The 144,179-nt window shown below is 39.8% G+C and overlaps 1 protein-coding gene and 1 pseudogene across 3 annotated transcripts; both read left to right on the forward strand.

Moving 5' to 3' along the window:
• The first annotated feature begins 37,336 nt into the window (after positions 1–37,336).
• On the forward strand, positions 37,337–102,254 carry EDNRA (endothelin receptor type A). 3 transcript variants are annotated; one of them, XM_010360512.2, is made up of 8 exons: positions 37,337–37,819; positions 42,039–42,528; positions 76,995–77,122; positions 89,570–89,768; positions 93,240–93,392; positions 97,143–97,276; positions 97,702–97,810; positions 99,780–102,254. In XM_010360512.2, exons 2-8 carry the CDS (start codon positions 42,109–42,111, stop codon positions 99,918–99,920), a joined length of 1,284 nt encoding a protein of 427 aa, XP_010358814.1. In that variant the 5' UTR covers positions 37,337–37,819; positions 42,039–42,108; the 3' UTR covers positions 99,921–102,254. The 3 variants fall into 3 exon arrangements, with proteins under 3 accessions (XP_010358814.1, XP_030777468.1, XP_030777471.1); XM_030921608.1 differs by lacking the exons at positions 93,240–93,392; positions 97,143–97,276; positions 97,702–97,810; positions 99,780–102,254 and adding an exon at positions 91,083–91,496 and having other exon boundaries at positions 37,410–37,819; XM_030921611.1 differs by lacking the exons at positions 89,570–89,768; positions 93,240–93,392; positions 97,143–97,276; positions 97,702–97,810; positions 99,780–102,254 and adding an exon at positions 83,386–84,436 and having other exon boundaries at positions 37,410–37,819.
• Positions 62,408–63,136, forward strand: LOC104660210 (annotated as a pseudogene).
• Positions 102,255–144,179: the final 41,925 nt, after the last annotated feature.

Genomic DNA, 144,179 nt, shown 5'->3' on the forward strand with positions numbered 1-144,179 from the left:
TCAGGCAGCCTGCTTTTATTCCCTTATCTGGCCCCACCCACATCCTGCCAATTGGTCCATTTTACAGAGAACTGATTGGTCCATTTTACAGAGAGCTGATTAGTCCTTTTTTTTTTTTTTTTTTTTTTTTTTTTTTTTTTTTTTTTGAGACAGAGTGTCCCTCTGTGGCCCAGGCTGGAGTGCAGTGACCCTATCTCAGCTCACTGCAAGCTCCGCCTCCCGGGTTCACGCCATTCTCCTGCCTCAGCCTCCCAGTAGCTGGGACTATAGGCACCCACCACCTCACCCGGCTAGTTTTTTTTTGAATTTTTTAGTAGAGACAGGGTTTCACCATGTTAGCCAGAATGGTCTCCATCTCCTGACCTCGTGATCCGCCCATCTCCGCCTACCAAAGTGCTGGGATTACAGGCTTGAGCCACTGCGCCCGGCCTGGTCCATTTTACAGGGTGCTGATTGGTGCATTTTCAATGCCTGAGCTAGACACAGAGTGCTAGACAGAAAAGTTCTCCAATTCCCCACTAGGTTAGCTAGATACAGAGTACTGATTGGTGTATTTACATAACTTGAGCTAGACGGAGTGCTGATTGGTGCCTTTACAATCCCTTAGCTAGACACAAAGATTCTCCAAGTCCCCACTAGCCTCAGGAGCCCAGCTGGCTTCACCCAGTGGATCCTGCACTGGGGCTGCAGGCAGAGCTGCCCAGAGCTACCTGACTGTCCTGAGCGGCGCCTGCACTCCTCAGCCCTTGTGCGGTGGATGAGACCAGGCGCCACGGAGCAGAGGGTGGCGCCCGTTGGGGAGGCTCCAGCTGCACGGGAGCCCACCGCCGAGGGCGGGGCTCGGACATGGCGGGCTGCAGGTCGCGAGCCCCGCCCCACGGGGAGGCGGCTGAGGCCCAGCGAGAATTCGAGCGGAGTGCATGCGGGCAGGCAGTGCTGGGGGACCCAGCGCAACCTCCGCAGCTGCTGGCCCCGGTGCTAAGCCCCTCACTGCTCTGGGCCGGCAGGCCGCTCACTCCCAGTGCGGGGACCGCGGAGCGCGCGCCCGCCGGAACTCACGCTGGCCTGTGAGCGCAGGGCGCAGCCCCGGTTCCATCTGCGCCTCTCCCTCCACACCTCCCGGCAAGCAGAGGGAGCCGGCTCCCGCCTCGGCCAGCCCAGAGAGGGGCTCCTACAGTGCAGTGGCGGGCTGAAGGGCTCCTCAAGCTCCGCCAGAGTGGACGTCGTTGAGGCCGAGGAGGCGCCGAGAGTGAGGGCTGCTAGCACATTGTCACCTCTCAATGAGATCATAAGGGCTCCACCTTCATGGATAGAATCAGTGCCCTTATAAAAGCAGCCTGAAGAAGCTTGTTCATCCCTTCTACCCTGTGAGGACACATAGAAGGTGCTGTCTGTGAGGAATGGGTGCTCACCAGACACCAAATCTCCTGGCACTTTGATCTTGGTCTTCTCAGCCTCTAGGATCATCAGCAACAAATTTCTGTCTTTTTATAAATTACCTAAAGTATTTTGTTTGTTAATAGCAACCAAAACTAATGAAGACAAATACCGTTTCATAATTTTATTTTAACTATTATTCCCTTTTGCTTCGGTGGGTTTAAAATGCAGGCCGAGTGCAGATGCTCACACCTGTAATCCCAACACTTTGGGAGGCTGAGGTAGGAGGATTGCTTGAGCCCAGGAGTTCAAGACCAGCCTAGGCAACATAGTGAGACCTCATCTCTACAAAAAATAAAAAATTAGGCATGGTAACACACACCTGTAGTCCCAGCTCCTCAGGATTGTGGGAGCCTGGGGAGGCTGCAGTGAGCCATGATCATGCCAATGCACTCAGAGTGGGCAACAAAGTGAGACTCTATCAAAAAAAAAAGTACAAAAAAGTATGACTTTTGCAATAGGAAATCTTAATAAAATACATAATTTATTGGAATGTTGGGACTATAGATAATTTTTAAGATTAAATTGTTCTAATATTTGGGATATTTGTGTGTGAATATATTTACCTGTGTGTGTCTATATATTTATATAATACACATATTTATATGTAAGTATATATAATATACATTTTACTATTTAATGAATTGTATTGTGTATATTTAAGGTATACAACATGATGTTATGAGATACATAGAGTAAAATGCCTACTATAGCAAAACAAATTCGCATATTTATCTTCTCAAATAGTTACCCATTCTCCCCCACTGTGGCAAGAGCACCAATATTCTACTCATTTAGAAAAAATCCTGACTACAATACACTATTAGTAACTGTAATGCTCATGTTGTGCTTTAGACTTCATACCTGTTCATCCTATATATCTGCTCCTATGTATCCTTTGACCTACATTTTCCCATTTGCTCTTCCCAACCGCAACCCTGGTAACCACTGTTTTATTCTGTATCTGTATATTTGACCTTTTTTGTTTTAGATTCCACATTTAGGTAAGATCATGCAATATTTTTCTTTTTGTGTCTGGTTTATTTTCCTTAGCATAGTGTCCTTCAGGTCCATCTATGTTGTGGCAAATGGAAAAATCTCCTCCTTTTTTTAGGCTGAATAATATTCCATTGCATATACATACTACAGTTTCTTTATTCATCTGTTCATTAATGGACACCTAGGTTTTTTCCATAGATTGGGTATTGTGAATAATGCTGCAATGAAGATGAAACTGCAGATATCTTTATGAGGTGCTGATTTCATTTCCTTTGGATACATACCCAGAAAAGGAATTACTAGGTCATGTGGTCATTCTATATTTAATTTACTTAGGAACCTCCATACTGTTTTCCATAATGACCGCACCAGTCTGCATTCCCACCAACAGTGTACAAGTGTTCCCTTTTCTCCACACCCTCACCAACATTTGTCTCTTGTCCTTTTTATAATAGCTATTGTCATGGGTTTGAGGCAGTATCTCAAAGTGGTTTGCATTTGCATTTCTCTCATAATTAATGATATTTAGAACCTTTTCTTATACCTGCTTACCATTTTTATGTTGTCTTTGGAGAAATGTCTATTCAATATATAACAGTTTATATGTTTTATCTATATAAACAGGTTATATATTTTCTTGCTACTGGGTTGTGTGAGTCCTTTTTTTTTTTTTACTATTAACCGCTTATCAGAGATATGGTTTTCAAATATTTTTCTCCAATCCACAGGTTGCCTTTTCACTTTGTCAATTGTTTCCTTGGCTGGGCAGAAGCTTTTTTAATGTAGTCCCATTTATTTATTTTTGCTTTTGTGGACTGGGCTTTCACTTTGATACCCAATAAATCATTGCCAAGGCCAGTGTCAAGGATCTTTTCCCCTATGTTTTCTTCTAGAAGTTTTATGGCTTCAAATCTTGAATGTAGGTCTTTTACCTATATTGAGTTTATTTTTGTGTAAGGTAAGGGTCCAATTTCATTCTTTTGCAGGTGGAAATCCAGTTTTCCTAGCATTATTTATTGAAGATACTATCTTTTCCCCATTGTGGACACTTTCTTCTTGTCAATACATAAATATATTCACACATACATATTATTAAAAATATTATAACTGTTGAATCTTAAAAATTATAGTCCCACCATTTCAATAAATTACAAATATTAATACTTCCTATATCAAAACTTAGTTGATCACATGTGTTCAGATTTACTTTTGGGTTCTTTTTTCTGTTCCACTGATGTATGTGTCTGTTTTTATGCCAGTATCATACTGTTCTGATTACTATAGCTTTGTAATATAATTTGGTCAGGAAATGTGATGCCTCTAACTTTGTTTTTATTTCTTAGAATTACTTTGACTGATTATTTGAGGTATTTTGTGGTTTCATAAGAATTTTAAAGCCAGGTATGGTAGCACATGCCTGTAGTCCCAGCTACTCAGGAGGCTGGAGTAGAAAGATCAATTGCTTGAGCACAGGAGTTAAAGGTTGCAGTGAGCTATAATCATGCCACTGCACTCCAGCCTGGGTGACAGAGCAAGACCCTATCTCTGTTAATAATAATAATAATAATAATAATAATAATAATAATAGAGAAAAAAGAATGTTAGGATTATTTTTTCTATTTCTGTGAAGAATGCCAGTGGAATTTTCATAGGGATGGGTTGAATTTGTATATTGCTTTGGGTAATGTGAACATTTTAACAATATTAATTATTCCAATCCATGAACATAGAATATCTTTCCATTTATTTGTATCCTCTTCAATTTCTTTGATCAATGTTTGATAGTATTCAGTGCACAGGTCTTTCACCTCCTGGGCAAAATTTATTTCCAGGGTTTTTTTTTACATATCCTAAATGGGATTATTTTCTTGATTTCTTCTTCAGGTAGGTTGTAATTTATGTAGAAATGCCATGAATGTTTGTATGTTGATTCTGTATCCTGTAGCTTTACTGAATGCATTTATTAGTTCTAACAGGTTTGTTTGGTGAAGTTTTTGAGGTTTTCTATATATAGGATCATTTCATCTGCAAATTGAGATAGTTTTACTTCTTCCTTTCCAATCTGGATACCTTTTATTTCTCTTTCTTGTCTGGTTGCTTCTGATAGTAATTCCACCACCATGTTGAATAGAAGTGGTAAGGGTAGGCAGCCTTGCCTTTTACCAAATCGCAAAGGAAAATCCCATTAATTATTATGTTAGCTGTGGATTTTTCATAAATGCCCTTTATATATAATTATATTCATATATTATATATAATGTAATTATAATATATGTAAAAGTATATACACATATACTTTAAGAGCACTGGTAGAGACCTAGAGATCTTAAATTAAGCAGGTTGTGAACTTTAGGTTCACTAAGCTAAACAGAATAATAATTTAGCTAAAGAAATAAATTGTTGGGAAGGATAATTGACTGGGTCACTGTAAGGATTATCTCCTGACTGGTCCAAAAAAACAGATGCAGGGAACTATTAAAAGTGGCACCTTGTCTTCACCCACCCCCATCCCTGCCACCCTCAGATGTTAGTCATTGGGAAGTAAAGTAAGAAGGAGCCAAGCCCTTCAATTCTGAAGAGGAGCATTTGGAAAGTCACAGGCCGTAACTAATTAAAACAACCCAATAGAAAAACCACCACCTCCTTTCTGATAAAGGGGAAGAAATTAAAGACTTACATACAGGGTCTATTATATATTCAGTATGTGTGCACATGTATGTGTTTTAATGCAAAGTTAAATTAAGTTCTAAGCCAGACAAGTAGAACCTAGAAGCAAATTTGAGACTGAAAAAAAGTCAAAATGAATTATATTTTATCCAGAGAAGTAAATCTATTTTTATTTATTATTACTTCTTGACTCTTTAAAAAAAGAAAAAAAATTATTATAGCTTTCTGTTAAAATCAGGTATGAAATAATACTGTTGAAATAGAAATTAAAACCAGAAAAGAAGAAAGAAACAAATATTCTGACCACAAAGGATAATTCAGTTACTGTAATTGAGCTCTACACATGGCCCCAAGCTTCTTGGCAGTCAAGAGCAAAAGGAAACCACATCAAGTTATATAATATCAGTGAAAGAAAGCACACAAATTCTTCAAAGGAGAAAACCTTTGTTTCTGGTAATAAATTTTCCAAAAAGCATTCACTGCCAAACTAAACAATAACTGATAACAGTTGAGGTCTTATGGAAGGAGTTGCTTGTATTTGTATTTCTTAAAGATTACTATATTTTATCTTGACTGAAATTTATTATTCAACTCTAACTTATGAGAGGCCAATATGTATGCTAGTAATGGTATAATTGTATTGCTGTGAAAAAATGTATAAGAACATGGACAATATGTTTAAGTCTTACTTTCTCCCAGCTATTTATAAGCAAACTTTACATTTTAATTGAAGTCAGATGCCAGTCCTTGGTGGCATCCAATAAAATTATTTTTCACCTTCAAACCTACCAAGGGATATAAGGAACTGCCACTATCTTCATAAGTAAGTGAGCATTCAAAAAGAATCATCGTGGCCGGGCGCAGTGGCTCAAGCCTGTAATCCCAGCACTTTGGGAGGCCGAGACGGGCGGATCACGAGGTCAGGAGATCGAGACCATCCTGGCTAACACGGTGAAACCCCGTCTCTACTAAAAAAATACAAAAAAATTAGCCGGGCGAGATGGCGGGCGCCTGTAGTCCCAGCTACTTGGGAGGCTGAAGGCGAGAGAATGGCGTAAACCTGGGAGGCGGAGCTTGCAGTGAGCTGAGATCCGGCCACTGCACTCCAGCCTGGGCGACAGAGCGAGACTCCGTCTCAAAAAAAAAAAAAAGAATCATCGTGACAATGGGATTTTAATGTAGCTTTGATATTTTACTATAGTCCAAATCCATGGGAGGATATTGTTTCCATTTTAATGCCAAATGTAGGGGAATGGGTTTGTTCTTGTTTCATAGAATGATAGAAATGTCTCTACAGAAGTGAACATTGGTACATGGGGAAAGATTATAGAAAAGATTAAGGAGTGAAAGATAAAGGCTTTTGCCAAAAGACAAAACAAGAACATGCAGATATCAACAAAAGGCTGCCAACAGACACTTAGGAAGGATGCAGGAAAGAGGTAACAGCAGATTTTCAAGGAAAAGATGAATTTTAGAAAGAAATGATGAAAATTGCTGAAAATCCTGCTTTAAAAGCAGTACTAAAGAACAAACAGAAAAACAACTTACAGAGACGACAGGAATTCTGGGAAAGTCAAGGGGTTACTTAGGGTTTAAGGAAAGGTGCATAATGGTAGAATATATATCATGTTTATATTATGTGAGAACAGGAGTAATTACATCCACATGAGGAAGCCTTGTGAGTATTGCTGCCCCAGTCAAATAAAGGAGGAACAAAAGGAATCCTGTAGGTATTTCAGTACAGTAATAAGGAAAGATAAGACAGAGATGGTGAAAAACAGCACCATGGATAGAATGAGCATGAATTTGGAGTTAGACTCACTTGGATGTGAATCCCTTTTTTGCCACTCACTAGTTCTGTAATAGGAGACAAGTTATAAAACTTCCAGCCTCAGTTTCCAGAATTATGAGGAAAGTGAAAAAGAACAATGTGAAAAATACCTAACAGTGCATTCCATAAGGAAGATTATTGATGCATTTATAGAGCACTGAAGGCAGGGTGAGAGAGAGAGGAAGCAAGAGAAGAAAAGGAAAAGGATCCTTGGAATCTCTACTTAGGGAGCCTATAAAGAAATATAGAGCCAGGGAGGCCCAGCCTGCAGTGAGCCATGATAACACTACTGCACTCAGCCTGAGCAATAGAGTAAGACCCTGTTTGAACAAAATAAGAATAAGAAAAAGAAAAAGTATAGACAGCCAAATAAGATAGAGGAGAAAGCCCATGCTCTTATATACCATTAGAAGTCTTAGAGTGGAAATGACCCTAAGAGATTATTGAATTCAATTCCCATTTTGAAAATAATTAAACTGAAGCTCGAAGTGGTACTAGCTCAAGTTCACACTGCAAGTTTTCAGTAGATCTCTTCTCTGGAAAAAGCCTATCATTATTTTAGCAAACAAAATTAATATTAGAAAGGTTGGGTGGTTTATCTGTGGCCATAAATAAGGGATGAGTGTTAGCCCTGGATGGTCTATCTAAATTTTCAAAACTTGTTATCTGAATTTTTTTACCTTCTTTTGGCCTAGTCACTTAAAGACTATCTCCTAAATTTAATGGATAGTTTCATATTTTAATTAAATGTAAATACAAACCTGAAGGATCTATTGAACGTTTTGTTCATTATAAGACTCCCAAGACTGGGCATGTAGCTCTTTGGAATAAGTGATTATTACCCCCTTTGTTATGTTAGCCGCTGACTCTGAAAACAATTTAGCCCAGACTTGTCAATTAATACCAGAATCATTAGTTCTTGGCAGCTATGGCTTCTTGATACCTTTTCCTCTATTCTAGCCAAATCCTAGCAGCTATAATCACAGAGATTCTTTTCAATGTTCTATAACTGGGTTGTCATTTTTAAATTGTAGCCAGAAAGAGTATTTCTCAAAGGAAAAAATAAAAGCTTTTTTTTAATGAGGAAAATAAATTATGTTCCAACCAATGAGGCATATTGTTGAATGTGTTTCTTTGTAGAGAGTATAAGAATTTGTTTCAGTTCTTTCTTTTATTGTTGCAAACTTCAAATCGCTAAAAAAAGAAAAAAGTACTTGGAATGTGATTTTAGTTTTTGTTTATTTTTTCATCAGCATATGCAACTAGATATACTCAGGTTGATTTCATCTTAGGATAATGTCAAAGGTACTTGGTTTTACTTTTTAACCACATTTTTCACTAACTAGATGTTTTTAGTCCCTTTCCATCTTTGCAGAGAAGTGTCAGATTCCCCTAGCTTCACCAAGAAGTTCAACATCTAAAGAAGGAGATAATACTTAAATAGTTTGAGGTAATTACTAACACAAGAAAAGGTATCATTCCGTCTTATTTAATGAGTAAATTATTAAGAAATTCAGTCAGTAAATGCTGAAATAAGAAGAGGGATGTAAGATGATAAAGGAAGACTTACACCACCACCACCATCAGCAGCAGCAGCAGCAGCAGCAGCAGCATGACCATCACCTTCACAGGCTACCTTAAACACTTCACATACAGTAACTCATTTAATTTTTACAACAACCTGTGAGATAGGTCATATTATCCTCATCTACAGATTAGGCAATTAAAGCTCAGAAAGGTTAAGTGACTTGTCCAGGGTCACACAACTAGTAAGTAGCAAATTAGAGATTTGAATCCAGACATAGCTTCAGAGTCTAAATCCAAAGGAGGCTCAAGAAAAACAAAGTTTGATCTGAGTCTTGAAGGATGAATAAGATTTCACTAAATGCAAAGGAGATTGGTGGCAAAAGGTATGAAGCAAAAATAAAAAGATAAAGAGTCTACTCCAGTCTGCCTGGGGTAGAAAAAATATAAGATTGGAAAGATAAGCTGGTACCTCTTACTGGTAACCAAAAACAAACAAACACTGAAACTCTTCAGCAAAAAATAGACAAGTCAAAATGACATTGTTTCTGTTCTATGCTGTTTATTTGTAAATATCAGTTTTTGTTATAAAGTTAACACCTGCTCATTTAAAATATCCCAACAATATAGAAGAACATATGATAGAAAATAAAGTTTTAAAAAGATGAATCTGGCAAGAATGTGCAAGATAGATCAAATGACTAGAGGACTAGTCAGCAGATCTTCATGATAAGCCAGATTTGTAGATATAAAGACTTGAACAAGTAGTAATGAGAAGAAAATGATAAATGGGAAATAGTAAAAGAAGTGTCAGATCTCATCCATTGAATGAACCTGAGGGATCAGAAAAAAGAAGATTTACATATGGCTTTGAATTAAACCTGGAAAGATTGGAATATGATGTTACTCTTGCCAGAAATTGGAAAGCTGATTCTACAAAGACAATGTTGAATTTAGTTAATCATTTCCCTGAAGTCATTGGTTCTCCTACACAAATGACTCTTCGTTGTATAACGTCAGTCTCCAACAATCCAAGTTGGTGTTTCCCAAAGCTTAGTCCTTGACCCTCTTTTCTTTTCTATCCTTTACCCTGCAGACAGTGTATCATTCTTGTAGCTTCAGTGTTCACTTCTGTGTTCATAATTCCTTAATTCTATACCTACATCCAACCTTAGCCTATCTTCAGAGTCATTATCTACTCTGGTGTGCTAAGGCTGCCACTTGAAGACACATCCGCAATTTTATATTAACATATTCTCAAATAAGTGAAGTAATGGCACACCAAGTGAGGAAGACTACAAGGCACTTTACTGCTAACCCATATGCTCAGTAGATCTTGATCATGGCAATACATTAGAAAAAACTATAAGTCATTTAAAATTCACACATGCCCAGCCATACTCCAGAATCTCTAGTGGAAGGTCATGAATGTATATGTTTTAAAACCTTCGTGAGTCTTTCTGTTGTAAAATGAGGGTTGAAAATCACTGACCTGTGATGAGATGATCGATAGAGCTACAGCTCAAAGTCAGGAAAAACCAAATAGAACAATCAGAAGTTGGAGTTAGGTTGCAGAACAGAGCTCAGCTCTTGGATGAATCAACCTCAGGAAATGTAAGATTAGATATGGGTTGCCCAGTCAAATGCAGGGATATTGGACAATCATAAGAAATATAGGAGGTGTTATAGCTTAGAACAACAGTTTTGCAAGTGCGATCCCTAAACTAGCAGTTTCAGCATCACCTGGAAATTTAGAAATGTAAAAGTCCTGGACCGTACCTGGCCTATGAATCCAAAACTCTGGTGGGGAGGCCCAGCAACATGTGTTTTAACAAGTGTTCCAGGTGGTGATGATGCATGCTAATATTCAAGAACCATTGGCCTAGAATCCCTGAGCATAGACAGAAGGAAAGGACCAAAGTAGAGAGTAGGAGATCTGAAGAACTGAAGTTGTTTCCAGGATTACAGGGAATTTTTTTTTGTTGTTTTTTTGTTTTTTTGTTTTTGTTTTGAGATGGAGTCTCGCTCTGTTGCTCAGGCTGGAGTGCAGTGGCACGATCTCGGCTCACTGCAAGCTCCACCTCCCGGGTTCATGCCATTCTCCTGCCTCAGCCTCCCGAGTAGCTGGGACTACAGGCGCCCACCACCATGCCCAGCTAATTTTTTGTATGTTTAGTAGAGACGGGGTTTCACCATGTTAGCCAGGATGGTCTCCTGACCTCATGATCCACCCACCTCGGCCTCCCAAAGTGATCAGAGAATTCTTACCAATTAACCACGCTCTATGCCTCAAAGGAACTTTCATCTAACACTAAAGAATTGATATCATACAGATGCTATTCCTGACAGCAATGCAATGAAGTTAGAAATCAATAACAAAAATATGTAAAAAATAAAATTAGAAACTAAAAACCATGATTTAAATAATTCATCAGGGAGATAAAAATCATACTGAAAATTATAAAATACTTAGAACTGAATGTTGACAAAAATACTACATATCACATTTGTACAATATAAAAAAAGATGCTTAAAGGGGCAATTATAATCTTAAATATGTACATTAGAAAGGATCAGAAAATGAATGAATTAAGATTGCAAACACAGATGAAATCTGCCATTTTCTAAATCTATAAAAATTAACTTAAGAAGAAATACTAAACCTGAATTGACATATAAATATAGTTCTGAAAGATGGATCCAGAGCAGAGACAGTAATACTTGGGAACTTGTTAAAAATGCACCTTCTCAGAGCCCACCCGTACCTTCTAAACTAGAAACTTGGGGTTGCATCCAGCAACCTGTGTTTTAACAAGTCCTCCAGGTAATTCTGGTGCAGTTAAAACTATAAAGTCCACACTACAAAGGAAGCTATTAAAATCATTTCATCTCAATTTTCATCTCTGATTGACACCAGAGATCTTGCTTATAATCATTATGCATGTTTGAATGGGTTTTCATAGATGACATTAGTGATAGTCATGATAATGTATATTAGCCAAAATATTTTGCCCCCACTTTGCATGAAGATGCTGTAAAACTCTGGCATGCCCTGTAGCCGACACACTTCACAGTGGCACCCCAGCACCTCGAATTGCTCCTGTGTCCAGCTTTGAATACAAGGACTGTGCCTCTAAAATATTGTCATGTTAGCCTTAGTGACATTTTCAAACAAGTTATGGCCAGAACACCTAAAACACAAAGATTTGAGATTTTTATAACTTTTTGGTGCCTGCTTGCTGTAAATAAAAGTTGTATATATTTAAGAATTTGCTCTGAAACTTGCTTTTATTATAACCTGGTAGTGAGGTGGTCACCGAATGGCAAGCTTCCATGTGCTTCTCTTTACGGCTTAAAACCTAAGAGTCATACATGACCAAATTGGTCTGGGTCAGTTCACATTAAGTGGATTGGAAGAGAGAATGGGGAAAGAAAAATTGGACACAATGAGAACAGACAATTCTTTTAAGAGATTCTATAAAGGAGACCAGAGAAATAGGGCTTTAGCTGAAGGGGAAAACAAAGTCAAGAAAGATTATTGCATTCTTTCCAAGTACTCAATAAGTAATCCTCCTATCTTTTTTCTTTTTAAATAAATATTCAGCCAGCCATGGTGGCTCAGCCTATAATCTCAGCACTTTGGGAAGGCAAGTTGGGAGGATCTCTTGAGCCCAGGAGTTCAAGACCAGCCTAGGCAACGTAGTGAGACCTCATCTTTACAAAAAATGTAAAAATTAGCCAAGAGTGGTATGCACACCTGTAGTCTCAGCTACTCAGGAGGCTGACACAGGAGGGTTGCTTGAGCCTGGGAGGTTGAGTACTGCAGTGAGCTCTCATCACCACTGCACTCCAGCCTGGGCAACAGAGCAAGACTCTGTCTCAAAAACAAAACAAAACAAAACAAAACAAAAAAACTCTCCCCAGCGCATTGCAAGTACAGTCATCCTCCAGTAACTGCGGAGGATTGGTTCTAGGACCTCTATTTGGATACCAAAATCCATGCTTATTCAAGTCCCAAAGTCAGTTTTCACATCCTGTGTATTCTATTTTTAAGCTGCCTTTGGTTGCAAATGTGGAACCAGCAAATAGGGAGGGCCTACTGTACTGACCATATTTATTGAAAAAATCCCTGCTTAACTGGACCAGCATGCTTCAACTGTATTACCAAAAATAAAGAGGGAAAGAGAGAGCTTATGATGCTCAAAAACAGTAAGGTGTTTTAAATTAATTCACATTCTTACTTTGCTATGTTCTACATTTAAATGTGCACATATGCAATCTATTTATCATCCAAAGGGTTTGGTAAATTAGGAAGTATATTTAGACCAATATAATCAGTTTTTAAATGTCTAGAGTTTTAGCCACTGGAAAACAGGGCCATCTTAGGCGTTCTATTCCCATCTGTTATTCTGTTCCACTTCTACGGAATGTGATTCCCCTTCAATCACCACAAACAAACTTTCAACAGGTTTTGTTCTGCCGAGTATTCTGTTTCCACAGCTTCAGGTCACAAGAAGGTTGGATAGGAGAGAGGGATTGTTTTGATAATGAGTCCTTCTCTTTTCCCAAAGACTTAATCCTGATTAGAATGCTTAATTTTCTTCTGCAATAAATATGCCCCAAGGTTATTTTTCCTGGCAAATTAACCAGGCACAATTTTTTTCATGGTCTGACTTCAAAAATTTTTCTTTTACAATTTCCTGCCTGGCAGAATTCTCAAGTTGAAGATTGACTCGCATACTCAAATCAGACTTCCTGATTTGGCATTCTAATGGAAAAAAGCGAGTCTCTTCAGGTAGTACTAGTTATAAGGAACTAACCAAGGGAAGGTGACTACTAAATATCTAGAATTCTAGGGGAAAAGGCTTACCCAGTCAAAATAAATTAAGTATACTTAGACAAACATATTCTAAGCATTTCTAACCCACTATCCAGATGTTTCTGTGAAAACATCTCCAAATTAGTTCCTTTTGGGAACCATAATCCCCTTTTGGGAACCATAATGCAAAAAAACTCTACTTTTCATCAGATTTAATGAATTGCTCTACTTCATTAAACAAATAACTTCTTATTCTGCATTTGTCATTTCCCATACATTAAAGCCTCATTTTTAACAATAAAAACAATAAATATTTGAATCCAAGGAGTCATCTCTAAGGAGGTCGAAAATTCTATTGATTTTAAAAATATGGATCTTTGTTGGAAGATAATCATTGATAAGGCATGAGAATACTTAATACTAACTTACATTTACCTAATTTTTGTTTCTTAAAGGCCCTTCACGTTCATTATCATATCTGATTGTCACAAGAAATGTAGGAGACAGGGAAAGGCAGGTATAATCATTACCATTTTGCAGATGAGGAAACTGAGTTCAGAAATTTAAAGGACTTGCTCAAGTTCCTGAAGCCAATGAGTGCCCAAGGCAAAACCCAATTACTGGACTCCAAACTCCAAACCCAATGGTCCTTTCATGACACCACTTAATGTCCCATTTGAGTAAGAAGAAGACAGTAGATCTCCCAATACTGTCCCTTTCTGAGGGTTTACATACCAATCCTTTGCCAATTGATTTAGTGATTGAATTCCAGACTGGCCTTACTGAGTGGGCTATCATAACGACCACAGCTTTTTTCTTTTTCTTTCTTCTTTTTTTTTTTTTTTTTTTTTTTTTTTGAGACAGAGTTTCGCTCTTGTCAGCCAGGCTGGAGTGCAATAGAGCAATCTCAGCTCACTGCAACCTCCACCTCCTGGGTTCAAGCAATTCTCCTGCCTCAGCCTCCTGAGTAGCTGGGATTACAGGTGCCCACCACCATGCCCAGCTAATTTTTGTATTTTTAGCAGAGACGGGGTTTCACCATCTTGGTCAGGCTAAGTTAATGGTTCTAACATAATAAAGACTCTAAAGATTTAGCAGTGATTAAAAGAAATATTTCTAGTCAATACCAAAATGTTAAACATTTTTTTTAATCTCTAATATTAATTCATCAACAATAGGAAAAAAAAGCATATGTTTGGTAGGAAAGAGACCATGCAAGAGTCTAATAAAATAATAGCATTTGCTATACAGAGCTTACACAGCTTTTGGTCTAAGGTGACAGACTAAACACATATGTTTACTTCTTATTCCTTCCCAAACCCCATTTGAAAATATGAAAAGATATGTCTTAAAGAATAAATCCCTAACAGCACTGGAAACAAGGAAAAGTATAACCAGTAGACCAGAAATCTTTAGGAAATAAAAAGCAGATGGTATCAAACTGATGGAAAATTCAAGGCAGAGAAAACTACTACACACAATAGGTGTGGGAATGACGTCTATGAATGAGACTCAGCTAGAGAGAAACTGCAAACTCTAAATACACAAATATGGGCAGGGCAAAGTGGATGATGAAATCATCAGGAAAACAAAGAAATACCTATAGAACAATCAAGCCAGCTGTGTCCCTGTCTATGGATATCTTTTGGCTGGACTATTCACTCTAGAGACGCTAGCTGGGCGGGACTGCTAAAATAAGGAAAGAAACAGTAGCACAGCAGACTCTGAGGTAACTCCAGACATCCACAATTGGCACATGCACACATACACACACTTTCTCTCTCTCTCTCTCTCTGTCACATACAAACACCCTGTCTCTCTCTCACACACACACAAAAACACACAGAAAAAGGGAGCAGAGGTCTAGTAGAAGATACTCAGTTTACAATTATTAGAGCTAATAAGAGAGTTTCCTAAGGTGTCAAGATCCAAAGTAAGTATACCAAAATAATGCCATTACTATAAAACAACAATAACCCATTAAATGCCATAAAATTGCATATTTATAACAATTAAAATTTATATATAATGTATTTAAGAATAATCAAATGAGAGGTATAAGAAAATTATTAAATATTTTTTGAAAAACTTTTTGTTAAAAAATCCTAATAAACATCAAAATACATTATTCCTTTGAGTATAGGAAGATTCTACTGGTAAAGATATTGATTGACCAAATTGATATCTATAAATTCAATGCAATTCAGATGAAAATCCAAACCATTTTCTTTTTTTTTTTTTTTTTTTTTTTTTTTCTTTGAGGCAGAGTCTCGCTCTGTCGCCCGGACTGGAGTGCAGTGGCTGGATCTCAGCTCACTGCAAGCTCCGCCTCCTGGGTTTATGCCATTCTCCTGCCTCAGCCTCCCGAGTAGCTGGGACTACAGGCGCCCGCCACCTCGCCCGGCTAGTTTTTGTATTTTTAGTAGAGACGGGGTTTCACCATGTTAGCCAGGATGGTCTCGATCTCCTGACCTCGTGATCCACCCGCCTCGGCCTCCCAAAGTGCTGGGATTACAGGCTTGAGCCACCGCGCCCGGCCCAAACCATTTTCAAAAGAACTTGAAAAGTTGATTCTAAAGTTTACTTGCAATAGTAAATCTGACCCCCAAAAGAGGTGCTTAAAAATAAAAACAAATGAGAAATTTGCCCTAACAAATATTAAAACAAACTATAATGCCATGCTAATTAAAACACAGAATCCATGTTAAAATATAGCTATATAGATGTAAACATGGATATAGATACAGATATACATACACACAAACACACACACCCCTCCAGGATATGTCCAGTATCAGCAATGGTGAAGGAAATCTATGAAACAGGACATAAATAAAGCCTTCTTTACCCTTGCACCTCAGTGCATCAGGATTGGCCAGAGTAATCCCTAGAGTCTGGAAGCTGATGAGACTGTGCAATTTAAGAACATTTTAAATACACTGTGGAGAATCCATAAAGATCAAATGCCTGTAACCTCTGAGTAATATTACATACAAATCTAATATTAATAATGTGGTTAAGGGTGAACATCTAGTTATTTCTAATGAGGGGACACAGTGTGCTTTCTTCAGGCACACATGAATTTTGACCTCGTATCAGGACCTAAGAAAACACTTGCCTTAACACTACTGAATTTGAGAGCATCTAATTTTTAGCTGTGTGAGATTGCCCTGTGCATTGCAGGATGGTTAGCAACATCCCTGGTCTCGTTTTTATAAACAAATCAGATCACCTCTTTCTCTTATTCGAACCCCTTCAATGATAGCTTCTTGGCCTTTCGGCTAAGATCAAGCATAGCATCAAAACCCTTCAATGACTTTCTGTGAATTTACAATAAATCTAAACTCTCTACTGGTGCTGTGGCTGCCACCCAAATCTTCAACTCCTAATGTGAGTAGAACTGCCCTCCCCACTTCACAGCTGTGCCAACCAAAATGTCCCCTTGGCATAAAATTGCCTGCAGTTGAGAACGACTGCTATGAAAGATAAAGTACATTCAACGGCGCACATTGCCACATTGCAATATTGGTAACACAAATCCGAGATGGGCCCTCTATATTGCCCGACATTCTTACATTATACCTAGTCAATAGTCAATCACTCATACTCTCCTGGAGTCTAGGACTAGTGATATTTCACCCCTTCTTTTTCTCAAACTTCCATCAATTCCTCCTCAATCCTCATTTTCAACTAGTGACTTTCCCTCCTATTTCACTATGAAAACAGAAGTGATCTGAAAATAACTTCCTCATTGTTCTACCACATAATCCACCGGCATTTGTGCCAGTACCTCTACATTCAACTTTTCCTCCTGTTACAGTGATCAATCCCTCCCTGTTCCTATGTAAAGCCAGATCATTCACTGGGGCTATGAATTCAGCCCTTTTCCAGAAGCCGGCTGAAAGGTTAGTTCCTGCAAGTATAGCCCCTTGCTCTGCATCTTCAATTTCTCTCTCTCTCTCCTCTGAATCATTCCCATCAAAATACAAACATGCTGAGATACAACTCCCTTCTCTGCTCCCTTTATTGCAGTTCCTTCCAGAGGACTCTCTCCATTCACTGTCTGCATTTGATCAATACCCATCCTCTGAGCCATCTACTTTTTTTTCCTACTAATGAACCCACTCACGTCAAAGTCATCAAGACCCTCATCTTGTCTAACTGCCGAGAGTCCCCACCAATTTCTCAGCAGCGTATGCCAAAATTGGTCATTTTTTTCATTAAACACTGTCTTCCCATGTTTTCTGGGACGCTACTTCCTCCAGTTCTCCTCTCACATCAGTAGCTATTTCTTTGACGTTTCCTTTCCCATCTCTTCCTCTTTTGGACCTCTTTCTGACCTCCAAGAGCTAGTGGCCGAGGCTGTGTCCTCAGCTTCCTGTCCTCACTACCACACTCTTTCTAGATGACTTCATTCAGTTTCATGGCTTTAAATAACACAGATGATCTCCCTTCCACCAAAAAAAAAACTACATCTCTATCCAGGACAATTCCTCTGCTGTTCAGACCCATATGTCCAATTACCAACCACATATCTCCACTTAGATGCCTAAATTTGAAATCAGTATTTCAAACTTAGCATACATAAAGCTGAACCCTTGATGTAGCTCCTCCCTTCCCTAGTGCTCTACGTCTCAGTGAATGAGAATATGTACCTACTTGCTCCATCTCAAGACTTAGAAGTCATCCCTAACTCTTCACTACCTACATTCAATCCATTGGCAGCTCCTTAGCTCTGCCTCTAAATTCATCCATGATCTTACCACATCTCATAATCTCTGTTGCTACTATCCTAGTCAGAGTGCTTATCTTTCCATTTGAAGTCCTGCCATGAGTCAGAGTGACATTTTTATACATATTAGATTATATTTTCCTCTTATTCAAAACTCTCCAATGCTTCCCTCCAATTTAGAATAAATTCCAAATTCTTTACCACACTATAGCTGCCACAGAACGCACCGACTACAGGGAGCATGATTGACCAAAAGTCCCTGCCTCTCAGGACATTCTGATTCATCGCTGTGTTTGCACCAAAGCCACATTTTCCACCAACTGCTCCCAGCCAGTGAATAATACTAAATCAAACTAATTCTTGGGAATCACAATACTCTTCTGATGGCCAACCAGAACTCAAGGAAGCATCAATGATCTTGCTGCACCTTCCTCACACTGCTCGACAGTCCACACACTTCCACCCAATCTTCCTCTCTCCTCTGCCCAGGGCAGACTTACATTCCAGTATCACAGTCTCATGGCTCTCTTAGCCTTCACTAGATTCTCCCTATTTTCTGTCACCCAGGTATTCACTTCATAAAATCCTACCACCCTTTTTTTTTTTTTTTTTTTTTTAGACGGAGTCTCGCTCTGTTGCCAGGCTGGAGTGCAGTGGCGCAATCTTGAATCACTGTAACTTCCGCCTTCTAGGTTCAAGCGATTCTCCTGCCTCATCCTCCTGAATAGCTTCCACTTTTAATCTCATCTTCACATCTGATGCTTGGATAGCCCAGACCAACATGCACACCCACAAGGCTCTGTTTGATCTTCTTCCTGACCGCCTTGTCCATCTTGCCTTTATTTCTCTCTTCCTTACAAATACTAGTCTATCAGCACTGCCCTTCATTTATCCCTTGCCAAGTGGTTTTGCCCAGGCCTTTTGTGCATGCTGATTTCTCTCCTGGATTGCTCTACTCTCAACCTTCGAATGGTTTACTCCCTCTTTCAGTCAGTTCTCTGCTCCAATGCCACGCTACAGCGAGACACTTCTAGATCATTCTTTTAAAAGAGCCCCCATCCCATCAGAATCTTTACCTACCCCGATTTCCGTTTCTTATTACATTTATCACTAAAATTTTGTTTCATATGTATATTTTGTCCAGTTGTCAATCATCTGACTCCTACTCTAGAATATAAGCTCCATAGAGGCAAATATACTCTTCTTGCCTGTAGGCCACTGCCTGGCCTATAGAAGTTCAGTAAAATAAAATTAAGTTTGCGAAATCAGTGATTTTGATGCTATATTCATGCAATTATAATTAATACACACATTAATTTTATAGCCTTTAGTAAGCCATACTTGCCACTATCCAAAGTATATATTCCTTGAGTTCATGTCCTTTGCAAGGACATGGATGAAGCTGGAAACCATCATTCTCAGCAAACTAATACATGAACAGAAAACCAAACACTGCATGTTCTCACTCATAAGTGGGAGTTGAACACTGAGAACATATGGACACAGGGAGGGGAAGGTCAAACACTGGGGTCTGTTGGGGGTGGGGGCAAGGGGAGGAAGAGCATTAGGACAAATACTTAATCACGCCATGCTTAAAACCTAAATGATGGGTCGATAGGTGCAGCAAACCACCATGGCACATGTTTACCCATGCAACAAACCTGCATGTTCTGCACATGTATCCCAGACCTTAAAGTAAAATTTTAAAAAATAATATTAAATAAACAAATAATTTTTTAAAGTCTATATTCTTTTTTTTAGTGCAGGAAAGGGCTGTAACTTTATTTGTATTTCCTCTTACACAAAACCATCAAAACAAGAACAGAGAAGGGCTGAAAATCTGTTCAAACCCCATGTTCTCAGGGATATTCCAGGGAGCTCTTGAGGCTGAGTTATTCCAGGAAGCTCTTGAGGTTGAGTGTATAGCTTCAAATCCAGCACTAGTTCCTCAACCCCTGGCCTGAGGTCTTCACAGATTGGTGGTTTGAGCCCTGCAATTAATTCTAATCCCTTGCCCACCTTGATATAAGGCAGGAAAGCAGATTGAAATTCTCCTGTCTGATGGGCAAGGGGAATCACAACCCATAGAGGTACTGCATCTTCTGTGCTGCAGGAGCAGAACCTGAAGCTGCTTCCAAGGCTCTGGACACTTGCACACAGGGCTAGAGGCCAATGGTATATAAGCGACCTGTGGGGTTGTGAATAGCAGAGCAGACTGGTGCTGTCACAGCCCACTGATACCACACCTTCTTGGAATTGCTGCATCACCAGAAATGCACACAGATGGTCTGGCCTTCATGCACCATTATGGGCTGCTTAATAGGGAAGAGGATGGGAAACCATGAGAACATCCCAGGAGAGTGAGTCTCTGGACAGGTACTCAGAGTGATGTCCTGATAAAGCACAGTCTCAATGTAGCCTGCAAAGCCATGCAGCACTGTATTCACCTCCATGGGAAATTCCAAGGTCCAGTAGTAGCTGTTGTCAATCGTAGGATCTCTGTTGGGATGGCTGAAGGTGAAACAGGGCTGGGATGCAGACAGCTGGTGAAAGTTGTGCAGTCGTACCAGGTAAGGCACCTCAAGCTGGGCCTCGGGGTCATGATCCTTCTCCCTACAGGCTCAGACCTCATTGTACAGCTTGGAGGAGGAGATGGGAGCCAGGAAAGAAGCATACTCCCCCGGGGATGCACACACCTTCATGTTTCAGGAGGTGCTGGGCTCCATCCAGGAACTCGGGGACAATTCACTGTCAGCAAACAAGCAAAAAAAGTCTATAGTCTTGAATTAAGACAGTACCTTATTCCAATTGTAGCACTATTATAATAATGTTTCATTTTAAAGCTCTGGTCTTATACCTTAGTAATGCAACTTATAGTTTATCATTGAGTGTGAGGAATTCTGATATCTGGTATCTGTCAACAAAGTGTCTGGAGGTCCAATATCTTTGAAGGCTGGGAATCTTCCATCTGTCTACGATTAAGAAACTACATTTGTACCTTCGAATGAATTGAGCATGCTGGAGAGGATAAAGGTAACACTCTTAAAGAACACAGTCAGTGAGAAGAAGTATGTGAAAGCATTTTGTCAGGTTTGTCATTGGGCACCTACTATGTTGTTTTAGAATAGCTCTAAGGTAAGTGGGAGCTTTTCCTAAAGTACATAGCCCTCAAATTTAACATTGGCCCTTTGGGGAAAGTAGGATCTCCTTACAATGATTCACCTTATGATGCACTTTTCAGAGAAACTGGTAAGGAAATGAGATATGCCTATACCTGTCCTACCTTTCTCACAGGAATAGTATGAAACTTTAAAAGTGTTGGCTATAATTGCATTTTGAAAAAATTAAGTGAACTAGATGCAAACTACTATCAAAAAATTCAGTTCATACCCTGGAATATTCCATCCTAAGGTGCCCAGCATGCTATATATGGCTTTTAAAATTTGTGGGACCAAAGATTATACCTACAATATATGTTTCAATTATAAAATCCAAATAAGGAAAACAAAAAAGAACATAATTTAACAATCATTTCAGTAATCTAGAAGAGAGAGAATGGATATAGTCTAACCCCTAGAGAGATGAGGGTAAGTGGACTCAGTTGGCCAAATCTGAAGATAGCCCACTAGTGAGGTGAGTCAGGTTGTGATAAAAGTATGAGAGTGTTTCTGAAACGGAATTGGGAGGGTATTCTGGTCAGAGCTAGTGGAATATGTAAAGGCTTGGAAGGAAGAGAGGGTGAAACTTGCATGAAAATTATCAAATATATTTTTCTGACTCAACTCAAAGAGCAAGCAGGCTCAATCCAGACCGACCTTCAGAAGGAAAAACAAGACAAGGCTGTTCTCCAAGCAGAAGTGCAGCACCTGAGACAGGACAACATGAGGCTGCAGGAGGAGTCCCAGACCGCGACAGCTCAGCTGCGGAAATTCACAGAATCGTTTTTCACCACCATCGACAAAAAATCTTAGCCAGTCCGCACCTCCTCAAGGGACCATTGGGAAATGCCCCTTGTCCCTTTGAAGTCACAAACATGTGGTTTTTCTGTGTGCTTTCCACCAGTCGTAGATGTTTTTGCTGTTCCATTCTGTGTAGCGCCATTCACCACAGCAGGACAGGGAGCTTCGACTCTTTCTCGGTAGCCACAGCAGAGAGCAGTGCCGATGTGAAGATGAATGAATGTAACTCCTGGTGTGAAGATGAATGTAAACCCTGGCGACAGTTGAGACCTTTTTTCTTTTAGACTCTGCTAAAACAATGCTCTGGCTTGGGCTTACCTCAAGAGGGAAGATAGTTGGGTTTTATTTCCTATTTATCAGGTGACCTGGTAGAGATGTAAAGCAATTTACCATAGTTTGGGCTTTAGTATTGTAAAATAAACATGAGAACAAATAATAAGAAAAAAAAAAAAAAAGGATGAGACTTACCTATGTCAAATAATAAATACAAACAAGTAGAATTTTAGTTTGCAATGTTGATGGAGAGATGAGACCACCAGAAGTTTTAGTTTAATGTAGTTCAGGGTAGAAGAAAGTTAATGTCCTTGCAGGGTTCTGGAATGGAGATGCAGACACAAGCCATTACAGCTGAATGTTGGTGTTTCCCCAGAATTCATATGTTGAAATTCTAACCCCAAAGTAATGGTATTAGGAGTGGCATGGGGGGCCTTTTGGGAGGTGATTAGGTCATGAGAGTGGACTGCTCATGAATGGGATTAGGACCCTTATAAAAGAGGCCTGAGGGAGCTTGGCTCTCCCTTCCACCATGTGAGGACACAGAGAGAAGGTGCCATCTGTGAACCAGGAATCAAACACCTCACCAGATACCAAATCTGCCAGTGCCTTCATCATGAACTTCCCAGCCTCTAGAACTATGTAAAATAAATTTCTGTTTTTACAAGCCACCCAGTTTATGGTACTTTGTGAGAGCAACCCAAATGGACTAAGAAGCTAACAACATAATGGCTCTATGAATCCTGGAACTGGCTTTGAATAAAGATAGAAAGAGGGAATGGGAATGGAGTCTTTCATATGAACTCTCAAGTTAATTCCTATGAGGTATTAAGGATAAAGAAAATATTCTTGAGAAACACTACCACAGCCAGAACTAAAAAAAAAAAAGAGAGAGAGAGAGAGAGAACATCTCCAATGAATAAAGCAGGTTAGGGTTTCAAATAAAAGAGTTTAGAATTTTATTTAAAACAATGTCTAAAACTTTAGTATCTTCAAGAATTTGGTTTAAACAACGTCTAACACTTTAGTATTTTCAAGACTTGATACTTCTTTAGCATCTCCAAGGCATGATTTTTTAAGTCTCATGCAGACAGAAATTACAAACTGTAGCATGAGTAAACCTTACCTGTAGTGACTAACATCAACATAGTATCACTAAAATGATGAGTAATAAAGCATAACCACATCCTCAAGACTCACCTATATCAGCATTTCCTAATGTGATTTAACTACAGAATGCTTTAGGAATTATAAAATGTTGATAAAACACCAACTAGAAGATATTGTGCACACTTTATTAAGAAAGAGCAAAAAATAAATGCTTCAAGAAAATATCAAAATTGAATCCATAGGTTTGAGAAGAAATAAACATTGAATAGAATCACAAATAAACTAAGCAGGAAAATGTTCTTATATTTTAGAGATACATAATGAAGTACTTGGGGTGAATGTCACGATGTCTATAATTTTTACAGTACTTCCATGGAAATATATACCTTTATGAAGCATATAAAGCAAACTGTGAACATTTTTTAATTCTTTCAAGCCCAAAGGGTAATTCACGAGGCAGTAAGTTGGAACAAAGCTACAGAGTCCAGAGTACAGCGGTATGTACAAAAATGTCTGCAAAATGTCATTTCAAGCCATAGAGAGCAAGTGTCGATGTTATTAAGGGCTGAATTATATCCCCCAAAATTTATATATTGTATTCCTAACCTTCAGGACCTCAGAATGTGACAATACTTGGAAATAGGGGCTTTAAAGAGGTTAACAGAGGTAAAATGAGGCTGTAAGCAGGCCCCATCCAGTAGGACTGGTGTCCTTCAAAGAAGAGGAGGTTAGGACACAGACACTCACAGGATAGATATGCATGCTTACAGAAAAAAGACCATGTGAGGACAAAGGAAGAAGACAACCATCTCCTAGGCACAGAGCAAGATCTCAGAAAAAACAAACTTGCTGACACCTTGGTCTCGGACTTCCAGCCTTCAGAACTGTGAGACAAGCAATTTCTGTTGTTTAAGCCATCCAGTCTTTGGTATTTTGTTACAGCAGCCTTTGCATACTAATACAGACACCCTCCTAAATATATTCAGTCAGAAAGCTGTAGAAAAATGTCCTTGGAATACCATCTAATCTATCCATCATCCTCTACCTCTCAGTCTTCCAACTGCAGGACAAAAAGAATGGCTGAGAAGAATACTGGATATCCATGGAATACGGCTGAGTTGCTGGAGATGGTACAATAAGAACACAATTCTGAAATCTTGATTCAAAATTCTCTACAGCACAAAACCCATCTATTTCAGAACTGTAGTCTTAAAACCTTGGTTGACAATTAATGATGAAAAAAATTGTAAGTCTTTGCTACAGAACACACTCTGCATTAGACATTATTTAAACTTACATTACTGAAAATTACATTAAGAGCTGAAAGTCTCAATTATTGCCTTTCTAAAAATTTTTATTTTTTGAGACAGGGTCTTGCTCTGTTACCCAGGCTTGAGTGCCGTAGTGCAGTCATGGCTCACTACAGCCCCACACTCCTAAGTTTAAACAATCCTCCCTCCTCAGCCTCCCAAGTAGCTGGGACCACAGGTGCATGCCACCACACCCAGCTAATTTTTAAAATTTTTTATAGAGATAGGGTCTCCTTATGTTTCCCAGGCTAGTCTCCAACTCCTGGGCTCAAGAGATTCTCCCACCTTGGCCTCTCAAAGACCTCTCACGCCTGGAATTCCAGGCGTGAGCCACCAGGCTTGGCAATTATTGCTTTTTTAAACTCAGAATTCAGCTAAGGTAATGAAGAATATCTTCAAATTTTAAAAATATAAATTAGAAATTAGAAAAAAAAAAGCACTGCTTCAAGCTTTATCTCACAACTTTACTGCTTTCTTTTTCACCTCCATATAAAAATAGAATTAGAATTGCTTCCTAAGACAATTTCTTTTCCAGAAGTTACCAAAAAGTCTTGAAAAAGCTTAATGTAGCACATGCTAACAATAGACAGTGTTGATTTTTCTTCCACAAATAGAAAAACTAAAAATAGAATTACCGTATGACCCAGCAATCCCTACTTCTGAGTATTTACCCAAAGATTTGAAATCAGTTGGTCAGAGAGATGTCTGCATTCCCATGTTTATTGCACCACTATTCATAATAGCCAAGAAATGGAACCAACTGAAGTGTCCATCAACATATAAATAAATAAAAGAAGATGTGGTATATAAACATAAAGAAATATTATTCAGTTTTTACAAAGAAAATAGCCAGGCACAGTGGCTTACATCTGTAATCCCAGCACTTTGGGAGGCTGAGGCAGGCAGATCGCTTGAGGTCACGAGTTCAAGACCAGCCTGGCCAACATGGTGAAACCCCATCTCTACTAAAAATACAAAAATTAGCCGGGCATGCTGGTGGGCACCTGCAATCCCAGCTACTTGGGAGGCTGAGGCACAAGAATCACTCGAATCTGGGAGGCGGAGGTTGTAATGAGCTGAGATCATCCCACTGCACTCCAGCCTTGGTGACAGAGCAAGACTCTGTCAAAAAAAAAAATAGGAAGGAAGGAAGGAAGGAAGGAAGGAAGGAAGGAAGGAAGGAAGGAAGGAAGGAAGGAAGGAAGGAAGGAAGGGAGAAAGAAAGAAATTTTATCATTTGCAACAAAATGGATGGAATGAGAACATTATGCTAAGTAAAATAAGCCAAGCACGGAAAGACAAGTACCTAATATTGTTACTTATATGTGGAATCTAAAACAATCCAAGCAGAGAGTAGAATGGTGGTTACATAGGCTAGGGCCTGGTGGCAAATGGAATGATGATAGTCAATGCGCACAAAGTCTCAGTTAAACAGGACGAATATGGAGATTTTTTTTTTTTAGTTCTATTGAACAGCATAGTGAATATAGTTAATAATAGAGTATTGTATATTTCAAAATTGCTAAGAGACTACATTTCAAATGTTGTCATCATAAAAATGTTAAGTACTTGAGGTGATAGATATACTAACTGGCTTGATTTAACTCTTTCACATTGCATTCATAAATGATAATATCACCTTTTATCCCATGAATTTATACAACTGTAAATTGTCCATTTATTATACAATAAAATAAGTAAAAAATTTTAGCAAAAAGAGTTATTCTCACTGCTAAGCAATGTTTCTGCATGTCTTTTGCACTGTTTCTAATTACTAAGTTGTCTTCAATGCATGTCAGGAAGAAGAATTTTCCTAAAGGAGAGGCTTGACACCCATAGAACAATACCCCTCATCGTCCCTCCATGGCCTGTCCTCACTCTTCGTGACCTCTGCCCTCTCCTGGCCACCCATTCATTCCTGAGACTCTCCTCTTTATTAGTGCTGCAGACACTGCCCTTCCCTGACTCTCTCCCTGACGTTTCTATCTCTTTTTGATAAGCTTCTAGTCAGTGCTTATCCTAACTGCATGCCTTGTATGAGATTTGTCCTGGTCTCTTTAACCTTTTCTTTTTCAGATTCTGTCTCTAAATCAAATGCATCCATCTCTTGGCTGCAGTTACTAATTACTACACTCTCATATTTCAAACCTGAAGTCCTCACCTAGACCAAGGGCTACAGTGCCATATGCCATCAGATATCAGCGACCTCCACTGGAATGTTTTCTAGCTGCTTCAAAATTGAATTGCTCTCCTTCCCACATAAACCCCTTTTGCACTCCTTCCAAATCTGGCTTCCTTTCAAACTTTCTTTGCTGTCCATTTCTCTTACCCAACCACTTTTTTACATATTGTCTATGGCTCCTTTTGTGCTATAACACCAGAGGTACAGTGGTTTTGACAAAGACTGGATGATGTACAAAGACAAAAATGTTTACTAGACAGTCCTTTACAGAAAGTATTTTCTCACCTCCTATCTAGCAGACAACTCTATGCTAACATTTAGTAATTTGTTTTTAAGCAGTTCACACATCTTTTCCCCATTAGACTCTACGCTTCTTTAGAATAGGGTCAAGTCTTACTCTTTTTTTTTTTTTTTATTTCTATACCTAACACAGCACCTGGTACACAATATTTACTCAAGGAATTTTGAACTATTTTGAACTCCCTCTAGGAAATTTTAGAATCATCTTTTGACTCTTCTCGCTATATCCCCTAGATTCAATCTGCCCCCCCTAAAAAAATTATTTGTTGCATTAGATCATTTGCAAAAATGGCTGTCATAATTCCCTGTCTCTTTCCATGTCCTTGGTTAGTGCCCTCCAGTACTGTCTTTGGACCTGAACATGCTGCTTGCTTTGGCCAATGGAGTAACAGCACATATGATGCAATCAGACATTTGAAGGGTATGCGAACACTGGAACTTGACCTCTCTTCCTGCATGTGGAACTCTGATGCCACCAGGTGAAAGAACCAAGCTACCATGCTGGATGATGAAAGATACACAGCCCAGTTACTCCCCTACTCCAGCCAAGAGCCAGAGAGATGAGTGAAGCCATCAAATGCTAGCTGATTGCAGGTACATAAGGAAACCTCATTGCATGAATGAGCCCAGCCAAGATCAGCAAAAAAAAACACCTAGCTGAACCCTAGCCCAAATCATTCACCCATAAAATCATGAGCTAATAAACCATTGCGGTTTTAAGCCAATGTTTGCAGGTGGGGAGGGGTAGGGGGTTGTTATACAGCATAAGCTAGCCGCTACATTGATCTTCTTCATTATAAACATCTTTAGGATTTGTGCCTTAAACTTTACCCCAAACCAACAAAGCAGTATGCATCATCACATTATCCTCCACCCTCATGCTCCATACTAGAATAACTCACCAACTTGTCTTTTTACCTCTAATTTCTATTCAGGTATATAAAACACTTCTGCCAAATTAATCTTCCTAAAACTTTTCTTTCACCACATCCTGATCAATGATAAGTAATGGCATTTTATTTTCTAAATATAAAGTCAATTTTTTATCCTAAATGTCTATTTTTATATTCAAAACATTTACTTTGATCTTAAAACAATTATAAGAGAACTGCCATGAGAAATAAACTGTAAAATTACAAATCATGAAAACGCTTTTAGTTCATTTGATCTTACAACTTCCGCTTACATGTGATGAAACTGAGATTCAAAAAGCCAAAGGAACTTGCCAGAGATCACACAGCTACTTAACATTAGGAGTGAACTAGAATTTTAATTCCCCAATTTTCATTCTAGTTCTCTTTTAATTGTGATATGCTATAAAAACTGAATAAAAACTTTTTCTTATTGAATGAACTCCTACATTAGAAGACCAGATTCTCCATTACTTTAAAAGTTATAACCACAGACAGTGTTCATTTGGAATAGGGGCTTCTCACCATGATGGTGGGAAGTTTTATCCCCAGTCTCACCTCCGAATCCTGTCAGCTGTCACCTCGTATTTAGAGCTTACCATTTTCTAAGGTGAATCAATCATTCCTTCTTTGATGACAGCAACTGCCACTCAAAACCACCAATCCTAGAGGAATAACCTACACATAATATAAAACGTACTGCTGTATATTCTTTCACAGTAGAAAATATACAGAGTTGTTCATTACAACCCTGTTTATAAAAGGAAAAAATTGTAAAGAACCTAAACATTCATGAGCAGGGGACAGATTAAACAAATTTTGGTACATCTATAATACGAAGTACTGTTTAATAGAATTATGTATCTGTGAAATTAAAAAATTGCTAAGATATATAGTTACATAGAAAAGCAAATCACATACTGCATTACATAAGATATAATATTATCCCATTTATGTAAAATAAGCAAACAAAAAAGTGAAAAAGTATAATGTGTATGTGTGTAGATGTAAAGATGTGTGTATGTATGTTTCTAAATTAGCAGAAGAAGGATTGGAAGAATAAGCACTAAATGGTTAAAAGCGACAACCTGAAGAGAGGGAAGTGAAATCAAAGAATATGATGGGGGAGCCCCTTTATGTTTTACTTTATATATTTCTGTATTTTTTAGGCTTTTTAAGAAACAATATCTTTATATACTTCTGTATTGTTTGAAGTGACAATATATCTATGCACTACCTGTATAATTTTTTTGGTGAGACAAGAATTCACTACTGCTACCACCACCACCATCACCCAAGAGGAAGCATAAAGAACATTATAAATGGCTTTTTGTTTTTCTTAGTGATGGTCATCTATCTGCAAGCTAGCCTACTAATATTTGATCCTCTCTATTAGGGTCGTCAAACTACAGTACATGAATCAAACTCAGCCAGTCATATGTTTTTTATAAATAAAGTGTCATTGAAACACAGCATGGTCATTTGTTTACAGATTTTCTATTGCTGCTTTTGAGTTACAAAGGCAACGTTGGATCATTGCAACAGAGACCATATGACGCTCAAAGTCAAAAATACTTAACATCCAGTCCTTTACAAAAAAAGTTGGCAATCTCACTCCAGAACAATGACAAGGACAAGTTTAATAGGCTCTCCAGGGCTCAGACTCATGAATGACCCCACTCTGGTCATGCTCTAATCAATTTAACTGTCACAGACACTATCAATAACAGCAAAATACACATCAAAGAACTGGATATTTTTTTTGCCTGGAGACTTCTTTCCCTTCACTTATATTTATTTTTTGTGTCAACATAATTTTTTTAATGTACACTGTTGTAGTTGGATTTCATTTTCTCTGTGTCTAGACAAAACCTCTCTTATCTTCTCTATTAATTGAAATGAAGCAATTAATTTTATAATAAAGCCTTTCTGCCAGCCACAGATACTACTTTATGGTTTGTTTCCAAAGAAAAAGAATGTAGGTTGTCTGTAGATTTTTAAGTTTCTTGCTGCTCAAAGATTTACTGCCATCATAGCAGGAAGATTTTGAAGCTTCAAAAGAGCATTGAATTACTATATATATGCCTACAAAATGAAGAAATATGAGATTCCCACTCTTTGGTTAACATGGAGTAATGCAGTTGGAATTAACAGATGAAGTTTCCTGGGAGCATAGTAAAAGACGGCAAAGAGGCAGCAGTAAGTGCCATGGTAAAAGAGACTAATGGCAAATGTAGGTAGGAGTCAATTAAATATGACATGATGGAAAATTTACTGCAACTGGAGGCAAAACAATAACTTTCCATGATGTTTTGTTAATGTACTATTAGAGTACTTGCCAGATATTAGGAACCGTAATTACTAAGCAACCATTGCCACCACTGGAAAACTTAATCCACTTATACTCTGTCCCTCTCCATAAAATGAGGGAGTAGATATAGATGATTGCTAGTGTTCATTCCAGCCCCAAAAAAATCATTTCCACCTGTCTGCTACTTATTAAATGTCTTAGTCTATGTGGCTGCTATAACAAAATATGTGAGACTAGATAATTCATAAAGAACTGAAATTTACTTCTCACAGTTCTGGAGGCTGAGAAATCCAAGACCAAGGGACCAGCAGGTTCCATGCCAGGGGATGGTTTGCTCTCTGTGTCCAAGATGACGCCTTGTTGCTGCATCTTCCTGGAGGAGATGAATGCTCTGTCCTCACATGGCAGAAGGGATGGAGGGGCTAAAAGGGGTTGTGGCTAGTTCACTCTGACCTCTTTTAGAAGAATACTAATCCATTCATTAAAGTAGAGCCTTCATGACCAAATCACTTCCAAAATACCTCACCTTTTAATACCATCATAATGGGGATTAAGTTTCAACATGAATTTTGGAGGGGACACATTCAAACCACAGCTCTAAGTTTATAACCTTGGGCAAGTCAATTAACCTTTTTAGGCTTCAGTTTTCTTTTTGTAAACTAGGAGTCAAAACAGTAATTTGTAGTGCTGTTGTAGTAATTACATGAGATCACACATACAAAGCACTCAACACCATGTTTGCATGTGGTAAATGGAAAAACAGTATTTGTTAGTATTATTTTAAAGGGATCATTCTACTGCCATTGTTATGTTTTGGCAAATATCCAGATTAGGAAAAGCCACTCTAACTAAAGGTAATACTATCTGTAGAAGAAATACGGCCAAGGGCCAGGAGCAGTGGCTCACGCCTGTAATCCCAGCACTTTGGGAGGCCGAGGCAGGTGGATCACCTGAGGTCAGGAGTTCGAGACCAGCCTGACCAACATGGAGAAACCTCATCTCTACTAAAAATACAAAATTAGCCGGGTGTGGTGGCACATGCCTGTAATCCCAGCTGCTCGGGAGGCAGAGGCAGGAGAATCGCTTGAACCTGGGAGGCAGAGGTTGCAGTGAGCCGAGATCACACCATTGCACTCCAGCCTGGGCAACAAGAGTGAAAATCCATCTCAAAAAAAAAAAAAAAAAAAAAATTGAAAAGAAAAAAAGAAATATGGCCATGGGGAACATTCCCACTAAAAGTTCAAAAGAAAATTCAATAAACCCACATGCATATAAGCAATCAGAAACATTGAAATAAATTTATGAATAGCAAAATTAGTGTCTTAGTCAGTTGCCATAACAAAATACCTTATGCCAGGCAATTTAAACAACAAAAGTTTATTTTCTCACAATTCTGGAGTCTGGAAGCCCAAGATCAAGGTGCCAGCAAGGTCTGGTTCTGTTCAGCCCTCTCTTCATGATTTGCAGATAGCTGCCTTCTCACTGGATCCTCATACAGCAGAGAAAGAGAGAGCAAGCTTTCTGGTGTCTCTTCCAATGAGGGCACTAATCCCACCATGATGGCACCACTCTCACGCCCTCATCCAATGCTAATTACCTTCAAAAGGCTCTATTTCCAAACAGCATCACAATGGAGGTTAGGGCTTCAACATATGAATTTGGGATGATACAAAAAATAACATTCTGCCCCTGGCCCCTCACAATTCATGTCCTCCTCACCTGCAAAATGCATTCATTCTACCCCAACAGCCCCAAAGTTTTAACTCATTTCAGCATCAACTCTACAGTGGAAGGTCCAAAGTCATTTAAAAATCATCTAAATCACATATGGGTGAGATTCAAGGTATAATTCATGCTGAAGCAAAATTTCTTTCTCGCTGTGTGCCTATGAAAACACACAATTACATACTTCCAAAATACAGTGGCGGACAGGCTGAGGATAGACATTCTCATTCCAAAAGGGAGAAACCAGAAGATAGGAAGGAGTGATAGCTCCCAAGCAAATTCAAAACCTAGCAGGGAATATCCCACCAGATCTTAAGGCTGGAGAATAATCCTCTTTAGTTCCATACTCTGCCCTTCAGGCATGTTGGGGTGAAAGTGTCACCCTGTCGCTCTGTGGGGCAACCCTGCCCCTGAGGCACTGGGAGGTGCCATCCTGGCCTGCTGAAACTAAGAGGCAATCCCACTCTTTGAAAGTGAGAATGGAAACAGCCTTGATTCCAGGCCCATGGGTGGAGTGGCAGCTCCAATGATCTCTGAATCACCTTTGGGGCCATTCTTCCCTTTCCTTGAAGAATAACCCATGCACTTTTGCAGCTGAATAGCTCTATGGTCCTGCCTATGTCTCCCTTCGGAGTGGGAATGTCTGTTTTATGCCTGTCCACCACTGTATTTCATTGTACTTTTCAGTTTTTTTTAACTCACGTCACTTTTGTTTGTGTCTTGGTAGTTAAAAGTAAGTTATATCTCCCCCTAAAACAATTTCTAAAATATAAGACCATTCTTCTATATATCCAAAATAATATTTTCACATTTAATACAATTAATAAATCCTTAATAGCATCTAGTACCTAGTCTAAATGCAAATATTCTCAGCTGCCCCCCCCCCCCAAAAAAAAACTGAGCTTTATAGTTGTTTTAATCAAACCAGGATCCAATCCAGGACAGCGCAACTGAACGTTGTGTTCCTTTAAATCTCTTTTAATCTAGAAAGAGATAATCATCTTTTCATTGCTTGACTTGTTGAAGAGCCAGGCTACTTGCCCTGTAAAATGTTGTAACTTTCAGATTTGTTTACTTGCATCCTCATAGTATTTGTTTACCTTGTTCATCTATTCCCTATCTTTGTTGGAAACTGGAAGTCACAGCTGAAGACCTGATTATATTCAACTGAAACATTTTTAAATGAATGGAATACATGATCAGTGGACACTTAATATCTGGTTACCCTATCATTAGTAATACTAAGATTGATTGATTTCTCAGCTCTCCAACGGGGCCACCAGCAATTAAAAAAACTTTGGGCTACATGATATATTACATATATTTTAATGGAATAACCTAGTCTAAACCACCATGTGCAACATTGTTGCAATTCATAAACACTTTAGAATCTCCAGCAGCTCATCTACAGACTAATTTTGGAGTACAGTCATGTGTCTTAATGATGGGGATATGTTTTGAGAAATGTGGTTTCATTGTTGTGTGAATATAATATAGTGTACTTACACAAATCTAGATGATAGAGCCTGCTACACATCTAAGCTATATGGTATAGCCTATTACTCATAGGCCACAAACCTGTACAGCAAGTTACTGTACTAAATACTGTAGGCAGTTGTAACACAATAGTACTTGTGTATCCAAACATATCTAAGCATAGAAAAGGTATGGTAAAAAAAAAATACAGTATTATAATCTTGTTTTCTTCTTTTTTTAAAAGCATATTTCTCAAATCTCTTGTAAGTTAGGTATTATAATCCTATGGGACCACATGTGTTCTACCATTGACCAAAATGTAATGTGGCACATGACTGTGCTTATTTCAAAAACAAATTGCCTGCAGTCAGTTTTAATTAAAAATGGATCTTCAACTAATAAGGCTTGTCTTTTCATCTCCAGGCAGGTGTTGTTTGCTGCCAATAGTCTTGGCCACAGCACTAACCAATGAGAGCACTGTAGTGACAGTTTCAGATCTCTGACATACATTTCCCCAATTCCTCTGCCTTTACTCTCACAACCAGTCTTTGCGGTTCTTCTGGGAAACCTTCATGTTTCATTTCTTCCAGAGAGCTTAACCATGAACATAACATCTCTAGCAAATACCGTAAGACTCAAAACCACTACTGCATTTCAAGTTTGAGAATCTTGGGAGTTAGCAACTGTAAAATGGATTTGTAAATTTAAATCAAGAAACTTAAATTCAGAAGAACATTTGCCCCAAGGACACATGAAAAAAAATGGTTTTTTAAGTGCTACATTGAGTACTTCTTAATCTTCAGCAATTTTTGTTCATGAAATCAATACAATACTAAGATGATGCCAAGATAACTTCATTACAGTAATCCTCCACTTAGTGAGCTGCTTGAACCAGAAGTCAAGTGTGAATAGGATAGTCTCCCTGAAACCCAGAAAACCTGCAAATCTGCATCCAACTCACTTTCTGGGGGAAAGAAATAGCCTTTGAAAGTCAAGTTGAAAACTTAGTCAAATATATTAGTTATATGTTCTTTGAAAGTACAAAGCATGGAATATAGATTGGGGCAAGTATATACAGTATTATCTACGGGGAGAAGGGTAGCTGGAGGTAAAGTTAACTTGACTAAAAACTGGTTCAAGTCCCCTGAAGTCATTTTTCCAAAGTAAAGCTGAGAAAATTAGGATATAAATCTCCAACAGCTAAAGAACATTTATGTTGTTCTCATCTAGAATTAGGCAATCCTATTCTCTTACAAAGGCAGGTCTGTGCTGATGATTCACATAAGTACACTTATTTATATTTAAAGACCTTAAAAGAGACAGTAAACTCATTTTATGAATTTAGAGGGCAGATCAACAGGTAATGTATAGAGGCAGATTTCGTTTTGATGTCAGGAAGAATTTATTTTGGTAAAAGATACATAACATAAATTTACCATTTTAACCATTTCAAAGTGTACAGTTCATTGGTGTTAAGTACATTCACATTGTTGTGCAATCATCGTCACCATCCATCACTGGAACTTTTTCATCATCCCAAACTAAATATCTGAACCATGTGAAACAGTAAGTTCCCATTCTCCCCTCAGCACTTCCAAGCCCCTGGTAATCACTATTCTACCTTCTGTATCTGTGAATTTAACTATTCTAGGTACCTCATCCAAGTGGGATCATAAAATATATATCTTTCCTTTTGTGTCTGGCTTATTTCACTTAACATAATATCTTCAATGTTCATCCATGTGGTAGCATGTATCATTCTTTTTTAAAGCTGAATAACGTTCTGTGTTATGCACATGCATTTATATACATATACATACATGTATATACCACATTTTGTTTATCCATTCGTCCACTGATGGATATTTGGATTGTTTCCATCTTTTGGTTAGTTTTCACCTTTTGGCTTTTGTGAATAATGCTGCTATGAACGTGGGTGTACAAATATCTGTTTGAGTCTCTGTTTTCAATTCTTTAGGTAAATACCAAAAAGTGGAATTGCTGGATCATAGGGTAATTTTAAGTTTAATGTTTGGAGGGTCACCATGCTGTTTTCCCACAGCTGCCATACTGTATTTTACATTCAGACTGGCAATGCACAAGGGTTCCAATTTCTCAACATTCTTGCCAACGCTTGTTCTTTGCTGTTTTTGCTTTTGTTTTACTATAATGGCTATCCTAATAGGTGTGAAGGAAGAATTTTTAGTAACTAGTCCTACACCACAGTAAGATCAGCTGTCTCAAGAGGCAGGGCCTGATGGGTGTGTTCTAGCAAAGACTACTGGACAGACTGACATATTCAGATATGCAGGTGATGCACTGTCCAAGTGTGTCTGGCCACAGAGTGAATAAGGGCTGAAATCCAGCACATGTTTCACAGGCCAATATGTGAACTGCCTCTTCTGGGACAAAGCAGTAACTTTTCCTTTCCCAAAAATATTGTGAGCTTGCCAAGCCACATGCCCAAAGGCTCACCTTTTTTTAATGTAAACGATGGCACTTATAAAAGCTATTAGTTATTCTGATTGGCCAATTCTCCCTCATAGAGAAGCTGTAAGATTAATGCACAGGGTAATACCTAGTCTAACCCTACTAGATGACTATTAAGGCCTTTTTCAATGGTAGTGTTCTGTAGATCTCTTTGATGGTTTTACAAAATGGTCCCTAAATTCTTTGACACTCCTCACATTGAGGGTTGGGCTCTATAGATCCTCACCTTCAATCTGCGATCCGTGACTGCTTGACTAATAGAATGGAGCAGAAATGACAGTGCCAGTTTCTGGGCCCAGCCCTTAAGAAACTGGCAGCTTCCACTTTCTGTCTCTGGGGACATTCACTCTTGGATCCCCGCCACCATGCTGTGAGGAAGCCCAAACCACAAGTCTCCACAAGTCTCTGTGGAGAGACGCACGTGGAGAAACACTAGCACTCAACACCAAGCAAGTGAACTATCTTGGAAGTGGATCCTCTAGTGCCTGTTACATGGAGCAAAAACCAGCTGTCCTAGACAAACTCTGCCCAAACTGCAGACTGATAAACAGAGTAAATGAGTGTTGTTGTTTTAAGCCACTACATTTTATAGTGATTTGTTTAGCTGCAACAGATAACTGGAACAGCATAGGATACAACGTGACCAGTGCTCCAACCTCACGTTTCTACAATGTGCTGACTCTAGCAGTGCACTGAAGGACTCCAAGGCAGGCCTTCCCTGAGGAGCCCCCAGTTTTTACTCACATGTCACAGGTAGTGGCCTTTGTCCCTCATCTCCTCTCCCACCCCCAATTTAGGATAAAGTCTCTGCCATGATAAAGATGTTGAGACCCACTTTCTGTAAGGTCTGCTTCCTCATTGTTTGAATTTCTTGAGGTTTCAGGGAGCCACACACTGGAACCTTCCATCGTCTCTCCTGAGGCTCCTTCTTCGCCCTGGGCTGGAGGTCTGTAGCCGTGGGATGCCGGCTACAAGGGACAAGACAGAAGCAAACCACCTGATCCAGTAAACTGCTGTCCACTTGGGCTCCTCAACGGCCTCCAAGCTAAAAGGGAGCACACAAGCTAAGCAAAGGGGGCAGGGAAGACGGAGAAGAAACCACCCGTGGGCCCTGGCTCTGGGTCCAGTTGTTCCATTACAAATCAAATCTGCCTGCACTAGGAGGATGGGTTCCTCTGCAAGGCCTTTCGGAATTCTGAGTCTTGTCTGTCAAACTCTACCCTCTCTCCTCCACATCCCCCACCTCTTCTTTCAGGAAGGAAATAGTTAAAAAAAGACTCCTGCCCTTCAGGGCCTGGAAGGGGGCGGCAGCTTTGTGCTTTTTAGTGGTGGCTGTGTCCCAGGATAGCTGGAAGGTTGGGGCGCTCTTGCGGTCCCAGAGTGGAGTGGAAGGTCTGGAGCTTTGGGAGGAGACGGGGAGGACAGACTGGAGGCGTGTTCCTCCGGAGTTTTCTTTTTCGTGCGAGCCCTCGCGCGCGCGTACAGTCATCCCGCTGGTCTGACGATTGTGGAGAGGAGGTGGAGAGGCTTCATCCATCCCACCCGGTCGTCGCGGGGGATTGGGGTCCCAGCGAGACCTCCCCCGGAGAAGCAGTGCCCAGGAAGTTTTCTGAAGCCGGGGTAGCTGTGCAGCCGGAGCCGCCGCCGCTCCGGAGCCCGGGACACCGGCCACCCTCCGCGCCACCCACCCGCGCCGGCTCCGGCTTCCTCTGGCCCAGGCGCCTCGCGGACCCGGCAGCTGTCTGCGCCCGCCGAGCTCCACGGTCGGTGCAAGTCTTTCCTATTGGGACTAGGACTGGGGAGGGTGCGGGGATGGCGGATACGCTGCCTGGGCCCCTGGGTCGGGAGAAGACGAGAGCTGGGAACGTTCTGGCCCGAACTCCCTGCAGCTTGGGCGACCCGTCGCAGCAGGGGCTGGCACCCACCTGCCCCAGGGCGCGCGGGGAGGCGGGCGCCTTCCGTGAGGGGTGCGGTCGGGGAACGTGTAGGGTTCGGGGAACTTCACCTCCCCACGTGTAGGATTTAGGATTCGGAGTTTTAGGAAGAGGAAGCCCAATAGTTTTCCCTGGGTGAACCCTTTTCCCCGGGCATGCAAGAACTTTGAGGAGCACCAAGCTCCGTGGCTTGCTCCAGCGCCTACTTGTGAAGGTGGTTCCACAGCCTTTTCTTACTCGCTTGCTTTTCCTCCCCCACATCTGGGTCTGGGTATGCCAAGGGTAGCCAAGGGCACTCGGTGCGAGGGACTGAGGTGTTTGGGAAAACCTCCAGTGTAGCTAGTTTTGGAAATCTGCCTGTGAAGGTCTGGGTGTTTTGTTCTGTGCTCGCCTTTAAAGGACACTTGTTGCTTCGCACGTGCAGAAAACAAGGGCTGCTTCTAGATAATCACCCTCTGTTTACATCATCCTAATGGCTTTCCCCTGATAGAGTTGGGGGTGGGAGGCATGTTAAAGTCAGGCGTTGTCTCTAAGGAGAGTTGCTCATTTCTTAACCGGAGAGCAAAACCACAGCAAACTTGTAAAAAGTTCCTAGTTTACTTGTTTTTTCCCCCACCTGTAGTTGTCTATGTGTTAGCTAATTGAGAAACACCTTGGCAGTCATTTCATGTAAATTGAATGCTCTAAACTCATGCCATTTTGATAAGGTCTGAATTTCCAAATTACCAATTTACAGGTGAACTTTGATCCTGAGAGTCTCATATGTTAAATGGTTAAAATGTAAGCGTAAGGATTCAGTCCTCTTCCTTAATAATAGTTTTTGCACTCCCCAAACTCTCAGACCCCAAACAGGAAGAATGCTGAATCTGTAGACCATGCCCTTCAGGTCTGAACCTGAGATGCTTCACTAGCACTGTGACTGATTATGACTGATGATTCAAAGCACAGCCTGACTCAGATTCCTGGAAATGAACTACGGGCCCACTTTGGAAGAACCTGCAGTTGATGGGCTTCTTTCATTTGATTTTGTACTTTCACCCAATGATAATATGACATCCGCATGCCTTTGCCAAGTATCCCTTCGTTTTGCAGCTTACCATGTGTGGAGAGCTGACAGAGAAGTCATCAGAAATGATTTCTGTGGTGGTGTCATTGTTGGAGGAGGAAGGAAAGGGGTTTTAATGATAGCTGGCTCGTGCCTTAAGAACCCACAGCATTGGCCTTACCTCCTGCCATAATCTGCTAACCAAGCAGACCAGCATGCTAACGTTCAAAGCACCACAGGACCTCTGATGAGTAGAGCAGTACCCACCGTAGCCAGGTCAGTTCACAGGTCGGCTCCCAGCCGACTGGGACCGACAGAGAGCCATTCCATTTCTGGAAAAGGCCTTCTCTCTCTCTCATTTTTAAGAAAGCTGTTATTGAAGGTTCTCTTTCAGTTGGGAAGCTGGAAGACATTAGTCACTAAACAGCACAAGATATGAAAGTATTTCTTCTCCCCCTGTCTCTGTGATCCAAAGAGGAGGATGACAAGGATGACAAGAAGCTTTTCTCTTGGAGTCCTGGTCTTCCCTTTGGAATAGAAATGGTGTCATTTCATAGGTCTATCAATTTTTGGCCAGATACTCACTCCAGATTATAAGAAGCAGGAAAAAACTGCAAACTGTTTATAATTAAGTCTAATCAGAGCTGAAAATTACATGGCCTGCCTCTAACCTTGAAAAATTGATATTTTTCCCATTTAATCAGAGTGAGTCAAGTCCTATAAGCAAAATTACGTGTCCTGCCATTTCTTGGCTTTGAAACCTTGACCTAAATACTTCTTCAATACTCTGGTTTCCTTATAAGTAAAATGGAGATATTGCTCCTGCCTACTTAGAGTTGTAAAGCTCAAAGCAGATAACAGATACCTATATAATAAGTTACTATATGTATATACTATTATTTCAGAGTTTGGGGGGGAAATCTCTGGGGAAGGCAAAAGTATCCAATACTTGTACTTTATATATACCCTATACAACTTGAATAAATCTTATTTTATCCACATATTGGCCAAACCTAAGCTTTACTGATTTCCCAAGATAATTGTCAAAATTCCTAAAAGTGGTTAATACAAAGGATTCAATTTTTTTTTACATTTTATTTAAATTTTTTTTTTTTTTTTTTTTTTTTTTTTTTGCGACAGGATCTTACTCTGCTGCTCAGGATGGAGTGTAGTGACTCGATCACAGCTCACTGCAGCTTTAACCTCCTGGGCTCAAGTGATTCTCCCACCTCAGCCTCCCAAGTATCTGAGACTACAGGCACATGCCACCATGCCTGTCTAATCTTTTTTATGTTTTGTAAAGAAAGGGTCTCACTAAGTTGCCCAGGCTAGTTTCAAACTCCTGGGCTCAAGCGATCCTCCTGCTTTGGACTCCCAAAGTGCTGGGATTATAGACATGAGCCACCACACCCAGCCAGGACTCAATTTTTTTAAGATTAAATTATGACCTGGGTATATACCTCACAGACACATACAAACACCATTGCATAAATCAGATTATGTCTTCATTTGAAGATTCATAAAAGCCTACAGAAAAGGAAATATAAAAAATATTGAAATAGGATAAGCTATTTTTAATTATCTTTGATTATTCCTCATTAAAGTCTCCTAGACTTCCTGGACAGGAAGGACCACTTGCTGTCTGCAAGTGACTTAAAAATAAATAAATAAATAAACCACACCAGATGGTCTTTGAAAATGTCTAATCACCCTCCTGAGTCTATTGCTTCATCTAAACTCTGGAGACTTCTTTAAAATATTTTACGTACAAATAAAGCATGAGAATGAGAGACAGGATAGTTTAGTGGTTAACAGCTCCAGCTCAGAGTTGGACTGACCTGCCTTAAAATCACAGCGTTGCCACCCATCACCCATGGCCTTGACAAGCTGCTTCACCTTCCTGGGCCTCTGTTTCCCTATCTTCAAAATTGAACCATGGATCTACCCCCATAGGACCACTGTATGGATTATAGGGCATCATGCACATATAGTACAGGGTACAGTGACTGGCATAAAACAAATGTAGCTATATAGGATGGTTAAAAGATAGCATGGGGACAGATGTCCCTCGGAAAACCAATACTATGACTAACCTGGGAAAGTTCATTACTCCCATTTCATTCATCAACAAATACCATATTATGATGATAATTTCTGAGAAATGAAAAAGCAAAAAAAAGTATGTAGAAAATTTAGATTTTATATATTAATCATCAAGGTTTTCAAAACAAATGTTTTGTTTTTATCAATTATTTCATTTTTAATTGAAACTAAAATTGTTCAATGTGTTAACGGTGTTAACCGGAGTTCTGATTAACATTTCATAACACATTAGATGGCTACCTGTGCTGCACTTCAATCCTATGTTCATTATTTACCATATGCAAGGCAGCACACATTTTAGAAGATTGAATTTTTACATTCGATAATTTTATTTTATGCCTCAATACTCTGTACCTTTTACTCAGCATATAATGCCTTTTCTCTTTCATTAAAAAATATGTTTGTATCTCAACTGTTGAAGATTTTTGTAATTCAGGTTCTCATCAACCTGAATGTAGAGAAATAAGTAACTACTACTTGAAGGAAAAACTGCCATAGCCTCATCCATATTATGATGTAGATAAAAGTATAGCTATGTATAGACATGAGTGAGAGAGACAAAGCAAGAGAGATAGGGAGATGGAGATAGAGCTAGAGATGGAGATAGAGACAGAGATAGCGATAGAGATGGAAATGGAGACAGAGATGGAGATGACGAATATGATGGAGATGATGGAGATGATGGAGATGGAGATGAAGACTGACATAGAGGAGATAGATCTTGCCCTAATAGAGCTTTGGTTTTTTTCTGGTTTTACTCTGCCATAGGGTAACCTGATATACATCTTATCTAATCACCAAATATATCCTGCATTTTAATTTAATCAATAAATGATCATTGACTCTAATCTTTTTGGCAACTGGGTTTTGTAACAAAAATTATTTTTCCTTTTGTTTCAGGTGAAAAAAAAGTGAAGGTGTAAAAGCAGCACAAGTGCAATAAGAGATATTTCCTCAAATTTGCCTCAAGATGGAAACCTTTTGTCTCAGGGCATCCTTTTGGCTGGCACTTGTTGGATGTGTAATCAGTGATAACCCTGAGAGATACAGCACAAATCTAAGCAATCATGTGGATGATTTCACCACTTTTCATGGCACAGAGCTCAGCCTCCTGGTCACCACTCATCAACCCACTAACTTGGTCCTACCCAGCAATGGCTCAATGCACAACTATTGCCCACAGCAGACTAAAATTACTTCAGCTTTTAAATACATTAACACTGTGATATCTTGTACTATTTTCATCGTGGGAATGGTGGGGAATGCAACTCTGCTCAGGATCATTTACCAGAACAAATGTATGAGGAATGGCCCCAACGCGCTGATAGCCAGCCTTGCCCTTGGAGACCTTATCTATGTGGTCATTGATCTCCCTATCAATGTATTTAAGGTAGGAAGTAACCACAAATGTATTTGCAGATTTAAACCCGTGCTCTGATTCCACATGGAGAGTTGCTGCAGACTTTTCTGACCTTTGGAATTTTATCTGTGTTTTTACTGAGAGCTATTTCTGCTATCTTCTAACTACTAGTTTTAAGATTTAAAAATTTTATTATCTGTCTTATGTTACACTTAGTTTCTACCTTAATTGTAACAAAATAGTATTTCAGAGAAATCATAGTGTTTCATGACTTGGATTCTCATGCCAGCCCTGAGCTTGCTGGTTAGACAGGCAGTCTTGCCAAGATCCCTGGATTTTTATGAAATGTAATTTCCAGAATGAGAGCTACTGAGCCCAGAAAATACTTGAAACAAACATATCCTTGAGTTTAGTTACCTGTTGAATATGATGCTGTTCAGAAGCCAGATATCTACAGTCCAACTTGAAATGAATGGTATTTATTTTATTTTGACTGTCTAGATTAATGATTAAAGCCAAAGGGCATCCTGGCTTTTCTCAGTGATTTGGGTGACTTAGAGATAATGGGGTCCACATGATAGCAGGCCAGTGTTGACCTTGCTGAGCAGCATTACTAATACCACTTAAAACTGGCCTGCTTCACTGTGGTCTCCTTCATTTCTTCAGTCTGCATTTATCGAGCACCCACTGTGTACCCACCCCTGAGCCAGGCAGTGAGGAACCGAAGAGAAACACAACAAAGCCAGTGCCTCAGTGTGGGAGGAAGATAACTAACCAGTCTGTGATCACCTTGCTTACAGACTGTATTAGGCCATTTTACATTGCTATTAAAAAAAAAAAAAAAGGCTGGGTAATTTATAAAGAAAAGAGATTTGATTGGCTCACGGCTCTGCAGGCTATACATGCATGGCTCCAGCATTTGCTTCCGGTGAGGGCCTCAGGAAGCTTCCAATTATGGCAGAAGGGGAAGGGGTGCAGGCACGTAACATGGCAAGAGCAGGAGTAAGAGAGAAGGGGGCAAGGCACCAGTCTTGCAAACAACCATATGTCTCAGGAATCACTCACTAACTCAAGGACAGCACCAAGCCATTCATGGGAGATCTGCCCCCATGAGCCAGACACCTCCCACCAGTTCCTACCTCCAACATTGGGGATTACATTTCAACATGGGATTTGGAGGGGACAAACATCCAAACTATATCAGAGACTACTTAGTCCCAAAACAAACTAAAGCCGAAGGAATTAGATATTCCATATTTGGTCTAGTTGTTGTGAGGGAAAAATTGCTGCAAGAATTCAAATGTACTAAAATTCAAATGAAATGGCTTGATCTATGCCAGATTTTATGAAATGTGTTTATTCTAAACCCAGGAAGAGTATTTTCCTCAGCCTTGTTTTTTCCTTCTATGTATTACACATAGAAAGCAACTATTCTAAGAGGTAATATTCTGAAATATTACTTTAAATGGCAAGTTTTATCAATTGAAGATATAACACATTTTAAGTAAAACAGTAATCTCTCAGTTTCCAATAAGTACACTTAAGCTGTGATTACATTATATTGCCCTAGCAGAAAAATCAGTGGTCTGACACTATAGATGAAAACAATGGTTACAATTTTGACATTACAAATAAAAACTTCCCAAAATTACACCAATACGCTGTTTCCAAAATTGAAGAGATTAGAGAACAAATAATCAAAAAATTATCATCTCTTTCCACAGGATAGTGTAAATACATGTGTTTTCTATTAGAGTTTAAAATAGGAATTGAGAACTAAACTCTGATGCAAAATTGAAAATGCATAATTGATTAAAAATGTTTAGCATACGCTACATAACTTTAAGTTTTTCCTTTAAAAAGTTTTCTCTTTATGAAATACTATGTGCATGCAACCACTTGACTTTTTCCTGACATTTCTCCTTAATGATAAATTGGAAAATTCAAATTTTGACTCTTCAGCCATCAGAGTGTGGAGTATCAAACATTAATTATTCATACTTATGAACTAGTGAACCAACCCATCATGGCTCAAGAAAATAATTAACCATCTCTGCATTAATAACTCCCTGCTGCTGTTCATCCTGAAGCACACTATGTAGATTTGACCATGTGCAAAGCAGCTTCTTAGCCAATCAATATCCACAACTGCTGGGAAGGATACCTGCTTATCTTTTTGAGGTGATACTGCCAATCACCAGACTAAACATCATTTCTATACCATGGCAATGTTTTAAGTCAGATCATCTGGAATGTCTCTGGATTTGATAAAAATGCAAATAGAACTTTGCTTTACATTCACCTAGCAATGAATAAAAATTAACACATTTTTATTTGACCATATTGTTCTCCCCTCCTTGGAATCCAATACTTTGTATACCTTACTGTAGTTCTAAATAATGCTGACAGTTTGACTGGTACTTTCACATCATAGGAGTACATTTAACCATCACTAATTTTAGAAAGTAAACCTTTAGGCTAAAAAAAAAAAATACTCTTTAGTTATTTCAATCTTTTTCCAGAGGAAAAGAGAAAAAAGCACTGGAGTATGCTAAAGAGCCTCACAGTATTTAGGAGCGATCTCCACATCTTTCTGTCATCCTCCTCTCTAGGTCATGAGATCATACATGTTGCTATTTTTCTGACTTCTAACCAGGATACTCAAGAGATCCTTCCAAGCAATGTGAGTCACAGGCCCCCATCTCTTTCCCCCATAGCTGCCTCCAACAGTAAAATTCTGGTGCTTTGGAGTCTGTCACATATTAAACCTATAGATTCCTCTAACCATATCAAGTTCACTACCTCTATATTGCAGAGCAAGGTAGCAGCTGTCCATCTCACTTTACTATCACATTTATGTAGCTGTGAAAATAATGCATACAATTGGAGAATATTCAGTTAAAGGGATGCATGAGCCTTCTTTATTTCCCTCACTATTAGAAGGATTAGGTTGAAAGAAGAATAAATAGTTGAAAGTATCTAATATGCTCTTCAAAGGAAGATGAGTTTTGAACCACACCTATTTTTGTGTTTAACAATTATATTAATTGTTTTTCTTTTTTAATTTGTATAAATATATGGGGTGCAAATGTAGTTTTGTTACATGCATATATTGCATAGTGGTGAAGTCAAAGCTTTTAGGGTATCCATCACCAGAATAACATACATTGTGCCCACTATGAAATTTCTCATCATCCACTCTCAGTTGCTTTTATGCTCAGTTCTAAGGTGTCTCCAGACAGACAACATTGCTTTGAGTCATATCAGAGTCAGCATAAGTGGAAGTAGACTATTTAAAGATTGTATTAATATCTGAGGCAAGCTAGAATTGCTGATAAGACTGTAATAATGTTACAAGAAAAAGAAGGCATGATAAAGTATTCTTCCTATTAATGTTTTATTCCCTTTCTCTCACTTTGAAAAAGATTGTACTGAAACGGTTTCATAGATCAATGTGATATAAAACACATTGAAAAGTAATGCAACAGGTATCAAACAGCTGGGCTATTTCAGATGTCATTAACCCATGTAGCTGTTGCTTGGTGGCTCTGGATGGCCTGTGGCATGGAAGGTGGGGTGGGGTCATTTCACATCTAAATTTTCAGAAATTTCTTAATTGATCTCCATATCTTCAGAGCTTCTTCCCCATAATATATCCAGGACTTTGCTTTCATCTGTCAAGTGCCACTGCTTCTACAAAGGCACCCAGGAGCTCCCACCTGTCCCCTTGTCCCCCATGTTTAGTAATCGAGGCCCTCCACACTTAGGCCATACTTCACCTCCTTCTAAGTAATTCCCAACACACATGGCTCAGGTCTGTCGAAATGCTATCACTACCCCCAAGGAACATACTTTGCCCTAAATAACATTCTCAGAGAGACTGAATATAGTCACCGAATTGCTGCTACTGAAGCATTTACAGATCCTAGTTTGAAAAATGAGTTAGGCCTAGAATTATACACATTGCATCAAACAGAAATAACCCAAAAGATGAAAAGAAGTTCCTATAGCCCTTGCTTACATACACTCACACACACACACACACACACACACACACACACACACACACACACAAAACCTGATGATAAAAGAAAGTCAGCAATCTAAGAAAGTAAAATGCAAGGCAGAAGGAACCAAGGCAAGCCAATGAATGCCAGTTGCCTTCTTGGTTTTCAAACACAATGGCCTTGCAAATGCTAATGTTAAAGAAAAACTATTTCTAAGATTATCAAAGGATAACTGATTTTTAGTTGTCCAAAAAAAGGATAATATTACTAATTGCAGTAGAAGATTGACAAAAGCAGGAAGGAGGAAGGGAAAGGAGTCAGCAGATTTCTTCATATACCCAAGCTTATAACACATACTGCTGGTGGATTCAATTTGTCAATAAATTACATTATCTAATATCTGAAATTTTCAAGAAGAACAAAAACTTAGCTAAGTAAATTAATCTGTATATAGGATATTTACATTTGTTAGAATGGCAAAATAGTTAAAACATTGTCTCCATGTTGGGAGACCAAAAATAACCCCTGATTACTAGATGACAAAATAGATGAAAAGTATAGAATTTAATAATTATTTAATGATTCATGAAATATATGCCATAGAGTGTTGTCCATAGGGAGATGGGTTGTAATTTTGAACAGAGTGGAAGCCCTAAAAGTGATATTTGTGCATGAGCCAAGGCTTGGCACTGTGTAGCTTCAGGATAACAGCTCCGCCATATGTATACACAGACATTTCCATATACCACATTTCCATATACCATATATCTGAGATACAGATACCACTGTATCTCATCTCTTAAGCAGAAACAAGAATGCAGGGAAATGTATGTATGAGAGAGATGGAGTAAAGAGGATTAGAATGGTGGCCATGGAAAGAAGCAAGAGGTACAGTCCAATGGCTTGCCATAGACGCTTTTGACATGCATAGCAGGGAATTGATACCATGGATAATATGCCACGTAAATCACGTCTCCACTTAGCATGTGGCACAAAGCAGTTCTGTGAGAACAACAGTGATAGAATCCAGTAACTGTTGATTACTAATTTTGTCTACCCTAAGCAACCACCCCTTATTGAGGACAACAATGAATAATAAACACATCTTATTTCTGCATGAAATTACCATGAATATTTTGCAATGAAAAGTCAGGACTCTCAATATGTTGCTCTGGCAGAGGATCTGAACAATGTGGAAACGAGAGACATTCACATAGAGCCAGTTTTCTCCATGTTCACACAGCCTTTGACATCTTGTGCAACTGGAATCCATCCTTCTGGGGCAGCTTTACAAAAGTTACTTCTTGACATATCAAATCACCACAGCAATTTGTGCCTTAAAAATAAATTGTCACAACTTACAGATTAGATGCCTCAAGCATAGCAGATGTTCAGTAATGCTTGTTGTTATGATTTGATTTGATAAGGGCCTTCACTCTTAACTTCAAATCAGATTAATCTGAGATATTCAAATTAAAATTATAATGATGGTGGGGGTGGTGGTGGTGATGATGATGATGATGATTTGTCAAAGGGATTCTTCATTTATAGACAAGGCAGAAGACATTATCTGTGGTATGTACATACTATTCCCCAACTTAGTCAAATTACCCACCAAATTCTGTACATGATAAGCATATTTCCCTTTTACTGCATCATCAAGCAAATAAAAACACACTTTTCTCATGTCCTCTAAGAATCATGCTATAATAAAATTAGCTATAGAAATTGTATTCCCTAAATTTTAAGAGAGAAAATGTGTTCCTTTACGAAGATCCCTGTTCCTCACTGGTGCATTGTATCCCAGCTAGATTGTATTCCAACCTGATGCTGCCTCCTCTGCAGGCACCTCTCTTTCCACACTTTTCCACTACCTCTCTCTACTCCAGCTAACCTGGTTTATCTATCTGAGTCCTTCTACCTGGAATATGGTCCTTCTACCTGGAATATTTTTTCCTCAGGCCTTCTCTGGCTTATTCCACTTTATTCCTTGGATCTCAGCTTAATCATCTCTTTGGCAAGTATCCGTGATCCAAACTGGGTTAGTGCCACTCCCAAGACCCCCTTTATTAACCCTGTACTAGCACTTAACACATAATCTATTGTATTTGCCGGCTCTTTGGCCTGTCTGCAAGTTTCTTGAGGCATGCTGCCATCATTCTCATTTATCACTGTATCTCCGGTGCCCAGCTTTAAAAATATTTGATAAATAAGTGAAAAAAGAAAATGCACTATAGGTGCCTCTATTAGAATGTTTTTCTCCCTTGCAATTACAGATCTACAACCAGACCTGCTTATTGAGTTTATTGAATTTCTACCTTTTTTTCTGAAAACCAGAATGTCTCAGGGTCCATAAATCTGTGAGAAGCTCATGGGAAGCAGAGCAGCACATAACAGCAAAATGATTTTCCCCTTCCTTTTGTCTCTAGGGGTCAAGAGTTCTTGTCTCATGGTTCAGGCATTGTGTTAACTATTTCTGTGCAATATCCATTCTTTAAGCATAATTGTAACTGTAGTTTTGATTGAAATATTAACCTATAAGTGATTTGGAATATCAAAATAAACATTCATATCACAGAAGATTTTTTTGTTCTTGAGAGAATAGAAAATAGGTTGATTTTTCTGGCGTTACTAAGATACATGTACCTTGCAAAACATTATGCTAATAGCTTAAGAATATATGTACATATAAAATGACAGAGTGATAAATTTATTAGCCAATTTGGTGTTTGTTGTAAGGAAGTTGCTGTCTGGAAAGGCTTCAGAACCCTGTCCAGCTCTACCTCCCCTTCTGACTTTTCGTTTCCTGTGTCTGGGAACCTCATTGCCTTCTCTCATGGTCATGTTAAGTAATTATTCTCATGTGAGGTTACTCTGCTAACCCTTAGCATTTGGCTCACAGCACAGTTATTCCCGCGTCAGTGATGGGGGATGGAAACCGTCCATCACTGCAAGACTGTTCCCATGGCTGAGAAGGGAGAGATGGTTTCAGTCCTGTTCTTGTTAGTAAGGTGTTGAGATGTAAATTCATGGCTAATGATACTGCCCCATCAAAGAGTTCATTTAGCTCATTGGAAGAGTTTGCTATATTCTAAATTTAACGTAAAATAATGATACAGGAAAGTTTTAGGTTTTAAAAAAGAATTTTCACATGATACATTGTATATGAGTGTGTGTGTGTGTAAATGTTGCTCTGGTTTCAGCCTTCTGATCAATAAAAGCAGAAGTTCAGGCCATTTTATCCTGAAATATTTCTATAGAGTAGTCTTATAAGTTGCTTGATTATTATGCAAAGTATATACAGTTAGTATAAAGGGTGTGCGAACTAAAATGCAGGGGGCTGAGGAATCAAATTTGCTGTCTCTGAAGTTGATTTTGAGACTGGAGTGGTTAAATAAAGGCTGTTCTAAGAAATTCCATCAAAATAAATTTGATATACTGCCAGAAATTCTACAACTGCCTTCTGGATCTACCACATTCTCTTGGGAGTTAGAACTACTGCTTTCTATAGCTACAATTTTATTTTTAACTAGGTCTAGTTTTTGTTGGAAAAACTGTCCTAAGATTAAAAGTTAGTAGTTGAAATTAAATTTAATAATAAAACTGAATGTGTCATTCAGTGTTAATTTTTGGTAGCCTTATGTTTAAATTTGAACATCAAATATTATACAAAACTCTGCTCTGAAGCATCTATTTAAATTTGGTACGTTTTTGCAGAAGAGCAACCTGGAAAAAAAATAAAATAAATAAATTTGGAAGGTTTGAAGCCCTCAGTGTTCTTGGGCTCTGGAACCTAAAATCAAATGTGCCCTCAGAAAGACTTAGTATTATTTTTGGTTGTGCACATTTAGAGGTCGCTTCTCAGAACTTAAACACCTCTAAGAGTTTTATTGACATTCTGACTTTTAAAACAACTTCCTTGGAGACTAGTACCAAGAAAAGAAGCAAGTCAAATCTTGCATCTCATACTTGCCCTAAACATGAGACTCCTGTTATTTTAGATCAGATTTATACTAGAAGGCAATAAAGATGGCAACTCATTCACCACTTGTTTACTCAGTAATATAAGGTCTTTATTCTCTAACTGCTCTTCATTTATTCAATAAAGACATTGGGTAAATAGCAGCAAACAAAACAGACAGACATCCTTGCCCTTGTGGATTCTGGTAGAAGAGCAAGGCAAAAAGGGAAATAAATAAGTAAATACATAGTATGTAAGATAAGTGCTAAGTAGATAAGTACAATGGGGAAAGGGAGTGGAAAGAAGACAGATATTGAGTGGGTGACCTCAATACAAGGTGACAGTTGAGTAAAAGAAGGGATGAAGGAGAAAACAATGCCGTTATTTAAGGTAAGAGCATTCCAGTTAGAGGAAACAGCAGGTGCAAAGGCCCTGTGGCAGGAATGTGCCTGGAGGATTAAAGGAAGAGCAAGGAGGCCATGGTGGTTGAGTGGGAGGGAGACAGTCATGGCGAATGAGATCACAAGGATATGAGGATAGAGCAAGAGTAGGGGAGAGGTAGAGCACATAGGGCCTGATAGTATGGTGACTGTATCATCTATTGTCCAAACAGGACAATTTTGAGAGTGAAGGGAGACACTATTATGTCAGGACAATAGGCATAAACCTATTGTCCTGGGTAAACAAGGAAAACCTATATACCTTTAAAAGTCTTTGGCTTTTTCTCTGAATGAGATAGGAAGTTTTGGAAGGTTTTGTCCAGATGACATGACATGGTTTGCATTTTAACAGGAACATTCTGGCCAGGCACCGTAGCTCATGCCTGTAATCCCAACACCTAGGGAGGCAGAGGTGAGAGGCTAGCTTGAGCCCAGGAGTTGGCTACTATGTTGAAAAGTATTTCCTAAATCAATGAAGGGAAAATATACAATCTTAAAATATGTTATATATACTAATATATAACATGAGAATATTACCTAAAGTGTAGTGTTTACTCTATGCCAAGCTAAGTCATATGAGCCTCCCAACAAATCTATGACATGCTACTGTTGCTTGAATGTGAATATGAAAAAAATGAGGCCCAGAGTATTAAGTAACTTTCTCAAAGTCACACAGCTAGAAATGGCAGGGCCAGGATTTGGATCCAGCCTGACCCCAGAGGCTGTGCTGTTAGCCAGCCTGCCATACTGTTCTTCCACACACCTCGTAAGACAAACCTTATAATTACCAAAATGTTATCCCTAACACAAATAGATTTTCAAAGACTGTTCAAAGAAGAAAATCATTCCCTTTTATCTCTCCACTAAATCCAACAGCTTCATTAGTTCCTTCTTTAAGACAGAAGTAACACATTGTAAAGAAAATGTGTACAATAGATTGCACTCCAAAATAGCATCTATGTTGTAAGTCTTGCAGATGGCCTTGGGACATCTGGTGAACAGGATTTGTTTAGCCTATATTCATTGTCATGTCAGTGAGGTTGACTGACAGAAGGAGAGCCAGAAAATAAAAAATAAATAAACTGGCCGGGCGCGGTGGCTCAAGCCTGTAATCCCCAGCACTTTGGGAGGCCTAGACGGGCGGATCACGAGGTCAGGAGATCGAGACCATCCTGGCTAACACGGTGAAACCCCGTCTCTACTAAAAATACAAAAAACTAGCCCGGCGAGGTGGCGGCGCCTGTAGTCCCAGCTACTCAGGAGGCTGAGGCAGGAGAATGGCGTGAACCCGGGAGGCGGAGCTTGCAGTGAGCTGAGATCTGGCCACTGCACTCCAGCCTGGGTGACAGAGCGAGACTCCGTCTCTAAATAAATAAATAAATAAATAAATAAATAAATAAATAAATAAACTGAGAGGAAAGATTGAGTTTCTGATGGACTAATTGCCTCAACACATCTGTTCAGAGAAATGTGTTTCGCCAAACGAATGGCTCATCTAGTTATCACTTGAAAGGCGAGGCAATTTGTCTGTGGACAGGATACAGAAGAATGAATGTCTATGGCTAGCCCATAGTTTCAGTTGGGTTAGAAACATCAGGCTTGACTGATAAAGCTAGAGGTTGCTTTTCTAGACCTTCCTCCTTGGGGGTTTACCAAATGTGCAGGAGTTAAAAGGAGGATGTGGAAGCATAACAGATGACATTTGTGGATATGTATAAACCGATCATTTAAAAGAAGCCAGTAATCCTCAATTTTTAAAGATTTGCATATAAAATTTACCTTTTGTGAAACCTTTCCATGAAATCTAATACATAAGGAACTTCATTATTAATTCCTAATTTTAAAAGCAACAAATAAAGGAAACATTATTGAACATTTTTTCAATGTCCAAAATATTGCTTATCAAAATATGAAAGGTAATGGATACATGTTTCTTAACAAAATATTTAATAACACATTACACCTCATCCCACATAAGTTTTATGTCACATAAAGTAATTTTGCAGAATGTCTGTACAAAAGAAAATATCTAACCACTGTGAACTTTTAGTTTGAAAGAAGATTTAAATGTCAGTTTTCACCAGATAGAAATATCTAGAATACAGCAAAGTTTCTCTTTTAAAATGGTGTCATTGATGTCATAAGTATGGTATTTCTCTGCATATTTTCAGTTTCCACAAATTTTACTTGCTTAAAGAAGCTAAATCTATGAAAATTAGGTTTATATCATTTAAGAATCTTAATACTTTTTAAACTTTTAAACATGTTATTGAAATGTAGCATAGACATAGAATAATGTGCCTAAGCATTGGCTCTGTTAATTTTCACAAAATGAACACATGTATAACCAGGATCAACAAACAGAGCATTACCAGTACCCTGAAGTCTCCTAGTCACTATCCTAACCCCTAAGCCACCCACTTTCCTGACTTCTAACAGCATGAATTTGCTTTCCTGTTTTTGTGTTTCTAGCATATGGAATCCTATGATGCCTGTATGTATTATTTTGTGTCTGACTTCTCTTACTGAACATTATGTTTGTGAGAGTCATCCATATTGTTGCATTCAGTTGTAGTTCAGTCATTCTCATTATTGTATAGCACTTAACTGTGTGAATATCACACTTTATGAATTCTGCTAAAGATGGGCATTATTAAGTAGTTTCTAGTTTTGAGCTATTTTGAATAGTGCAGCTGTGGACATTCTCCAATGCATCTTTTTGGTGCATATATATGTTGAATATCTATGTAAGTATATAGATATAAAAACCTATAGCTGTGTATATAATGATATCTGTAATATTTATGTATCAACATATATAACTACATACTAAATATATACTTCTCATATAATTTTTCTTGATCATAACCCTTTTATATTTTACTATTCAGTAATGTTGGAGAATTACATGAGGGTAAGGTACAGAATTAAGAACTAGACAATAGAATTCTTCTTTTATTTTGTTTTTTTGTTTTTTTAGAGATAGGTTCTTGCTTTGTTGCCCAGGCTGGTTTCGAACTCCTGGCTTCAAGTAATCCTCTCATCTCAGCCTCCCAAATTGCTGGGATTACAAGCATGAGCCACCATGCCTGGCCCAGAATTCTTTTCTAATTCTAAAAGCTTTAAGACCTGTGTGGCCTGTATATAAACTTGGTCCATGATAATTATTTGCCTTTCAAGAAAATCTATTATCTGCCTTCATAATGGATAATTCCCAGATCAACTCACACATTGACTAAGCACCTGTAGAAAACACACAGGAATCTAGGCTTCAAGTTGCTCACGTTCTATTTGAGGATACAAGTAAATAGTCAATAAAGTTAGCCTGGATACCAGCAGAGTTTTTATACTCAAGTTTTATACTCAAGTATTCTCTTGGACTTTTTTTTTTTTGAGACACAGTCTCGCTCTGTCATCCAGGCTGGAGTGCAGTGGCGCTATCTCGCCTCACTGCAAGCTCTGCCTCCTGGGTTCACACCATTCTCCTGCCTCAGCCTCCCGAGTGGCTGGGACTACAGGGGCCCGCCACTATGCTCGGCTAATTTTTTGTGTTTTTAGTAGAGACGGGATTTCATCGTGTTAGCCAGGATGGTCTCGATCTCCTGACCTCGTGATCCACCCACCTCGGCCTCCCAAAGTGCTAGGATGACAGGCCTGAGCCACCGCTCCCAGCCTCTCTTGGACTTTTTGAAACCAAAGAACAGAGATACTATTTTTAATGTGAAATACCTCTAAAAGTGTTCATTGAAAGTACAAAGATTGTCATCTCAGTACAAGATTGCCAGGGTAGGGATGGTTGTCATAGAAATTTACCAAATTGGAATACATGAAGACAGGCCTAAAAGAAAAATTTATCTTAATATCATCAGCAAAATTTGCATTTGCAACATCCCAAAAAGAAATTTTATTTATGAAAACCCACTGACCACATATGAAATGGAACCATCTTACAATGTAAATACTCCCAGGAAGTCATTCAGAACTCTGTGAAATGTCTGAGCACTAGATTTTTGCAATCTTATGAATAAGAGTTTAAATGTAAGTGAGTCATTGACACTTTTCCTGCTTTTTGTTCTGGGGAAATAGCTTCACAGTAATATTTTCATTAATTGTATGCAGTGACTTCAGAATCATCTCCAGCTCCTGTACCATCATAAAGGAAGTCAACCCAGAGGGAGTGGTATGCACTAAGGTGATGTTCCAGAGCCCAATTTCAAGCATTGCTGCTTTCTCCTGCTTGATTCGCTCACCCAGGGCCTGGCAAACTACAGCCAGTGAGCCAAATCTGGCCCACCATCTGTTTTTGTAAATGAAGTTTTATTGGAACACAGCCATACCTATTATGTATTTTCTATTGCAGCTTTTGAGAGTGGTTTCAACAGACATCATATGGCCCAGAAAGCCTAAAATATTTACGATCTGGCCATTTATTGAAAAAGTTTGTCAAGCCTGGTGGCATCTCACCAACTGCCCTGCCCCTGCCTTTCATCCTTGCCTCTCATCTGCCTCCACTTGGACCCACAGGCAGTCAAAGCTCAAGATCTGAACTTCAGAAATGTGAATAAGGCTTCATAACCTTTTTCTCTTTTCAATAGAGACAGGATTTCACTATGTTTCCCAGGCTGATCTTGAACTCCTAAAATCAAGGAATTCTCTTACGTCAACCTCCCAAAACACTGGGATTGCAGGCATGAGCCACTGCACCCAGACACTTCATAACCTTTGATATTTTTAAGTGCCTCATGCCTTAACCGCAAGAAGTAAATGGGCATAATCTCAAGAAATCAAAATATGTTTTATTTTTTAAAATGGTTTGTCACTGATCTTGAATAAATCACTTGACCTCTTACATCATTCTTTTTCTTTTTCTTCTTTTTTTGAGAAAGGGCCTCACTCTACCACCCAGGCTGGAGTTCAGCGGCATAACCACAGCTCCCCGCTGCCTCAAGCTCCTGAGCCCAAGCAATCCTCCCACCTAAGCCTCCCAAGTGGCTGGGACTACAGGCACATGCCACCATGCCCAACTAATTTTTTGAATTTTTTGTAAAGATAGGGTCTCACTGTGTTGTCCAGGCTGATCTCAAATTTTTGGACTCAAGTGATCCTCCCACCTCGGCCTCACAAAGTGCTGACATTATAGGCGTGAACCACCATGCCCAGGTCATTATTTTTATTTGAAAAAAATAAATAATGAAGGGACCATTTCATGGCATCCCACTAGGCATAATGACACAAACTAGGCTTATTCCTAAGCTGACAGCCAACATCAGTTACAACAACCAAGGTCTATTGTCTCTTCGTCATCTCGATTTATGTTAGTAAACATCAGAACTTTGGTCTCATGAGAGGTCTTGGCAACCACAATTCACATGTTTTCTAACCAAAATAAACACTTTTTAAACTCTTTGTCACACACTTAGAAATATTCAATACATTGTCCTTTGGGTAATTAAAAGCAGCACTAAGCCAGGTGGCTAGATTTTTGGGTAGCCATTTATGTTTCAGTTAAGTAAAAGAAAAAGGAAAAGGAGATGATGAAGATTTTTCATTTATTTTGGAGAAATTTCATATGAAAATAGAGTTACTCTCTAAAAGTCTTTTTTTTTTATTTTTTATTTTTTATTTTTTTTTTTTTGAGATGGAGTCTTACTCTGTCACCCAGGCTGGAGTGCAGTGATGCAATCTCGGCTCACTGCAACCTCTGCTTCCCGGGTTCAAGCGATTCTCCTGCCTCAGCCTCCCGAGTAGCTGGGATTACAGGTGCCCATCACCATGCCCAGCTAATTTTTGTATTTTTAGTAGAGACAGGGTTTCACCATCTTGGTCAGACTGGTCTCAAACTCCTGATCTCAGGTGGTCTGCCCGCCTCAGCCTCCCAAAGTGCTGAGATTACAAGTGTGAGCCACCACGCCCAGCCTCTAAAAGTCTTAAAGATAAAGTTTTACATACTTGAAGGTACTTAGTCAGAAAATCATAACACTTTATATTTCTTTGTGTGGACCAATTGAATTACATGATCATAACTAAAAACATGAATTTTCTTACCTCTATGCTGTGAAAATCAGGGACTGTTTCTTTAATAATGGACAGAAAGACCATGTCTTAGACAAAGGGGAAAGTGGAGGATAAGAAATATCTCACGTCCATTTCTTTATCACTAGGTGTATGTATGTATGCATACGTGTTATTTTTGGTGACACAGATGTTCTCTGTTTACATTAGATTTGTCCAAACTGTTGGCAGTCAGGCGAGGTGATTCACGCCTGTAATCCCAGCACATTGGGAGGCCAAGGCCAGAGGCTCATTTGAGCCCCGAGGTTTGAGACTAGCCAGAGTAACATGATGAAACCTCATTGCTACAAAAAAAATACAAAAATTGGCTGAGTGTAGTGGCATGTGCCTGCAGTCCCAGCTACTGGGAGGCTGAGGTGGGGGAATCACTTGAACCCAGGTCAAGGCTTCTGAACCATGATTGCTCCCACTGTGCTCCAGCTAGGAAGGAAAAAAAAAATGTTGGGAGGAAAGGACAGGGGAGCTACAGGGGATGGAGGAAAAAAAGCAGAGTTGGGTAGTGGAGACCCATCCTTAGGACTCAACCATGTCATTCTGCCAGCACCCAGGTGACATTTCATATATTTGAGGAAGAAAGGGAGGAAGCATGTACTCTCAAAATGTGAGGAGTCAACATCTGTAATTCCAACTACGTGAAAGCCGCTTGAAGAACCAGAGCATTGACCTATTCATGATTTTTGCAGAGGCACTCATTCGGATCACCCCTCCAAGCAGGCTGGTGTAAGAGCCTCTCAGTATCTACACCAAAGCCCATCTCTCTTGTGGTTTTGAAATTCTTTACTTGTTTGCAGTAGCTCCAATGAACCCTCATGAAGTGATAAACATTTAGTTTATTTGTGGAAATGGCCCAGAGGAAAAAGCTGGTATTAGAACTGAAGATGTCTAATGAAGTATATTTTTCTTAGCCAGAAATTTTGGATGAATGAATGAGTGGAGAAAAGTAAGTGCCTTAGGTAGGGCTCAATATTTGTCCTTCAATTACTTTTTAGGTTGTGATCCTTGGTACACGCCACATTCTGTTCAGACTGCCTCTTCTCTGCTAAAAACATGCCTGTGCAGGGGCAGTTCCCACACTAGTAGCAGGTACGCTCTCACACATTTATGCCTTTGTATAAATTAGAGAAAATCCTAATTGTTCATGTTTTGAATAGGGAATATATTTGAATAGATCAAAAATCAAGAAAATAGAAAAAGGTACACATTGAGAAGTCTTCCTCTTAGACCAGTCCTGATCACCAAATTTCCCCACTCCCACCCTCTATAGCGAATCACCTTTAAAAGATTCTTCTGTATCTTTCTAGTGTTTCTTCATGCAGATATAAGAAAATCCAAATATATATTTATATTCTCTCCCCTGTGTATTATACAATGTTCTGTATGTTGCTTTTTTCAATTGACAGTATATCCTGGAGATCTCTGAATATCAATATATGAAAAGCTGCCTCATTTTTTAAATAGTTTCATAGTATCCCATTATGGGAGAGTGCCATAGGTTATATAATCAATTGTTCCAATCTTTTGTTTTTGCAGACTATGGTACAATTGTAACCATGTGCATGTCATGTTTATATCTGTGGGTACAGCTATATGACAAATTCCCACACATAGGATTCCTGTGCCATAGGTCAAGTGTCTGTATTACTTTGATATAAATTGCCAAATTATCCCCCATAATAATTGTGCTCTCTTGCACTCCCATTAGCAATATAGGAGTCCCTATTTCCCCATTGCCTAACCATATTCTTAGATTAGGTATTTATCTTTCCTTTGGATTATCTTAAATAGAAAATGTCAGGGAGGAAGTCTTTTTTTGCTCCTATACACTAAGATTGCTTATAAAAAATGGTGAAAAAATAGGAAACTAATTTTGGAAAATGTATTGGGTCACTGAATCAAATGCCCAATGATAATTTTATGTGTCATTTACTTTTACAAAAGTATACATTTTTACCCATAATGAAGAGGATACTAATTCAAGAAAGTATCATAGAAAATTAGATATTTTTTCTACTCTGAAGCAGTCACTGATTGTCAGTGGATTCTATACACTAAATTATTTCAGAATTCATATACCTGAAAATTGTCAAATATATAAACTCTAATTATTGGAGTATTGATATTTAGAAAAAGGATCTACAAAGTATTTGTGTCAATTTTTCCCAGTCATTTACATATCAAAAAAGTACTCATAATGGAACCAAATTATTTTCATCTCCAACTTGAACAGCTTTTTGATATTTCAGGTTGAAACCAAGATAAGCCTGTGCATTGAGGCTGAAGAATTGTACTTTTTCCAAATATAACAGTTTTGAAAACTAAGTTATGAATTGTAGTAGCTAAGTTCCATCCAGTTTCGACTCCCATTTTTTGACACAGATCAGAATGAAAAACCCAGAAGCCAATATCCAAGCTTTACCGCAGAACTTTCCACTGTTCAGGCAGTAGTTGAGGACTGAGACAGACGTTCTGAATGACAACTTTATGGTGACAACTGAGTGTTAATGTCATCTGATAACATGTCTGTAGCTTTTTTGGAAATAATCTAGGATGATAGAATGGGAGGTATCTCTTCTAAAATAAGTATTTAGCCTAATTGCTGAAATACTTTATATTTTAAAGACTGGTATGACTGCTTTTTTTCATTTATCTACTTTATAACTTCATGTACTGTGAATTCAGCCTGAAATTGACATTTAAATTTTGTACCTAAATTCATAGGTTTAGTGTTTTGAAGAAAACAATGACTTTCCAGTAAATAAAATAATCTTTTTACATTTTCTTTTGTTCAGCCTTGAGTTTGTTTTGAGAGCTTTAGTTTTGATAAAAAAAGAGAAATGTAATTTTAAAATTTGGGAGAATTGTAAAACACCATTGTATTTTTTCAGATATGTTTTAAAATTTATTTTGTACAATATGTTTATAGATATGAGGCTTCATTTTGTTGAATTCATCCTACACACACACTTCTTTTTAGCTGAAATTAATAGAAAGCCAGTTCTAAATTAATGTAGGTAATACATAATCTAATCAACTGGATGAATACCTTGGTTGCAAGTCTTGTTCTGACCGAGCTAAGTGACAAGAATCTCAATCTACTGACCTTCCAGCATCTAGGCGGAGCTCCCAGGACAAGCAGGGAACAGGAAGCAGGAAATAGCAGGAAAAGGTCCTTTAGTTCCCAGGTGTAGAATGTCTCTGCATTCATGGAAACAATGCTCAGCTGCCTCTGTATTGAACCATACTGATGCCTGCCACCATACTGTTCATTGTAGATACAAATCATTATGTTAAAAGTTACAGTAGGTTAGAAATTGCAACCACCTCTTTCAAAAAAGTGATTACCACAATTTTGAAAGGAAGAGAAATACAGATTGTAATTTTTTTGCTATACCAGCAAAGAAAATTAAATATTTAAAATATTATGAAGATGCTTCTGACTAGCTATGTGTGACCTTCAGAGTTTCATTTTCAAAACAAAGTATTAATCTAGATCAGTGTTTCTCTAAATTTTTGTTCTCAACACCCTTTTATACTCTTAAAAATCATTGAGGACACCAAATTTTTCTTCATGTATGTTATATTGATTGATATTTATGATGTTACAAGTTAAAACTAATCATTTCATAAAAAATATTTATTAATTTTCATGAACCCCATTAAATGTTAACATAAATGATATATTTTTATGAAAAAAATATATTTTCCAAAACAAAAAAATTATTTAGTGAGGAAAATGGCATTGTTTTACATTTTTACAAATCTCTTTATTTAATGTCTGGTTTAATAGAAGACGGCTAAAACTCATATCAGCTTCTGCATTCAATCTGTTGTACTATGTTGTTTTGGTTGAAGCATATTTAAAAACTCTAGCCTCACAAAAAAATGTAGAATGTTAATCGTCTTTTCAGATAATTGCAAATATTCTTTGATACTACATCAAAACTCTCCCATTGGCAGTTTTGTAAAGATTAGTTGCAATGTGGAATCTGAAACCATATTAATGAACTTTTCAGACACTCTTACATTAAAATATGTTGTCTCTCTTGTACTTTGCATAGATGTTTTACATATGCATGGTTTTGTAACATCAGACATTGACCATTAGGAGTTACTAGTTTACCAATTACAAGGATCTTCTCAATATTGCCTTATTTAATTATATAATATCAAAAAACTACATTCATTAATATCACCACCAATCTTTTGTCACATGGAATATTAAAAAGACATGTACCTAAGCTCAAGATATATTCAAAATTTATAATTTCTCTGCTGCTTCAACAGGGATATCTTAAGGGAAACTCATGAAGCATGATCCATAAAAGAAAAAAAAATGCTGGACCTTATTAAAATTAAAAACTTTTACTCTGCAAAAGACCCTGTTAAGAGGATGAAAAGACAACAGCCGGGTGCAGTGGTTCACGTCTATAATCCCAGCACTTTGGGAGGCCAAGGCAGGCAGATCACTTTCAGCTCAGGAGTTAAGGACCAGCCTGGGCAACGTGGCAAAACTCCATCTCTACAAAAAAAAAAAAAAAAAAAATACAAAAATTAGCCAGGCATGGTGACATGCACCTGTGGTCCCAGCTAGTCTGCAGGCTGAGGCTGTAGAATCCCTTAAACCTGGGAGGAAGAGGTTGCAGTGAGCCAAGATTGCACCACTGCATACTAGCCTGGGCAACAAAGTGAGACCCTATCTCAAAAAAAAAAAAAAAAGGATTCGTATCTAGAATATATAGAGAATTCTCAAAACTCAATGGTAAAAAAATCAATAATCCAAATAGAAAATGGACAAAAGACAGAGACAGAAATTTTACTGAAGGGTATATGCAGATGACAGATAGGCACATGGAAAGATGTTCAATATCATTAGCCACTAGGGAAATGCAAGTCAAACCACAGTGAGATATCACTAAACCCTATCTGAATGGCTAAAATGTTTAAAAAAAAAAAAAAAGAGAGAGAGAGAGAGAGAGACACACCTAATTCTGTCAAGGATGAAGAGAAACAGCTGGTAGAAACGGAATGTAGAGCCACTCTAAAAGAGAGTTTGGCAGTTTCTTTTTTCTTTTTTTTTTTCTTTGAGATGGAGTTTCACTCTTGTTGCCCAGGCCGGAGTGCAATGGCACGATCTAAGCTCCTGCAACCTCTGCCTTCCAGGTTCAAGCGAGTCTCTCCTGCCTCAGCCTCCTGAGTAACTAGGATTGCAGGTGTGTACCACCAGATGGGGTTTCACCATGTTGGTTAGGCTGGTCTCGAACCCCTGACCTCAGGCGATCCACCCACCTCGGCCTCCGATAGTGCTGTGATTACAGGTGTGAGCCACCCTGCCTGGCCAGCAGTTTCTTATAAAACTAAATATGCAGTTTCCATAAGACCTAGCAGTTGCACTCTTGAGCACGTATCCCAGAGAAGTGAAAATTACGTTCATGCAAAAACCCGTACATTGCTCTTTCCCTGGGGTCCCAGTGTCCTGGCAGCTTCCTGAATATTTGGCACAGCAATGAGCTAAAGCCCCTGAAAAAGGTGAACTTGGGAAACTGTGGATTGCCAAGACTCAAGGAAGGACTGAGGTGTCATTTACTTTGAATGAAGATCTTGCAAATATTCATGATATTGGCGGAAAAGCAGCTTCAGTCAGTGCTCATAAAGAACATCCATTTGTCTTGCAAAGTGATGGAGGACATATATGAACAATATTTACTGAGAGCTCATCAGATAAGCTGTCTTTGGAAGGAATAGTGGTAAAAAGAGCTGAATGCCAACAGACTGCCAGTGAAAAGTACATGAGATTAAAAAGATTGCAAATAGAAGAATCTTCCAAATCTGTAAGGCTATCACAACAACTGGACAAAGTTGTAACCGCCAGTTTCGAACCTGTTGCTAATCATCAGTACGATACTGAATATGAAAGGAAAGAGAAAGCAGATGGAAAACAAGCTCCAGCTAATAAACAACACGTTTCAGACATGCTATTTTCCGCCTTTAGAAACAACAATATTATCATCTTAAGGACTTGGTGGACGTCACAAAACAACCTGTGGTATACCTGAGGGAACTCTTAAATTGGTGTTCAGAATGTAAAAGAGATCCACAAAAACACATGGGAGCTGAAGCCAGAGTACAGACATCATCAACGAGAAGAAATGAGTGATTAAGACGGCTCCTGGCCAGCATATTAGTGAAACAACAGCGATGCTAAGCAAAATGCGTTGATACTGGAAGGCTTGAACACTGTACGTTAATAGGGGCTAAGTGGCAATACTTTCCTTTCTCTTGGTAAATTTTCTAAACCTCTAACTGTTGTAAAGTTTCTTCAGTGTTTTTTGAGGAGAAAGAACAAATTTATTTATAGACTTAACTTGTATTAAACCAGGTTATTCACAATGGAATAAGGGTTGGAGGATTAAGAAGATTTCTCTTAAATATTAGCTTTTAGCATGTAAAATTAGGAAACAGTTTTTAAATTAGGACTCTGCCCTTGCTGTATCTCTGAGGGGCTGAGGTAGTACAGAATCAGAGAGAATAGTATAGCAAGAAAAAAACAGTCAACTACAGAAACTCTTAAAAGGAATAAAAAGCCAAAGTTCCTTATTTTGAGGAAAAAAACTTTAAAAACCCTGTACCTTAACACTCACAGTAGTTTCCCCTGTAATAGCCAAACCCCGGAGACAACTCAGATGTTCTTCAATATGAGTGGTCAAACCAACCATGATACATCCATACCAGAGACTACTACTCAGCAATGAAAGGAAACAAGTCATTGATACACACAACCATCTGGGTGAATCTCCAGAGAACTGTGCTGAGTGAAAAAAACCAATCTCAAAAGATTGCATACTATTATTACTCCATTTGGATAACATTCTTGAAATGATAGAATTGTAGAGATGGATAACAGATTAATGGTTGCTAGGGGTTAGGAATGGGAAGGGGAGAGAAGGGAAATATGAGTAGAAGAGGACATCAAAAGGGATCCTTGTGGTGCTAAACCTGTTCTGTATCTTGACTGGTGATAAATACACAAACCTACACGTTACTCAATTGCACAGAGCTAAATGCACGCAAATTAGTATATGTGAAACTGGGGAAATAAAATAATATTGGTAGATTATATCAACATCAAAAAAAATTGTGCCATTTCATATTCCCACCAGCTTTATATGAGGGTTTTAATTTCTTCACATCCTCACCCCAACACTTATTATTGTCAGTCTTTTTCATTACAGTCATTTTAATAGTGTATAGTGGTATGCCATGGTGGTTTTAACTAGCATTTCCCTAATGGCTAAGGATGTTGAGCATTTTCTATGTCCTTACCTACTTATATATCTCCTTTGGCAAAATATTTATTTAAATCCTTTGCACATTTTTAATTTATTTGTATTTATTTTATTTTAGTTGTAGTTCTTTATAGATTCTAGACAGAAGTCCTTCATCAGATGTATGATTTGCAAATATTTTTCCCAGTTAGTGGATTTGTTTTTGTTTTCTTCATGTCTTTTGAAGAGAAAAAATTATTTATTTTATTTATTTATTTATTTATTTGAGATGGAGTCTCACTCTGTCACCCAGGCTGAAGTGCAGTGGGGCGATCTCCACTCACTGCAACCTCCGCCTCCTGGGTTCAAGCGATTCTTGTGCCTCATCCTCCAGAGTAGCTGGGATTACAGGCATGCACCACCATGCCCAGCTAATTTTTGTATTTCTAGTAGAGACAGGGTTTCGCCATGTTGGCCAGGCTGGTCTCGAACCCCTGACCTCAGGCAATCCACCCACCTCGGCCTCCTAAAGCACTGGGATTACAGGCATGAGCCACCACACCCAGCCTGAAGAGCAAAAATTCTTATTTTGATCAAATCCGGTTTATCAAATTTTTCGTCTATGGATCATGCCCTAGTGTCCTATGTATGAAATCTTTGCCTAACCCAAGATCACAGAGAATTTCTCCTCTGTTTTCTTCTAACAGTTTTTGGGGCTTAGCTCGTACATTCAGGTCTGTAATCTTTTCTGGTTAAAGTTTTGTGTATGATATGAGGCAGGCATCTAAGTTGATTTTTTTGCATATGGATACTCAGTTTTTCAACACCGTTTTTTGAAGACGATTCTCATTGAATTGCCTTGGACCTTCATTAAAACTCAATTGGCAATAAATATAAGGGCTTGTATCTGGATTTTCTTTCTGCTCCAGTGACCTGTGTTCTATTGTTTTGCTAATACCATCCTGTCTTAATCACTGGAGGTTTATATTAATAGTAAGTTTTTTTTTAATTTAAAGAACTTTTTTTTATACTTTATAAAGGATTATAAATAGTAAGTTTTTAAATAAGTACTGTAAGTTATCCTACTTTGCTTTTTGTCAAAATTGTTTTGGCTGTTCTAGATCCCTTATATTTTTATGGAAATTTTAAGATGAATTTTTTAGTTTCCTTGGATTTAGATAAGAATTGCATTGACCCTTTAGGTGAATGTGGGGAGAATTGCCATCTTAATAATCTTAATTCTTCTTTTGTTAAATGTATTCTCAACTATTTTATTCTTTTTTGGTACAGTTTTGAATGCAATTGTTTTTTTAATTTTTTTGGATTTTTCATGGCTAGGATGCAGAAATGCAGTTGTTTTCTGCATATTGATCTTGTATCCTATGACTTTGTTCAAGTTCTATTTATTTTGCACCATCAGCTTTCTTCCTGCAAATGTGTGATGGTGAAGAGTACAATGACCTTTAGGTAGTTTAGTGCCACTGTCATGATTCATGTGAAGGCACCAGCAGTTTACTCACCATTGCTTTTGTACTAACAGTGCAGATGTCAACCAGTGAAAAAAGGCAATAATCTCTGAGTGTTATCTTGATTTTGCACACCTCAGGGAAGGTTCCCAGGGTTCCCCAGTGGTCTGCAGACAACACTGAGAGAACCAGTGATCTAGATCAGAGGTCCCCAACCCCCAAGGCTACGGACTAGTACAGGTTCATGGCCTGTTAGGAACCGGCCACACAGCAGGAAGTGAGTGGCAGGCAAGCAAGTGAAGCTTCTTCTGTATTTACAGCTGCTCCCCATCGCTCGCGTTACCTCCTGAGCTTTGCCTCCTGTCAGATCAGCAGCAGCAGCAGATTCTCATAGGAGTATGAACCCTATTGTGAACTGCACATCCAAGGGATCTAGATTGTGCATTCCTTATGAGAATCTAACACCTAATGATCTGTCACTGTCTCCCATTAAACCTAGATGGGACCATCTAGTTGCAGGAAAACAAGCTGAGGGCTCCCACTGATTTTACATTATGGTGAGATGTATAATTATTTTATTATATATTCCGATGTAATCATAATAGAAATAAAGTGCACAATAAATGTAATATGCTTGAATCATCCCAAAACCGTCCTGCCCCTCCGCGAGGTCCGTGTAAAAATTGTCTTTCACAAAACGGGTCCCTGGCACCAAAAAGGTTGGGGACTGCTGATCTAGATGGTCTCTAAGCTCCCATCTAAGTGTAAAATGCTATAATTTTTAAAACCTAAGATGAACAGTGTTGACCAGATTTGTCTTTACAAAATGTACTTAAATGGTTGGTTTTCTTGGCAGTCAATATTTCTTAGGCAATTGCTGCATGTGGAACAATGTGTCTAGTCCTTTGAGAGAGATGGAAAGGAAATAGAACACTGGTCCTAGTCTCAAGAAAATGGCAAAAGAAGGCTCTCTGGGTATGCAGGTGTCTAGGAAAGGAACCCAGTGTCACTGTAGGCTGATTGTATTAGACCTCAAATTTGTGTATTTTTTGTTCTACTACAAATAAACAAAATGCTTATAGTGGAGACACAATATGTATCAAAGCTCAAGGCTAGAAGTAAAACTAGGTAAAAATCTATCATTCTAGACTAGTACAACCTAATGTTATCTCATTTCCAAATGACCATAAGACGTAAAGTAATATCAAACTAATTTTTACAACTTTTTCAAAAAGCTTTAATTTTACATTATTGTGTATAACAGACCCCCGGTTGGAAGTTTAAAATCACCACTTAACTGATACTTTGTCTACGTTTTATATATAACTCAATCTGTGTATACAATATGGCGCCTACAGCTCCCTGGGTTGTCTACGTTTTATATATAATTCAATCTGTGTATACAATATGGCGCCTACAGCTCCCTGGGCACATTTACTGTAGATTTTGGCTTTTCATTTGAGAATAATGAAATATTGTTCATATATTCAAGGCAAATAAATAGTCTCAAGGCTTCAATCTGGGATTCCCCAAGTTCTGACATCCTTAATCTTTTTAGTTAGAAAAAAAAAAGGGGACTAAAACACTCTTTCATGGGAAGAATGAAAAGAAATTGAGAAAGTAAAATTAATCATATACAGTACAGGGAAGGGTACAGATTAATTTAGGGATAAATGGAGTTCATAACAGTTTCAGATAAACTAGTTACAGACTAGAGTTCTGACATGAAAATAATCATACAATTTCAGAGCTGGCAGAGAATTCAGAGAGTATCTAGCTCTAGCCTAACACTTCTTCTTTGGCAGAGGAGGGAGCTAAATCTTCAAGATTTTTGACAGAGCTAGACTAGAAACCAGCATTTCTAACTTCTCCTTCAGTATGTTCCGTCCTTCCATATCTGCATTGAATGGAACTTTTGTGGTTTTAATACTCTCAACACCACAAATTGCATTTCCCTAGAAGACAGCCTGGCTTCTAAAACTTTAGTGAGTGAATTATTAAAATGTATGCCATTCTTATCTGGGGTTTCATAATATGGTTAGTAACCCAGCCATCCTGACTTTGTCTTTCTATTTTGCTTTATGCCTCAACTATGAGTAACTGTGAAGTTTTATTTTCTAATGAATTTCTGTTATTAAATATTAAAATCACCTCAACTATATTTACTAATAAGTCAGTGAGAGCATCAACTTTATTCTACTTTATTCTTTTTTTCCCGAAACACACATATGATATTACTTTGCTCATGCTGCATACCATATCTTTGTTGGCTCATTGTTTCCATCTACACTCAGTATAATTGTGACCACATGACAAACTTTACAATAAAGAACTCAAGTTTCTTCAGAACTTATATAGTAGATCATTAAATCAGCTGCATGCTTTCAAATATGCCATTTGTTTTTCCTTTTTCCTATTCATCGTCACCTACATCACTGATAAGATTTTGGGATCCACTACCTAAATCTATATGTGGGGATCTCTGCTATTCCATTTTATCTTGTTTTGTTCTGATTTGGTTTTGCCTGCCTGTTTATTTTAAATAGGCACTAGCATGTCTGACCACAGAGACTGATGATTAAAATCAACTATAAAACGTTTCCATTCGGTTTTGGGACTTATTGTCTGTCCAGGTCCGAGCACCCCATTTCTATGATGGGAGCTCTGACCCAGACACACTGTGCTTGTACGTTGTTATGACAAAATGTAGGGCTCCACTCACAACACATGGAAAATCTTTTCTCCATTCCAGGAAAGCCAGGGTTCTTTCTTTCTAGCATGAATCTTCTCTCCATTATGAATTAAACCTTAAAGTATTGACACATACAATCAGCACAAACCTTGCAGTTTCAATATTGTGGCTATCTAATTTTTCTTCTTTAAAGTTCTATTTTCCTCTATGCAATGATCCTTTGGTTGTATGCTTACAAAATAAGTAGAAGCTTCAAGTCCCTCACTTTTGAATTGGTACTCTTACAGCAAAGAGAGTTGTTAAAAAGAGATATTCCTCTTGATTCCCAGCCTTCAGGTGACTGAGACTCTCAGGGGTGATAAGCCCATATCTTGGGTGAACAATCTGTCCTCAAAGGAAAAAATCTTCATGGCTCTGGAACTTTGGCTTTAAAAAGTTCTTTTTTCTCCTTGTTTCCTCTCATCCACCTTGTTGTTATTAACATCTATGTATTTCAGATTCTAAAAAGTGAAGACCTCAGCAGAGACTGAAACACTGAATATTCAATAGTGAAAGATGTGGTTAGCGAGTATCAACAATTCCATCTCTTTCCATCTAAATGCGGTTTAGCAAGAAGCAGTTCCTCAGAATCCATCTCCTACGGGAACTAATGTTTATGATTTGCTCTAGATCAGGCCCTGCTCTAGGTGCTTTTCATGTATGAACCCATTTAATACATCAGCCATATGCATGGGCACTCTCTTTATCTGCAGTTTTCCGTGAGGAACAGTTAACGTGTCTAAGTCATGACGAGACAAAGCCGCCGAGCCTGTTCTCTTTACTGTTAAGTCATACCATCCTCTTCTGTGGAGTGCCCAGGGAAGATTGCTTAGAGCTTCTTGAGAAGCCATTATTTCTGCTTATCTTCTAGGATGAGTTCCTAGAGAGTGGGGTCTTTTGTTCTTGTGTGGCCTGCCACCACCCTGCACCTGCTGACCTGGACCATGGGTGACCATAACCATGAACCATCAATAGTTATTGCTCACCCTTCCATATTCTGACTTCTGCTAAGCCTTTCCTCTGGACTCTCTCTTCTCTGGCCCACAGTAATCCTCTGTGATGGCTACCAGAATGATCTTCATTTTATAGAAGAGAAAACTAACAGGCACAGAGGTTAACAAACACGTCAATGTCACAAGATCAGGAAGATAGCAGAGCTTGGGGTCAGTCTGCCCCAAGGAGTCCAGCTTCAGGGCCCATGCTCTGAGCTACTATGCCAAGCCAGCTGTCTTGATTAAAAGGAGGGTTTTTCCATCCCCCCAGCTCATGGAGGGCTCCCAAGGCCAGAGTCAAAACCATTTATGGAATTTCTGTTCTACTCTGCATTTGTCATACATCCTGAATTCTTGGACTGGTCAGGAGGCAAGAAGAGCCTGTTCAAAGGAAAAAGTGTATGGATAGGGGATAGGGAGACACCATAGCTTTTACGACATTTGTATGAACGCTCTGTCTCAATTCTGAAGCAATTAATGCATAACAGAAGAACAAAATCTATTCTTGGTCACACGCAGTGACTTTATTTTGTAGTATCTGATTTGAGATCTGCAGTGGTCAGAGAGCATGTTCTCATAAATGGCCTGTCCTGGGCATCACAAGCTTTATAATCATCTCAGTCTGTGCTGTTGGAAGATGTTTTTGTTTGCTACTAAGTCAACTATGTACCAACTTTTACATCCCAGTCCCTCCCCAAGGAAGAAAGAAAAACCTCAGAACCTCAGTTTTTAAAGCCTGACACCTGGTCAGTCATGTCCAATTCTAAGTAACCCTGTAATAATTCATATTGAAGGAAAAAGAAGATTTTCTTTGCTTTGAGGTTTGCAGCTATTACAGACCATACTTGTAAATCCCTCATTTCTGTCTAGGATGGGCAGGAGATGAAGGAGAGGAAAAAAATCCCTTGGCCTCACAGGATGGGATGAGAGGAAAATTAGCACAAAGTTTTTCTTTGTACCATTTGTACCATATTAAGATGCCATGACAATAACAAAAATAACGTACAAGTAATAGGATTAAGTAGCAGGGGATATTAACATCTGGAATGGATAAAGAGGCTTAAGTTCATTATATTTTCATGGTTGTGTATAAATGGTCCGTTTCAGTTTGTGATTACAAATTGTAGCAATTCAAAATAACATTTGTGTGGTGTATGTTCAGTTTGCAGGATTCTTTCATATGCATTATCCCATTTGAGCCCCCCAAATGAGCATCATATCCTTGTGACAGGTATGAGGTTTGTAAATTTAACAAATACACAAACACAGACTTAAAACAGGGAACTGGCTTACCCAAGATCACAGTTAGCAATAGGTCAATCTTGTACTTGAACCTAAGTCTTATAGGTTCACAACCCGTCTTGAATATAGGTGAGAATGACTTTATTTTGTAGTGCTAAGCTGGTGAGGCCTGGGGCAGTAGAACATCTCTTATTGTACTGTGACTTTATGTGCTGATGTCTTTAGGGACTGATGTCTTTGGGTGAGAATGTAAGGGGATGCAGGCTACATGGCCCCAAACATTACGGTTTTTTATTTATTTATTTATTTATTTATTTATTTATTTATTTATTTATTTATTTATTTTTTGAGGTGGAATTTCACTCTTGTTGCCCAGGCTGGAGTACAATGGCATGATCTCGGCTCACTGCAACCTTTGCCTCCCAGGTTCAAGTGACTCTCCTGCCTCAGCCTCCCGAGTAGCTGGGATTACAGGTGCATGCCACCACACCTGGCTAATTTTTGTGTTTTTAGTAGAGACAGAGTTTCACCACATTGGCCAGGCTGGTCTCAAACTCCTGGCCTCAAGTGATCAATCCACCTCGGCCTCCCAAAGTGCTGGGATTACAGGTGAGAGCCCCCGCACCTAGTCCAAGATTTTTTATTTCTTATGACTATATTTTATACCTTTTTCTGCTCCTCCTGTTCCATCTGACTGTCAGCTGTCATTTTTGCTGACCATGGTGCCTCTAGAACAGTGATCCTCAAAGTATGGTTGGTGAAGCAGCAGCATCAACATCACCTGAGAACTTGCTAGAAATGCAAATTCTCAGGCCCTGCCCCAGACCTACTGAATCAGAAACTCTGGGGATGGGGCCCAGCCATCTGTGTTTCAATCAGCCCTCCAGGTGATTCTGCAGCTGCTAAGTCTTGGGAGCCACTGCTGCACAGCAACGATTCCCAACCTTGGCTGTCCTTGGGAATCCCTCGAGGAGCCTCAAAGACTACTAATGCTTATGTCCCAACTCTAAAGATTCTAATTTCATTGGTCTAGGACACAGTTTTTTAATCTCAGCACCAGTGGTATTTTGGGCGGGGTGATTATTTGTTGGGGAAGGCGGGTCTGTCCTGTATATGGCAAAATGTTTAGCAGCATCCCAAGCCTCTACCCCTAGATGCCAGTAGCACACCCACCCCCAGCTGTAATAACTAAAAATATCTAAGACATTGCCAAGTGTCCCCTGTGGTGGTGAGGGGAAGGAGGATGGCAAAATTGCCCCCTGGTTGATAAGCACTGGCCTAGGGTGATGGCCAAGGCACTGGGATATGTAAGAGCTCCCCACATCATTCTAATATACAGGCAACACTGAGAACTATGCCTCTGGAGAGTCTCTATTAATGAACAGCTCTGGATGTGCAATGGGCTAGAGCACAATAAGAGCTAGGCTTCACACCACTGGTGTAAAGTGAGAATCAATCCTCCTGTAGTGAAGACTTAGGCAGTTTGCTGAGGACTAAAGCACATGAGCTTTAGGGCATAAATTTCACAACTATTTGGCTCCTTACTTTCTGGTTGTCAGGTATGTTCCAGAAAACTAATGTAAACAAGTATGTTCCCCATACTTAAGAGGTCCCAGCCAAGTAAGATCTTGCATTGCACTAAATATAGTGGTGAATGTACATCCTGCATTTGGCTCTATTCATTCTACAAACAGGGTGCATATCAATGTATCATACAGTACAAGTTCTTACCTAAATCTGTTTTTGACAGGTTAAAAAGTGCAGCCTGTCAATTTTATGATGTTGATTTTGATACAGTCCAAATCAACCACACAAATGCAAAATTTCTATATTAATCTATGCCGTTTAGAAGCGCTTTCATTTTCAGGTGGGGATCAGGGGCTTTAACTATATTTCAACTATAGAAAACTCCCCTGAGTTAGAACAAAGGCATGCAAAATCCTGGCTCAGCAGATTGCCTTCTGTGTCTCCATGATTCTTTCTGTGGTGTTCTTCTGTGATCTGCTTGAGAAGAGGAGAACATGACGTACATTTAGACCACAGGATGTGCCTCACCTCCAACGGCCTGCCCTGCAGCTCTTAGGAAGGTGGGCAGACTCATCACAGCCCAGAGTGAGATGTCTCCAAGCAAAGAGTGAATGGCAGCCTCTCTTCAGCCTAGACTCTTAAATAGCACAGTATTCTCCCACTTCCTCAAACAACTCCATGGCAGGTTTCTTTAAACATAAAGAGTGTTTATGTTTAAACTACTCACTACTTTGAGACACTGATAAACAACTTTCAAATAGAAAATAAATTTCAAGGTGAATGTGTTTTCAGGTTAAAATTGGTACTGTCTCATTTCAAACTATGAAAATACGATCTGATTTAAAGAGTTGGAGTCATTGATTCATCCAGCACCTACTTGTGCTAGGTACTGTATAATGTCCTTGGAAATTATAAATACGAGGGTGGCAAATTATAAATATTAGGGTACATAGACTCTTTTGTAGCAAAAATAAGCTATGACTGATCTGAGGTGCCTGATTAACCCTTTGAACCAATACTACTCGTCAGGTTGTCAGACTCTTTTGGTTTTTTTTTTTTTTTTTTAATTGAATTGACAGTAGCTTGTTAACATTAATGAAATCAGTGAGTTCTTTACCATAGTCTAGGATGTATTTTCTTAAACAGTTACATATTTATTCCTCTCCTAGTCTATTTCATTAGCATGCTTTTAAAAATCAAAACTTTTTGATTAAGCAATAGAATTGCTCTCCAGAAAATTACTCCAGGAAAAACAGATCATAATACATTACTAAAACATATTATTTCCATACGTTCCCACTTGTTTTCTTTTTCTAAAAAAAAAAAAAAGCATATGTTTCTATGTACGTAGGATGTTTTCTCAAAGAAAACACACTTAGCAATTAACAGTGGTTGCCTTTGGGCAGGGAGTTTGGGGGCCTTGATTGGAAGGGAGACTTAACTTTTCATTATATAAGCTTTTATACAGCTTAATTTTTGCCATCTTATGTATTATATTTTTAAGTGCTAGTAAATAACAGGATGCATTCCCAGTAGTCCTTCAGAAGCTCCAAGTGTTTCTGCTAAATATGAGAAAACCAGTGAGCCCCACTGTTTGCCTCCATGAGGACTCCTGATTCTGCTCCAGCAAAGCAAGCTGAAAGGAGACTTTGAATGTAGGACTGCTCCAACAATGGTTCCATGGAAGAGATTAACAAGCAGGTTCTACTTGAGGTTAGATAGTTAATGAGGGCCTCTTTGAGGAAGCCACATGCAACCAGAGAGGAAAAGGAAAAGAGGGGGACGTTGCCTATAGGCAGGGACCTAATTTCCTCCTAGCAGCATTGGACACTTACTACCCATACATCCTTTCAAAATGAAGGAGATACAAGTTAGGGAAGTCTACACAGTGATTTCACCTAATAATTTTCTCCAATGATTTCTTTCCTTCCCCTTTATCTATAATTCCCAAGAAGAATCAGTGCTCACTCCTAGGAAAAGGAAAAAGAACACCACCACCACCAACACCCCTGTTTGTCTCAAAGAAAGACAATTCCATGACCTTCTTGCTTCCCACCGATTCCATGATGTCTTTCCTCTCTGTCCTTCTTTATGCCTAACCCTAACCTAATCTAGTTAAAAGTTTAAGGACGCATGTAAAAGGAAAAAATAGAATTGAGATTGGAAGAATCTGAGAGAATCCATGTTCAGTTGTGGTTTTTCTGGATCATTTTCTTAGCACTTGCCACTGAGACCTTCACAGGATTTCAAAGTCTCCCTTATTAAGCAAGAACATCTTTTTCTTTTCTCTCATTGTTAGATGTGTGAATTGGGAAATCCATTCATGTGGATTATCAGGGTCCTCTTAATCTCCGGAAATGAACAAACAAACAATTCAACGGTTCCAGAGCATATCCCATAACCGTGCCTACACTGTTTTAATTACATATCTGTGGTCTTTGAAGAATTATAATTCTAGGCCAGAATTCTAAATTCTTACTCTATAAAAAGTAGTTTTCAGGTTTTCTTGTTTTTATAGGGTGATTCATCCCAGAAATATTGTTTTACATCTTTACTTGCACCAAGCATTAATAACCAGCAGTCAGCAATGGCATAATTATTTGTCAGCTTCATGAAAACCATAAGAAATGAAGGCAGTGTTTGTGCAAAGAGTTTTGTGGTTGTCCTTGGACAAAAGTTTATGAGGAAATTTTGAGAAGACACCAATCGAGACTGTTTATAGTGAGATGAAGAAGAAACCAGCACAATTGGATTGGAGAAAAAGGTTCTTTTCAAAAACTATTTAGAAGAAAGGGAAGTAAGCTTGAAAACTAAAGAGAGAAAACTTCTGTAATGAAGTTGTATAGGGTCTTAGCCAAAAATCACAAAATGAGAGACTTCCCTGTGTAACCAAGTTCTCATTCTTTATCTACGGGGTACTGGTTTCCCAATCTCTTTCAATAGACTGGTGTTATGGATCACACTGACCATGAAATTAAACCTCACATCATCTTTTGGAAATAGTAGAAAAGAAATTCAAAGCCAGTTTAGTTATTATGGCAAAAAGAACTTTTCAAAAAAAGAGAAAAAGGAGTGTTTGTCAGGTTAGTAGAATACTGTTTCCTAGTGAGTTAAGTTTAAATTGAGTCACTAAGCAAAAAATTAGAAAGGAAATCAATACCATTTTCACACTTGAAAAGGCATCATATGTTCAGCAGGAACTTCCTTCCCCCTTTTAGGTAGCTGAGCTATTATTTAAGCCCATGCTCTTAGTACAATACCTAATTAGACAAATACAGAGTACTGGTAGCTATTGTTATGTGTCTGCTACCCAACACAGCCACCAGAAGGTGTCCACTCTTGCCTTGCAAACAAGATTGGAAATTGTCAACATGGAAGAACAGATTTTTCTGCAAATGATACCAACAGAGCAAGGTAATCACATTTTTCTGTATAGTAAGGGGAAGTTTGAGCCTAAATAGAGAAAAGCCACTTACATCACATCTTAAGAAGCAGAGTCAGCCCCTTAAGCACAGAGGAAAAGGTAAGTGGCTTTAGGTGTTAGCTACCTGCCAAAATTAGTAGCTTCTACACCACTTTGGTTTTTTTCCAGTATTCTCCCTAACCTTTCATAGTTTTGGCTGCTTGTCAGGAGATAATATAATCTGCCAATTTCAGCAGTTGAAATTATTTGCTTTACCCATGGTTTAGTGAGCACAGATAAAAAAACCACTGTCTGCTTCTCAGCTGAGCTGTCTCCCAAAATCCCAAACTTTTGGTACTGTTTGAAAAGTAAACTAGTTCAACCATTATGGAAAACAGTATGGCAATTCCTCAAGGATCTAGAACTAGATGTACCATATGACCCAGCCATCCCACTACTGGGTATATACCCAAAGGATTATAAATTATTCTACTACAAAGACACATGCACACGTATGTTTATTGCGGCACTATTCACAATAGCAAAGACTTGGAATCAACCCAAATGTCCATCTGTGACAGACTGGATTAAGAAAATGTGGCACATATACACCATGGAATACTATGCAGCCATAAAAAAGGATGAGTTTGCGTCCTTTGTAGGGACATGGATGCAGCTGGAAACCATCATTCTTAGCAAACTATCACAAGAAGAGAAAACCAAACACCGCATGTTCTCACTCATAGGTGGGAACTGAACAATGAGATCACTTGGACTTGGGAAGGGGAACATCACACACTGGGGCCTATCATGGGGAGGGGGGAGGAGGGAGGGATTGCATTGGGGAGTTATACATGATATAAATGATGAATTGATGGGTGCTGACGAGTTGATGGGTGCAGCACACCAACATGGCACAAGTATACATATGTAACAAACCTGCACGTTACGCACATGTACCCTAAAACTTAAAGTATAATAAAAAAAAAAAAAAAAAAGAAAAGTAGGCAGCATCACTAGTTGATGTGAGATCAAAGACACATCTCTTGTGTTATTAAATTGTGTTATATAACTGTAATATATTTAATATGTAAGTATGTATTATAGCATTAATACACTATATTAAGTATGTATTATATATTAAATATATATCAATAAATTCATATGTTACTATATATTAATAATTATATTTTCTATATCTTTCCAGACTAAAAATTGCTGAGGCTTTAAAATATGAAAGAAAAAAGTAACAATAGTAATACTCTTGCTACAGTGCTAACTGAAAAGCACTGTGAATAAAATTTAGAAGCTGGAACGCATAACTAGAAATGTAAGTGCCCACAAGCTCTGTGCCAGCTCTACCACTTCTTACCACTGTGTCTCCTTCTTTCAGCTGCTGGCTGGGCGCTGGCCTTTTGATCACAATGACTTTGGCGTATTTCTTTGCAAGCTGTTCCCCTTTTTGCAGAAGTCCTCAGTGGGGATCACCGTCCTCAACCTCTGCGCTCTTAGTGTTGACAGGTAACGTGGTTCTTTCCCTTTGCTCTTTTGCTGGGCTTAGAAAAGCGTTTTTCTCAAAAAGAAGAGAAGTCAAGAGAATTGGTGCCCAGGACAGTTGTTGATATAGCTTCAAGTCAATTAAAGCATTAACCACCTTGCCTTTGCTGTTTAGAATTACCTTCCACATTTGCTGATTATTAGCCATCTTTGGCTCAGACAATTATGTACATAGAGCATTTTGTCAATAATACCCATTTGACACTCTTTTGACAACAAAGGGAAAATTAACATATTAGATGAAATAAACTTTGTGAAAAGGAGATTCCAGGATATGCAAATCCTATATTTCACCTGGTAAATTTATCATTAAAAAATGATGATACTGTTCAATTATATCTGTAATGTTTAATTAATTGAGTGAGAGGTAAGTGCGCCATATTGCTACGTTCTTCTCCCTGCCTTTTTGAAAGCCTGAAATGTTTCATAAGTTTTAAAAAGAAGGCAACACCAGAAGCACCCCTTTATCCAATTCTGAAAACTCCATCAAATGTCCCTTAGTCTTTCCAGAATCCACACACATGATTGTTAAGAGTTCTCCAAAGAAGCCCTTCCGAATTCTGTGAACTTCTAGATGGTATTTTCTTTACCTTCTGGTTTTCATAGCAGCAATAATAAAGAATGAAATTAGGAAATTTATAACACATTCTGTGGTACTCTTTTATATTTACTATAATTTCACACAAGTGGTGTATAATGGCCTATTTAATTAGCCTACATACAATTTAAAAGAGGTTTTCATTCTAACTTATTCCCTGACACTTTATGAGGGAACCTGAGTCTCATCATTATAGAAATAAAAGGCCCACTCTCCTAAAGAACATTAAAGTGTTTACAGATATTCTGTTATTTTTACATTTATAATTATTGTTAGGACAAAAATTGTTACTGTTAAAACATAAAAATGTGCATTCAGTCAGTAATTAGAAAATTAGAATGGTATCCTTGTTATAAATTTATGTCAGCTGGGCACGGTGGCTCACACCTGTAATCCTAGCACTTTAGGAGTGCTAGGTAATCAGCCCAAGGTGGGCTGATTACTTGAGCCCAGGAGTTTGAAACTAGCCTGGGTCATATAGTAAAACCCCATCTCTACCAAAAATACAAAAACGTAGCTGAGCATGGTGGTGCATGCCTGTAGTCCCAGCTATTCAGGAGGCTAAGGTGGGATAATCACCTGAGCCCAGAAATGAATGAATGAATGAATGAATGAATGAATGAATGAATGAATAAATAAATGACTTTGTGAAACACAAAATAAAAATCGTTAGTATTATTAAAAATAAAACACAAAAAATAATTTCATTAGTAATTTAAAATGCAATCATACCATTGACAAAAATGTTCCCATTGCAATGGTAAACCCAAAGATTAGAAATAATTTTATCATCTATGAATAAGGCCCTTCACTGATTTGCAGGAAAGCCTAGGGTCTCTTTGGGTTACGTCTACATTATATTAGATGTTAAAGGCTGCTGCATAAAAACACTTGCATACCATAAGTGGCAACTGTATAATCTCCACTTGACTAAATAGATCATGGTACCTCAGACCATAAAAAGCTGAATAAATACTTATGATGTGGATTTGACTCACTAATAAATTCTCACTCTGATGTTCCCACTCCCAGCATCCCAACATGATTTCTTCTTTCATTCAAAGTGTTCTATTATCTAAAAGTTAAAGGCATTAAATCGCCTCTTTTACGTTGCTAATACAAGTAAAATTTTTCCTGTATTCATCAAGCTGCATATCATCAAGTTACATTTCTTTCAGAGATGTAACCATGTATTTTCATTATAATATCTAATTAAATTTTTTAGTTATAACTCTAAAATTCATGTAGAGAAAAGAAATGGGAAAATAATCATGACATTTTGAAAAAAGATCAATGTGTCCCACACACATGTTCTTCCTATACGATTTGTCTTTTTATTAAAATACAGGGTCTTGCTCTGTCACCCAGACTAGAATGCAGTGGCCTATGTGGTCATTTGAAGTGCTATAAAGCTACAGTGTTTTAAACAATATAATGCAAACCCATGAACACACTGACAAATCAGTGGGAAAACTCGACTCACGGGCTGGAATACACAAGAATGTATTAATAATATAGGCTGAAATCACTTTGAATATAATCAAGGAAGGAAAGTTTTATCAATAAATAATGCTATTTAGCCATCTGAGGGAAAAAGCATGTTAAAGTCTTCTACTACATATCAATAATAATATTTATAATTATTACCATTTATTGAGTATTACTAAGTGTTAGGCCCTGTTGAAAATACTTTACAAAAATTAGTTTACGGCTGGGTGAGGTGGCTCATGCCTGCAATCCCAGCACTTTGTGAGGCCAAGGTGGGCAGATCACTTGAAGCCAGGAGTTCAAGACCAGGCTGCCCAACAGGTTAAACCCCATCTCTACAAACAATACAAAAATTAGCTGGGCATGGTGGCAGGCACCTGTAGTCCCAGCTACTTGGGAGGCTAAGGCACAAGAATCGCTTGAACCCAGGAGGCAGAAGTTGCAGTAAGCCGAGATTAGACAACTGCACTCCAGGCTGGGTGATGGAGTGAGATTGTCTCAAAAAAAAATTAGTTTATGTAACTGTGATAGTTGGTGTGCTATCTCCACTTTACAGATAGGGAAGCTGAGGTTGAAAGAGATTAACCAAGTCAGCATGGCTACTAAGTGCTGGAGCCAGTAATCAAATGTTGGTAGTCTGCATTCTTAACCACTATACTCAAGCACGTAAAAACTCAAACCATTGTTGACGAAGAAAGTCAAACTCTGAAAAATAGTTGAAGAGATGTATTCCAAACCAAATGTGAAGATCATGACCCGTGACACAGCCTCAGGACGTCCCGAGAACCTGTGCCCAAGGTTGTTGAGTTACAGTTTAATTTTATACATTTGCGGGAGACAGAAGTTACGGGCAAAAACATAAATCCATACATGTAAGGTTTACAGTGGTTTGGCCTGGAAATGTGGGACATCTTGAAGTGGAGGGTGGGCAAGGAGGGCAGGGCGGTGCCTCCAGGTCATAGGTGGATTCAAATATTTCCTGACTGGCATTTAGTTGAAAGAGTTAAGTTTTGCCTAAAGATTTGAAGTCAGCAAATTCTGACAAGAAGTGCTTGGGGTTAGGATAAGGGGGTTGTGGAAGCCAAGGTTCTATGTAGATGAAACCTCCAGGTAGTATGAGAATAGATGGTAAATGTCTCTTATCAGATCTTAAAAGGTGCCAGACTCTTAGTTTAATCTCTCCTGGATCAGGAAAATACCTGGAAATGGAAGGGAATTATCTATAGAATGTAAATTTTCCCCACAAGAGATAGCTAACAGGGTCATTTCAAAATAGGTCAAAGAAATATATTTTGGAGTGAAATACTTCTATTTCTTTCAGGGCCTTCTCTCTGTCATGTGATGCTATACTAGAGTATGGTTGGGATTTGGTATCTCACTGCTACAGAGAGTCTGTTTTGTTGTCTTAAGATCTATTTTAATGTTAATGCTGGCCTGTTGTGCCTGAATTCCAAAGAGAGGAGAGTATGAAGAGGCAGGTCCGACATTCCCTTCCCATCATGGCCTGAACCCATTTTTTAGGTTTCTTTGAAATCCCCTTGGCCAAGAGGCAGGGTCCATTCAGTTATTTGAGGGGCTTAGAATTTTATTTTTTGTTTATACCATAAAGCAGTAGAAGAAAATAGACTATCTTTTTGATCTCTGGAAAGGGAAGGAAGATCCTTCTGAACTTTAAAAGAATAGTAGAAATTCTGGATAAAAGGATAAATGTATTTTACAATATAGTACTTTAAAACCTTCAGATTAAACATGCATAAAACTTAAAAAAAAAAAAAAAAAAACAAGTAATAAGCTGGGGAAAATCTTTGTCACTCCTCTCACAGGCCCAGGGGGCAGAGCTGGTTCCTCCTCGCTTTTTTGTTCTGCCTCCTCTTTCTTCTTTGAGGGGATCTCGGAGCATCATGCCCAGCTTCAATCATGCCCAGCTTCAATCATGCCCAGTGTTGAGTCGGGGAGATGGGGGAAGGTTAGGTCATAGATTCCTATGTCTAGTGTTGGGTCACCTCACCCATACCACCTCCTCTCTTCATCTCATGCATGAAGAACAAGAAATAAGATGTTCCCTCACGATAAATAGTTGTGTATCAAATGAAATGTGAGTCATTCTTAGTTAAAAAGAAAGGAAGGACTGAAGGAGGAAAGAGAAGGAAAAGAAAGACAAGAAACAAAGAGAAAAGAAAGAAAGAAAAAATAATGCCAAGAATCTATCTCATTAAGATTTGATCTGAGTTGTAGATCAAGGAGATGAACTATTTTAAAATTCCACTCTCACAAAAAAATCAGCCTTAATCCAAAAGGTTTTTCCTTGAAATAAATTAATCATTCTTTGTTCCCTAGACACACACTTTACTATTTTACATTTCATTTGGTATTGGCCGTAAGCTCCAGGACTTGTATGTAGGGAATCTATTTGACATTTCTATTTCAAAAGCTTTCACACGAGAGAATGAATCATTCACACTTAATTCCTGAAGATAAGATTCCATTTGCTTTAACTCTCCATTTGGTTGCATTATATTCTACTACAAAAAACAAAAAACAAAAAAAAAAAAACACTTTTTCAAATAAAACAAGGAATAAAAAGAGAGTTTGGAACCTGTTGCAGTTTGTGAATCCCTACTTTTGTTTCATGAGCTGAATAAATTATGGCCCAGGACAAAGAGTTCCCATGATTTTTTTACACAGTATTTTTAAAATATAATTATTATCTCACATTTCAGAGTTGTTTGAAAGAAAATGAGAGAACCCATACATCCAAGTTCTATAGGATTTCTTTATTACTTCATTAATCAATGATTACAGAATGATGTAAGCTCAAAGAAAAGATCTAGCTTTCTCACTATCAGCTTTTAATCTGAATAAGGGAAACAGGACTGAGAGAAAGCACGAGATTTCTGCCAGAATGGATAGGCTTTCGTTGCTAATTTCAACTATGGACTTGTCTCAGTTTAACCTTTTGAATAATTCTCCACGAATCTAGCTTCACATCCTTGGTCACTTGAGAAAAAGATAAATCAGGAACTGAAGAAATTCAGAAACAAATTTTGACCCCAATCCAGCTTTCTCGGTGAAATATCTTTTTAATTCTAAGGCAGTATACTTCTATAATGAATAAACTTTTCCCAACAAAAATGAATAATCAGCCATTACCAGCTATTAAAATAGGTATTTTTACATGCTGAAAGTGACAAGTTTTATATATTACTTTGAGTTTGTTTGGAGGCAAAAAAAAAAAAAAAAAAAAAAAAAAAAAACAGCAGCAGCAGGAGGGGGATAGGAGGGATCACTGTTGTTCTTTGCTAAGTCGTGTTAAAGTGGAAGATGATGATAATGGAGTCAGACCAGTAAAAAGGTCTGGGTACAGATCCAACTTGTTAAAAGTTGCCTGGGGAAGAAGGCTGTAAAAAGATAAAACTCTTTTAACAACTATTCCAGAGTGATGTGTTATTAGATACTTGGAAAAGTTGCAAAGATCCATTAATAAGGCAGCTTTGTTTTATATGGCTGAAAACCTGATGTCAGTTCTTGAACCTATCATTTCAAATAATTGCTCAGTGGTCTCTGTGATATTCTCAAAGACATATCCTAACTCAAGAAACATGAAGGTGGTTTTCAGAAAAACCTCTTTGTTAGAGTCGGACTTGGTTTCTCCTTATTTTCTTGGTGTTATGGTTTTCTATTGCATCATGACAGTAGTGAAGACACGGAGGAAGGGTCTGAGCCAGAAGACACAAGCGAGGAACTGGACAAAGTCCAGGGCTGGCTAGGGCAATAGGATCTTATTTGGGGGTCTGTTCACTATTGCACTGAGTTATTTGTTCTTTTTTCTTTTTGTCAAGATAAGGCAACTGGTTAATTTTGCTACCCCATTTCTCTTGGATAACTACCCCAAAACTTAGCAATTCAGAACAGCAACCATTTTATCATATCTCGCCATGCTGAAGGTCAGGAATTTGGGCAATTCTTCTGCTCCCTGTCACTTCAGCTGCGGTTGGTGGACTTCAGCTGACTCTGAGCTTGTTTCAGAGGTCCAACACACACATGCCTGGCACCTTAGCAAGGACAGCTGGAAGTCTGAGCTCAGCAGAGCCCATCTCCCCCTCCATGTAGTCTCAGGGTCCTTGCAACGTTTTTGCTCCAGCAGGCTCAAGGCTCCTGTCAGAAGCCAGACCTGGAACTGCAAAACATCATTCTAGCCACACTCAATTGATCAAAGTAGTCACAGGTCAGCTCAATTTAAGAACTCAGCTGAAGAAGTGGTAAAGCATTTGCGGCTCTCTTTTAATTCATCATACCTGATTCTCTTCTAAATTGGAATTGGCCAAGCAGTTGCAGTGGCTCAGCCTTAGAAGGCCAAAGCAGGAGGATGGCTTGAAGTAAGGAATTCGAGACTAGCCTGGACAACATAGCGAGATCCCTGTCTCTACAAAAAATATTTTTAAAAATTAGCCTGGCATGGTGGTGGGCACCCATAATCCTAGCTACTTGGGAGCCTGAGGTAGGAGGATCCCTTAAGGGAGCACAGGTGTTTGAGGCCGCAGCTATGACTGTGCACTGCACTTCAGCCTGGATGACAGAGTAAGACCCTGTCTCTAAAGAAGAATTCTTCCTGCTAGTATTTAGCTTCCAAACCTCCATATGGTATGAGAGATATAAATCATTAACAACCATTACAAATGATCAAGTTTGCTGTTAATTAAAGATGTGCAGAGGTAAAGATAGGGGTGGCACTGTACCTTATGGAAGTGGCAAATAAGAATAAATAATAAATTCTAACACAGGCAAGCATTCATTGACAGGCACTTGGTAGAAACTTCTTTTTTAAAGCACTTCAGCCATCTATTTATTCCCTGATCCAGTAATCCCACTTAAGATAATTAATCCAGAAAAATCATTCAGAAAGAGAAAAAAATTACATGTACAAACAAGCTTATAGGTGTCTTATTGACAACTGTGAAACACTAGAAATGATGTGAACATAGAAAAAAGATTCAAGTAAATTATATCAAAATCTTGTTATACTGTGTAGCCACTAAATTGATAAGTGCCACACCCACGTAGAAACATAGGAGAGTATTTTTAATGTAAATAAAGCTAAAATTTAAAAATTGTGAGTCATATGATTATAGTCTATTCAAACTATGCCTATGAGAATAAAAACAACAAAAGAGAAAAAAATAGATTTTGTTGAAGTGATCTTTTTAAGTTTTATTTTATAATGTTTTAAAGTTCTTTCAAGAATAAACATTTTTAAACTTAATGACTGTCCCAGACCACACCTTCAAGATTCAATAAACATGCATTAAATGCCTCTGGCCTTGATAACATGTAAAAATCTATTTATAGATACAGACACTAACAAACATCTTTACATGAATAAAATATATATTTTATACTTTTATTTTGGCCTATCACATGACAGGGTACAAGGTGATATCATGGGAAAAGGCTCTACCAGGAGTTGGCAGCGCTGAGCCGTGGTCCAGACGCCCCAGGTTCACTGGAGACCAGGCAGAGGATGTGGCAAGATGCCAGTTCTCAGGTTCCCAACTGGAACATATGGGGCAGAAAGATCAGCCCATAAATCCCTCCTTTAAATTATTGAATCTAGACCTCTAAAAGTATTTGCTTTTAATCTGTGGCCTAATTCATGGCTAGCTTGAAAAATGGGAAAATGATCAGAATGTAGTGTGTTATTAGCTTTAGCCAATTAAGGTAAGGTAAGTTTACACAGTACATCTGTGTAAAAACAACTCTTAGAATTATGCTGACTGATTCGTCATTGGAATTCCCTAGAGATTAAGAATTCCCTAGCCAATTAAGGTAAGGTACATGCATGGTAACATACATGAAAACGCCAACAAAAAGACACTTCATTCAACAGGTATTTATTCGGCATTTGTGGTTCTAGGTATTGTGACCAACATACCTACATGTCAGCCCTTATGAAGCTTACGTGCTTTTTTTCACTTTTTTTCTTTTCTTTTTTTTTTTTTTTTTTTCCCAGACAGGACCTTACTCTGTCGCCCAGGCTGGAGTGCAGTGCCATGATCATGGATCACTGCAGCCTCAACCTCCCTGGGCTCAGCGGATCCTCCCACCCCAGCCTCCCAAGTAGCTGGGACTATATGCACGCACCACCATGCCTGGCTAATTTTTGTATTTTTGTAGAGATGGAATTTCACCATGTTGCCCAGGGTGTCAAGTGATCACCCCCTTCAGCCTCCCAAAGTGCTGGGATTGCAGGCATGAGGCAACGCACCCAGTTGGGAACTTATATTCTAAAGGAGAGGGGAGAGCATAGATGATAAACCAAATAAATAAATAGAGCATAGTAGTGCATGGGGGGAAAATGAATCAGGGTAAGAGAAACAATTCTGGAGGGGGAGTTGGCAAACTTTAGGGTTTCCGGGGAAGGCTTAAAAACTCCAAGTGAGTAAAAACCTGAAGGAAGTGAGGAAGCAGCTCTGAGGACACCTGTGGGCATTCTCACAGGGGTGGGAAGCCACTGGGGGGTTTGGAGCAGAGGGTGCTATGGTCTGACGTAACAGCCTCACTCCAGTTGCTATGTTCAGAGTAGGCTGTGGCAAAGCAAGGTGGACATAGGGAGATCAGTTAGGAAGCTATGACCATCATCAAGGTACTGCGATAACAGGTACGATGGTGAAAAGTAGTTGCCTTTGGATATATCTTGAAGGAAGTTGTTGCAAGATTTGCTGAAGGATTGGATGTGTGGTGGAAGAGGAGTAAAACCTAACCCAGTGTTTGGGGCCAGAGATGGGAAAAACTGCAGAAAGGTTTAGTGGCAAGGAAAACAAGGGCTGATTTGGGAGTGTTTAGATGCCTATTAGGTGTCCTAGTGGAGCTCGCAAGTAAGCAGTTGGAGATACAAGTCTAGAGTTAAAGGTGAGGCACCAGGCTAGAGGTATAAATTTAGGAATTACCAGTAGATGGATAGTTAAAATGATACTGAAGCCATGAGACTAGATGAGATCACCAAAGGAGAGCACATAGATAGAAAAAACGTCTGAGCACTAAGCCCTCAGACAAATCTAGTGCTAAGAATTTGTGGAGAAAGCAGGGTCCAGCCAGGTAAATGAGAAGGAATGGCCAGTAAGTCAGAAGGAAAACTGGGAGACTGTGGTGGAAACCAAGTGAAGAAAGCATTTCAGAGAGGAGGGATTCTTTCTGAAACAGCAGTTGTCAGTGGTGGAATCTACACTTGCAGATTTTCCATGACAACTGAAGATGTCATAGATATACAGAGAGAGATGTATATACATACTGACTAGATGGAAGGCTATTTATAATCACACCTCATAAGAAAAGCATATTTGTATGTCAGTGTGTTGTGCCATTATAGTCCAAATAGAAATCAGTTTTGAAACATCCAGTGTTTCATGGTTTCCATACCTTTCCCCACCTTCATGATCACAAATGATTGTTTCTAATTGCTCTTATGGTCGTTTTCCCCTTAGTTCATGGAGATGTTATCAAGATCTGTGTGATTATAAATGGAAAATATTCTAATTCTCAGCGAGTGGGTTAATGAAGGAGCAGACTGATCATGAATTATTTGCTAAACTAGACTCTAAAAATGACTTTTACTTATTTGTGAATGTTGAATTTACATTGGATTATGGATGTGTAATATTCTGGGAACTCATGGCACTTTATAAAAATGAAGCTGGTCTGTGAATATGTTCACCATAAGAACATGTTGACCACATTTTATTCCTTAAGCCACTTTTCACCCCAAATCCTGGCAGGGAAATCAGGCTTTCTTACTCTCTATTGAAACAGGGTGTTTTATTTAAATCACCTTCCCTGGTAAACAACCTGAGAGAAGGGAAGAAGAAACAGATGTAACTCCGTTGACAGCCTTGGGATATAGACATCCCGTCTCCATTCCTCTTAGCTTTTACTGGGTATCAGACTGCCAGTTTAATAAGGGAACAAAGAAAAATAAACAACGATTTTTATCCCACTGGACAATTTATGGAAATAACCATAAATTTTAAAATTCAATCTTGGTTAGATCATAAAAGGATTTTCTTGGTCTGTTTGCATAGCTGTATTTTATCCCATTTTGAAATAATCTGGACTTTTTTGAGATTTTTATTGTACACAAATCTTATTTACCCTAAAAATCTTTTATAAAACATTTCTCCAGCAAATTGTGCTATACAGTATGCCATGTGGCATCGTCATAAAATACACAAATCTGTACATGCTCATCTCTAGGGAATTCTGGTGAAGAATCAAGTCAGCATAATTCTAAGAGTTGTGTTTTCACACATGTACTGTGTAACTGTACTGAGACAGTACACTAAATGTAACCGATGGGGCTCGTCTTGGTGGATATGGGTAGCTTGTATGTTGCCTTGGCTTTATTGATTAATATTCTACATTACTTTGTATGTGCTGCAAACCCATAAGCACCTGTCTCCAATGCATTTGGTCTGTTTTACAGCCTTCTTCTGGCACTATCTAATGAAAACTATAAAAAGAAAATGTTTCTTTTCCACTACAGCAGCAACAAAAATTTCAGGAATGAGGCCACAAAAATACCATACCACATCACAGGCCTCTTCTTAATAGTAAGTCTAAAAGCAGTTAGCATCAGACCATCACATCAGGTCAAACAGCATAGAATTTCTAAACCAAACCTTCCTTAGACATAACATTTAAATGTGATTATTATCATTAAAATAGTGAAGTAAAAAATAAGGTGAGCATAATTTCTTATTACCAGATAGTTTTTTGACTGACATAATTGTTCAGTCACATTTATGTTCTATATTCTGTATGAACCATTCTTTTCTGTTAGATTGTAAACCCTAAAGGTTAGGAACCAAAGTATTTTTAAATAAGTTTTATCTAAGACACATGCACACGTATGTTTATTGCGGCACTATTCACAATAGTAAAGAGTTGGAATCAACCCAAATGTCCATCAGTGACAGACTGGATTAAGAAAATGTGGCACATATACACCATGGAATACTATGCAGCCATAAAAAAGGATGAGTTTGTGTCCTTTGTAGGGACATGGATGCAGCTGGAAACCATCATTCTCAGCAAACTATCGCAAGAACAGAAAACCAAACACCGCATGTTCTCACTCATAGGTGGGAACTGAACAATGTGATCACTTGGACTCGGGAAGGGGAACATCACACACTGGGGCCTATCACGGGGAGGGGGGAGGGGGGAGGGGGGAGGGATTGCATTGGGAGTTATACCTGATGTAAATGACGAGTTAATGGGTGCAGCACACCAACATGGCACAAGTATACATATGTAACAAACCTGCACATTATGCACATGTACCCTAGAACTTAAAGTATAATAAAAAAAAAAAAAAAAAAAAAAAAGAAAGATACAACATCTCTGGGAAAAAAAAAAAAAAAAGTTTTATCTACTCTAGCACAGGGCCATAATGGGAGTGATATAGTCCCTCTTTAACATTTACCACAAATAGGTATTTACTAAAACTGCCACCTGGTACAAGCCCACTGTGCTCACATTTTGGGGGTGAAAGAAGGGAGGAAACAATGGAATATCTGTGGTTATTATTCACTCAAGGATATCTAGGCCCACTTCATAGATAATGCTTTAAGGTTTCTTTTTTTATTTTATAAAGAGGAATAAGGTATGACTATAACAAGCAGCTTTCATGATCCCTCCCATCCATCCAATTTCTCCCCCAGCTTAAAAGACATAGGCACAACTGTCTGTTACTGCCACATTCTAAACTCTCTTAAGATTTCACTAGACCAAATGAAGACCTCAGACTCAGGCCTGCCAGGCAATTGATTTCCAAATGGGTGGAACTCTTAAAAGCCCCACTTGTGGCCGGGTGTGGTGGCTCACGCCTGTAAACCCAACACTTTGGGAGGCTGAGGTGGGCAGACCACAAGGTTAGGAGCTCGAGACCATCCTGGCTGACACGGTGAAACCCCCATCTCGACTAAAAATACAAAAACAAAATTAGCCGGGTGTGGTGGCAGGTGCCTGTAGTCCCAGCTACTCGGGAGGCTGAGGCGGCAGAATGGTGTGAACCTGGGAGGCAGAGCTTGCAGTGAGCTGAGATCCCACCACTGAACTCCAGCCTGGAAGCCTGCGCGACAGAGCAAGACTCTGTCTTAAAAAAAAAAAAAAAAAAGCCCCACTTGGTTTTCATATCAAGACTCAGAAAATTCCTAAAAAGCCAATTACTGGTATTGGCAATGGGGAGGAGCTTCCCAGCACTTACACTTTTTGTTTAATTGAAATACATTTAAAATTTCCTAACAACTTGGTTCCATTACCGTTTTTTTCAGGTACAGAGCAGTTGCCTCCTGGAGTCGTGTTCAGGGAATTGGGATTCCTTTGGTAACTGCCATTGAAATTGTCTCCATCTGGATCCTGTCCTTCATCCTGGCCATTCCTGAAGCGATTGGCTTCGTCATGGTACCCTTTGAATATAGGGGTGAACAGCATAAAACCTGTATGCTTAATGCTACGTCAAAATTCATGGAGGTACTAAACATTTAAAATGAATTAACTGGGGAAGGGAGGAGGTCCTCCGTTAGACTTCACCATCTTGAGACTTGACATCACCACAATGCCAAGTGTGGTTTATTCTGTCAAATATTCCTCAGTTGCATGAAAAGTAGTTAAACCTGTGTCTAGATTCTTGAATAGAACAGTTATTTTGGCTTTCACTCTTGTATTGTACCACAATGGTAGACACATCTGTTATTCTGCACCAAACCACTAAGAATACCAAAGCAAATTTACTAAGAAAGAGGGACTAGGGGTGTGTGTGTGTGTGTGTGTGTGTGTGTGTGTGTGTGTACATATGCTATTTGTTTTTGTAATAATGAATACAACACAACAATTTCCATCTGGAAGACATACTGATGTTTATCTTATGTCACTTAGGGAGAAGCATATTTCTCACATTCTTTAAAGATGAATTTACTAATTCAAAGTAGAGAGTAGTACTTACATGTACTTATATTAGAATGGTTTCTATGTCTAATATACAAATAATATAAAATTGTAGAACTTTTAAAAGAATATTTTGGTTTAACAAATTCAGTTGTTTTTTTTTTTTAATACACCTGACCATATTAATGTTTTTCTGAAAAGCTTAATCACATGACTGTTTTGGGAAACCTATTTAAAATGCATCTTTTCTTTGCAAAACTAGTTACATGTGGACTGAGGAGGAAAACCAAAGGGATAACTATTTCTCTTAAATCAGCATAATTTAGTGCTTTGATGTAAGTTTCATGTAGCTCACATTCCACATGTAATTATTTACAGACATCTCAAGGTATGCTTTCCCAAATTGGAAAATTCACAGAATTCGTGGTTTTACAGTTGACCAGTTATTCTGCTTGGAAATTCTTGTTTTAAAATTAAAAGTGCTCATGAAAACTGCCAAACTAACAACTTAAAATTGAAGTTTCTTATTGGGTCAGTCTTCAAAGTGAAAAACAAAGCAGACAGTAGGAGATTGTCAGAATTTGGGCAGTGTGAATAAGCAATCTAGATATTCCAGACGCCAACATTAGAGAAAAGAGGTTCACTATAAGAAGAAGCTTACTAATCCTTAGAGCCGGACAAAATGAAATGGGCTGTTTCTTAAAGATGTAGTCTCCTTTCTAGACATGTTCAAGTAAAGGGTAGCCACCCTTCAGGCATGGGTGGGCTAGACGGTTGTAGTAAACGGTATGAGTTGAACAGATAATTTTTTAGAGTTCATTCCAAGTCTGAAGTCCTGTTCTTTTTTTCTAAATTTATTTCCCCTCTTTTTTCTATTCTTGCTCTTCAACTTTACCCTAGACTGATGAGAGGCCCCTCTCTACCCATGTGGATGACATCAGTTCCAAAGAGATGCATTACCCGTTTCTCTGTGGGCCTTTGCCATGGAGGGGGCAGGGGACTCCATTCAGCCCTCTCAAGGGTCAGCCTCCAGACCCTCTGCAGCTGCTTCTGGGTCATTCATACCCAGTCAGCAAGTGCACCAGGAAAAAGAGGATACAAAAGAAGGGAGAACGGGTGCTCAAAGGAGTGTTCGTGTTGCACTTCAAAAAAAAAGAGAGAGAGAGAGTGCTTCTGACTTTTTATAAGTTCAGGACTGAAATCTTCCTACAGTGTGTTGGGAACAGGGAAATGTTTGTGTAAGCAGTTTAGAATAAACCAACTCCTTTGGGAGTTTGCATTTAACCTGAGGATAGAATTCAGGGATCTGTGAACTTGGTTGGAAAAGAAACAACATGTTTATTTTCACTAACTTCTAACTGAATTTATCATTTCCTTCCATTATGAATGTACCCAACAAATCACCATAGTGTTTAACAGTGTCATGACTTTTTCAGTAATAAAAATAGCAGACATTTTCATACCATGTAACACTTGTGTAATCTCAAAATATTATTTATGCTCATCAGAACTTCAATACTTCAACGGTTCGGTAGTTATTAGAACCATCATTAGGTTTGTTATTTGTGAATAAACACAATATTACTATATCAAAATTTAATTTCTAATATTTTGATAGCTGTGCTTTAATGTAATTGGTTTCCATTGCAATCTTATGTATTTTATTTTATGCATGTAAAAGTATTATTCTCAGAAGGGATTATAGTCTTTACCAGACTTCCAAAAGGGTCTGTGGCATAAAAATAGTCAAGAACTCCTCCCCCAAATTTTTTGTCTTTGGGAACCATTTTTAGATTATTTTAATAGACATGTTATAAATGCAGCCCACTTAGCCTCTTTCTATATTCAGAAACTGTCGCATTTTTTACAGAGCAGCGTGATTTTTTTTTTTTTTACTGTGGGAACTGCATTGTCCTTAGTAAATTAACAATCTGAAGAAGCATTATAAGGAAAGAAAAAGCATTTCTTCCCAAGTTGGTGATTAATTTCATGGGAAGAAGAATTTAGATATCATTTTTCATTTTCCATTTTTATAGGGTATTAAGTTTTCTTCTTTAAGCAGACATAAAACTGAATAACCTTAGTATTTATAAATCCCACCCAGTTAGATAATACCAGATATGGCCCAGTTGAGATATGCTGCCTCAATCATTTCCAGGTGGTAAGTATTAAAGGAGGGAGAAGAGTATAGTTATTGATGTTCAAAGTGGCTGGCTTTGAGGTCACATAGCAGGCATACCAGGCAGAGGGTTAAACCCTATTAACCAAAGCTATACAGACAAGCCATTCATAACCTTCACTGTTTCAGGTTAAATACACTTTCACCACAATAGTCAAAAGTAAAGCAGGTGCTAACAAAATGTTGAGGTTCATCAAGAAATAAAAATAAACATATATATTCTTTTGTCTCAAAATCATGTTTTATGAGCTTTATTTTTATTGATTAGGGCGCTTCCATTGTGTAGTTGAAACCTTCCATCTATGAAAAGTATCCTTGTCAAGATAATTTTTGTAAGTGCAGTTTCTTTTTGTGTTGTTTAAAGCCAGGATAATTTCTGAAGTTTCCAATTTAATTGAATTTTGAGGACCACTCCCAAATCCATTACTGCAACACGAGAGCATGATTTTAAAGACGTTTGGCTGGGCGCAGTGGCTCAAGCCTGTAATCCCAGCACTTTGGGAGGCCGAGACGGGCGGATCACAAACAAGGTCAGGAGATCGAGACCATCCTGGCTAACACGGTGAAACCCCGTCTCTACTAAAAAAATACAAAAAACTAGCCGGGCGAGGTGGCGGGCGCCTGTAGTCCCAGCTACTCGGGAGGCTGAGGCAGGAGAATGGCGTAAACCCGGGAGGCGGAGCTTGCAGTGAGCTGGGATCCGGCCACTGCACTCCAGCCTGGGCGACAGAATGAGACTCTGTCTAAAAAAAAAAAAAAAAAAAAAGACATATCTGCAAGTTTAAAGACCTTAAAGCTACCAGAGGCACAGCACAGTTAATTGACATGACTCTGCTCCTCTTTTTCTCTCTTTTTTTTTTTTTTTTTTCACTTTGAAGTTCTACCAAGATGTAAAGGACTGGTGGCTCTTTGGGTTCTATTTCTGTATGCCCTTGGTGTGCACTGCGATCTTCTACACCCTCATGACTTGTGAGATGTTGAACAGAAGGAATGGCAGCTTGAGAATTGCCCTCAGTGAACATCTTAAGCAGGTAAATTCCATAACATCATGAAAATCTGGCCAGGACTGGTTAGTCCTTGACAGCAGCAGGCCTGCAAATACCATCTTTAGTAGAATTAGCCTGATTTCCTAAAATAAAAATACTATCTTGTAACTGTTTTCTTTATGGTAATAGTGTTAGAAATTTCTTTTGTAAAATGGGAAGCCTGCTTGTGAAACAAGTGGTCCTGAAGGCTGGGCCCAGAGAGAGAAGAATTATCCCTCTATTTTGCCAAGAGTGTACTGAGCATGTGTGTATGTGAGTTCATGCATTGAATTGGGCTTAGAACTGTACCAGGACACAAAGAAGCATATGACTTTCTCCCCATGCAGATTTACAGTCTCATTGTAGAAATAAAATATGCATGCAAAACAACTTGAAAATAGAATCACGGGTGTGGTAAAAGTAGCCTGTGCTATGGAAAGCCAGGAAGGGTATGAGACAGAGTCATGGGGAAGCCGTTCATGGATGAGGGGGATTGAACCACACTTGGAGGCTAAATGGGATTTGATGGGGAAGAAGTTGACAGAAAGCATTTCAGGTGGAAGAACAGGAGTCTAGTTAGAATGTGGAATAGGAACCATGCATTTGGGGAATGGGAAAAAGGAGATGAACCTCTCCAGAGCAATGTCTAATGTGAGACTTATGCTAGGAAATGGGATCATGTACATTAGAAGAGGTAAAATGTTGGAAGACCCAAAGTTCTAGAAGGAATTTGAACATATCAACAGGAGGCTAATGTTGGTTCCTCCTGGGTGAAATTAGAACAGAAAAAGCTGTGGGCTTTCAAGGGCAAAACTAGACTCATACTTGGCTCTCTGACCTTGGGCAAATTGCTTAATCTCTCTGAACATCTAGTTTCTCATAATATGTATATAATAATACATCCTGGGGATTACCTGAGACATGTAAGATGCCTAACAGCACCCAGCGCCTACTAGGTATTAAACAAATGTTAATTTACATTAATTCTAAGAGTAAACCTAGGACTTCAGGTAAGTTCTCTGTTGCAACAGAAAAGTATATAATGATGGTCAACTACACCAAAAGTTAATGTAAGTTGTTGATGGAGTCTGTAAATCTGTCCTATATAATTACCATGTGCAAGCATCATTCCTCATCAGCAACTCTTTTGAACTACTATACTGATTTTTCTGAGCTTCAGCTTTTCATCTGTAAATTGAGCATAATATTTGAATCAATAGTATTATGAGAATCAAAAGGATGAATGTGTATGCATGTACTTTATAAAATCTAACATGCCATACAAATGTTAGCTATTATCTTTCATTGACATTTAGCAGGAAGATTACATTGAGAAACCTTAGTATGACTTTGCTCAGGTATGCAAGTTTCAAATACTCCAGTTGCTTAATATGTTTACAATTATTTCCTTTCATCCTTGGAATGGAGGTAGTTAGAATGGGTTTGTGAAAAACAGTGTTTTAAAATAGAGATTTTTACATTCATGCCATGATTGAGACTATTTAAGCTATGAGTGGTATTTGCTGTGGAAATAATTAAATAAGGTTTAGGAACAATTGTCATATGCTGTTTCATGTTTACATAGCATTTTTTAAGTTTTTAAAGTGCATGTCCATTTCCATGTCTTTTTCTTATTTGATTCCTCCAAGCACCCTGTGAGATTGGTAGGATATATATTCTTTATTATACAGGTGATTAAGAGGTTTGCTCAACTGAATGGAGATTAGAACCCAAGATTTTGCCCTCATGCAGTTAAAGTTCCTTTTGGTGCCCCTCAAAGCTGTAGCAAATCCTAAGAACAGAAGAGCAAGGGTAGCTGGAGGTCCTGCAGATGGGACTGTGGGAGAACCAGCATAGAGCACAAAGCCTTGCCATCTTGACTAATACACTGGGGGGCTCATAGTTTTGCTTCTTACTTGGTTGTCTCTAATTTCTCCTCATCGTAATGATGACAGTTTTATCAATCAGGGGTTGTGTTTAGATGCTGAGAACACAAAACCCAAAATAACAGTTGACCAAGAAGGAGTTTATCTTTCTCCCATAGCAAAAAGTTCAGACATCAAGATTTAGTGGTCAAGCCAACTTAGAGGCCAGGTATCTACTGTTTTGCTGACCTTTCCTTCAGTCTGAGAAGACAGTAGCAGCAGCTCTACTTTTATATCTGATTTCCAAGCAGCAAGAGGGGAAGAACAGAAAACAACATATCGTGGGTGTGCATCAAAGGAGTGTCCCTATACTTCTCAGTAGCTCTTCCAGAAACCCATGCAATGGTTTCTATTTCATCTAGTGGGTCAAAACTGTGCCAAGTGGGCATGTAGATAATTAGGCCAGGTTCCCCAGCTGCCTTAACAAATCAAGACCTGAGTGGTGGTAAAGAAGACAGGAGACTGGATATTGGTTAAGCAAATATCAGACTATCAGGGCAGTGTACTAATTACTACCTTTTAAAAGCGTTATCCTCTTTGAATATGCACTCAAGAAAGGTAACCTCTCCCCTAATACACTGCTTTTCTATTTTTCTGGGTACACTGTCTTTCTGGACACACAAAATGACCCTTTAAAAAGAGCCCCCATTCCTGAAGATTTGAATATTTTATTTCTTCCCTCAATCATTACTCCGAAGCCATATCCCAGCTAGCCCAATGACTATGAGAGGTTAAAGAACTCCCAATTCTTTGAGCTAGATTAGCGAGTTATCAAAACTGCCCCAGAATATTTTTGAATGGCTCAGCCAATCATGTGAGTTTATTATAGGCTTCCCAGACTTAATGTTATATGTTTCAGGTTGAGCCAGCATTACCCTTCCAGGCGCTGTTTTTAATCAGTTTTATTTGGACATTAGCTGATCCCAATTACAGACAAATTGCATTTTGTGTTCCTAGTCAGGAACACAAATGCATGAAATATAATACTCAAATAATGTACGCCAATGAATAGTTGCAGATAATTCCTAATTTATAGTTTTTCTGATCCTGAGCAGACTCAAAGGCATGCAAACCTTCCATGAAGTCAGTCCAAGGTCAGCATGTTCCAGATTTTCTAGTCCTCACTGCTGGTAATACTTTACCCTCATCCTTCTGCTTGCAAACAATATATAATATTTTTATATGTCATTAAGAAACTGCATGTCATTAAGAAAAGAATTTAAAGAGCAAAAAATCCCAATAGTAACTGTGTTCAAGATCAGCAAAAGGAAAAAACATAGTGCTATGACTTTTCCTTTTCTGCTCCCTACTCCTATTTTGTTTTCCCAAGGTCTTTGTTGATTTTTTTGTCCATGCATTATAATGTGATGTTCAGTCTCCTTGCCTGCCATGCCATCATTAATGCTAATTAGTTACCTGTTATTAAGAGCCATTAGCTAACCCTTTCCCCCATGCAGTCACACCCCACCCCCTTACACACACACACAGGCAGACTCAGCCACCTACACACACACAGCCGCAGACTCAGCTGGCTCACCTCCAGCCAGTTTCCACCTCTTTCCTGGCATATAACCTCTGTCCTGGCCCTAATAACAAACCTGAGGTCCCCATCCTTCCTGGAAGCTGCCCAGAAGCATCATTAACAATTCCTTGGTTAGAACGCTGACCTCAGAATCTTGAAGAGGTAGAGACACTGTAAGCCAGGCTGTTCTCCTGGCTCTTCTTTGAATTATTCTTTCCCTGTTGTCTGCTACTTCCTGGTACTGTAGTTCTTGCATCTAGTATAAAAACACTAAATTCGTTGTCCTTTTTTTTTCTCACTTTCCTTTAGCGCCGAGAGGTGGCAAAAACAGTTTTCTGCTTGGTTGTAATTTTTGCTCTTTGCTGGTTCCCTCTTCATTTAAGCCGTATATTGAAGAAAACCGTGTATAATGAGATGGACAAGAATCGATGTGAATTACTTAGGTACGATCCTATGTATTCGCTAGAAAATTGGAGTTTCTCAGATTTTCATTTATAATACTTTTACAAAACCAGCTACGCTACATGCCCATTAGCCCTGAAAATTAAAAGTGCAAAGCTGATTTTTTTTCTTTAGCTGACATAGCCTATAACTGATCCCAAAATTTGTGCAAGCCACGTCTGTTATCTTGCCACTCCCCTCCTGAGGCTCTGCATAAGGGTTTGAGCTAACCAAGTAGTGATGTATCTGTAACTGTCCTGCAAAACTGAAACTGCCATTTAAACAGGCACTTTTTACAAAATTCTAACTGCCACCCACAAGAAATGGCTTCTGGGCAAGAAAAATGCTTATTCTAGGAATAAATGCTAGTTAGCAGATTTTAAAACAATATTTTCTAATTATTCTACACCATTTTCTTTTGCTGTAGTTTCTTGCTGCTCATGGATTACATCGGTATTAACTTGGCAACCATGAATTCATGTATAAACCCCATAGCTCTGTATTTTGTGAGCAAGAAATTTAAAAATTGTTTCCAGGTAAGATGATTTTTCAAGTATTTTTTAAATACAACAAAATGAGTATATTAAACAGTCAACAGACACAGCCAAAATCAGCTGTACTCCTTTTTAGCAGTGAAGTGAAAATCATGTTTTATTACCCAGAAAGAGAGTCAGATTGTCGGCATAACAGAAAAGCGGTTCCTATTTAGACAACCACAGACAAAGAGGTTAAAATCAAAAGGACTAAATCACATGCCAGTTTAGAACCGTCCTTTTAGAGAGAAATGTTTCAATGTATGCTCCCGGCCCATAAGACCTATTCATACCTTACATTGTCTTAGACTTGAACCAAAGTCTCGACAAAATATAAACTCTATTGTTAAGAAAGCTCTCACTGATTAGACCATCCTGGCCAACATGGTGAAACCCTGCCTCTACTAAAAATACAAAAATTAGCCTGGCGTGGTGGCAGGCGCCTATAGTCCCCGCTACTCGGGGGGCTGAGGCAGGAGAATGGCGTGAATCCGGGAGGCGGAGCTTGCAGTGAACCGAGATCGCGCCACTGCACTCCAGCCTGGACGACAGAGCAAGACTCTGTCTCAGAAAAAAAAAAAAAAAAAAGAAAGCTCTCATTAAATGCTATTTAATTGTGTACTTAGTAATCGAATCTTCAAGGAAAGTAAATGCTTATTGCTGTGGGAATCTGAACAAACATAATTTTATTCAAAATCAGTTTCCTTCTGCTTTCAAACCTCCAGCCAGCTCAGCCACCCACGTCCTTCAGAAGCTCTAAGCTTGTCTTATTGATGTGTCATTTTCTGGTTCCTGAAATGATTTTAGCATAGGCTTAATCCTCACTGGATTTTGTTATCTTGGACCAGGCTGTTTAACTTTAGTTTACAGTACATATGAGGCAGAGTAGGGTAGAGGTCAAGAATGCAGGCTCTGGAAGCAAAGAGCCGCGATGGACATCACAGCCCTGCACTTGCTAACTGTCTACCCCAGGTCTGGTTAGTGCCTCTCCTGCTTTTTCAGTTTTCTCACCTATAAAATTGGATAATCACAGTATCTGTCTCCTAAGAAGGGTAATATATGTAAAATGCTTGAAATAATAAGTGCTCAATATGAGTTGATTACTATTAGGGACAGAGTAGAGAGGAAAAACACATGGCACTCTGTGTGCATGGCACTCACAGTCTAAACAGAGCAGACATATATTAACCAAGGAACCACACGAACAGATGAAACTCGGTATGGAAGTTTGCAGCCATATTTCTGAGGTCTTCTTGGAAATGTTTGCCCCTCACAAAACACTCTGCCCAAAATGGACTGACTAAACATGCAGGTTAAAACTAGTCCATTATATAAGCTGAAATTAATTATTACTTACTCATTAACTTACATATTCATTGGGGGAGGGAAAATCAAGGTAAAAATTATCAGAAATGAATCCCACTTTTTGATGAATCTTCCTAAAAAGGCAGCATACCCAAAAGAAAGAGCCCAAATCTAGAGAGTCCTGGGTTCTAATTCCAGTTCTGCCTCTCATTATCCTCTCTGGACCTCACTGTCCTCATTCATAAAATGGGGGAATAGCATAAAATGGGGGAACTTTCAAGGTTGTTGTGAGGATCTGATGAGGTACCTGGTGCAGAGAGCCACACAGGTGGTGCACACTGAAGAAATACTAGGACCCCCCGCTGGCCCAGCCCTACCCATGCCTGCCTCAAGCTGTGGAGAGCCCTCCCTCTCGCCAGCACTGCCTTCCCTTTCTCTTGCACTTGGTAGTAAAATGAGACACAAGGGTTCTATTTCTCTGCACTGGAATGGATAGTATAACTCCTGCCTGGTGATAACAGGCTCTCCACTCTAGGTTACTGTCAAGGTTCACTTCCCTCCAGTGTGAATGGACATTTGCCCCTCCTTAGCGTGGCGCAAGGCTGCTGTGTTTGGCTGGGAATGGGCTGGTAGGCTTGCCTTACTTCGAGTCTGTTGCTTCCCCCAGTCATGCCTCTGCTGCTGCTGTTACCAGTCCAAAAGTCTGATGACCTCGGTCCCCATGAACGGAACAAGCATCCAGTGGAAGAACCACGATCAAAACAACCACAACACAGACCGGAGCAGCCACAAGGACAGCATGAACTGACCACCCTGCGAAGCACTCCTCGGCACTCCCATAATCCTCTCGGAGAAAAAAATCACAAGGCAACTGTGACTCCGGAAATCTCTTCTCTGATCCTTCTTCCTTAACTCACTCTCACACCCAAGAAGAAATGCTTTCCAGAACCGCAAGGGTAGACCGGTTTAGCCACCCATGACATCTACGAATCGTACTTCTTTAATTAATCTGATTTACATATTCCGCGTATTGTATTCAGCACTAAAACATGGTGGGAGCTGGGAGAGAATGAAGACTGTTCAATGAAACCAGAAGGATATTTACTACTTTTGCATGAAAATAGAGCTTTCAAGTACATGGCTAGCTTTTATGGCAGTTCTGGTGAATGTTCAATGGGAACTGGTCACCATGCAACTATAGAGATTATGACAAGATTTTCTACTTTTTTTAACTGATTTTTTGTCCTTCAGCCAAACACAATATGGGCTCAAGTCACTTTTATTTGAAATGTCATTTGGTGCCAGTATTTTTTAACTGCATAATAGCCTAACATGACTATTTGAACTTATTTACACATAGTTTGCAAAAAAAAAAAAAAGACGAAAATAGTATTCAGGTGAGCAATTAGGTTAGTATTTTCCATGTCACTGTTTATTTTTTTAAAACACAAATTCTAAAGCTACAACAAATACTACAGGCCCTTAAAGCACAGTCTGATGATACATTTGGCAGTTTAATAGATGTTACTCAATTTTTTTTTAAACTGTATTTTCTTTTTTAAATGGTGTTTGATTACAAGAGATCTTGAGCATGTTTTGTATGTTAAATTCAAAAGTAATGCTTCAATCAGATAGTTCTTTTTCACAAGTTCAATCTGTTTTTCATGTAAATTTTGTATGAAACATCAATGTCAAGTACCAAAATTTTAATGTGTGTGTCATTAACTCTACCTGAGACTTTCAGTGCACTGTATATAGAAGTCTAAAGCACACCTAGGAGGAAAAGATTGAATTTTTCAGATGATTTGGAAATTTTCATTCAGGTTTTGTATTAGTGACATATATATGTATATACATATCACCTCCTATTCTCTTAATTTTTCTTAAAATGTTAACTGGCAGTAAGCCTTTTTTGGTCATTCCCTTTTCCATACAGGAAACATAATTTTGAAGTGGCCAGATGAGTTTATCACGTCAGTGAAAAATAATTACCCCCAACTGCCACCAGAACTTAACGATTCTTCACTTCTCGGGGTTTTCAGTATGAACCTAAATCCCTACCCCAACGTCTCCCTCCCACACTGCCACCATTTCAAAGGGCCCACAGTGACTTTTGCCGGGCATTTTCCCAGATGTTTACAGACTGTGAAGTACAGCAGAAAATCTTTTACTAGTGTGTGTGTATATATATAAACAATTGTACATTTCTTTTAGCCCATTTTTCTAGACTGTCTCTGTGGAATGTATTGTGTGTGTGATATATGCGTGTGTGCGATGGTATGTATGGATTTAATCTAATCTAATAATTGTGCCCCGCAGTTGTGCCAAAGTGCATAGTCTGAGTAAAATCTAGGTGACTGTTCATCATGACAACCTGCCTCAGTCCATTTTAACCTGTAACAATCTTCTGCATTCATAAATCTTGTAACCATGTTACCATTACAAATGGGATAGAAGAGGCAGTGGGAAAGCGGATGAGCTGTGGACTAGCAATATAGGGTTTTGTTTGGTTGGTTGGTTTGATAAAGCAGTATTTGGAGTCGTATTGTTTCCTGTGCTGGAGCAAAAGTCATTAAACTTTGAAGTATTATATTGTTCTTATCCTCAACTCAATGTGGTGATGAAATTGCCAGGTTGTCTGATGTTTCTTTCAGACTTCACCAGACAGATTGCTGACAATAAATTAGGTAAGATCATTTGTTGGGCCGTATTTTAGGACAGGCATAGATAAAATAACATCAGGTTCCAGTTGCTTGAATTGCAAGGCTGAGAAGTACTGCCCCTTTGTGTGTTAGCAGTCAAATCTATTATTCCACTGGCACATCATATGCAGTGATATATGCCTATAATATAAGCCATAGGTTCACACCATTTTGTTTAGACAATTATCTTTCTTTCAAGATGCCTTGTTTCTTTCACATGAAAAGAATGCATTTTATAAATTCAGAAAGTCATAGATTTCTGAAGGCTTCGATGTGCATTTTATTTATGGACTAGTAAGTAATTGTAGTTTACTAGTAGGAATATTTCCAATTTCTACCTTTACGACATCTTTTCAACAAGTAACTTTGTAGAAATGAGCCAGAAGCCAAGGCCCTGAGTTGGCAGTGGCCCGTAAGTATAAAAGTTTACAGAAACCTTGCAAGTGTCTCTTCATTTTTACATAGTTTTCCATAGAAAATGTTTGTTACATAATGCCTGTTGCAAACCTCTCCTTAGTAATATCCTGGAAAGCAATTTACTATCAAACAGGTACTTCCTACTTCTATTCTCAACCAACCTATTTTGTTGTACTGAGCGTTTAATTCCATCATTCATTCCTTCATTTACCTTTCCAGTAAGTTTAATTGGGCTTCTACTATGCACCAGGCATTCTTCCAGATATTGGGGACATAGTAAACAAAACAGGCAAAGTCCCTGATCCCAAGGAGCTTGCATTCTAGGCAATAAACAATTACAGTCAATAAGCAATATGTCAGGTAGATACCTGGAGGAAGAGATTCATATATATCCACCTGTTTATTTGACATCCACAGTTGGATGGCTAGTACACCATCATATATCCGAAATGAAGCTCCTGATACCTTCCAGCCTGCACTGCCTAATATTCCTCTGCTCAGTTATAGACAGTCACATTTTTTAGGAGTTGTTCAGGATAAAAACTTTGAAGTCATTGCTCATTCCTTTTCCTCACACCTTACAGCCAACATATCCATAAGTCCTGAAAGCCCTGTCTTCAGAATATATCCAGAACCTGACTAGTTCTCTGTCTCTGCCTCTACCTCCCTACTCTGAGCACCATCTTCTCTTGCCAGGATAACCACAATAGGCTCCTGACATGCCTACTCATTTCCAGCCTTGTAAACAGCTGTATTCCAGTTGGAGCCAGTCTCCCCTCTCCCATAAGTGATTAGGTTAGGTGAGGCTGACCAGCCTAACTCTGGCAGTTTCTCAGTAAGAACTAAGTCAGAAAGAGCTATTTTCCTACTAAAGCAGGGCTGGGAGGTTGTGAGCCTGGGCGTGGCTGGACACTGTGGTTGAGCATTATTAAGAAAGTCAATCTAGAGTGTCATGAAGATGAAGAAGAGCATTAAAGTCCCCAGTTCTAGCTCTCCTTGATGCTTTCTCATGGCTTCAGTAAACAAACCAACACATTTACCTTTTCACCTACACTAGTTAAATCTGGTTTTCTTTTGCTTACAATACACACATTGTAAGACCATCTCATGTAAGTTATCTTGAGTCATCTTTTGTTGTTGTTAATAGACTTTATGTTTTTTAGAGCTGTTCTAGGTTTACAGAAAAATTGATCCAAAATTACAGAAAATTCCTACATGCCCTCCTTTCTCCCCCTTCTCCACACAGTTTCCCCCTATTTTTTACACCTTGTATTAATGTGGCACATTTGTCACAGTAAATGAACCAATGCAATATTATTAACTAAAGATTATAGTTTACATTAAGGTTCACTCTGTGCTCGACATTCTATGGGTTTGAGCAAATGTATAATGTTACATATCCACCATTACAGTATCATTCAGAAGAGTCCCACTGCCCTAAAAATTCCTGTGCTGCATCATTTCATCCATCCCTCCATCCCCCTCTTGATTTATCTGTTCACTCAACACAGATGCCATGAACAACCATCATATTACATTGTGCTAATAGCTGGGAACAGGAAATTAGATGAATAAATAAATAAATGCACTGACGAGCTTTGTGGTGACTCAACAGACGTCGGCATAGGGGCTGGTAAAGGCACAAAGGAAAGAGTAGTCAAAATTCTTTTAACTTCAGTTGGTGAACACCAGCAGACAAGTATGAGGGCCTTTGCTTCCACGACTCTCATTTTACTTTGCATGAATGTTATGTCACCTCTAGGAGAAAGGCACAAGAATAAGCAATATAGTATTGTCTCTACATTCTGAGTTTTTATGAGGTCAGTAAATACATATTATTTTCCATTCAAAAGTAATTTAAAATTATTAAAATAATGAAACACAATTCCTAGATATAATTAGGAAATACCTGAGACAAATGTCAATCTTTGACTAGTCTATTACCTCTATTGTTGTTCTTATGAGTATTACTAGTCCATGAGATAACATGGAAAACCTTCTATGTGTAGAGTGAAGGAAACGTACTGCCAGCCTTCCCAAACCACTCCAAGCTCAGGATTCTGAGTCTTCTATTTCTTTATTTGTAAAATAATACAGTACAGCCCTGTATTTATTGATTTTACTCCATACTTCAAAGCAAAGTTAAATCAGAGCACAAGTTCACCATATGCAGTTGAATGTTTCTGAAATTCCAATGAGGTCTTCACAATGAAAACCCAGTGGTTTGTTTGTTTGTTTGTTTGTTTTTTAATAATCCTACATTTGAAAAAGTGTCTGCCATACTTTTCTCTAAATAGTAACAAAGACAAACCAGTGTCTATATTTGGTCAGCACTGACATACTTCGACTTTTTTGTTTCTAAAACTGAAAGGGGACAGACTTGTGTTCCCAGAATCAGGAAAGAATCAATGATTGAAAATAGCATTGTAACTGCAAAACTGGGCTTTCCCTATGAGGCATGCTAGAATGGTTCACTTTTGATTTGATGAAGCCAGAACGCATTATATCTCCTAGTTTCCGAAGCTGTTAGCATCAATATTAGTCTAGATTCTATCAGCTATATTTCTTTGGGGGTGGTAATGAATTAGGAACAGCAATGCCAATCCTAGTTAGAATCAGAAGAGTCATGGAATCTTCCTAGAGGAATATAGAGAATTCCACAATTTTTTCTCCTTTAGTCGTAAACCACAGGACCTTTATCTTCCATTTAGTTCATTTAAATGGAACTGGTCATCTTTTACTTGAATTTGATTCTGTGAAGGTGGATGCAATTGTATACTTGATGTTGTGTGCTAGATTTGTCCCAGGTGGGAGTAATGACCCTGCGCAGTCTGCATACTACTACATTGTCAGCCAAATCACAGGCCCAAGGCACCTCCAGAGCACAGCTCTGACTCACTCCTTTTTTTTTTTTTTTTTTTTTTGTGGGGTGGGTGGTTTGTTTTGTTCTGTTTTGAGACAGTATCTCACTCTATTGCACAGGTTGGAGTGGAGTGGTGCAACCTCAGCTCACTGCAGCCTCGACCTCCTGGGCTCAAGCAATCCTCCCATCTCAGTTTCCCCAGTAGCTGGCACTACAGACACATGTCACCATACCTCGCTATTTTTTGTATTTTTAGTAGAGATGGGGTTTCACCATGTTTCCCAGGGAGGTTTCAAACTCCTGGTCTCAAGAAATCCACCTGCCTCAGCCTCCCAAAGGGCTGGGATTACAGGCGTGAGCCAACCCACTCAGCCTCTTACTCACTCCATTTGTGCATGCTTTTTTCAGAATAATTCCATTTCTCCATGAACTATAGCTCTCTATTTCTCTCAGAGTATGACTTTTAGGGTTAACTTCAGTTAAGTGCTTGTGCTTTTAAAATATCCTAAAGTGAGAATATCGAAGTGTGAGCAGGTAAAGGGAATACATTTGTGCCTAATGAAACATTAATGTCACAGGTCCAACTTTTTCTCTGTGTTATGAAACCTGATAGGGTTAGGCCTGGATTGCTGTCCCTCACTCTTAGTCACAATTCCATTGGGACAAATGGAATTCTGCTGACCAACTTAGATCTAGCAAGCAGGGCCAACCCCTGGAGATGGGGGTAGAAGGGTGACTTCCCAAAGAAAGGAGAATTGGCCAGATGCAGTGGCTCATGCCTGTAATCCCAACATTTTGGGAAGCCAAGGTGGGTGGATCACCTGAGGTCAAGAGTTCAAGACCAGCCTGGCCAACATGGCTAAACCCCATCTCCACTAAAATTACAAAAGTTAGCCAAGCATGGTGGCAGGTGCCTGTAATCCCAGTTACTCGGGAGGCTGAGGGAGGAGAATTGGTTGAACCCAGGAGGTGGAGATTGCAGTGAGCCGAGATCACTGCACTGCACTCCATCCTGGGTGATAGAGCAAGACTCTGTCTCCAAAAAAAAAAAAAAAAGAAAGAAAGGAGACTTGTCTATATATCTTGCTACTCCTTATTTCAGCTCCTTTTTGACATATTCAGTTCATTCAATTGTTATTAGTTTTTAAAAATAATTTTCCCTTTCAAATTATAAAAAGAATATATCAAATATGTCAACAATGTCTTTAAAACTCTTACAGAACAATAATTAATGAACAATCCATGTATATATGGAGGGAAACTCTATACATGGTGATATGGTTTGGCTCTGTGTCCTCACCCATATCTCATCTTGTAGCTCCTATAATTCCTACACGTTGTGGGAGAGACCCAGTGGGAGATGATTGAATCATGGGGGCAGGTCTTTCCCATGCTATTCTCATGACAGTGAATAAGTCTCATGAGATTTGATGATTTTTAAAAGGGGAGTTTCCCTCCACAAGCTCTCTTCTCTTGTCTGCTGCCATGTGAGACATGCCTTTCACCTTCTGCCATGATTGTGAGGCCTTCCCAGTCACATAAAACTGTAAGTCCAATAAACCTCTTTCTTTTGTAAATTACCCAGTCTCAGGTATGTTTTTATTAACAGCTTGAAAATGGACTAATACATATGGGGATATATATCTTACTTATCCAGTCCTAAACAAGACAGTGCTGTACATCATTGTCAAGTCTCCAGGGGGATTTGCATGATTTCTCTGGAAGATGTAAGCAGGACTGCTGCTGAATCATAAGGTTTGTGCATAGTTAATATCACCAATTGCAGCCAGGATGTCTCCAGAATGGCCACACTAGTCCTGGATTGATCCATCATTTAAGAGTTCAGCAGCTCCAGATGCCATGCAATTGCCCCACTTTACGTTGGAACCACCACAATGCAGAAGCATACACCGTTAGGGACACGTAAGCAGACACTGTCAAAGACCAGTCCAGACCCCCTTGCATCCATTTTACCAGCTCTCTTCACTCATCTCCAGCTCCAATGTTTTGGGAGTTTTTGTGGGATTTTGTTTGTGTCTTGCTCTTTTGTCCAGGCTGGAGTGCAGTGGTGTGATCACAGCTCACTATGGCCTTGACTTCCTGGGCTCAAGAAATCCTCCCACCCCAGCCTCCTGAGTAGCTGGGACTACACGTGTGTGCCACCACACCTGACTTTTTTTTATTTTTTTTTTTACTTTTTGTTTTCAGTAGAGCGGGGGTCTCGCTATGTTACCCAGGCTGGTCTCAAACTCCTGGGCTCAAGTGATCCTTCTGCCTCTGTCCCACAAAGTGCTAGGATTACAGGCATCAGCCACCATTCGCAGTCTCAGCTTCAGTGTTTCTACTGCTTAATATTTACATCTGCAACATTCGGTGGCTCGCCCTTGGACACTGGAGCCTGCCTAGACTGTAAGAAGAAGAACTGCCTGGGAATTGTATGTCCTCCTCCACCCCCACCACGACCTATAGCCAATGACTTACTGGTGTGGACTTACACCAGCTCTTGTATCTCAAGGTGGGGTAAACACCTCGCACCCTGGAGATCAGGCTGAGTCTGGGACTTCACCTGACATCTCAACTTTACTTAGCTTCTCTCTTTCCTTCCCACGGCCTACTTCTTCCACTCCCCTACTAATTTCCTCTGGAAGCTGTGCCTTAACAAACCACTTACACCCAAATCCTTGGTTCAAATTCAGCTTCAGGAAGAATCTGAGCAAAGACACACATTTCTATTTCACTACTGAACATAAATGACAAATTCCAGACATTGATCATGTTAGATTCTTCAGCATACTAAATTTGGGCTCCTATTTAAAACTACTCTTTCACTTTCTTTACTGGGCCATCTTAGTATAATATACTAAAATCTCTCTCCTAATTGACAATCCAAGCTTCCTCCCCCACAGTTGCAGTCCCAGCTGCTGTCAAAGAGCATGGCTTTTCTGTGGGACAGTTACATCGAACCCTGTAGGAGCTCCATTTCAGACTCTCGGCGGGGATGGCTGTTAGGCGTTTCTGTGTCTCCAAATGTTACTCATGCCAGAAGCCAGCTGCAATTGCCCTTTAGAGAACATGCCCCTCTCAAGTAACTGTCGCATGAACATTTGAGTCATTTATGAAGCTGCAAACCAATAAGAGAAGTAACAAGATTAAGTCAGGGCGGGCGGGAAAGTGCAGGCAGCAAGCACACACTTGTGAGTGTGCAAGGAGTGTGACTGTGAGAACACTCGGGAACTCGGGCGGCAGCCAGAGGAAACAGCAGGGGTGAAGGAAAGGTGTATGTATATTCAAGAAAAAAACAACCTCAGCATTTTTAGGACAGAAGAATTGATGCCAGTGAAAGGAAAAAATTGTGTAGGGATGAAAATAAAAAGATATTTGATGGATGAAGTTCCCAGAGAAGGTGAGATGGAGAGGAAATGGCAGCCTCTCAGCCCAGGAAGAATGTTCTTCACTGATGATCAAAAGTGCCTGTGTCTCCTGCCATAGGATTTCCTATGAGTTCCATGCCCTCTGTCTGCATGTCAGGCTTAAGGATAAAGGCCTATTTGTGCCATACATAGAAAAGTGCCTGTATTAAGCCATTCTCGCATTGCTATAAAGATACCTGAGACAGGGTAATTTATAAAGAAAAGAGGTTTAATTGCCTCCTGGTTCTGCAGGCTTTACAGGAGAGGACATGGTGCTGGCATCTGCTCAGCTTCTAGGGAGGCTTTGGGAGGGTGGAAGGTGGAGAGGGAGCAGGCATGTCACATGGCAAAAGCAGGGGCAAGGGAGAGAGAGTAGGGGGAAGGCGCCACACACTTTTAAACATTAAATCAGATTGTGAGAACTCACTATCATGAAAACAGCACCAAGCCTTGAGGGATCTGTCTCCATGTACGAAACACCTCTCACCAGGTCTCACTTCCAACATCGGTGATATGGTTTGGCTGTCTCCCCACCCAAATCTCATCCTGAACTGTAGCTCCCATAATCCCCACTTGTCATGGGAGGGACCTGGTGGGAGGTAATTGAATCATGGGGGCAGGGTTTTCCCAGGTTTTTCTCTTGATAGTGAATAAGTCTCACAAGATCTGATGGTTGTATAAAGGGCAGTTCCCCTGCACATGCCCTCTTGCCTACCACCATGTAAGATGTGCCTCTGCTCCTCCTTTGCCTTCTGCCATGATTGTGAGGCCTCCTCAGCCATGTGGAACTCTCAGTCCATTAAACCTCTTTTTCTTTATAAATTACCCAGTCTCAGGTTTTCTTCATAACAGTATGAAAATGAACTAATACAATAAATTGGTACCAGTAGAGTGGGGTACTGCTATAAGAATACCCGAAAATGTGGAAGCGACTTTGGAGCCGGGTAACTGGCAGAGGCTGGAACAGTTTGGAGGGCTCAGAAGAAGACAGAAAAATGTGGGAAAGTTTGGAACTTCCTAGAGACTTGGAGGGCTCAGAAGACAAGAAGATGTGGGAAAGTTTGGAACTTCCTAGAGATTTGTTGAATGGCTTTGACAAAAATGGTGGTAGTGATATGGACAATAAAGTCCTGGCTGAGTTGGTCTCAGATGGAGATGAGGAACTTATTGGGAACTGGAGCAAAGGTGACTCTTGCTATGTTTTGGCAAAGAGACTGGCAGCATTTTGCCCCTGCCCTAGGGATCTGTGGAACTTTGAACTTGAGAGAGATGATTTAGGGTATCTGGTGGAAGAAATTTCTAAGCAGCAAAATGTTCAAGAAGTGACTTGGGTGCTACCAAATGCATTCAGTTTTATGTATTCACAAAGATATGGTTTGGAATTGGAACTTGTGTTAAAAGGGAAGCAGAGGATAAAAGTTTGGAAAATTTGCAGCCTAATGATGCAATAGGAAAGAAAAACCCATTTTCTGAGGAGAAATTCAAGCCTGCTGCAGAAATTTACATAAGTATCAAGGACCCAAATGTTAATCACCAGGGCAATGGGGAAAATGTCTCCAGGGCATGTCTGAGGTCTTCATGGCTGCCCCTCCCAATACAAGTAGGGAGGCCTAGGAGGAAAAAACGGTTTTGTGTGCTGAGCCTAGGGCCTTGCTGTTTGTGCAGTCTTGGAACTTGATGCCCTGTGTGCCAGCTGTGGATAACAGGGGCCAATGTACAGCTCAGGTCATTGCTTCAGAGGGTGCAAGCCCCAAACCTTGGCAGCTTACACATGGTGTCAGGCCTGCAGGTGAGCAGAAGTCAAGAACTGAGGTTTGAGAACCTCCACCTAGATTTCAGAGGATGTATGGAACCCCTGGATGTTCCAGCAGAGGTGTGCTGCTGGGACAGAGCCCTCATGGAGAACCTCTGCTAGGGCAGTGGGGAAGGGAAATGTGGGGTGGGAGCCCCCACATAGAGTCCTCACTGGAGTACTGCCTAGTGGAGCTGTGAGAAGAGGGCAACTAGCCTCCAGTCCCCAGAATGGTAGATCCACCAACAGTTTGCACTGCGCACCTGGAAAAGCTACAGACATTCAACACCAGCAGCCAGAAGGGGGCTGTACTCTGCAAAGTCACAGCAGCAGAGCTGCCCAACACCATGGGAATCCACCTCTTGCATCAGCATGACCTGGATGTGAGACATGAAGTCAAAGGATATCATTTTGGAGCTTTAAGGTTTGACTGGTCCACCGGATTTTGGACTTAGCCCCTTTGTTTTGGCCAATTTCTCCCGTTTGGAATGAGTGTATTTACCCAATGTCTGTACCCCACTGTATCAAGGAAGTAACTAACTTGCTTTTGATTTTACAGGCTCATAGGCAGAAGGGACTTGCCTTGTCTCAGATGAGACTTTGGACTGTGGACTTTTGAGTTAATGCTGAAATGAGTTAAGACTTTGGGGGACTGTTGAAAAGACATAATTGGTTTTAAAATTTGAGGACATGAGATTTTGGAGGGTCCCAGGGTGAAATGATATGGTTTGGGTCTGTCCCCACCAAAATCTCATCTTGAATTGTAGCTCCCATAATCCCCACATGTCATGGGCAGGACCTGGTGGGAGGTAATTGAGTCATGGGGGCAGGTTTTTCCCTTGCTATTCTCATGATAGTTCGTAAGGCTCATGAGATCTGATGGTTTTGTGAAGTGCAGTTCCCCTGCACATGCTCTCTTGCCTGCCACCATGTAAGATGTGCCTTTGCTCCTCCTTCGCCTTGGGCCATGATTGTGAGGCCTCCCCAGCCATGTGGAACTGTGAGTCCATTCAATCTCTTTTTCTTTATAAATTACCCAGTCTCAGGTATTTCTTCATAGCAGTATGAAAATGGACTAATACAATTAGGAATTACAATTTAACATGAGATTTGGGCACAGACAAATATCCAAACTATATCAGTGCCTTTTTAAATAGTGCCTTATAGGAGCATCCTGGAAAGATAACCATCCAATGCACCAGTATGAATACTTTACCTTGGCCACCATCTAGCCAGGGAATTAGGGGAAGACTCACCCAGGGCTGGAGTCAAAAGGCATCTCAGTCATGCTCAAGGCTATTTTTGGATACCAGTGGGAACATAACTGTGCAGATTTTTTTCTATAAGGAATATTCATTGCTCTGGTGGTCAAATACACACCACACACATAATTTATATTTATATATAATTTTTATGATAATGGTGTTTAAACTTCCTCAGTTTAACAGTTGACTATACACTATATACCCAAGTTAAATCAAAATCTTTTCTTTATATATGTATGTTTTCTTATAGAACCAGTCAGAGAAAATACATTTCCAAGAAGCTGAAGGTGTATACTATCTGCATAACTATCCCTTAATCTTTTATTTGACAGATATGTCCTAATCTCAAAGCTGTTCCACATTAAAGAGTCTTTCTAAGTGTTCCAAATCTATCAGTTAGGGTGGCTGCAGGAGATGAAACCCCAGGGCAGTCTAGCATGCCTATCTTCCACTCCTGTGTATGTCCATGGACAATCTGTAAAATAGTTGATTGTCCCAGCCTGGGCAACATGGCGAAACCCATCTCTACCAAAAAAATATAAAAATTAGCCAGGCGTGGTCACGCATGCCTGTAGTCTCAGCTACTCAGGAGGCTGAGGTTAGAGGACTGCTTGAACCCTGGAGGCAGAGGTTGCAGTGAGTCAAGATCATGCCACTGCACTCCAGCCTAGGTGACAGAGTGAGACCCTGTTTCAAAAAAAAAAATTAGTAGACTGTTTTCTAACTCCTTCCTTCCCCTCCCACACACCTCCACCAAGTGTTAGATTCCAAATATACTTGGGCTCAATATTCACTAGGCAGAAGGGATTCTGAGTTCACTACTTTCTCCACATTGTTCCCCTATTTCTCAGATCCAGTATCATTTTAAATATCCAACAATTACATTAAGAATCACAAAACTCCTTGGACTTGGTTAGGTGGTACAGCCACCCATTTTGGTAATCAGCCCAGAATTTCAGGCCTTTTTGAATCAAAATATAGAAGGATCATGGGAGCTTAATATTCTACTGAACCATGAATTGATTGAGGCAAAATAATGGCATTACCTCTGACCATGCATGGAATGACCATTACCTCTTACCATGCATGGAATTACTCATCATTTCATCAGGTTGTTGCAGAATACTCCAAAGAATATTCTGTGGTTACGCTCATGAACTCTCATCCAGAAATAATGCTGCATGGTATACAATCCTACAAGATTTTGCCTCTGTTGATCACACAGTATGCAACAAGTTAAAGGTGGTTGTCCTGATTTCAGGTCTCTCCTTGGAGTGATCTTATTTGACCCTACAATCTAAACTAGTCACTGAGTCACCCTATCATATCACTCTACTTAAATTCTCTGCATAGGCTGGGCGTGGTGGCTCACACCTGTAATCCCAGCACTTTGGGAGGCCAAGGTGGGTGGATCACGAGGTCAGGAGTTCAAGACCAGCCTAGCCAACATAGTGAAACCCCATCTCTACCAAAAATACAAAAAAAAAAAAAAAATTAGCCTGGTGTGGTGACAGGCGCCTGTAGTCCCAGTTACTTGGGAGGCTGAGGCAGAAGAATCGCTTGAACCCAGGAGGCAGAGATTGTAGTGAGCCAAGATTGTGCCACTGCACACCAGCCTGGGTGACACAGTGAGACTCGGTCTCAACATTCTCTGCATAGCACATGCTGCATAGCACATGCATAGCACAATATTTTTCTTGCTCATTTAATTGTTTGCCTACTGCTTGTCTCCTTCCACTAGGTAAAGGACCTGTTCTATCTTATTTATTGTGATATTCCCAGTGCCTAGAATAATTCTGGATGTCATGTAGTAAGCCCCCAGTATGTATATGTTAAGTGAACTAAATCAAGGTGTTACAATAGGAAATGGCAAAGGTTGCCTAGAACTTCCATGAGCTACATTTAATGGTCAGAGAAAGCCTCCCTGTGGAGGTGATTTTTGGGGGAAACCTAGATAATGACATTTAGGTAAGAGTATAAGGGTTTGATCATTATGTTGACCTGCAGATTTTAGTTTTCATATGAAACTGTTTTTTAAACAAAGGCCATTATAACTATTCTAAGAATGACCAGAAAAACTGTGAGACTGGCCAAGATTCCAACAGAACAGGTATAGGACCTAGACCTTCAGTGTGGGTTTAAAAGTGATAATAAGAAAAATCATCTTAAATGCCTCTCTAAACATTTTTCTTTTCAGTAATCCAGTGTTTTTTTAATCCCTAAAACCCTATCCACCATTAAGATATGAGAGGAGAAGACAGAGGAAACACCCAGAACAACAAAGTCATCAGTGGAGGATTTCAAAACCATTGATGAAAGAAGTATCTACCAGATTGAGGAGAGGGCACGCACCCGTCCTGAGCAGCAGGAGAGCTTAGCAGGGAGCAAAGTGCACACCCTGCATGGATTCTTTAGGATCTCAATGGTCCCACTCCGGACCCCTAAGATTTAGCCAGTGGAGGAGTTGAATGTGGAGCCAGAAATGAGGCAGAGAAGAGAGATAAGGTAGAAACCTCAAACTGGTGAGTTGTGCCCTGGGTGGAAAAAGGCCCTCAGGCACTGCAATTCTTCTCTGGGACAGGGGGCAGACCACCACATCACACATAGTGCCTGCTGGCCTAAACCAGCATGGGGGTTTGCAGCAGAGGAGAAAGAAGCATGAGTTGTTAGAGGAGAGTGTATTAGCCATCCTCAAGTTTCCTACACTTTCCCTTGCCCTATAGAAAAGAGCTAGAAGCTCCTACTTGTTCCTAGAGAAAGTCATAGAAGTTAGCCAAGAGTCAGGAGTCTATGATCTCATCTTTGGGTCACTATAGAGAGTGGTGAGATGACACTGAAGGCCTCAAGTTACACAGGGTAGGCCAGAAAGCTAATGGAGGACAAAACTGACATTTTATCAGCAGACACAGTGAGGATAGAAGTCAAGTGAGGTGATCCTCAAGCTGATAAGCAACTTCAGCAAAGTCTCAGGATACAAAATCAATTGTGCAAAAATCACAAGCATTCGCCGGGCACGGTGGCTCAAGCCTGTAATCCCAGCACTTTGGGAGGCCGAGACGGGTGGATCACGAGGTCAGGAGATCGAGACCATCCTGGCTAACATGGTGAAACCCCATCTCTACCAAAAATACAAAAACTAGCCGGGCGAGGTGGCGGGCGCCTGTAGTCCCAGCTACTTGGGAGGCTGAGGCAGGAGAATGGCGTAAACCCAGGAGGCGGAGCTTGCAGTGAGCTGAGATCTGGCCACTGCACTCCAGTCCGGGCGACAGAGTGAGACTCCGCCTCAAAAAAAAAAAAAAAAAAAATCACAAGCATTCTTATACACCAATAACAGACAAACAGAGAGCCAAACCATGAATGAACTCCCATTCACAATTGCTTCATAGAGAATAAAATACCTAGGAATCCAACTTACAAGGAATGTGAAGGACCTCTTCAAGGAGAACTACAAACCACTGCTCAATGAAACAAAAGAGGACGCAAACAAATGGAAGAACATTCCATGCTCATGGATAGGAAGAATCAATATCATGAAAATGGCCATACTGCCCAAGGTAATTTATAAATTCAATGCCGTCCCCATTAAGCTACCAATGACTTTCTTCACAGAATTGGAAAAAACTACTTTAAAGTTCACATGGAACCAAAAAAGAGTCCACACTGCCAAGACAATCCTAAGCCAAAAGAACAAAGCTGGAGGCATCATGCTACCTGACTTCAAACTATACTACAAGGCTACAGTAACCAAAACAGCATGGTACTGGTACCAAAACAGAGATACAGACCAATGGAACAGAAAAGAGCCCTCAGAAAAAATACCAAACATCTACAACCATTTGATCTTTGACAAACCTGACAAAAACAAGAAATGGGGAAAGGATTCCCTATTTAATAAATGGTGCTGGGAAAACTGGCCAGCCGTAAGTAGAAAGCTGAAACTGGATCCCTTCCTTACTCCTTATTCAAAAATTAATTCAAGATGGATTAGAGACTTAAATGTTAGACCTAAAACCATAAAAACCCTAGAAGAAACTCTAGGCAATACCATTCAGGACATAGGCATGGGCAAGGACTTCACGTCTAAAACACAAAAAGCAATGGCAACAAAAGCCAAAACTGACAAATGGGATCTAATTAAACTAAAGAGCTTCTGCACAGCAAAAGAAACTACCATCAGAGTGAACAGGCATCCTACAGAATGGGAGAACATTTTTGCCATCTACTCATCTGACAAAGGGCTAATATCCAGAACCTACAAAGAACTCAAACAAATTTACAAGAAAAAAAAAACAACCCCATCAAAGAGTGGGCAAAGGATATGAACAGACATTTCTCAAAAGAAGACATTTATGCAGCCAACAGACACATGAAAAAATGCTCAGCATCACCAGCCATCAGAGAAATGCAAATCAAAATCACAATGAGATACCATCTCACACCAGTTAGAATGGCAATCATTAAAAAGTCAGGAAACAACAGGTGCTGGAGAGGATGTGGAGAAATAGAAACACTTTTACACTGTTGGTGGGACTGTAAACTAGTTCAACCACTGTGGAAGACAGTGTGGCGATTTCTCAAGGATCTAGAACTAGAAATACCATTTGACCCAGCCATTCCATTACTGGGTATATACCCAAAGGATTATAAATCATGCTGCTATAAAGACACATGCACACTTATGTTTACTGTGGTACTATTCACAATAGCAAAGACTTGGAATCAACCCAAATGTCCATCAGTGACAGACTGGATTAAGAAAATGTGGCATATATACACCATGGAATACTATGCAGCCATAAAAAGGATGAGTTCATGGCCTTTGTAGGGACATGGACGCAGGTGGAAGCCATCATTCTTAGCAAACTATCACAAGAACAGAAAACCAAACACCGCATGTTCTCACTCATAGGTGGGAATTGAACAACGAGATCACTTGGACACAGGAAGGGGAACATCACACACCAGGGCCTGTTGTGAGGTGGGGGTAGGGGGGAGGGATAGCGTTAGGAGATATACCTAATGTAAATGACAAGTTAGTGGGTGCAGCACACCAACATGGCACATGTATACATATGTAACAAACCTGCACGTTATGCACATGTACCCTAGAACATAAAGTATAATAAAAAAATAAAATAATAAAAAAAATGGCCATAATAAAAAAATCAACAAATAATAAATGTTGGTGTGGATTCGATGAAAAGGGAACACTTCTATGCTGCTGGGCGGGGGGGGGGAATGTAAATAGTACAACCACTATGAAAAACAATGTGGTGATTCCTTAAAGAACTAAAATTAGAACTACCATTTGATCCAGTAATCCCACTACTGGAAAAGAAGTCATTACATGAAAAAGATACTTGCATGCACATGTTCATAGCAGCACAATTTGCAATTGCAAATATACAGAACCAGCCCAAATGCCCATCAATCAATGAGTGGATAAAGAAATTGTGTATATATCTATATGATGTAATACTACTCAGCCATAAAAAGGAATGAATTAATGGCATTCACAGCAACCCGGAAGGAACTGGAGTCTATTATTCTAAGTGAAGTAACTCAGGAATGGAAAACTAAACATCATATATTCTCACTCATAAGTGAGAGCTAAGCTATAAGGATACAAAAGCATTAGAATGATACAATGGACTTTGGGGACTCAGGAGAAAGGGTGGGAGTGGAGTGGGGGATAAAAGACTATAAATTGCATTCAGTGCATACTGCTCAGGTGCTGGGTGCACCAAAATCTCAAAAATCACCACTAAAGAACTTACTCATATAACCAAATATCACCTGTTCCCCAAAAATCTGCAGAAATAAAAGATTTTTTCTAATGTAAAAAAAAAAAAAGAAAGAAGCCAAGTTAGGTGAGTACATATCTCAACTGGTGATCAACAGGGAAACGAGAGAACTACATCACTTGGGCAAGGAGCCCTTCCTTCCCCAAAGCCGGAAGGTAAATAAGCTCCCTTCTGCACCCAGACACCATCTTGGCCACAAGAAAAAGGAAGGAAGACCCTTCAGAAAATAAAACAGCTACAAAAGGGAGTTTGGATTTTAAATTGCTTAAATATGATTATATATACAACACAAAAATAAAGCAGTTAAATTGGAATAGGTTCATTTACCTTCAAATCACACACTTAAAAAAAAATTAGTTTTCTAAAATCATTGGAAATTTAAGTAGCTCCAGTGTTAGCTGAGGTCAGTCATAGAAAAGCAGACGCTAGGCTTGTTGCAGACTCACTACAGGTTAATTCAATTTGGGCCTTACTCTGTATAAGTAAATAACAAGTGTCCACTTCTAATGTTTCAGTTTGAAATGCTCAAGCTTGCTCAGTTCAACTCACCACCCTCCTGACTAGGTGTCCAAGGAGACCTTTGGTCTTAGAGTTGTCCTGGAGACAGAGGTAGGTTACAAATTAGGGAGTAGCTTCCTCTGATTGCTGCGGAGTAAAGGAGAGAGGACTCAGCTGGGCACCCACAGTGGCTGTGATTCACCTGCAGGACGCTTAAGGCCAGCACTGAAGCTCCCAGTACAGACCGGGACCATCAGGGTGGGGCGTGGAACTTCTCTGGCAATGACATCCCTGCTAGCTCTTGTGTTCACCTCCACACATACACTTCTTCCCCCTTCCTCAGCCAATTTAACCTATGTCCCCTTTCTTCTGTTGCCACAGCAGAAAAATTATATTTTCTCTTTTTCTGACACAGTAGCTATTAATGGCTAACAGGAATGATAATCCATTAAACCTGAACCCCAGAGCATTGATTCCTTTCCTCAAGGTCAGGAAGAGCTTTCTTCAGAAACAGTATTTCCAGATCTCCCATTCCTGAAAGAGAAGGGAGAGGTTTGCTTTCCATGCTAAAGAAGGTTGCCCAAACATTCACTACTACCTTCCTCCCATGCCCAACAGGACAAATGACTTCCAGAGAAAAGGGAGAGAAGAAAGAAAGAGAAAGAGAAAGAAAGAAAGCTTGAAGGAAGGAGGAAGGCAGGAAGGAAGGAGGAAAAGAAAGAAGGGAAGACAGAGAGAGAAAGAGAGAAAGAAAGAAAGAAAGAAAGAAAAGAAAGAAAGACAGAAAGAGAAAGAAAGAAAGAGAGAAAGAGAGGAGAGAAAGAGGAAGGAAGGAAGGAAGGAAGGAAGGAAGGAAGGAAGGAAGGAAGGAAGGAAGGAAGGAAGGAAGGAAGGAAAGAAGGAAGACAAATCCAAGATGAGTTTGGGGGCCAAAACAGATTATCTCTAGTAAAACAAGGTAGTTAACCAAAAAAGAGAAAATAAGGGATTCAGACAAATGGGGGCCCCAACCCAGGAAAGAGGCAAAGAGACGTCCCAGAATAAGAATGAAGAGAAGGCCCGGCATGACAGCTGACAGCAACAGGCCTAGAGAAGCCAGTCTAGACTGCAGCGGAAGGGCAGAAAGCTCTGGAAGGGAGGTTTGGTCTCCAGGAGGAAACAGAATTAGTAGATTACCTAATATTGTCCAAATTATGACATTGCTGTATTTGCAGTAATCAGAGAAGGGAAAGTGTGTGTGTCTGTGCATGTGTGTATCTCTGTGTGTGTCTACGTGAGTGTGTGTGTGTGTGTAAGGGGGCAAGAAAGAGACACAGAGAGAGAGAAACTAGAAAGAGAAAGATTGAGGTAAGACCCCATCTACCCTGAAAAGAAGCCAATACATAATGTCTGAAATTGATAAATCCAGGGAAATGGCAGTATAGCCATGTCGTTCAAAAACATGGTGTCAAACACCAGCATGAGCAATTAGATAGTTGAAAGTGGTTGCCTCAGGGGAGTGGGCATCAGGAGAAGTGAAGGTTGAGCAAGGGCTTCTGCTTTTCATTTAAGCTGTGGAGGATTAAGGATGGCCACAAGTGACACCCTTCACGTGGAGGGATGGGGCCCATCTTCCATCCCCAAGAATTTGGGCTGGCCTCTGCTACTTACCAATAACGTACCAGTGGACAGGACAGTTCCCCATGATCAGTCTTGCTTTTTAAGAGGATTAGAAGCTTCCACCATGGTCTCTTGAATCCATGAATCATAATTCCAGAAGACCAAAGACATTGCTCAAGAAAACACGTGGACAGGCCCTGAGACTGCAGAGAAAGAGAGAAAGAACTAGCTCAGCCCAAACTTCTGGCCACCCAGATCGATCAACCGGCATTCTAAACAAATAGCCCTCTGTGAGGTAAGCTGTTGTGGGAAACGGTAGCTGTGCCAGTCTGGCTGCCCAGTAGCCAATCCTTAGCAAATAGTGACATCTCTAACACTTCTGTTTAGAATGTGGAAATACTTGGGCCTGGCGCAGTGGCTCACGCCTGTAATCCCAGCACTTTGGCAGGCCGAGGTGGGTGGATCCACAGGGTGGAAACGGGCATGAGCGAGTAGCTCAAGAGCCCAGTTACAGAATTTTTGGGGGTTTAAATACACTCTAGAAGTTCCCACTGGTTACTTGGTGTGTGCTCTATGTAAATGAAGAGGCTAAAGTGAAGTTAAAAAGTTATTTACTTGGTGTACGCCCTATATAATGAAGAGGATATTTCCTGTCATAGCTAAAGTGTTTTGTTTGATTTAGTTCTAGGAAGTCTTTAGGTACCCCGCCTCCAGGTCCTATTCTCCTGCCTCAGGATGACAGTATCACAATGGGAAAGCCTCATCTTCTGACCAAGACGGGACCCGGCAGAACTATCTAGAAACTGCAGTACAAACCAGAAGGGCAGCATGGGCCTCGCTTCATTTTATATTTGGACTATGTATGACATAAAGGTTTTTTTACCTTCTAATTGTCTTCCTTTTATTATTTTGCTGACTATAGAGAAATACACTTTCAAGATATTAAGATGCTCTGTGTGTTTAATTACACAAGCTGAGAATGGATACCATTTTTTAAAAGATGTTCTTGGCCGGGCGCGGTGGCTCAAGCCTGTAATCCCAGCACTTTGGGAGGCCGAGACGGGCGGATCACGAGGTCAGGAGATCGAGACCATCCTCGCTAATATGGTGAAACCCCGTCTGTACTAAAAAATACAAAAAACTAGCCGGACGAGGTGGCGGGCGCCTGTAGTCCCAGCTACTTGGGAGGCTGAGGCAGGAGAATGGCGTAAACCCGGGGGGCGGAGCTTGCAGTGAGCTGAGATCCGGCCACTGCACTCCAGCCTGGGCGACAGAGTGAGACTCCGTCTCAAAAAAAAAAAAAAAAAGATGTTCTTTACAGAGCCTCTGTCTTCCTGTTCTATTATGTGCTATTATCGCATTCTGAGCTTTCAAGCAAAGCAGTTGCAGGATGACTCCTGGCCTCAAGCGATCTTCCTGCCTCTTCCTCCCAAAGTGCTGGGATTACAAGGCATGAATCCCAAATGTAGCTGCAGGATGGTTGCAACTGATTTCCACTGAACTCCTGGTTTCTGTTTCTGAATGCTGTATCTTTTTAAGTTCTTTATTTTCTTCTCTAGTAAACAGCCGTGGGTAATTTTTTAATGGAAAAAAAATGACTATTTTGAAAATATTGGAAAATGTCTTTATTTTTTCCCTGTACTGGATTGATAGTTTGGCTGGGTAACAAATTCTAGGTACAGAGTCATTTTCTTTCAAAAGTTTGAAAGTATTGCTGTGTCCTCGTTATCTGTATTTGTTGATGAGACATTTTAACAATCACATTTTTATTTAAAATGATATGTTCTTTTATTCTCTCTTCACACATTTGTGATTTTTCTCTTTGTCCTTGGAACTTTGTGACTTATTTGTGCCCTCTGACAAGCTCCCTAATGTACTTTTATTTAGTTAGTTATTTTTTTTAGAGACAGGGTCTCACTCTGTTACCCAGACTGGAGTGCAGTGTCACAATCATAATTCACTATAACCTTGGACTCGTGGGCTCAAGCAATCCTCCCACCTTAGCCTCCCTGAGTAGCTAGGACTTCAGGCACATGCCACCATGTCCAGCTAAGTTTTTTTTTTATTTTTGTAGAAACGAGGTCTCGCTATGTTGCACAGTTTGGTCTCAAATTCCCGGCCTCAAGTGACCCTCCCACCTCTGCTTCCCAAAGTGCTGAGACTACAGGAATGAAACCCAAATGTAGTATTTCTCTCATGCAAGATTGTAACTTCACCTTTCTGACATTATGACTTGGGGAATCTAACTCATGACAAAGCGCATAGTTATTTGATACTCCCATTGTCAAACACTCCATTTCTACTGTGGTAGCATTCTAGAAGCTGTTTTTCAAATGGTGAGTACCTCTCTGATATGCTAATTTGTGCTCATTCTAGATGTCTTTCCTGCATACCACTTACTAGGGCTTTCCAGAAACTCTACACATCATCCCTACCCAGCATGATTACTCCTAATTCCATTGGATATGCCTGGTCTTCTGGCCTAAGCAGTAAAGTAGCTTGCGCTACAGGCTGCACCTGCTTCTGAGTCTTCTTTGAGCTCCACTCAAAATAGTCTCCCAACTTACCTAAGAAATTAGAGCAGTATTCTGAAGTAGAATATGTACTGTCACTACAGTCCAAAGAGGCCCATTGTTAATGTGCTCTTTTTTGGGGGTGAAAAGTTTGAAGTACAATAATATTTGCTTTACCTTAAAGGGGGTATCCCTGCATAGCCCAAACCACTGAGTCCCTAAAATCTTCATAAGTATGGCAGACCCCTAAATCATTGTAGGATTTATCTCCCAGGCTATGACCCAAGACCCATGGGTCTTGCCAAGGTATCTAGAGTACTTCCCACTTCCTTGCACCAACACAATTAACATGATGTCATCAATATAATAAATACTGTGATGCTCTGTGGAACGTTAAGATACACAAAGTTCCTTCCTACTATACTGTGACAAAAACCTGAAGAGTTAAAATAACCTTGCAGCATGGAATATATTTTGCTGTCTTTTCTGCATAAATGTCCTCTGCTTTGATCCTCTTTCCAGATGGGAAAAGAAAACATTTGCCAGATCAACAACTGAAACCAGCATCGCAAAGTTATAACTGAGACAGTGAAAGAGATCTGACCTAACTGACTCCATCTTGCTTCTAACCTCCAAGCTGTCCTTGTTCGTTCCTGGGTGTAGGCTGATCTAACTCTGGGAGAAACTTAGTTTACAGTTGAGAACAAAGATGATAACAGCCCTCTCCCAAAACAAATCCCCTTCTTGCCTGGGGACTACACTGCCTTTGTAAGACTAACAAATTAGCCAAAAGATTAGAAATTATGGTTTAGGACTCCTGCAACTGGAGACTACAAGATTCTGAACCTCCTCAAATTGCTCTTGGGGATAACATGACTCTTACAAAGCTAAGATCAGTGTTTGAGATATTTTGCAGACTCTGCACTCGATGGATCAGCTGGCACCACTCAGATCAATAAACTGGCTCATCTGATCTTGTAACCCTCACTCAGGAACCAACTCAGTGCAAGGCAGCTTCAACTCCCTGTGATTTCATCTCCGACCCAACCAGTCAGCACTCACAACTCATTGACTGCCACCCACCCACCAAATTATCCTTAAAACATCTGATCCTCAAATGTATGGGGAGACTGATTTGAGTAACAACAAAACTCAGGTCTCCCTCACAGCCAGCTCTGTGTGAATTACTTTCTCTATCGCAATTCCCCTGTCTTGATAAATCAGCTCTGTCCGGGTAGTGGGCAAGGTGAACCCACTGGGCAGCCTCCAGCTGCCTCAACTTTGAGGTCTTTTGCAGCATTCACTCAAAGTCCACATAGTCCTGGTCAAAGACTAAACATGGCAAAGTTTCTAGAGCTGGTCCATTCTTGCTCATCATGGGATTCCTCTAATGGGAAATCTTTCCCCAAGGGCTCCCCACCAGCCTAGCCAAACTTTCTCTGAGACTCTTAGCTATTATGATGCTACTTCCACCAGGTTCTTGTTGCTATCTGGCTATTGAGTGATTCAGTCCCACTAAACAACGTCAACCTGATTGTCCTTCTTTGTTTTTAAGAAACAGGGTCTTGCTCTGCCACCCAGGTTGGAGCACAGTGGTGTGATCATAGCTCACTATAGCTTCCAACTCCTGGGCCTTAGCAATCCTCCTGCCTCAGCCTCCCAAGGAGCTATGGCTGCAGGCATCCACCACCACTGATTGAGAGCCACTTCCAGTACTCACTGTCTTGGACACAGACTTGAGTGAAAGTGCAGGTAGTTTATTTGGGAAATGATCTCAGGAAGCAGGTAATGAAGTAGGAGAGATAAACGAAAGGTTCTGTCTAGAAGCTCTGAAGGAGAAACTATCCCACGTCCCTCCCCTAGCTTGTAGTGGCTGCAGGCAATCCTTGCTGAACTTTGAATTATGGATCCATCACTTCAATCTCTGCCTCTGTCTTCACATGGCTTCTTCCCTGTGTATGCTTGTGTCTCTGTGTCCAAGTTTCCATCTTCCTATAAGGCACCAGTTATTGGATTAGAGACCATCCTAATTCAGTATGGCTGGCCTTATCTTAACTTGATTATATCTGCAAAGACTCTATTTCCAAATAAAGTCACACTCTGAGGTTCCTGGGAGACATGGATTTGAGGAAACACTCTTCAACCCAGTACAGGCTCCAAAGACAAATAACTAATCACATAGTTCTGTCCTTTTGGCCACATGGATATGTGGCTTCAGGGACCAACAGAGTAACTGTTATTATACACATTATCTTGTTATAATAACTGTTATTATGCACATTTATCATGATTTACATCATTGGATAAGTGAACAGTCGAAGTGTTCTCCTAACATGTGCCAGAGCCAAAGTATAATGGTAAACCAGGCCAAGAGCATTCTTTAGTTCAGTGATTTCCAAACCCTTTACCCACAGAATCCTTTGTTCAAATGACATTTTATTAGGGATGTTCAGACAAACATAATGGATGAAAGATGTTCTTGCAGAAACAGGGCTGGCAGGACCGGAGGCTCCCACCTCCTGGGTCAGATTATGCAGTAAGGAGCTTCACAGAATATGACTGGAAATCCACATACCTATTTTTCTGTTTAATTCAGGAAGCAGTTGCTAAACACAACAGAACAAAGTAAGTACATAGGGCTAAGAGAAGAGGTAGAGAGAAGAACAAAATGAATTTAGGAAAGACTAGAAAGGAGATTGCTGTAGGCACTTTAAGTATGTGGATCCAAAAAGGAGAGGAAAAGTCTGAGAATACCAGTATGTAGCTTCCTGGAGATCCCAGAAGAAAAGGTAAAAGAATGAAGAGGAAAAGGAAGGAAGAAGCTACTTATACAATGATTTAAAGTGGTAGCTGGTGTTTTATGTCTTCTTGGATAAAGCTCTAAAGTTTCCGGAGTCAACTTCGAGTCAATTAGCTACATAGGGCAAGCATGTTTACACTGAATGGCTTAGAGATCTTCCCAAATAAGTAGATAAACAGAAGACTTTAGTCTCCAACCTCATGAATCTAATACTTTCTGTGAGCATTTAGCTTGTATACAAAGCCAAATAAAAGCATTCTATCTAAATAAATCGATGATAATTTATATCTTCTGATCTTTCCAAAGAGAAATGTTTGTATGTGGAGAAAATAAATAAATAACATGATGTTTAAAGGAATAAACAATTCTACCCCACAACACACAAGGCAAAGTGAGATACTAAGCCATTCAAGGAGTCTAGCGTCTTTACCAAAGAGGGAATGTATCTGTCAAGATGCCAATGGATTAAACTTTTCTAAGAAAACATTTTAATTTGTTGTCGGAAATAGTTTTATATCTAACTTATTGATTTTCACATGTTGAAACTAGCTGAGCCTAATAAGGAACTAAGTATAAGTTGGAAACCATTCAGCTATCAAAATACTGCTAAGTAGTATTACAACAATTTCATGAAAATGCCTGAATAAGATATTTTGTTCAGCAAATGCTATGCCACCAATACCACCTCAATGACTAATTTCTTTCAGTGCAAGGTTCTCCTTGTACAGGCGACTCTTAATCTTTTTTGGATCATGGATCCCTTGGAAGTCTAGTGAAGAAATCTCTTCAATGCATTTTTTAATGCATAGAATTATATGAGCACCAATTATATTAAAATATAGTTATTAAAATAATTTTTAAAAAACAAATTTGTGGAAAAAGGGGCGGAGCAAGATGGCCGAATAGGAACAGCTCCAGTCTCCAACTCCCAGCGCAAGCAACACAGAAGACCGGTGATTTCTGCATTTTCAACTGAGGTACTGGGGTCATCTCACTAGGGAGTGCCGGACAATCGGTGCTGGTCAGCTGCTGCAGCCTGACCAGCGAGAGCTGAAGCAGGGCGAGGCATCGCCTCACCTGGAAGCGCAAGGGGGAAGGGGATCCGTTTTCCTAGCCAGGGGAACTGAGACACACAACACCTGGAAAATCGGGTAACTCCCACCCCAATACTGCGCTGTAAGCATACAGGCACACCAGAATATATCCCACACCTGGCCGGGAGGGTCCCACGCCCACGAAGCCTCCCTCACTGCTAACACAGCAGTCTGCCGCCATCTATCCGCAAGGCAGCAGCGAGGCTGGGGGAGGGGCGCCCGCCATTGCTGAGGCTTAAGTAGGTAAACAAAGCCGCTGGGAAGCTCGAACTGGGTGGAGCTCACAGCAGCTCAAGGAAGCCTGCCTGTCTCTGTAGTCTCCACCTCTGGGGACAGCGCACAGCTGAAGACCAACAGGGGAAGTAGCAGGAGCCGGTGCAGACGCGAACGACTCTGTCTGACAGCTTTGGGGAGAGCCGTGGATCTCCCAACGCGGAGGTTGAGATCTGAGAACGGACAGACTGCCTGCTCAGGTGTGTCCCTGACCCCTGAGTAGCCTAGCTGGGAGAAATCCCCCACTGGGGCAGTCTGACACCCCACACCTCACAGGGTGGAGTACACCCCTGAGAGGAAACTTCCAAAGGAAGAATCAGACAGGTACACTCGCTGTTCAGCAATATTCTATCTTCGGCAACCTCTGCTGCTGATACCCAGGCAAACAGGGTCTGGAGTGGACCTCAAGCAATCTCCAACAGACCAACAGACAGTCCTTTTGACTGTCAGAAGGAAAACTATCAAACAGGAAGGACACCTATACCAAAACCGCATCAGTACGTCACCACCATCAAAGACCAGAGACAGATAAAACCACAAAGATGGGGAAGAAGCAGGGCAGAAAAGCTGGAAATTCAAAAAATAAGAGCGCATCTCCCCCTGCAAAGGAGCGCAGCCCATCGCCAGCAACGGATCAAAGCTGGTCAGAGAATGACTTGGACGAGAGGAGAGAAGAAGGCTTCAGTCTATCAAACTTATCAGAGCTAAAGGAGGAATTACGTACCCAGCGCAAAGAAACTAAAAATCTTGAAAAAAGAGTGGAAGAATTGACAGCTAGACTAATTAATGCAGAGAAGATCATAAACGAAATGACAGAGATGAAAACCATGACACGAGAAATACGTGACAAATGCGCAAGCTTCAGTAACCGACTCGATCAACTGGAAGAAAGAGTATCAGCGATTGAAGATCAAATGAATGAAATGAAGCGAGAAGAGAAACCAAAAGAAAAAAGAAGAAAAAGAAATGAGCAAAGCCTGCAAGAAGTATGGGATTACGTAAAAAGACCAAATCTACGCCTGATTGGGGTGCCTGAAAGTGAGGGGGAAAATGGAAACAAGTTGGAAAACACTCTTCAGGAAATCATCCAGGAGAACTTCCCCAACCTAGTAGGGCAGGCCAACATTCAAATTCAGGAAATACAGAGAACGCCACAAAGATACTCCTCCAGAAGAGCAACTCCAAGACACATAATTGCCAGATTCACCAAAGTTGAAATGAAGGAAAAAATCTTAAGGGCAGCCAGAGAGAAAGGTCGGGTTACCCACAAAGGGAAGCCCATCAGACTAACAGCAGATCTCTCGGCAGAAACTCTACAAGCCAGAAGAGAGTGGGGGCCAATATTCAACATTCTTAAAGAAAAGAATTTTAAACCCAGAATTTCATATCCAGCCAAACTAAGTTTCATAAGTGAAGGAGAAATAAAATCCTTTACAGATAAGCAAATGCTTAGAGATTTTGTCACCACCAGGCCTGCCTTACAAGAGACCCTGAAGGAAGCCCTAAACATGGAAAGGAACAACCGGTACCAGCCATCGCAAAAACATGCCAAAATGTAAAGACCATCGAGGCTAGGAAGAAACTGCATCAACTAACGAGCAAAATAACCAGTTAATATCTAATGGCAGGATCAAGTTCACACATAACAATACTAACCTTAAATGTTAATGGACTAAATGCTCCAATTAAAAGACACAGACTGGCAAACTGGATAAAGAGTCAAGACCCATCAGTCTGCTGTATTCAGGAGACCCATCTCACATGCAGAGACATACATAGGCTCAAAATAAAGGGATGGAGGAAGATCTACCAAGCAAATGGAGAACAAAAAAAAGCAGGGGTTGCAATCCTTGTCTCTGATAAAACAGACTTTAAACCATCAAAGATCAAAAGAGACAAAGAAGGCCATTACATAATGGTAAAGGAATCAATTCAACAGGAAGAGCTAACTCTCCTAAATATATATGCACCCAATACAGGAGCACCCAGATTCATAAAGCAAGTGCTTAGAGACTTACAAAGAGACTTAGACTCCCATACAATAATAATGGGAGACTTCAACACGCCGCTGTCAACATTAGACAGATCAACGAGACAGAAAGTTAACAAGGATATCCAGGAATTGAACTCATCTCTGCACCAAGCGGACCTAATAGACATCTATAGAACTCTCCACCCCAAATCAACAGAATATACATTCTTCTCAGCACCACATCGCACTTATTCCAAAATTGACCACATAATTGGAAGTAAAGCACTCCTCAGCAAATGTAAAAGAACAGAAATTATAACAAACTGTCTCTCAGACCACAGTGCAATCAAACTAGAACTCAGGACTAAGAAACTCAATCAAAACCGCTCAACTACATGGAAACTGAACAACCTGCTCCTGAATGACTACTGGGTACATAACGAAATGAAAGCGGAAATAAAGATGTTCTTTGAAACCAATGAGAACAAAGATACAACATACCAGAATCTCTGGGACACATTTAAAGCAGTGTGTAGAGGGAAATTTATAGCACTAAATGCCCACAAGAGAAAGCAGGAAAGATCTAAAATGGACACTCTAACATCACAATTAAAAGAACTAGAGAGGCAAGAGCAAACACATTCAAAAGCTAGCAGGAGGCAAGAAATAACTAAGATCAGAGCCGAACTGAAGGAGATAGAGACACAAAAAACCCTCCAAAAAATCAATGAATCCAGGAGTTGGTTTTTTGAAAAGATCAACAAAATTGACAGACCGCTAGCAAGGCTAATAAAGAAGAACAGAGAGAGGAATCAAATAGATGCAATAAAAAATGATAAAGGGGATATCACCACTGACCCCACAGAAATACAAACTACCATCAGAGAATACTATAAACGCCTCTACGCAAATCAACTAGAAAATCTAGAAGAAATGGATAAATTCCTGGACACTTACACTCTCCCAAGGCTAAACCAGGAAGAAGTTGAATCCCTGAATAGACCAATAGCAGGCTCTGAAATTGAGGCAACAATTAATAGCCTACCCACCAAAAAAAGTCCAGGACCAGATAGATTCACAGCTGAATTCTACCAGAGGTACAAGGAGGAGCTGGTACCATTCCTTCTGAAACTATTCCAATCAATAGAAAAAGAGGGAATCCTCCCTAACTCATTTTATGAGGCCAACATCATCCTGATACCAAAGCCTGGCAGAGACACAACAAAAAAAGAGAATTTTAGACCAATATCCCTGATGAACATTGATGCAAAAATTCTCAATAAAATACTGGCAAACCGGATTCAGCAGCACATCAAAAAGCTTATCCACCATGATCAAGTGGGCTTCATCCCTGGGATGCAAGGCTGGTTCAACATTCGCAAATCAATAAACGTAATCCAGCATATAAACAGAACCAAAGACAAGAACCACATGATTGTCTCAATAGATGCAGAAAAGGCTTTTGACAAAATTCAACAGCCCTTCATGCTAAAAACGCTCAATAAATTCGGTATTGATGGAACATATCTCAAAATAATAAGAGCCATTTATGACAAACCCACAGCTAATATCATACTGAATGGGCAAAAACTGGAAAAATTCCCTTTGAAAACTGGCACAAGACAGGGATGCCCTCTCTCACCACTCCTATTCAACATAGTGTTGGAAGTTCTGGCTAGGGCAATCGGGCAAGAGAAAGAAATCAAGGGTATCCAGTTAGGAAAAGAAGAAGTCAAATTGTCCCTGTTTGCAGATGACATGATTGTATATTTAGAAAACCCCATCGTCTCAGCCCAAAATCTCCTTAAGCTGATAAGCAACTTCAGCAAAGTCTCAGGATACAAAATTAATGTGCAAAAATCACAAGCATTCTTATACACCAGTAACAGACAAGCAGAGAGCCAAATCAGGAATGAACTTCCATTCACAATTGCTTCAAAGAGAATCAAATACCTAGGAATCCAGCTTACAAGGGATGTAAAGGACCTCTTCAAGGAGAACTACAAACCACTGCTCAGTGAAATAAAAGAGGACACAAACAAATGGAAGAACATACCATGCTCATGGATAGGAAGAATCAATATCGTGAAAATGGCCATACTGCCCAAGGTTATTTATAGATTCAATGCCATCCCCATCAAGCTACCAATGAGTTTCTTCACAGAATTGGAAAAAACTGCTTTAAAGTTCATATGGAACCAAAAAAGAGCCCGCATTGCCAAGACAATCCTAAGTCAAAAGGACAAAGCTGGAGGCGTCACGCTACCTGACTTCAAACTATACTACAAGGCTACAGTAACCAAAACAGCATGGTACTGGTACCAAAACAGAGCTATAGACCAATGGAACAGAACAGAGTCCTCAGAAATAATACCGCACATCTACGGCCATCTGATCTTTGACAAACCTGAGAGAAACAAGAAATGGGGAAAGGATTCCCTATTTAATAAATGGTGCTGGGAAAATTGGCTAGCCATAAGTAGAAAGCTGAAACTGGATCCTTTCCTTACCCCTTATATGAAGATTAATTCAAGATGGATTAGAGACTTAAATGTTAGACCTAATACCATAAAAACCCTAGAAGAAAATCTAGGTAGTACCATTCAGGACATAGGCATGGGCAAGGACTTCATGTCTAAAACGCCAAAAGCAACGGCAGCAAAAGCAAAAATTGACAAATGGGATCTAATTAAACTAAAGAGCTTTTGCACAGCAAAAGAAACTACCATCAGAGTGAACAGGCAACCTACAGAATGGGAGAAAATTTTTGCAACCTACTCATCTGACAAAGGGCTAATATCCAGAATCTACAAAGAACTCAAACAAATATACGAGAAAAAAACAAACAACCCCATCAAAAAGTGGGGAAAGGATATGAACAGACATTTCTCAAAAGAAGATATTCATACAGCCAACAGACACATGAAAAAATGCTCATCGTCACTCGCCATCAGAGAAATGCAAATCAAAACCACAATGAGATACCATCTCACACCAGTTAGAATGGCAATCATTAAGAAGTCAGGAAACAACAGGTGTTGGAGAGGATGTGGAGAAATAGGAACACTTTTACACTGTTGGTGGGATTGTAAACTAGTTCAACCATTATGGAAAACAGTATGGCAATTCCTCAAGGATCTAGAACTAGATGTACCATATGACCCAGCCATCCCACTACTGGGTATATACCCAAAGGATTATAAATTATTCTACTACAAAGACACATGCACACGTATGTTTATTGCGGCACTATTCACAATAGCAAAGACTTGGAATCAACCCAAATGTCCATCTGTGACAGACTGGATTAAGAAAATGTGGCACATATACACCATGGAATACTATGCAGCCATAAAAAAGGATGAGTTTGCGTCCTTTGTAGGGACATGGATGCAGCTGGAAACAATCATTCTTAGCAAACTATCACAAGAACAGAAAACCAAACACCGCATGTTCTCACTCATAGGTGGGAACTGAACAATGAGATCACTTGGACTCGGGAAGGGGAACGTCACGCACTGGGGCCTATCATGGGGAGGGGGGAGGGGGGAGGAGGGAGGGATTGCATTGGGGAGTTATACATGATATAAATGATGAATTGATAAAAAAAAAAAATAAAATAAAATAAAAATTTAAAAAAAAAAAAAAAAAAAAAACAAATTTGTGATGAGACAATATATGTTCTCTTTATTAACACATTAGATAATAAAATCTAGGGGCAGGTTATCTAAATATCATAATTTCACATAGTGATGGGCATAGGTGGTTTTTGTTTTTTGAGTTTTGCTTTTTGTTTTTTTGTTTTTTGTTTTTTGTTTTTGGAAGGGGCGAGGACCAAATCTTGCTCTGTCGCCCAGGCTGGAGTGCAGTGGTGCAATCTTGGCTCACTGCAACCTCTGCCTCCGGGGTTCAAGTGATTCTCCTGCCTCAGCCTCCCGAGTAGGTGGGATTACAGGCATGCATCACCACGCCTGGCTAATTTTTGTATTTTTAGTAGAGATAGGTTTCACCATGTTGGCCAGTCTAGGCTCTAACTTCTGACCTCAAGTTACCCACCTGCCTTGGCCTCCCAAAGTGCTGGGTTTACAGGCATGAGTGGGCTGCCCCCGGCCTGAGCATAGATAGTATTTTGTGAGATTTGTCAGTAACTAATATGATTTGAATATATCTGTGATTTCTATTGGTGACAAAGTCATAGGTACTGATAGTACCATTGTGATGTGATTTTTATATTCATAACTGAAGCAAATGTTAATTTTAAGTTGGAAATGAATAAAAATAAAAATGGAATTTTTTTCCATCCACATACTTAGACCCCCAGTCTCTCACTCCCTCCATGAGGCTCTCTTTAATTTCAAAAGTTCTCCTTTTCTCAATGGCCACAAGGGGCAAGAAGCCTGGATGAAGAAATACTCTCAGAAACTCCCACTCTTCTGGTTCCTGCTCAAGGCTGCACTAATAAAAGTTCTTCATACCTACCTGCACCATCTTGGCTGGGAAGTCAAGGTATAGCAGAAGACTGAGTGTCTGGGCTACCCTGCCTGGGACCTGGGGAGGGAGGCTATTGACACCAGTATCAGAGATTCAAAGTAACAGAGATGGAAGGGAGGGTAGAATTTATCTGGTGTCTGTTAGGAAAGCACAGCGCAGGGCAGTAGTGAAAAGAGGGGCTTCACAGGCACTGCAACTGACCAAACCACTGCAGTCTCCCAAGTGGGGCAAGCACTGCAGTGGCCTGAATGTTTGTGTCCCACAAAATGCATATATTGAAGCTTTATCCCTACAGTGATGGTGTTAGGAGGTGCGACCTTTAGAAGCGATCAGATCATGAGTGTGAAGTCTTCATGAATGAGATTAGTGCCCCTATTAAAGGGACCCCAGAGATCTTTCTTGCTCTCTTTCCTCCATATGAAGATACAAGAAGAAGATAGTAGCCTGCAACCCAGAAGAAGGCCCTCACCAGAACCTGCCATGCTGGCACCCAGACCACACTTCCAGCCTCTGGAACTGTGAGAAATAAGTTTCTGTTGTTTATAAGCCATGCAGTCTACTATAGTTTGTTATAGCAGCGTGGACGAACTAAGTCAGGTACCCCAGGGTGTTTCATGTGCTGTGTCGAGGGGCCAAACATGTGCGTTTGTTCAATGTCTCACTTATGGGAGGCCACTTTGTGCTAGGCACTGTGTGAGATGCTAAGAGTAGACACCTTGGCTCTCATGGATCTGGAGCCTGGCACCTTCACTGCAGTCTGGTGACTGCATGAAATGCCCAGAGTCCCTCTATCTGATATATAACAAAAAGAATAGAGAAGCCAGACAGTCCACAGCAGGGTGTGGTGACTGATGCCTGTAATCCCAGCACTTTGGGAGGCCAAGGTGTGCAGATCACTTGAGGTCAGGAATTTGAGACCAGCCTGGTCAACATGGTGATACCCCATCTCTACTAAAAACACAAAAATTAGCTGGGTGTGGTGGTGCACACCTGTAGTTCCAGCTACTCAGGAGGGTGAGAATCGCTTGAACCTGGGAGGTGGAGGTTGCAGTGAGCTGAGATCATGCCACTGCACTCCAGCCTGGGCAACAGAGCAAGACCCCATCTCAAAAAAAAAAAGAAAGAAAAAAAGAAAAGAATAGAGAATAAAGAAGACACAGTTGTTCCTAAAATAACTTCTGTTTATTTTCAGCCAACTGGGAACAAATAAAATCCAGGCCAAATTATTTTTGTCATTTAGCTTCAAAGACAGACAGCACTGCCATACATAACTCCAAAGACGTGTTGTCTTTGTCCCTGTGTGTCACGCTACTAGCAGCATAGAGGGCTTCCCTCACAGCTTACTCTGTTATCTAGAACCAAAGATTCCAGGGCTACAAGTGATCTTTAAAAATCATCTAGTTGGCTGGGTGCGGTGGCTCACGCCTGTAATCCCAGCACTTTGGGAGGCTGAGGCAGGTGGATCACCTGAGTTCAGGAGTTCAAGACCAGTCTGCCCAACATGGCAAAACCCCATCTCTACTAAAAATACAAAAAACTAGCCAGTCGTGATAGCAGGTGCCTATAATCCTAGCTACTTGGGAGGCCGAGGCAGGAGAATCGCTTGAACCTGGGAGGTGGAGGTTGCAGTCAGCTGAGATCACACCACTGCACTTCAGCCTGGGCGACAAGAGCGAAACTCCGTCTCAAAAAAAAAAAAAAAAATCATCTAGTCCTACCCCCTCACTTTCAGAAGAGAAAACCAAATCCAAAAAAGTTAAATGAATTGCTAAAAGTTGAATCTCCAGCTAGGAGCTAGAATGCAAGTGCCCAGACCTTGTTGTAGTCCTGATGTTATATCATCAATGGGATCTCCATACTAATTTCAGCATTAAAAGCCTCCACACGTGCACTGAATGGGTCCATCCACATACAGCAGCTGACTTACACACGTTTTCACTCAAGAGATTGTTGTTTCCCACTATCCTTTATAACAACTATTCCATGACAACTAAAGAATTGATGATAGATATAAAAGATAGAGTGAAGGTGATGGTTAACTTTTTTCTTTTCGAGACAGAGTCTTACTTTGTCACCCAGGCTGGAGTGCAGTGGCACGATCTCAGCTTACTGCAACCTCCGCTTCCCGGGTTCAAGTGATTCTCCTGCCTCAGCCTCCCAAGCAGGTGGGACCACAGGCGTGCACCAACACACCAGGCTAATTTTTTTTATTTTTAGTAGAAACAGGGTTTCACCACGTTGGCCAGACTGATCTTGAACTCCTGGCCTCATGCGATCTGCCTGCCTCTGTCTCCCAAGGTACTGGGATTACAGGCATGCGCCACTACACCTAGCCTAAATGTGATGGTTAATTTTATGTATCAACTTTACTGGGTCATTGGGTGCCCAGATATTTGGTCAAACGTTATTCTGGGTGTTTATGTGAGAGCGTTTTTTGGTGAGATTAACATTTAAATTGGTAGGCTGAGGAAAGATTACCCTCCCTAATGTGAGTGAGCCTCACCTAATCAGTTGAAGGGCCTGGTCAGAATAAGAAGGCTGATCCTCCCCCAAGTAAAAGAATTCTTTCTGCCTGGCAATCTTCAACATGGAGCTGGCTTTGCTTTTGTTTTGTTTTGTTTTGTTTTGTTTTGTTTTGTTTTGTTTTTAGATGGAGTTTCCCTCTTGTCACCCAGGCTGGAGTGCAATGGCGTGATCTCCACTCACTGCAACCTCCATCTCTGGGGTTCAAGCAATTCTCCTATCTCAGCCTCCTGAGTAGCTGGGATTACAGGCACACACCACCACACCTGGTTAATTTTTGTATTTTTAGTAGAGACGGGGTTTTACCATGCTGGCCAGGATGGTCTTGAATTCCTGATCTCAGCTGATCCGCCCTCACTGGCCTCCCAAAGTGCTGGGATTACAGGCATGAGCCACCATGCCCGGCTGACACTGGCTTTTTTTCTGCCTTAAACTCAAACTCAAACTCCTGGATGTTGAGCTTGCTGACCTTTCAACCAGAATTACACCATCAGCTCTCCTGTTCTCAGGACTTTAGGCTTGGGCTGGAACTAAAGCATCGGCTCTCCTTGATGTCTGAAAAATGTCCCCCCATATGACTTCTCCCTCATCTTCTTCATTCACCTCTACTCTCAGATATCACCTTGGCTGACTGACCCTCCAGATCTTGGAATTTGTCACCCTCCATAATTGCATAGGCCAACTTCTTATAACTAATGTTTCTCTGAAGAATGCTGACTAAAACAGTGACATACTCATGTGCAGTCTTATGTTCTAATATAGTCTTCCTACTAGAGATACAAATTTTTTAAAAAATGTTCTCTTATGTGCTTCAAAATGCACCTTGATTTTTCATTTTCTTTCTTTTTTTTTTTTTTTTTTAAGATAGAGTCTCACTCTGTCACCCAGGCTGGAGTACAGTAGCACACTCACAGCTCACTGCAGCCCTGGCCTCCAAGGCTGAAGCAATCCTCCAACCTCAGCCTCCCAAGTAGCTGGGACCACAGGAATGCACCACCATGCTCAGCTAGTTTATATATTTTTTTGTAGCGATAGAGTCTCCCTATGTTGCCCAGGCTGGTCTTGAACTTCTGGACTCAAACAATCCTCCTTCCTCGGCCTACCAAGGTGCTGGGATGACAGGCGTGAGCCACTGCGCCTGGCCCAAAAGGCACTTTCAAAGTAATTTTGTTAGATTTTTCCAGCTGCTAATACAAATCATTTGGTAGCACCACCATAGATCAGACACATTAAAAAACAAAGAGTAAGTGTGAAATCCCAAAGTGATCACTAAAATGAATACTACAATATTCTAGTTGTTTTCTGTTGAATTAGGAGATTGAGTTCCTGAACTGGTAAATTTTATTACTAGATCGTAAGTCCTCTGGGAAAGCAGGTCAGCTTAAGGGTGGCTGGCCAGGGTATGGGAAGAGAAATCAGAGTCCGATAAAAATAGCAATGATCAGCATTTGTTTGGTGTCTACTGTATGCCAGGCACTTTGCAATTATTCATTCATCCAAACAGATATTATTGAGCACTTTTTATATTCCTGGCATTGTTCAAGGCTCTGGAGATACAACCATGTAAAAACAGATTTGATTTCCTATTCTCATGGAATTTACAGTTTAGAGAAGGGAGAGAGACAAGTAACAAATGTTATAGAGAAAAATAAAGTAAGGTAGTGCCAAGTAAAATAAGTTGTAATTTTCGTCAGAGTTGTCAGGGAAGATATTACCAAAGCCAAGGTGACATTTGAGAGTAGAGCTAGCCAGATATAGTGGCTCATGCCTGTAATCCCAGGGTTTTGGGAGGCCGAGGCAGGCAGATCGTTTGAGCACAGGAGTTTGAGATCAGCCTGGGTAACATAATGAGACCTTATCCCTACAAAAAATACAAAAATTAGCTGGGCATGGTGGTATGCACCTGTAGTCCTAGCTACTCAGGAGGCTGAGGTGGGAGGATCACCTGAGCTCTGGAGGTCGAGGCTGCAGTGAACTGAATTGTGCCAATACACTCTAACCTGCGCAAGAGTGAGACTCTGTCTCAAAAGAGAGAGCGAGAGAGAAGAGAGCTGAATGAAGGAGGTGACAAAACAAATTTCATGTGGGGGAACATTTTTCAGACATGGAAGCAAGCAAATACAAGGGGCCTACAGCAGATGGATGTTTGTGTGCTCAAAGAACAGCAAGGAAGCTAGGAGGACTGAAGCAGATTTCAGCAAGGAGACCAGTAGTAGAAGAAGATAAGGTCATAGAAATAGCAATAGACCAGATTATGCAGAGTCGTAAGCATCTTTGAGATAGATAGTAATGTTAACATAAACGAGATAACTGGGATTCAGAGAGGTTTGCAATTTTCCCACCACAACTCAGCCTGGTGAAACCTGCCTTAGACCTAGGTATATGAGTCTAGAGCTCTTTTTTTTTCTCTTTCTTTCTTTTTTTTTTTTTTTTTTTTTTTTTGAGATGGAGTCTCACTCTGTTGCCCAGCTGGAATGCAGTGACGTGATCTCGGCTCACTGCAACCTCCGCCTCCCAGGTTCAAGCGATTCTCCTGCCTCAGCCTCCCAAGTAGCTGGGACTACAGGCACCCGTCACCACGCCCGGCTAATTTTTGTATTTTTAATAGAGATGTGATCTTAATCTTCCCACTTCATTATGTTATCTTTCTCCAGAAAAAGCTTAAATCCTTTCTGATGGTTTTGTATATCTCTAGTATAGTGCTTGCAGTAAATATCTGCATTTTCTTTTTTACTAGCCAACATCACATATCCTTCCTTTGTGGCGAGAAATCCCCATTGTGTTGGTCTTGGTTCATCATAGCAAAACCACGTGGTTTCATATTCCTTCTTCCCAGTCTAGGCAGCTAGGGTGAGGGCATGGGATCTGAGTCAACTCAACGCCCCTTTCCTAGACTTTGAAACTTGAGAATGTACTGCAAAGATGCAGGGTCAGGTGGGCCACGTGAGTCATCTGGCAACGCTGGTGGTGAGTGTCTAGCAGGACAACAGCAGCAGTGGCACCCTGACCTGAAGTGCCTGTGGTATGACCTTGGATGTATTCCTGGAATCCTCCTCTTTTCTTGGCCTGCTTTCCATCATTACCAACTATTCTGTGACCCAAAAAAGTTGAGGGAGCACCTTCAGCTCCAATTATGTACTCTTGCTGAGAAAAATTGTGTAAGACTTTGGAACGTGGAAAAAAAAAGATTACTTTTTTCTCTAAAAATTTCTTTTCTTTTCTAGAATGTTCTATACAGCATACTCTTCCCATGATATTGCTACCTTTCATTGTATTTTAACTACTTTACAACTCTATAATTTGTAGAAAGCCAAAAATAATACAAATTATTCCTGTCCATACAAATGCAAATTAGTTGTATTGGAATGCAGCTGATTATCACCTGTGGATAGGTCAATGTTATACATGCCTTTAAATTCATTTTAGCTTTTTTATTTTTTTTGAGACACCATCTGGTTCAGTCATCCAGGTTGGAATGCAGTGGCCTGGTCACAACTCACTGCAGTTTCAACTTCCCGGGCTCAAGTGATCCTCCCTCCTCACCCTACAGGCATGCACTACCATGCCCAGGTAACTTTTTCTATTTTCTGTAGAGACAGGGTGTGACTATGTTGCCTGAGCTGGCTCAAGCAATCCTCCCATCTCTGCCTCCCAAAGTGCTGGGATTACAAGCCACTGTACCCAGTACATTTTAGCATTTTTTATCTTCTTATATATGCATGTGGTACTTTAAATTCTCCTTTCAACCTGTTGTAAGTTTTTAATGGTTCTCTCAATAGTTAATGATGTAAATAAAATCTATGCCAAGTCACATTTAATTATTCATTTAAGCATTCTTTATCTGCTTATATATATGTATGCAGTACTTTGAATTCTTTCAACCAGTAACATTTTATGGGTTCCCGCAACAATTAATGAGTTAACTAAAATTTGTTACATGTATTCATTTTATATTTATATCGGATGCATGATATAAACATTCACCTTTTTAAAATATTAGCCTTTTAAATCATTATAAAAAGAAGATACCTGCACTCGCAAGTTTATTTCAGCACTGGTCACAAGAGCAAAGTCATGGAATCAATTTAAGTGCCCATCAATGGAAGACTGGATAAAGGAAATGTAGTATATATATATATCATGGAATACTATGCAGTCATGAAAAAGAATGAAGTCATGTTCTTTGCAGCAACCTGAATGGAGGTAGAGGTCATTATCCTAAGTGAAATAACTCAGAAACAGAAAATCAAATACCACATGTTCTCATTTATAAGTGGGAACTAAACAGCAGGTACACATGGCCATAAAGATGGAAATAATAGACAATGACTCCGAAGAGGGGGAGAAGGGGAGAAGGATATCGAATAATAATAATAACCTATTGAGTAAAATGTTCACTATTACTCTAGAAGCCCAAACCTCACCATTACATAATGTATCCATGTAACAAACCTGCACATGCACCTCCTGAATCTTAAAAAAAAAAAAGGCCGGGCGCGGTGGCTCAAGCCTGTAATCCCAGCACTTTGGGAGGCCGAGACGGGCGGATCACGAGGTCAGGAGATCGAGACCATCCTGGCTAACACGGTGAAACCCCGTCTCTACTAAAAAACTACAAAAAACTAGGCGGGCGAGGTGGCGGGCTCCTGTAGTCCCAGCTACTCGGGAGGCTGAGGCAGGAGAATGGCGTCAACCCGGGAGGCGGAGCTTGCAGTGAGCTGAGATCTGGCCACTGCACTCCAGCCTGGGCGACGAAGCGAGACTCCGTCTCAAAAAAAAAAAAAAAAAAAAAAAAAGAGAGAGAGAGAGGTTTAATTGGCTCACCATTCTGCAGGCTAGGGGAGGTTGGTCACAAGGGGGAGGCCTCCTTGTGGTTCTGGGGAGGCCTCAGGAAACTTGCAATCATGGCGGAAGGCAAAGGGGAAGCAGGCAATGTCTTACACAGCCGGAACAGAAGGAAGGCAGGGGAGGTGACACATTCTTTAAAACAACCAGCTCCTAAGAGCACTTACTCACTACCACAAGAGCAGCATCGAAGGGGAAATTTGCCCCCATCATCCAATCACCTCCCACCAGGCCCCACCTCCAACACTGGGGATTACAATTCAACGAGAGATTTGGGTGGGGACACAGATCCAAATCACATCACTATTCAACTCAGCTCAGCTTCCTTCTGATTTACTAAGTTGCCTACCCTATGTCCTTTCCCCACACTATCCCTTGTGAGCTTCTCTTTCCTTTTTCCTGATACTCTTGTGTTACTTCTATTTCACTTTCCAACACACCATGGACTATTTTCCTACTCTTACTTTCTCAACGTTTAGCTCCTCTGTATTCAGATTCCTGTCTCCCCACCTCCCAAAACACGCACAATACACACACACACGTGCACACACACACACACAGACACACACAGAAATACAGACCTCTTTGTGGGAACCAAGAGACTATAAAAAAAAAAATTGTACTTATTATAGGATTACATGGAAAAAACAAGTAAATTCCACTCAGATCTGCCCTCAATCCCTCCAGAGAAACTACCTCAAAACAAAATAAACAAGTGCTTTAGTAATAAGCAAACTAGTAGAACAAACAAACCACTTTGATCTCACTGTTCAGTTTAACCCAGAGGTAGATAATAGCACAAGTAATGTGCTTTCTTTTTATTCCTACATGATTTCTGTTGCCAGAAGCATATTCAGACCCTCAGCCTTCCACAGAAGGGCATAACCGTGCTTACTTTTTGTTTTTCATGGATGCTATGGTTTGAATGTTCCTCCTTCAAAATTTATGTTGAAACTTAACCCCCATCATAGTAGTATTGAGAGATGGGGTTTTTGGGGAGGTGATTAAATCATGAGAGTTCCATCCCTATAAATGGATTAATGCCTTAAAATATGGCTAAAGGCTCCATTTTGCCTTCTACCTTCTGCTGTGTGAGGACACAGCAAGAAGACCCTCACCAGACACCAGTTGCCAGTACCTTGTTCTTGACTTCCCAAGCTCCAGAACTGTGAGAAATAAATCTCAATTGTTTATGAATTACCCAGTCTGTGGCATTTTGTTATAGCAGCACAAATGGCTACAGAGGACCACTCAGGCTGGTGTGGTAAGACTCAGGGTGTTTTCTTATTTCCTTGTGCTTCCCACAACAGAGCAAGCATCTGCAAAGTCAACCTCCCTTAGGGAATCTGCTGTTACAAAATGCTTTTATGTATTTTTTTTTTTTTTTTACTTAGTTTAGTTAAGAGTTTAGAAGATAACTTTGCTACCCAAAGTAAAGACTCAGTAAAAAAGCCAACTTAGATTCTTCCAAGAGTTGTTACCCACATTGTTGGTCAGTGTGATGTGATTTCCAAGGTTTCTTACAGCTCATAAAATGCCTTGGGGTGTTAGGAGGTTGTAGGAATTGTGTCACACGAAGAAGGCAAGAGGAACTTCCAGGCCAAAGAAATGCATGTGCAAAGCATGGACACTTCAAAGGGCCCCAGGGTTCTGGGAATGGGGATTAAGTAGTTCAATGTGGCAGCAGCACAGGGGCTATGTAGGATGGAGGATGGGAGGAAGACAAACGCTTAGGAGGAGACAAGTCTTTAAAGATAAGAGAAAGCTAGACTGCAAGGGCCAATCTAATCCACCCCTGCACTGTCAGGGAACTCACAAAAGGAGGCTTCTGTCCAATCTGCTGCTTTATAATTTAACAAAACATTGAGATGTGACTATTTCTCCTTTGAACTACCCATTTAAACTAATAGCAGACAAATACTAAGAAGTCATTTGACCCTAATTGCTGAAAAGTACAATTATAGAAAATGAATGTGTGGTTGGGACCTTTTATTTGTCTTTCTTCATGAAAATACGTGGGAGTGAGAATCTTTTCTTCCCCATATTCCACTTCCTCCCAGCATCTAGAAGCCATTGAGCAATCATCATTAGAAATAAACACGCATAATTGCAATAACCTTTAAATACTTCACAGTGTATTATTAACTCAAGAATTTGGGTTTTAGAACATGATCATTCCCCATCAAAGAATTTCAAATTCGTATTTACTTTGATCAGTTTTGGCCTCTTGTGGTACTTATGGACAGGTGATGTCTTAGTCACCTTGGTAGATGGCTATTACTGGGCTCTCTGCAGGGCATGCCTCCCCATGCCTGGTGAACTTCTGATGAGTGGAACCTTACAGGAGGGATTGCCATTCTGATAAACCCACATGTTTGCCCCAATCTGAGATCTCTTAGTCCAAAGCAGGACAGGCCCTGAACAAACACAAGGCAGCAGGTTTGCCTTTGGCCCTCTCCCAGCTCAAGCACACTTTCATTTTGTTCTGTCCTTCCCCACTGAGATGCACCAGGTGTCTTCGTCAGCTCAGGCTGCCATAATAAAACATCATATATTGGGTAATGTAAACAATAGGAATTTATTTCTCACAGTTCTGGAGGCTAGAAAGTCCAAGATCGAGGTACAAGTAAAGTTGGTGTCTGGTGAGTGGTCTCTGTCCTTGGGTTGCAGACGGCCACCGTCTCACTGTGCCCTTATATGGTCTTTCCTTTGTGCTCAAGTGGAATAATAAAAAAAAGTCTTCTTCTTAATAGGGTCCCACCTTCATGATCTACTCTAACCCTAATTGCCTCCCAAAGACACTATCTTCAAATACTATCACATTGGCAGGTAAGGCTTCAACAAATGAATTCTGAGGGGACACAAACATTCATTTCATAACATTCTGCCACGGACCACAAAAATTTATATCCTTCTAGTGTGTAAAATACATTCATTCTACCCTAATAGCCCCAAAAGCCTTAACTCATTCCAGCATAAAGTCTAAAGTCCAAAGATAAGGTCTCACCCATAACTGACATATCTGACTTAAATGGTATTTAGTTTCACCACACAAGCTATTTTCTTCCTAAATACAATGGTGGGACAGGCATAGGATAGATATTTTCCTTCCAAAAGGGAGAAGCCAGAAGATGGAAGACACGTCCCAAGAAAATCTAAAACCTAGCAAGGTGAATTCCATCAAATTTTAGGGCTCAAGAATAATTCTGTTTGGTCCCATGCTCTGCCTTCTGTGCCCAGTAGGGTAGCACTCCCACCTTCAGGACCCACTGAAGAAGTAATGCACCCAAGGCCAGGCACAGTGACTCAAGTCTGTAATCCTAGCACTTTGGGAGGCTGAGGCAGGCAGATCATTTGAGCCCAGGAGTTCAAGATCAATCTAGGCAACATGGTGAAACCCCATCTCTACAAAAAAAAAAAAACAAAATAAAAACAAAAAGTACAAAAATTAGCCAGGCATGGTTGTGCACACCTGCAGTCCCAGCTACTCTGGAGGCTGAGATGGGAGGATGGCTTAAGCCCAGGAGAAAGAGGTGCAGTGAGCCAAGATTGCACACCAGCCTAGGTGACAGAACCAAACCCTGTCTCAAAAAAAAAAAAAAAAGTAATGCACCTGAGACTTTGAGTGGCCCTGCCCCCAAGGTGACACTTTGTGGGCCCACTCCTAAGACACTGAGTAGGGCTTTTCTTACCTTCTAAAACAAGAGGGATGGCCACACTCTTTGAAATCAAAGAGGACATAGCCTTATCCCCTGGGTCTGTTGTGGGAGTGACAGCCCTGATGATCTGAGTCACATTTGACGTCATTCTTCCTTTTCCTTGAAGAATAGCATGCATTCACAGCCAAATAACTTTACAGTCCTCTTTCACAGAATCCAAGAATTCTGACAGCCTTCCTTCATTTTGTTCCATCTCCACCTGCTTCAGTTCAAACTGGCAGTGTTTCTGCTCATATCATCCCATAAACTCTTTCTCAAACCATAATCCAGTCATACCCTTGGCATACTCTTTAGAACATGCTTTCTCAGTTTTCTGCAATATGAATAGGCTGATTGTTTTCCAAACCTTAAAGCTCTGATTCATTTTTGCTTAACAATTTCTTCTTCATTCATCTTTCTCCTCTCACGTTTGACAGAGTCTCGCTCTGTAGCCCAAGCTGGAGTGCAGTGGCATGATCTCAGCTCAGTAACCTCCACCTCCTGGGTT

This window comes from Rhinopithecus roxellana, chromosome 2, assembly GCF_007565055.1.
Source record: "Rhinopithecus roxellana isolate Shanxi Qingling chromosome 2, ASM756505v1, whole genome shotgun sequence".
Lineage (NCBI taxonomy): Eukaryota > Metazoa > Chordata > Mammalia > Primates > Cercopithecidae > Rhinopithecus > Rhinopithecus roxellana.

Excerpts from the sequence above, each read along its gene's own strand:
- EDNRA (XM_010360512.2), top strand. The coding sequence starts at position 42,109 with ATGGAAACCTTTTGTCTCAGGGCATCCTTTTGGCTGGCACTTGTTGGA. Across the intron at positions 97,277-97,701 it reads AATCGATGTGAATTACTTAG|TTTCTTGCTGCTCATGGATT; the intron begins GTACGATCCTAT and ends CTTTTGCTGTAG. Across the intron at positions 97,811-99,779 it reads AATTTAAAAATTGTTTCCAG|TCATGCCTCTGCTGCTGCTG; the intron begins GTAAGATGATTT and ends TGCTTCCCCCAG.